At 40.9% G+C, this 117,075-nt stretch overlaps 1 protein-coding gene across 4 annotated transcripts; it reads left to right on the plus strand.

The window, feature by feature from the left end:
• The first annotated feature begins 11,263 nt into the window (after nucleotides 1-11,263).
• Nucleotides 11,264-116,691, plus strand: USP15 (ubiquitin specific peptidase 15). Of its 4 annotated transcripts, XM_014595902.2 has the most exons (23): nucleotides 11,347-11,427; nucleotides 13,826-13,946; nucleotides 40,216-40,343; nucleotides 42,633-42,763; nucleotides 47,294-47,420; nucleotides 56,607-56,752; nucleotides 58,604-58,665; nucleotides 76,317-76,400; nucleotides 85,001-85,145; nucleotides 97,076-97,249; nucleotides 98,742-98,900; nucleotides 99,648-99,872; nucleotides 100,295-100,378; nucleotides 100,472-100,566; nucleotides 100,758-100,949; nucleotides 101,825-101,940; nucleotides 102,877-103,152; nucleotides 103,537-103,607; nucleotides 103,992-104,107; nucleotides 108,036-108,185; nucleotides 108,820-108,923; nucleotides 109,841-109,929; nucleotides 114,799-116,691. In XM_014595902.2, exons 2-23 carry the CDS (start codon nucleotides 13,843-13,845, stop codon nucleotides 114,982-114,984), a joined length of 2,964 nt encoding a protein of 987 aa, XP_014451388.1. In that variant the 5' UTR covers nucleotides 11,347-11,427; nucleotides 13,826-13,842; the 3' UTR covers nucleotides 114,985-116,691. The 4 variants fall into 4 exon arrangements, with proteins under 4 accessions (XP_006260552.1, XP_006260553.1, XP_014451388.1 ...); XM_006260490.3 differs by lacking the exon at nucleotides 13,826-13,946 and having other exon boundaries at nucleotides 11,264-11,427; XM_014595903.2 differs by lacking the exon at nucleotides 76,317-76,400.
• Nucleotides 116,692-117,075: the final 384 nt, after the last annotated feature.

The raw sequence follows: 117,075 nt of genomic DNA on the forward strand, positions 1-117,075 counted from the left end.
TCCCTTCCGACCCTAACATCTATGAATCTATGAATCTATGAATCTCACCATACCAAGCCACTTGGGTGGTTTGTTGACAGGCAAAGTTCCTAGCACAATCGTTGAAGGTTAAACAGGCAACCAAAAGAGACAATCTGTTTATCCCAGCTTCTCGAGAACAACAGTGGATGGTGTCAGAGAGATTTTTCCCTTTTGAAGCACACTGTTTGCTGCTTTACAGCTTTCTTATACCCTTAGTTCAGCCTCTTCCAAGCTTTCTTTTAATTGTGTAAATCAAGAGGGTCCCAAGCCATAATTGACAGGAAAAATCCTGTTATATAAACAGTTTCAATTTAAATGAATGACCTTTTCAGGTCAGTATGACAGCGTTTGTAGTCAGGGCTCCAATGGGCTGGACGTTGTGATGAACCTTTAACCATTGTTCTGTAGCAAAAACCCTTTTTTCTTTTTGTTTCTTTTAAAATGCATTCCCTCCTCTTCCCCAACCATTTCTGACTTTTTCTTTCCCTCTCTATTCCCTATAGATAAGTATAAGTGAGCTAAGACATAGGATAAGCTTCAGCATTTTATTTTGGTAGCAGGTTGTATTTGTTTTAGGGTTTTTTTCCTTCTTTCTATTGTATAATATAGTATACCATCCGCCAAAAAGCTGGCAAGTCAGTCAGCAACACGGAAGTCCTTGACTTCAGGAAAGCCGACTTTGACAAGCTCAGGAGGCTTGTCAGTGAGGCCCTAAGGGACCATGACCACGGAGAAAGGGGAGTTCAAGAAGAGTGGTTGCTCCTCAAGGGAGCGATCCTCAATGCACAAACCAAGTCTATTCCATCTCGGAGGAAAGGCAGCAAGAGGGCACAGCAGCCCTCCTGGCTCTCCAGGGACCTAGCAGACCTCCTGAGGCTAAAAAGAAAGGCCTGCAAAGGATGGAGGATGGGAGTCACCTCCAAGGAGGATTATTCTGCACTGGTCCGGTCCTATAGGGAGCAGACCAGGAAAGCCAAGGCTGCAACTGAACTCCAACTAGCTTTGAGCATCAAGGACAATAAAAAGTCCTTTTTCAGATATGTGGGGAGCCGGAGGAAAAGCAGGGTCAACATTGGACCCCTGCTCAACCAGATGGGGCAACTGACAACTGACGCCCAGGAAAAAGCCAACCTATTAAATAGGTACTTTGCGTCGGTCTTTCATCAGTCCCATGGGGCGCCCATGCCCGCTATGGGACAGGGAAGTCCGGGTGAGGGTGATCCCCTGCCCTCCATTGATGCTGACTTCATGAAGAAACATCTTGAGAAGCTGGATACCTTCAAGTCAGCCGGCCCTGACAATCTTCACCCCAGGGTACTCAAGGAGCTGGCGAGCATCATAGCCCAGCCTCTAGCACGGATCTTTGAAAACTCTTGGCACTCTGGTGTAGTGCCCGAAGACTGGAAGAAGGCCAATGTGGTGCCTATCTTCAAGAAAGGGAGGAAAGTGGATCCGGCTAACTATAGGCCCATTAGCCTGACTTCTATCCCGGGGAAGATCTTAGAAAAGTTTATTAAAGAGGCCATCCTTAATGGACTGGCCGACGTCAACATCTTAAGGGATAGCCAGCACGGGTTTGTTGCGGGTAGGTCTTGCTTGACCAATCTCATTTCCTTCTACGACCAGGTGACCTATCACCTGGACAAGGGAGATAAGATTGATGTCATATATCTTGACTTCAAAAAAGCCTTTGACCTGGTTTCCCACGATCACCTCTTAGAGAAACTGGCCAATTGTCGCCTTGGGTCCTCCACGATCCACTGGCTGGAAAATTGGGTCTGGGGTCAGGCCCAGAGGGTAGTAATTGATGGAAGTTACTCATCGTGGTGTCCTGTGACCAGTGGGGTCCCCCAGGGCTCTGTCCTTGGACCCATACTGTTCAACATCTTCATTAATGATGTGGACACTGGAGTCAGAAGCGGACTGGCCAAGTTCGCCGATGACACCGAACTTTGGGGCAAAGCATCCACACCAGAAGACAGGCGGATGATCCAGGCTGACCTGGACAGGCTCAGCAGGTGGGCAGATGAGAATCTGATGGTGTTCAACGCCGATAAATGCAAGGTTCTCCACCTTGGGAAGAAAAACCTGCAGCATCCTTATAGGCTCGGCAGTGCTATGTTGGCTAGCACTATGGAAGAAAGAGACTTGGGGGTCATCATTGACCACAAGATGAACATGAGCCTGCAGTGCGATGCTGCGCCTAGTAAAGCGACCAAAACGCTGGCTTGCATCCATAGATGCTTCTCAAGCAAATCCCGGGACGTCATTCTCCCCTTGTACTCGGTCTTAGTGAGGCCGCAGCTGGAGTACTGCGTCCAGTTTTGGGCTCCACAATTCAAAAAGGATGTGGAGAAGCTTGAGAGAGTCCAGAGAAGAGCCACGCGCATGATCAGAGGTCAGGGAAGCAGACCCTACGATGACAGGCTGAGAGCCCTGGGGCTCTTTAGCCTGGAAAAGCGCAGGCTCAGGGGTGATCTGATGGCCACCTATAAATTTATCGGGGTGACCACCAGTATCTGGGGGAACATTTGTTCACCAGAGTGCCCCAAGGGATGACAACTAGGTCGAATGGTCATAAACTACTACAAGACCGTTTCAGGCTGGACATAAGGAAGAGTTTCTTTACTGTCCGAGCCCCCAAGGTCTGGAACAGCCTGCCACCGGTGGTGGTTCAAGCGCCTTCATTGAACACCTTCAAGAGCAAACTGGATGCTCATCTTGCTGAGATCCTATGAACCCAGCTGACTTCCTGCCCTTTGGGCAGGGGGCTGGACACGATGATCTTCCGAGGTCCCTTCCAGTCCTAATGTCTAATGTCTATGAAATCTATAATTATTATGTTTATATTGATTTTTACTGTTCTATATTACTGTTTTACTGGTACCTGGACTCCAGCCCTTCCACTGAGTCTCTTTCTCCTGCTGCCATTGTGAGAGTGTGTGTGTGTGTGTGTGTGTGTGTGTGTGTGTGTGTGTGAACCAATAACTTCATGGTGCTGTGTAGTGTGTTGTCTGTTTAATAAACCTGTTATTTGGACCCCTGAGTTGGGTTTTGCTTTACTATGGTTCAGCCCTGATCCCATCTCTGCTCCTCGCCCCTCTAACTTCTGTCTCATTTCTCCCTCTCCTGCTTCTGGCTCACTGCCACCTCCAACACCTGTCCTGAGCTCCTCTCTGCCTCCAAACCCACTGTTTCTTTGCCACTGTCTTATCCTCACTGTGTCTCTTCCCCTGAGCAACCAGGTTTCTGCCTCAGTTTCTTTCTTGGCTGTCTCCTCCTTGCCACCACTTATCTGCCCCCCCCCCCCCAATATCTCAGCTGTCTGCCTCAGTTTCCAGCCCCAAGCTCCCAGGTTTCTGTCTCTCTCTCTTTCCTGGCTGCCTCCTCCTTGACACCAGGCTTTTTTTTTTTCTCTCCTCCCATGCACCAGTGACCTCAAGTAACCCTGGGGCCACTTGATCTTAAGTAAACCCAAGACTCAGTTCCTCAGTCAGCTTCTCTCTAGTCCACTGGTTCTAATCCCAGTGCTGGCAACTTTCACTTCCTACACTTTAACACTCTCTCTCTCACCTTAACCTTCCCCCAGGTAGCCCAAGCACACACATACATACCGTACCATCCATGTTAGGAACTTACCTATGTGTAGGTGGGGTGTATGTGTGTGAACTGGTGAGTGTGTGTGTGTGCATATATATAATCATTGTGTGCATGATATACAAATTAGTGATCTGTATATGTGTACTGAGTGTGCGGGTATTGACAATTGATTTTTGTCTAATTTTTAGTGTGTATGTGCTTGAATTGGTGATAGGTATGCATGTGCCTAGGCTGGTTTGGATGTGTATGTGCCTGAGCTGGTAGTGTGTGTGTGTGTGTGTGTGTGTGTGTGTATGTGTGTGTATGCACCTAATTGATTTGTGTGTTTGTATATGTGCAATTGTGTTACACCCTCCTGTCTAACAGTGCAATATTGAGATCCTGAGAGTTGGCCTGACCCCACAGGGCAACAGTTCAAACATTGCCCATACCCCCTCTGACTCGGTCTCTTGTCTCAGCATTCCCTAACCCAGCAACCAAGTTTTAGTCAATCAAGTTTAAATAGGCCTCACATACTGGGACTGTGGAATGTACAGCCCAAGATGCCTATTAAACTTTTCTTCTGCTTAGTTCTGGTTAGATGAGGTCTGTGTGTGGGAGGGGGGGACTGACGACAGAAAAAGTCCTTTGTAAGTCCAGCAAGCTGGGTGCCAGGGCTCTCTCAGGAACAGAGATGACAGGTAAAATAGCAGGAAATTGGCCAGATAGATCATGCTCCCCTCAGCTGCTTGTTACAGAAAACAGAAGATGGATTTCAAGACTATGTATAACAATGGCCTGCCAAAGAGGGTGCTAAAGGTAGCAAAAAGCAGCTGTACCTGGGGTCAGTCTAGAAAGGTGCAGAAAAGACTCTCCTCCATCTCCTCCTTGCAGTATGGATAGACTGTTGGCACTACGGTCTAAGTGACAGACAAAGGTGCTCATGGCCAGGCATAGGCGATGTGTAGGGAGGGCCATGTGGGGTACACGCTCCCCTGAGATTGGCCCTCACCAGCTGGGAAGTGGGGTGTGATGGCCAATGCCCTCCCCCCCGAGAATGTGGGGGTGCCAGGAGAAGCGCTGGCAGCACTTCTGGGTTTGCCAGCAGGACTTCTGGTTTGCTGCTGGCATTTCTGCTGGCAGCGGTGATTGGCCACTGGGGGACTCCCGCAGAATCAGGAGGCACCAGTTGCCCACGTGACCAGGGTTCCATGCTACAGCTGCCACTGGAGGTCACCACTTCTCTTGGCTGTGGGCAGCTTATGCAGGGTGAGTCAAGCCAGGCAGGCTTGCTCTGGTGTTGCTGCCACTAGGCACCACTTCCAAGATGACTCAGGGTAGGTGGTGAGGACATGGGCATCATGCACTTTGACTTTCCATGTGAGCTGTACCTTCCCAAACAATATCTCAAAGCAGATTCCACCATTGTATTTGTGGGGCACACGGAAGGACAGCAGGGTACTGAACCCACCTTTCTCATCACTGTTCATAGCTGGAGAAATACCCAGCAATGAGAAGGGTCTGTCCAGAAAGCTGCCACTATGTGGGGTTCATCATGTGTGGAGGTAATCTTTCAGGACAGCAAGTGCATCCATAAGGACAGCTTTCACTTCAGCCGAGAGGTGCAAAGCAAAGTGGACAGAGTGCAAGCCCAACCAGTTGGCCAGGGCCTATAGCAAGAGCCAGGCAGACCAGGCTAAGTTGAAGAGGTGGATTAGCTTTACGGTGTGCAACTGGATCAAAGAAGCAAAGAGGATTCCAGAGGTGAGGCAAGGTAAGGCTGTGTTCCATGCTGCAAGGCCAGGTTATGAACCAGGGGCTCCTGCAGCAGCTCTGGAAACTTGCAGGTGCCTGCTTTGGGGTCTAAGTTAGAAAGAGGCCTGCCAGGCCTGGGTAAGGCTGCAGTAGAAGGGCTAGGGTGTCCCAGGTGAAACAATCTGGATCCAAAAGAAAAAAGTTCCCAATACAGGTTAAGACCGCCCCCTCCTCCCCTCCCCAATGCAGGAAAGCAAGGGCCAGCCATCACTAAGGGGAGGGGTTCACCAGCAAAGAGGAGCTTGAATACATTTCCCAGTCACGCTTATAGCTCTCTTCTCAAAATTCCTATCATAAGCTCGTCTGACTGAAATTCTTTAATGACTAATGTTTTGAAAAGAAAATAAATACTGAATTTTATAAAACAAGTAAATATAAAAATAAATATTTTTATATCCAACTAAAAGCTCTGGACAAGACTTGGTAAGCTACTAAGAGGCCCATATTACACATTTCTCTCCTAACATTCCCACCCACTCTATTTTCTTTAACTTGTTTGTGACCACTCCAGTATCAAAACAACTACCTGCTCTGAAATAGCTGCCTTCCTTCCAAGAAAACCCTAAACTGTGTTAATCGCAAGATATATCTATTACACAAGTTTGTCTTCATCCTGATTCTCCCCACTGCTGTGTTTAGCCCTTCCATTTCCTCTCTGCTATACTGATTTTTCTACCTCCCTCATCACCATCTGCGCACATTCTAAATGTGCTAAAGTACTAGGTTGGTAAATATGACTGACTGGTGTCTTCCGATTTCTTACACAATACGGCAAAAGTGAAGGAGGGGTTGTTCTGTAAGTAAAATGTGCATATGCTAACACTCACTGGTATGCTACAGGCAGGAAACCAAGGAGTAAGTAAATCTTGCCGCTGGAGGAGAAAATGATAAGACCACTTGTAATTGGAGTAAACTATGTGGTCTTAGGCCTGCCACCGAGAATCTGTCTCATGCACCCAGGGTGCATCTACATGTGCATAAATGTTCCGTTGTTACTGCACATTAATTTTAATACCTTTGGGGTACTAACTACATGCACAGTAACCAGTGCTGCTGCGCACAGTTTTTTCACTTAATGCTTAATGCACAGCAGACTAATTCTACTGTGCATTAACAGGGCTTTTGCCATGATGTGCTAATGTGCAGCAGAAGTAGTCTACTGCACTTTAAATGTCTTGTGTAGACACGCCTCCAGGTTACTAAACTAGTGCTCTTAAATAAATGTGTCTGAACAGCAAAATGAGGGCTCTGCTCAAGGCAGATCTTTAGGTGGCATGTTACAGTCAACAAACAAACTGCATCCACGTACTAAGTTTGAGCCCAGCACTTCGCAGACTTTTAATGACTATGGAAACATGGTGTTTAAATGCTGCAGGAGCTCATTTTGGAAGTTTTGCCATACACCTCTGATTTAACAGTAACATTTTAGAAAGCTCTAAAACTTATGTGCAGGCCTTGAGCTTACTTGGGAAAAAAATTATCATTAATTAAACAGAGGCAAAAAGTGAACTTATCTGGTAGGCAGTTAGGGTAAATGTAATTACAAATTATATTTATTGCCTGTTTCCTTTACAAAAAGAGTCACTGGGACATTTGTGCAAGGGGGCTCCTGAGCATCTTGTAATACTTTCAGATACCTGTATTGGTTTTGGTGAAACTGGTGAATACAGAGTTACAGTAGTAAGGGAGAGCCTCTTTGTTAACCATTAGCCCATGGGATATGCCCTCACACAACTACTGAGGGGCCAGGGACAAACTGGTAATGTATTCTAATGATCCTATATTTATAGGAACATAAACATAGTTGAATGAATAAACACGTGAGGAAGAACTGGGTTGTCAGTAAAGCAGGTTTTCCACAGCTCCACAAATAGCTCTGTGACAGGCTAGCTAGTAGTGATTTGGCCCAGGGGTTTGGAAAGGGTAAAAGATGATTGGAGGGCTTGGGATTCCCTTTCCTCACCAATCAGGCCCCAGAGACTCACCCTCCCTGTTCCCTGATTGGCCCCTTGGGTCACCTGGAGAGGGATAAAAGGGGTAGCGCAGCTGACTTAGGGGAGACCTGTGAGGGACAATGAGGAAGGCTGGCTGTATCCAGCAGGAGAGGTTCCTCGCCCGGCTCTACCAGAAAGCTGTGCAGTGACCCAAAAGGCTCCCAGCTCTGACTCCAGTTTCTGCAGCAAGAGGCAGGGCAGCTCAATGTGAGGCAGGGGCTTCAAGAAGGTCAAAAGCCCCAGCAACCTAGAATAGGCCCACCAGTGGTGGCTGTATGGTAGCGTTTTTGCCTACCATGTGGGAGACCTGAATTCAAGTTCTGGCTGGGTCAAGTAGGGGTGAATGAAGTGACAGGGGAGAAATTCTTGTTGGAGTGGAGGGGTCATTGTGTTTTTCCCCCTCCAGGTACCTACACCCTATATCTCTTGTTATTTGGTGTTTTGTATTTTGTGCATTTTATATTTTGTCAATCAGTATTGTTTATTGTGTTGTTTGCATTTTATATTTTGTTAAACCTGTCTTTTGTTAACTAGATGAATATGTCTACGAATGTGAATGCCTAACCTTTATTGAATCCCACCCCCTCGGGGTATTGTAGTGTCCCCTATACCCCCTGGTTTATATATGTTATGTTCCCACCATGGTTTCTCTTATTAAAAGGTGTATATTTAAGTCCCCATTGGTGATCTGGCTGTACTCAATAGAGAAGGAGGGTCCCTACACCTCCCACAGCACTCATGCACCTGCTCTGATCTCTTCAATTGGAGAGGGGGTACATCTTGAAGTACCACTTGGGTTACAGTTCTCAAAGCTCAATTGCTTTCTGTTTGAATGGCACAGAAGCCGGGCACATTCCCTCCTGTGACACACTTGGTAAGGAGGAAAGGGAAAATAGATGTCCTGTTCCTTGCTTACAATTTTCCTTGTCACTTCTTCACCAAGCTGAGAAGAGTTCTAATTCTCATCTCCTCTTCCCTGCTGGAGGAAATTAAGTCAGAATTCTTCTTCCTCACACTACCTCCACCAATGTTTCAATTTTTGCCTTGATACTTTGCTTCTGCCGTAAAAGTCAGAGCTGGGGGGATGACTTCAGCTCTGTTCACCCAACTCCCTGGCCTACCATTTCTGTCTTCTTCCCAAACATGCCCCACATGATACTTAAAAGTAGGATGGAAAACTCAGACAAGACATGCTCAGTGCTGGGCAATGTACAGAGGTGGTGCAATCACCTACCCTAGAAATCTTTAAGAGGAGACTGGATGGCCACCCTGCTGGGGTCACCTGACCCTAGTTGTCTTTGCCTAGTGCAGGGGGGCTGGATCCGATGATCTTACAAGGGCCCTTCCAGCCCCTATAATCTATGAATCAAGTTAAGTTTAATGCTAACTTGCATGAACAACACGTGCCTCCGGTGGCTATCCCACAGCAGCAGTGGGAACGTGACGGCGGGAAGTGGGAGCTCCCGCAGACACCGCCAGCGCTGTCAGGGGGGATAGTGAGTGCCAACCAGGGGTCAGCGACCCCCCGCAGACGCTGCCAGCAGTGACGGCAGCCAGCGGGGATTGCTGAAATCTTCAAGAGGAGACTGGATGGTCTGCGGGTGGCCGGCAGCGATCACTGACCACCCGCAGATGCCTCTGGGGGGGGAGGGAAAGGGGCATGGCAAGCAGTGACTGCCCGCAGGGGGTGCACCGCCACACTCAGGGTGTGTACGTGTACCCACGTGCACCTCCTATGTGTTGCTCCTGCTAAGTTGGGTGCTTCTAAAGATGAAGCTCCAGCACCACAGAACTCCTCCCAGGCTGAGAAACCTGCATGTATAGGGTAAAAATGTGGGTGGTCAGCCAAGGGTGTGCTTTCTGCTGCTGTAGTTACACTGTTAGCAGTAACCAAGCTAGCTCAGGTATGTTTATCTGAATTGCAAATCACAGAAGTAACTACAGTAGAGGTACAGCCTGAGAATGGACATATTCAGTACACAGCAGAGTGCACAGTACTGAGATACACTGGAAAATGAGAACAGACACATTTGGAGCATGCACAAAGCAAACACTGCTGCAAATAAGCATATCTGATAGATGATGTTGGCCCGAAAGCATTGAAACCTCGGCAGCAGAGATGGGAACAGCTACCAAAATGAACAGTTTATGTGTTTCTGAACCTCTCGTACCAAACTTCTGCTTAGTATTTCTCCCCCATTTATCAGTGCGCAACTTAATTAATGTTCTAACATGCCAACACCAAAAATGCTTTCATATGCTACAAATGATCAAAAAGCAGGTAGACACTATAAAACAAAGTCTCATTACTTAGGTAATAAACCCGTTCATATCAGACATAGTAAACAGGAAATAACAACATTCAAACACTGCAGCCACACCCCACTAATCACCTCAGACTTCATAAATGCTAATTCACCATCATCCAGAAGATTCACTATGAAATACTGCTTTTGCTTGTCCCTCACTAACCATGGAGCCCAATATTATGCCTGTCATTAGACTGCTGAGAATTTGCATGGCAAGAACACATTCTTCTGCACAACTACCGACACGACATACAGAATTCAACACTAAAATGGTTGAATTGATCCTTCACGGCAGCTGCTCCTATTTATCTTTCTGCCTTTCAGTATAGCTACACCTCACATACATCATAGAAAGGGACTGTATGTAGATAAATGCTGGAACGCAATTGAAGCCATGGCATATTCTTATCTCCTTATTATAGCTTTTAAGGCCAGAGGGGGCTGTTAGATGATCTGAACTCCTAGTAAAGCCACAAAATTTCATATTCATTCCTCTACTGAGTCTCATAATGTGTTTGACCAACACCACCTACAAATAAGTACTCAGTCTTGATTCAAAGACTGAGAGAATTCACTACATAGTCATTTGTCAACTGTCCCATTACCCAGCCATCCCCAACTGACGGATCTCAGGGTGCAGCACTAAGGTTGTGCTGCAGTCACTTGACTTCATGGCTCATCATTGTCCAATTCCTGCTAATGCCTCACATTCCCTGGGCCAGTGTTTCTCAGCCTGTGGGTCCTAACCCAAAAGTGGGTGGCCAGAATATATAAAGGGTTGTGAACAAGCTTTAAAAATGGATCCACCAACTTAAAAAAAATGAATTTTCCTTTAAAGGAGAAAACCGTGGCTTTGCCCTTGCAGAGCTCCAGGCTGCTTGGGGCCCCCCCTGCTCCACACCCTGGCGGGCAGGGGACAGCAGGTCGGGAGCGAGGGGCACTGGGTCCGTATGGCACAAATATTTACAAATGGGTCCGGTTCAAAAACGTTTGAGAACCGCGGCTCCAGGTGCTAAAGACCCTCTCTCCTTTTTAACGGACTTGACGTTGTGCTCTGCGAACTAGCCCTGGTGCTGCCTGGGAGCCAGGCCTGGGAGCATCCCCCTTCTCTTCCGCGGGCTGTTTAAAACCCCTGCACCCAGGTGTGGCCCCATTCATTCAGCCGCCCGCAGCCCAGGCCCGGGGGCACCGTGGAGAGAGTGAACGTGAAGGGGACGAACCGTGAAGTAGCCCGCCCCCGGGGCTGCCCGCACGCTCGGTCACGGGCTGCTTTTGCCGTGAGAGTTTGCGGGGCACAGCTGTTCGCTCACGTCACGGCGGGGGAGGAGCCGAATCCTCAACCCTCATCCTCACCCCCCCCCCCCCCCGCAAGGAGCCTTCTGGCACGCCGGGGGAGGGTTGCCGGCCCCGCGCATGCGCGCAGAGGCGGCCCTCCCGGCCGCCAGGGGGCGGCTGCGGCTCCGGCGCCGGCAGCCGCGCTGTCCCCGCCCCCTGGGTGTACGGGGGAGGGAGGGGAGCGAGGCGGGGAGGGCGTCTCCCCGGTCGGCGTCACTCCCAGCATGCAGCGCGGCCCGCTCCTGCCCCTGCCCCTGCCGCCGCCGCCGCTGCCGGGGGGAGAAGATGGCGGAGGGAGGCGCGGCGGATCTGGACACGCAGCGCGCGGACATCGCCGCGCTGCTCAAAACCGCCCTCCGCAAGGGCGACACCTGGTGAGGGCCGCGCGGGCGGGGCCGCGGGAGGCAGGGAGGCCCCATTCCTCCCCCGCTGGCTTCTGCCGGGATGCGGCGCCGCCCAGGCCCTGCCCCCGACCGCCGCCTTCCGGGGGCGCGGCGCTGCCTCTTAGGCCCCGCCGGGAGGGGAGGGCCGAGGCCGCGCTGCCCGGAGCGGCGCCTCCCGGGGGCCGCTGGAGCGGCGGGAGCCCGCGGGTGGCTGGGCCTGGGCCGGGCACGTGGGTGGGCGGGCGGGCAGGGGAGCTCCGTGCCATACGGACAGAAACGAGGAAATGGCCCCGGGTGGGGCGCGGCAGTGCTGCCCTCTGCCTGCTCCCGCATCCGTCTGCCTGTTGCACGGGGGCGCCTGTCCATGGCCTGACAGACAGTCACTCCCAACAGGTCCTACCACAGCCAGCCCACACCTGTCTTACCTTCTTGGCCTTCAGTTTCTGGCACTTCTAAGAGCCTGGGCTTCCTACGATGGTCCTCCTGTCCAGGCAGCCAAGGAAACTCTCTGAGGACTTGTTTAATGAAATGTTACTCCCTCCCCTCCCACTCCTGCAAACTGCCACCTGCCAGCCAAGTGCCTGCATTCGAGCTCACTGGAACTGAAGTTCCAGCGCTTGAACTTGTCCATCTCATCCTGACTCAGCCCTTGCTGTCGTTCTAGTTACATAAGCCACGGTGTTTAACAGTAGTGGGTGTCTGAGCTGAACGTGTATTTTGACGCAGTGTTCAAGTACCACTGAGCAAGATGTTCATTTTTTGGCGTAAGAGCAAGTTGCTTTGAAACTGCGAAAAGTAGAATCCCCTCGGAAAAGGGAAGATGGGTGCTCAATCGGTTTAAATACTAATGTTGAAAAGGCAGTTGCCTTTTTAAGAAAGCCCTTTCTGTTCGCGGAGGTTTTATCTTCTAGCGGGACTGCCGTTTCTGGATACAAGAAATTTCTGTGAAACTACTAGAATTAAGAATGAAAGAATGTGTGGGTGGATCAGGCATAGTAAGTTTAGCAAAGTTCATCTTCTGAACTTGCAGGGGAAAAGATGATTATCTTTTACATAAATATAACAGCAAGGTGATATAAACTGGGGGATAAAAGTGTTCGAAATTGAAAGTGACTATAAAACCAGTATGAGCCTCTTCCTATTATCACATCCCCAGATAATATTTTTTGGTTAGTTACCAAATGGAATTGGTAAAATGTTTATACTCATTTAAGAGAAATCTTTAAAACTTCCAAAACAGAAAGTTTTCATACAAATATTTTGTTTACTCTGAAAAAAGTGGAAAGTAGCTTCTTAAGAAATGTGTTTTGCAAATGAGAACACAGTCAAAGCCCTGTTGAGTTTCTGTATCATGATATAGGATTACCAGTGTTGTTGAGTCAGCATTAAGTGATTCTGAAAAGAAATGTGTGCTGGGTCATAGCATGTTCCATTTTAAGTTATTCTGTTTGGGCTTTAGAGCATTGTGCCATAAGCAGGATGATTAAAAACACCATGCTGATAGTGAATCTTTTTCTATGTACCCTTTCAAATCGGAGAGAGTCCCAAGAAGAGCAACAAAGATGTCAGTAGGTTTAGAGAAACCTTTAGGAAAGGGTGAAAAATTGAATTTGTTCTAGAACACGTGCTGTTCCAGGGGTTGGCCATAACTCTTTCCAGGAAGTAACTGGGATAGTGGTTAACTATTCTCCATCTTCACTGGAGGTAGGAGAAGAAAAATGAGCTTAATAAGCAGCAAGGCTGATTAAGGTTGGGTAGTAGGGGAAAACTTAATTATAAGGGTGGTAAAATACAGAAACAGGCTTCCTAGGGAGGTTGTGAAATCTCATTCATTGGAGGTTTAGAAAAACAGGATAGACAGCTGTCAAGGATCTTCTGTGTCTACTTATCCTGCTGTGCTGCTGGGAGATGGACTAAGGGGTGTCAGAGATATGGCTGGTAGAGCTGTGGAGACCTGGGGATGCCAGGGCAGGAGCCTTTACTGAAATCTGGGGTATGGAGATGTATTTTGGCAGGAGAGGGAGGTGACTAACAGCTTTGTTGCTCCCTTAGCCTATATAGCTCTGCTTGCTTTCCCCCCTCACCCCTCCTCTGCAGGTGAGTTTGGATCTGGCCCATGAGGAGCATTGTTGTCTGGATCCACCTCAGGGGCCTAGGAAGTTTGGTGCCTCTTAACTAGATAATGTTTTGATGATTTTTCTTATCCTAGGTTTCTGATTCCCATGTATATGTGTGGAAAAGCCTTTTTGGATTGTCAGTGATTTAAATATTGTTTCCAATTTTTGTTAGTTGGTATTGTTATTTTTGTCAATGTTATAAAATCATTTAGAAGTTCCCTAAAACTTAAATAAGGTGTACTCTTACCTCTGCTGTGATTTCCTTTTTACAGTGTCATCCAGAAGTGTCATGGGCCATTCAGGTTCTCATATTTCAAAGGAGCTACAGGGTTCCAGTTACATTACTGATATGACTAAAACCTTTTTGGAAGTGATGGAAAGAAATGCAACATGGTGATTTAAATATCTTGATTTTATGATCCCTTACTTTTTGACCAGTCAGTATTTGCAAATTTCACTAACTTTTTGATGAGTGAGGGAATTTTGTCAAATTGGGCATGATTTAAGCTTTCATTTAAAAGGGGGGGGAAAGTTTAAGGCATTGTGACTATAGACAGATGTGAACTGACTGTAAATTAAGGCAGAGCTGTCTTCCTGAATTTGCTCACAGAAAATTGAGTTCCTTTGCTGTTCATATGTTTTCTGATAATAATTTAGTGAGCTTGACAAGATTGGTCAGTTTTAATGTTGTCCTTCAGATATTTTGGGGCAATAATGAAACTGTCAGGAATCACATCTGTTTATTCTGCTGCTACTTAGGAAACCTCTGAGCAACTGCAGAAGCAGGCAGTGGAGTTAAGAGAGTGAGGATTAAAAAAGAAAAGGGTAGAGGATACAGAAGTGATAGGCTAGTAGAAGTAAGCCCCTTCTCATTTGAGTGAATTCTGTTTGACTGTTCAGTTTTGTAAGGTGCCTACTAGCTAGAGTCTGATGTGAAATAGGGAGTTCCCAAACTGGATAAAAGAATAGCAATAACATCCAAAATCCTAGCAATCTCCCTCTTTCTAGTTGGGTGTCACATGAAGCTAGGTTTCTCACCAGTCTTGCTGGTGGACCTCCCTGTTGTGTGTGACCCTGGTTCTTATGGGTTTTTTTGTATCTGTGTTTATGTACTTGGGTCTCCAATATGCTTTTTCCAGTCCTGTGTACAGTAGTAGAAAACTGAATCTCAGCTGTCTCACATTGCATAGTTCCTAGATGTAGTGATCTGAAATGTTGAAATGGAAACGTTGAAGTCATTGGACCAGTGCTGGTCTCCCTGACAACCACATCACCTTTCTTCCATTCTTTCCAACCCTAGCTGTAAAATTGATCCTCTTTCTTGCCTGTTACTGCGTTCTCGACCCCAAACCTTTGATTTCTTATTCGTTTTCTAGTGTATTAACTTTGTTTCTTGTCCTTGCCCTGCAGGTCCCTCACTGGTCTGTTTCTCCTTTCTTTTCCACTCTTGTTCTCTTGTTGCCTTCTTGTCAACCAGCAGTATAGCCTCAGGTATCTATAGGTCAACTTCTGCAAATGTCTTCATGTTCTCTTTTGTTATTTCTCATACTGGATGCCATTGATTAAAAGACCATAATTCTCACCTTACATCTCCTAGACCTGCTTAGGGCATGATACCTTCAAGAAACTGGTGCTAGTAATAGCTGCTAGTAATGGCTGGCTGTATATCAATTAGGTTCCTTGAGGTTTTCTCTTTTCCTTCAATGTTTTCCCAACAACACTGCTTTCAGATATTTATCATCTTAGACTGCGAGCTGTTGGGGGACATGGGTTGTATTTTGTATTTGGAAAATTAATTAGAAAGGGTTTGTGTGTGCAGTGAATTAAGTATGAACATCCACTTTTGGTCACTGAGCACATACAATCCTTGGCTGCATAAACAGGGGAGTATTGAATAGAAGTAGACATGTTGTATTTCACAACATTACTGAGATTTACTGCTGTCCAGTTTTGGTGACCACAATTTCTGAAGGGTATTGACCCTTCGAAAAGGGTTCAGAAAAGAACTGCAGGAACTTACTTGAGGTCTGCGCTACCTGCCTTTAAATTAAGAGACTAAAGAAGCTCAATCTATTTAACTGACTGAAGAATGTTAAGAGGATAGTCATTCGTGGTCTGTAAGTACTTAAATGGGAGGGCAATACCACTTACAGAGAGAGCACTTTTTAGACTATTAGATAAAAGCATAATAACCAGTGGCTGCAAACTGTGCACACCAAAGGAATGGTTTAAAAACATATAATCAGTAGTAGACTCTTGGTTCTTATGGAAACTCTTAAATAATCCTCATGCCCAAGCATGTGATATAAGCAGTTCAGGTGGTGCCTACTATCCATTTATGATGAGTTTGTAAAATGCTTTCTCTAACAGTTGGGACTTTTTTTTTTTAATTAGTATCTTACCAGTGTTACCCATGTTTGGTTGGGTCAGATCATGTGAATATAGTGGATCCAAGTCACCTAGATTAACGGAGAGACTCCATTCTACATGGTAGGAGTGGAGTCAGGGTTTGCCCTTGGATACCTTTCAGAGTAGTAGTATCTTTATCCATCTTGATTGCTTACTGTGTTTGAAAGTAAGGAGCACTGCACCAATGGGTACCAAGGATTACTCTGGCTTTTTTTGTTTAAATTAATGTTTTAAAGATTAAAAAAAAGGGTCTTCCGTCTCCATATCAGACTGATTCACTGCACATACAACACAGTAATTTGGATTACCTTACAGTGTTTTGCAAGACAACTCATTTGAGATTCTTATAGTAGAGTATTTCCTGTGGAAGTCCTTAACTCTGAAATTTGCTTCCATCTGTTCAAGAAGAGTCAGAATATGTTGAACTAAAAAGCATTGTGAAAGGCCCATCTGTTTTGCATTTTTTTCCTGGGGAAATATGAAAAATTAATTTAGAAGATGCATATCTTCTGTAACGCTGACTACCGTATTTTCTCACATACATCCCATCTTTCCCCCCCAGAATAACCTCCCCAAAATTGTGATAATGCTTTCAGTGGGGAAGCTATTTTCTTTTCTGAAAAGGAGCATTGCTGAAGACACTGGGCATGGCATGCATTGCCAAAATGACTGCTACAGGTGTGTTTGAAGCAGAATGTTATGTCAACCCTTTCATAGCTGTAGCTATTGGCTGAGCACTGTAGCTTGTGCCCAAAGCAGCAAGTGACCTGTTGGTAATATCTTGATGAGGTTTGTGATGTGGAAACCTTTACAGGAACTTAAATAAAGAACTGCTTAGAGCAGAGAAGTAACAGTCTTCCTATCGACTTTTGCAAATGGTTGGGGTCTAACCACGTGTGACAAACAGTAAGTAAGTCCTCTTGGAAACATAGTGTGTCCAGGAAGTGAGGCATTACAGGAAACAGTCTGTTGCACCAGGAAGTTCCTGACTCTACAGTTCCTGAACAGTCTGTTTCCAGGAGGACTTAATGTTGAGTCACACGGTAGACCTTAGGTCTGGGGGGAAAAAAATAAATTTCCCCCCCTTCTGAAAACAAGGTCCATGTTCTATTTGGAGATGTATCGTATGTGAGAAAATATAATGCTTCCTGTTGAATTGAAAGCATGTGTACAGAATCAAGTGTTGTACTTTGAAGCATGTTATATGTTTAAAATAAAAAACCACGCCAGGTCCTCTGTAGTGTGAAGAGACATTGTCATCCTTCAGTGGTATACTCAGAAGCTGTTTAGTAGTTCATCACACGCAATATAGGAACTAAAGAACGCCATAATAAGTAGAGACTGGTTTAGCAATTTAGATAGAATATAACTGAATGGTAATTTGTGTAGACCTTGAGATTTTTCAGTACAGGGTTTTTAAGGCTAAGTAGCTAAGAGCCCTGATGTGTTTTGTGAATCTGTTTGACCCATAACTTAATTTTCAATCACTCTTTCTTGTCATAGAATTTTGGTTTCAGATGTGTATGATACCATTAAATACCGATATGTTACTTTTGTCTCTCTTGTGTGTGCAACTCATTACTTCTGAAGAGTTTTATGAGAAAGCATACCATTTAAGAACTTGAAAACAAGTGGAGAGGTCAGTTAACCATAGATTCTCCTAGTTATACAGTAATTCTGTTTAATCTTAGTCCCAAATATATTGACACATAATTATAGGGTAAGTGTATGAACAAGGGTAAGCACGTTAATTCAGGGGTTGTCAACCATCCGGCTGCTGGGGGTTCACTTATTGAAAAAGGTTGAAAAGCCCTGCATTAATTCATTAGTAGAGAGAAGTAGTCAGCTATGTTACTGTGAAGTCAGGCAGAAGGTAGGGCATAGTAGCACCATGTTATTTCTTGCTAAGTAACACTGATATGAAACCTCACAAGAACAAAGATTGGAAGTCATCCTTAAGACAGGAGTCCCACTTCACTTTCTGTAGTTTAGTTGTGGCATTTTTGTCCTCATTTTCCAAATATTACTTTGTCTGTAGTCACACACAGTAAAAAGAATCCACTGTGTGGACAGTTTACATAGTGTTGTCTTTGAAAAGTGAAATAACTCGGGTTCACAAGATGCTGTATTTCAGTGGCTCATTTTAATAGAATCAGTGATTTTTGTATGAAGTACTTTTCTAGTTGGTATTCTATTTTGATTTTGTGGTACTATGAGCATTAATAATTTAAATTAGCAAATTAGTTTGCTATGTAGCCTTACTTCTAGCAGTGTATAGTCTAATAATTAACATTTTTAAAATATACAGCAGCACCAAGAAATGGTAAGGCACATGTCCGTATTAGTTAAATATCTTGGTATCAACTGTGTATTAAAACAAAGGAAATGCAATTAAGACCATTTCTTGGTTCAGTAACAATAATTATCCAAAAAGTTTGTCTGATTCACAATGTATAGTTTTATAACGTATATATTTTTATCGTCTGAAACAGCTGCCAGACCATTCTAGAATTTAGAAAAAGGAGGGTACATAGAATCATGTTTCTGGAGCTCTGTTCTCTTATTTTGTTCATTTGGTAACACTCTGTATGGGTGCATATTTATAAAATAGTTATGTATTAAAGGTTATATAAATATATTTTACTTGATGAATTTTAAATTGTCTAAGAAATGGAACATACTTAAAGTTTTAACAAACTCATTCTCTTAATCATTCAAATTAGAGGTATACCGGTAAGAATTCAAATTTTGCTATTCCTAGTTGGTCATAGTTTTTGTTATCTTGTGCTATTATGCTTGAATATTTTTATACAAGACAGTTATTAGCGATTGGACTCATATTCACACATTTCATCGATATCCTTTCATTTGGTTTTATTCCTAATTGAGAAACAATTTGACACTCGTTTAATATACATACGTATGAAGAAATACTTCTTGTGCTTTTAATATCTACGTAGATTAGGATAGAGAGGCTTGAAATCGAGTAACTGTTAAGAGAAAAGGACACCAGCAAACAGACTGCCTACATGTTTATAAAGGTCTTATTCAGCAATAGACTTGGAGTATGAGTATAAGTTGTTATATCATGTGCTTTTTACTTTAGGTTGAGTTACAGTATTTGGTAATGAATATTGATTATTTTGAGGGAGGGTGGTAAAATGTTGGTTCAAATACAACTTTGCAGAAAAAACTATTCTGCGAAGCAAATAATTTACATGTAAATTCTTCCACTACAAAGAATATGCAGAGTAAATCTCGCTATCTTTAAGTATAATTTGAAAAACTGAGCATATTGAATAATAGTCAAAGCGACAGAGTTTAAAGAAACGGTTTCTTCAAAGAATCCCTTTGCTTTACATGTTACGATCATATTGTAATAGTGACTTTCCTATGGGAGGTCCTAGACATCCAAGCCTCCATTGCTTTTGAATAAAATAGTATTAACATGTATGCACACTTCAAAGAAAAATGCTTACATATATTATTTGAATAACAAAACTCCAGTTTGTCCAAAGTCAGTAGGGAAGGTGAGGATGAGGATGACAGGTGTCATCAGTAGAATTCCAGGGGCACTGTGGCAAAGCCTCTCACTCCTTGTCTTCAGTTGCTGAGCAAGATTTGTTGCTTGGCTTTACAGCATTTTTTTTTTGCCCTAGAATAAGATTCATACCTTTTTGTTTTTGAAAGGTAGAATGAAGAAAACATATTGTAGTAAGTAACTTAAGTAGCAGCAGCAGTTAGGGAGCTGATCATGTGCTGATTTTCTACTGGCTTACTTGGCAAAGGCAAAAGTAAACCACTCTTAACTGCATCTCTCTCATAATTTTTGGTAGCCATTTTTTCCTTTTCTTTTTATTTATTTATTTTTTTTTGGAAAAAGGTGTGCTGTAAGATACAGTATGTTTAACTTCTTGGGGACTTCCATCTGTTATTGTAGCCTCTAGAATCGTGTTAATGATTTTCTTGGCTCATGAACAACAGCAGACACATTAGTACTATTCATAGCCTCAGGAAACCATGTTTGATTTGTATTCCATCCTAATTTACAAGGTTATAATCATAGCCATCTGACCTGAAAAATTAATGTTTTGATAAAATCTGAAAGTCAGTAGAAACTGGTAGTTTAGGCTACATAAAGTCATCTAGGGAAAGTTTCACAGTTGCAGGTTGTACTAGTTTTTTTTTTTTTCATGCCTTTTATTAAAAGCATAATAATTACAATATTAATTGAAATCTGTTCGGGAGGAAGTCTGTAGAACAGTGAAACATGCCTGCCAAAATTGGCCTGTGTCATGAATGACCTGATGTTTTCAGTTAAATGATAACCAGTTCATATATTATTTGCATGGATTTACCTGCTTTCTGTATACTCTTAGCTCAACGTTGTGATAAGAAAACTGTAGATCCATGAGTATTTTCAAGAAAGAGGTAACATGTAAAACTTACTTCTCTGACTTCTTAAGATGTTTTTGTGCTCGTAAAAGATATCAGACAATGCCAGAGGTTGAGTTGCTTTACTTATAGGTAGAGATGCACCGATATATCGGTTGCCTCTTGGATTGGCCAATAAAAGAGAAATGACCCTATCTTCTTTTTTTGTCCATTGTAGATGATAATGTTTGTTGATAATGATGCCTTCTGGCTGAGGCCCTGGATATCTGGGTTTCCTCTCATGAGCTGGGGTGACCCTGAATGTGGAGGGCCGGATCTGAATACAGGGGTCTGAGCCATTTTCCATCCCCACCCTTGTCCCCTCACTGCCGGGCTGGGCTAGGCTGGAGCAGTGGGTGCAGTGTCCCAGGTGCTGGCGCTGACTGTGGGCTGGGGCCAGGGCGGGTGCTGTAAAAGGCTGTGAGTGCTACAAAACCGTGACTGGGGAGGGGTGGGTGGAGCTGCCCGGCTCGGTGTACCTTAGCCTTCAGTGCCCGCAGCTTCACACCCAAGGGGCCAGGGGCAGAGCCTGGCAGAAACCAAGACAGCTGCTCCCCTGCACTGTGTGAATTAGTCCTCCCTCGACCCCTCAGCCCAGGTGGGTTCTGCTCTTCTTGGGGCTGGGTTCATTCAGAACTCCTCCATAGGGCACGAGAGCTTTCCCTGCCCCTGGCAGTGGCAGCACTAGGAGGGGAAGGGGCCCTTCTTCTCCCCTTCCCACCCCCCCCCCGGCTGAAACCTGGGGCTCAGCTGCGGTGGAGGAGTGGCCTAGTTTCTCCAGGCCATGGCTCTACCCTGGGCAGAAGAAGGAGAGCAGGGAGCTTGGCCCAGAGACCACTCAGTCCTGGGCAGCTGGGAAGGCTCACAGCTTCCCCTCAGCTCTGCTGGACTGGCTTAGGCAGCTGCTTCCTGGCCTGAGATTCAAGGGCATCATACAGAAGAACAGGGGCTGAAGGGCTCTGCTGCAACTGTCATGGGCACTTGTACATGTGCTCTGGGGGTGGGAGGGGCGGCACTTCAATTAGTGGCTCTGGAAGTCGCTCTAATTAAAGTGTCACAGCGTCTTATGTATCAGTTTCCCTATGTTTAAAAATGTGGGTGGGGGTATTTGAACTACATCTTGTTCAACGAGCTTTAGTTTAGGTGCCCTTGCCGCCACTTTGAAGTGTGGGGATGCTAGTACACAAGACTTAGGGTACTGGAGCATGCCAAAAATTAAAAAAAAAAAAAAAGGTTTATTTATGTCAGTAGTTTAAAATGCCTTGCATTATTACTAAATGTTGGTTGTCAGATTGGCATTGACCAATTATGGTTGGTTAATAATCAGCTGTCGGTATCAGTGAAGAAAATCTTTATCAGTGCACCCCTACTTATACAGCTTGCATAATGTGTACAAACTTCTCCTTGTTACCTGGAAGTGGGGGTACTTTATGATCATAAAGGTTTTGGCCTCTCCAGTGAAATTTTCAAGTGTGAATTATTGCTTGTTAGTATTGTACACCTGAGCATTGTTTACATGGAGCATTGACCCTGTACTATGCATTTTATTTACCCAAATCTAAGGCAACCTTCAATTTAAGATGACCCCCTAATAATAAGATTATATGGGAAATTTATACATCTGTTACAATTTTCCAAGTATAGAATCTAATTATCAGAGGGTTGTCTTAGATTCGTCCCCTCCACACTGCTATGGGCCGGGGGTAGCAACCCTCTTGCATGCTGCCTGCACTGCCACTTCCCCCTGCAGCCTTCCTGCCCCCACCCTCCAGCCACAGCTGCCCAAAGTCTCTGTCTCTTTCTCTTACCCACTCCCCACATTCTCTGCTTCTTCTACCCACCTCCTTTACTGTCAGATGCTGCTTGGGCTCTACTCCCAGGTCATGGAGCACAGCACGTGGAAGTCCAGCCCTTCCAGGCCACACAGCAGGATTGGTGCTGCTGATTGGCTGGGCAGAGTTACCAGGTGCTCTGTTGGGGAGAGGGGGCAGAAGCTGCAGAGGTGAGGTCAAGCAGAGAAGACTTGGGGGAGGGCTGCTGTGAGGACTGGCTTTGGCTTTGAGCTTGACCCTGGCTAAGGAGCAGAATCAGAGCTGCAGCAGCCACCTCCTTCCCCACTTCTCGCCCTATGCTTTGTATGTGAATTAAAATGAGGGGCTTCCCCCCCCCCCCCCCCCCGCCCTTGCAGATTGTGGAAAAGCAGTTGTCATACAGTTGAGTAAATGTGGTAGTAAGAGTAAAGGGGGGTACATAGCTGTGTTGGTCTAAGGACATAGGCAGACAAGGTTCTTTGGGTAAATCTGATATCTTTTATTAGACCAAATCAAATAGTTGGAAATATTCTTCTTCGCAAACTTTTGGGTATAAAAACCCTTTGTCAGGGTGAGGAAGCATCTGCAGTTGGTGTGTGCTCTTTCTGGATGGAATGAATAGTCATAGTAGTAAGAGTAAGACTTTTGGTTGCTACTCAAGTAGGGCAGCTTTGAAATGTTATCTCTGAGGTGAATGCTCTTTTAAACTCATAAAATCTGCTTCAGCAAGAGCTATTTTCTCTTTTTTAATTTATACAATGTCGTTAAAAGGACTTAAGTAAACATGTACACATTGAGCAGTTCTGTAAAAAATGTTAAAGGAAGTCTACATGGTTTTGTTTTAAAATGTAAAAGTTGTTAATTTTCAAATAATCCTAGTTATAAATTTTTCATATGATTAATTCAGTTCAGTTTCATTTTTAATTGTACTCTTCTCTGCAAATTAATGTCTTTGAGAAATAGTTCATCTGAATTTATTCCAGCTCATAAATCACTCTTAAAGCTGTTGTTTCTGAGTTAGAGTATTTATTTGATTCTTTTTTTTTATCAATAAAGTGTCTGTGCTTGTTAGTTTTACCTTCAAAAATATCTTCTGAAATTTTAGAGGCTTCCACTGTCCCTCAGCACCAATCTCTCTACATGCATTTCAAAAACAGTAAACTAACTTGCCAGGTTAGCAACTTGTCATATTTTTCAAGGGTCCGTGTCTGTTCCCTGATGGAGCCAGAGTTTCACTCAGTTAGCTATAGAAACTGAGTCATGGTTGACAACAGCTGTCAGCAACTAGGCAGTCCTGAACTAATGTTTAAAAGAATTTAACTACTTGTGTAGACAGCACAAAACCAGTTTCAGTGCCATTCAGTTATGTTTCCTGTTATGGTGCTAATGGATTTGCTGGTCAGATGTACCCATTGTACCCAAACAGCTGTTTTCTACTGAGAATCAATATCTTGAGTAGACAGCTACTAAATCAGTGGTTCTTGACCTTTTTAGACTCAGTGCCACCCCTCGGAAAATGCCAGCTCTTAACTTTTTTTTACTACAGAAAAATACTAGAGCAATTCTTGCGGTTCGAGTTCTATGCAACACAGTCAGAATGTTTTTAACATTCTGAGTTCCTATTTGAAATATCTGGGTTCATCTTACAAATCATGTTTGCCCACCTAAAAATGTTAACTTTGTACAACACCCTGCAACATCCTTGCAAGGATTTTCAGGCCAGAGTACCAGGGTACCCTGGTAGAGAAACATTGTATTAAATCATACTTTGCCATTTGGAAACAGATTTTGTGGTAGTTCTGTGTTTTTCCCAGCTTCTGTCATCAACCTTTAGGATCAGGTTTCTGTAGAGATTTGTGTTATAGTGGGAAACTTTATTTCATAAATATTTTATGATATTTGTGTTGGTAAATGTTTTGCTAAATGTTTCAATGAGTAAACTAGAATTTCAGTTGCAAGCAAATTTAGAAGGCTTCCAGAAAGTCAACCCATACTTCAATGTTCTTGTTATGATCTTAGGCAAGCAGCTTCATATCTGTGCATCCCTTTCCTCTCCCATGCTTTGCCTTGCTTATGTGAAAGTTCTGTGTGATTGTCTTATACTTCATGTTTATGAAGTATAATGGTATAGCATAGCATAATGATACCTGAATCTCAGCTGGGACTTATAGGAGGTACTAATGTGCTACAGAAAGAGTTGGCCACTTACAGCCTTTGAGCTGAATATGATTTAGTCTCTTTTTATGACCAGGTTACGAAACGCCTGGACACAGGAGGAGGGGTGGATGTCGTATACTTAGACTTCAGGAAGGCCTTCGATACGGTATCCCACCCCATACTGGTGAACAAGTTAAGAGGCTGTGACTTGGATGACTACACAGTCTGGATGCGACCTTCCAGCCAATTCTCCACCCACCGGAGAGTCGTGGTGGATGGGTCGGCTTTGACCTGGAAGGGTGTGGGCAGTGGGGTCCCGCAGGGCTCGGTCCTTGGACCGATACTCTTTAATGTCTTCATCAGCGACTTGGATGAGGCAGTGAAATGTACTCTGTCCAAGTTTGCAGATGACACAAAGCTATGGGGAGAGGTGGACACACCGGAGGGCAGGGAACAGCTGCAAGGAGACCTGGACAGGTTAGACAAGTGGGCAGAAAATAACAGAATGCAGTTCAACAAGGAGAAATGCAAAGTGCTGCACCTAGGGAGGAAAAATGTCCAGCACACCTACAGCCTAGGGAATGACCTGCTGGGTGGCACGGAAGTGGAAAAGGATCTTGGAGTCCTAGTGGACTCCAAGTTGAACATGAGTCGGCAGTGTGATGAAGCCATCAGAAAAGCCAATGGCACTTTATCACGCATCAGCAGATGCATGATGAATATGTCCAAGGAGGTGATACTTCCCCTCTATCGGGCGCTGGTCAGACCGCAGTTGAAGTACTGCGTGCAATTTTGGGCGCCGCAATTCAAGAGGGATGTGGATAACCTGGAGAGGGTCCAGAGAAGGGCCACTCGTATGGTTAAGGGCCTGCAGACCAAGCCGTATGAGGAGAGACTAGAGAAACTGGACCTCTTCAGCCTCCGCAAGAGAAGGTTGAGAGGCGACCTTGTGGCTGCCTATAAGTTTGTCACGGGGGCACAGAAGGGAATTGGTGAGTATTTATTCACCCAGGCGCCCCCGGGGGTTACAAGAAACAATGGCCACAAGCTAGCAGAGAGCAGATTTAGATTGGACATTAGGAAGAACTTCTTCACAATTCGAGTGGCCAGGATCTGGAACGGGCTCCCAAGGGAGGTGGTGCTCTCCCCTACCCTGCGGGTCTTCAAGAGGAGGTTAGATAAGCATCTAGCTGGGGTCATCTAGACCCAGCACTCTTTCCTGCCTATGCAGGGGGTCGGACTCGGTGATCTATTGAGGTCCCTTCCGACCCTAACATCTATGAATCTATGACCCATGGAACCATTTGATCCAGTTTTTGGATGTGGGGCTTTGGTGATGAGGACCAGCCTTTCCCCTTGCTGCTTGGAGAACAAGTACCAGCGGTGGCTGTGTCCTAGTGTCTGCCCACCCCCCTATGGGGTGGGGTCACTGTAGCCCACAGCCCGAAAAGGTTGTCTACCCCTAGATTCATAGATGCTAGGGTTGGAAGGGACCTCAATAGATCATCGAGTCCGACCCCCTGCATAGGCAGGAATGAGTGCTGGGTTTAGATGACCCCAGCTAGATGCTTATCTAACCTCCTCTTGAAGACCTGCAGGGTAGGGGAGAGCACCACCTCCCTTGGGAGCCCATTTCAGACCTTGGCTACTCGAACTGTGAAGAATTTCTTCCTAATGTCCAGTCTAAATCTGCTCTCTGCTAGCTTGTGGCCATTATTTCATGTAACTGCCGGGGGCGCCTTGGTGAATAAAACCTCACCAATTCCCTTCTGTGCCCCCGTGACGAACTTATAGGCAGCCACAAGGTTGCCTCTCAACCTTCTCTTGCGGAGGCTGAAGAGGTCCAGGTGCCCCAGTCTCTCCTCATAGGACTTGGCCTGTAAGCCCTTAACCCATACGAGTGGCCCTTCTCTGGACCCTCTCCAGGTTATCCACATCCCTCTTGAAGTGTGGCGCCTAAAACTGCACGCAGTATTCCAACTGCGGTCTGACCAGCACCCGATAGAGGGGAAGTATAACCTCCTTGGATCTGTCTGTCATGCATCTGCTGATGCACAATAAAGTGCCATTAGCTTTTCTGATGGCTTCGTCACACTGCCGACTCATGTTCATCTTGGAGTCCACTAGGACTCCAAGATCCCTTTCCACTTCCGTGCCACCCAGCAGGTCATTCCCTAGGCTGTAGGTGTGCTGGACATTTTTCCTCCCTAGGTGCAACACTTTGCATTTCTCCTTGTTGAATTTCATTCTGTTGTTTTCTGCCCATATGTCCAACCTGTCCAGGTCTGCTTGTAGATGTTCCCTGCCTTCCGGCGTGTCCACTTCTCCCCACAGTTTTGTGTCATCTGCAGACTTGGACAGAGTACACTTCACTCCCTCGTCCAAGTTGCTGATGAAGATTTGAAGAGTATCGGTCCAAGGACCGAGCCCTGCGGGACCCCACTGCCCACACCCTTCCAGGTCAATACTGACCCATCCACTACGACTCTCTGGGTGCAACCCTCTAGCCAATTCTCCACCCACCCGACTGTGTAGTCATCCAAGTTACAACCTCTTAACTTGTTCGCCAGTATGGGGTGAGATACCGTATCGAAGGCCTTCCTGAAGTCTAAGTATATGACATCAACCCCTACTCCTGCGTCCAGGCGTTTTGTAACCTGGTCATAAAAAGAGACTAGATTAGTCAGGCATGATCTACCTTCTATGAACCCGTGCTGGTTTCCCCTCAGCATAATTTGTCCTGCCAGGCTCTCGCAAATGTGAGCCTTGATAATTTTGTCGAAGACTTTGCCTAGGATGAAGATGAGACTGACTGGCCTATAGTTGCCTGGGTCCTTCTTCCTCCCCTTCTTGAAAATGGGGACCACACTGGCCCTTTTCCAGTCCTCCGGGACCTGGCCCGTGTGCCGCGAGTGTTCAAATATTACCGCCAGTGGCCTTGCAGTGACGTTAGCCAGTGCCTTCAATACCCTCAGATGGAGCTCATCCGGGCCTGCCAACTTAAAGGCATCCGGTTCCTCCAAATGACTCTGCATCATCTCAGGGTCTATGTATGGAAGTCTGGTGCCTTGCTGCTGCCTCTCTACAACCCCAGTGAGAGCCTTGTCCTACCTCTCACTTAGGAACACTGAGGCAAAGAACTCATTGAGGAGTTCAGCCTTGTCCCCCCTGTTCGTCACCAATTGCTTCTGCCCATTTAGTAGGGGTCCTAGTCCACCCTGGGCCTTCCTTTTACTCCCTATATATCTAAAAAACAATTTTTTGTTATCCTTTACTTGGGATGCCATCCTCAGCTCCATGGTAGCTTTGGCCCATCTAACTGCCTCCCTACAAGTGCGAGCAGAGGAAGTATACTCCTCTTTGGTAATCTCTCCTCGTTTCCACTTTTTACGTGCTCCCCTTTTAGTCCGCAGGCTGCCCTGGATTTCTCTGGTCAGCCAAGGAAGCCTTCTGACCCCTTTCCCTCTTTTTCCTCGCATCGGGATCGTCTCCCTCTGTGCCCGAAGGATCATTTGCTTAAGGCACAGCCATCCTTCCTGGGCTCCCATCTCTTCAAAACTCCTACTCTGCAGTGCGTCCTTGACTAATCGCCTGAATTCATTGAAATCGGCTTTCCTAAAGTCTAGCACGTTCACCCTACTAGTTGCCTTACCCACTCAACGTCTTATGATGAATTCTGTTATTTGGTGATCACTGTCCCCCAGGTGACTACCAATCTGTAGGTCCCCTACCATATCATCCCCTGTTGCCAATACCAGGTCCAGTAAGGCATTCCCCCTAGTGGGACCGTATACCTCCTGCATCAGGTGGAGGTCCTGTATGCAGGATAGGAACCTGTGTGAACGGTAGGACTTTGCTGTCTGTGTCTCCCAGCAGATGTCTGGGTAGTTTAGGTCCCCCATGACTACCGCCTCCTTAGCTTTTATGGTCTCTGAGAGCTGCCTCAGGAGCCCCGAGTTTAGTTCTTCCCCTTGGTGTGGGGGTCTGTAGCAGACACCTACCACCAAATCCCTTTCTCCTTTCCCCCCATGTAACTTAACCCACAATCCTTCTACTTTCTCCTCCTTTGATTCTGTCTTGATGAGGGTCGAAGTATATTGCTCATTGACATAGAGCGCAACCCCTCCCCCTTTCTTCCCCACCCTGTCCTTTCTGTACAGCCTATAATCCTCAATATGTACCGCCCAGTCGTGGGAAGAATCCCACCAGGTTTCAGATAGCCCTACTAAGTCGTAGGTGTTTTCTGCAAGCAGGAGTGCTAGTTCATCCTTCTTGTTCCCCATGCTCCTAGCATTAGTATTTAGGGTCTGTACTACAGTGTATTAATAAATGCCACTCATCTCTTCTAACACTCAATGAAGTACTTCATCCTGTCTTTAGCACCAGACACCATATTTAAACCTTATGAGAAATAAATTTAATCCTCTCTCGTCTCAAAAAGCAAATGGCAATTTCAGCTTCTAGTTTTTTGAAAAAGGCATGCAGCGAATTTTCTTGTGCCCGTCAACTTTATTGAACGGTGTTGCTATTGTTTGGTTGACTAAAAATTTACCAGATACATGGCAGTGAAATTGGAGAAGTGTTTTATGACAGGCATGGCTGAAAACCATAACATGTACCATAAGATGGAAGTTTTCCAGACTTTTAATTGAAGAACAGAAGGTTTCAAAGAATTAGTAATTTAAACATTAATAATGTCTCCATCTACTCCATTGAGTAGTTTTCACTTTCACCATTGTCAGACTTTTGAAATGATATACCATAATGAACACTTGACAGCATTGTATCATGCTTAACTTAAATTATGTCTTTATATGCCACGTGAAACCAATCTATTGCGTCAGTATATGCTAAGTAGGAACCCTCCCCTCGCCCCGCAAAAAGGTCCTCTTAAAATAGTTAACTGAAACTTTTTCTGGCATTTTAGTTCTTCAGTCTTTTCCAGTGAGAATCAGTTGTGGATCAGTATTACTAAGTTCTATATTGCAGTCTGAAACTATTACAATGTATCAGCTGTTTTTTATTAGAACCTAATGAAAATGCATTAGGAGATGGATATTTGTAAATTTTTCTGTGGGACTTTGAGTCAGTTTTTTGAATTGGTTCCAAAGTTCAGATATGCTGAACATTACTGCCAACTTTTTAGAGAGAGTGCAGGAGAGCTTTCTGAAATAGGAGTGATTAAGTATTGTAGAAAGTTTGTTAATAAGAAAAATTAATGCCTATTAACCACCCCCATGAAATGCAATATTTAGGTACCTAAGGCACATTATAGTTAATGAAAAACATTTTGTATTGGGTGTTAATCTGCAACTTTCTGATGTAGGTTTCTTTCCAAGCATCATGCAAGATTTAATTACTTATTTAAGAATTGAGCAAACATTTTCAGCTTAATTTTCTTTCATCTTCCAATTGTAGACTTAACCTTAACAGATCCTAATGACCATATATTTTAAGCTTAGTTGGTATCTTACCACTTCATTATGCCTTTGCATGAATGACATAGCATCGTTCTTACAAATGAAGATTTGAGTGTTTCACAGAGTTTGCATGCTTAATTTCTGGTTTATGAGTATTTCTGTTGAATTTAGTGAAGCCTGTCAGGTGTTTGTTTACAGAAGTAGGACAAAGGAAGTTTTTAGAAACCTGATTGGACTTTCTTGCTTTCTCAAAGAAGTCTAGTTCCCTGTGTACTTTACGTGCCTATGCAGTTTCATTTGGTAAGTACTGAAGGTTATATTGGGAAGAAATGTAATTCTGTTTTATTCTAGTATATCCTTCTTGAGTAGAGATGGCATATGTTAAGGCATTTGAACATGCTTTCCATTTTTCTTAATCTTACTGAAGAAGTAGCATTTCATTTTTCATTCCAGAAGTATGTATGTCGGGGAAGGACCCTGCCACAGCATTATGTTACAGAACAAATTGAATGAAGGTATTCAAACATTTATTGAGATGACTTAAGTAGTCTCCTTACAAACTATAGGAGCTGAAATAAATGTATGTTGAATTACTAGCCTTCTAATGAACCTACATTAGAAATGCAAAACTGTATGGCTACAGTGGGAGCAATTCGTTTTGTGTGGTTAGCATTGTTAAGATCAAAATTTGTTTTTCTTGAGTGCATAAATTGCTCATACTTTACTAATCACAGCACATATGTCTATTTCAGAGTGGTGATTAAACAGTTGTCTCGGTTATCTTGGTTTTACTGAACTGAATTAAAATTTACTGAATTGAAAGGGTAACTATATGAAAACAAGGTCTTGTTATATTGGGATTTTGGAGTTTTGGCAAAAAAGCTTTAAGTTTCAGCATGAAGGCAGATATGACAGGATCTGAAGACCAGGGAAAAGGAGTATTGACGTCAAATTGTGGTTTAGAGATGGCTTTCCGCATGCGGGGGGAAACTGAGTGGGTGCCAAGAAGCCAGTGCAGAGTTTACATTAATTAAGACAGAAGGTGACCTGCTTTCTGTGAGTGAACTAAGCAAAAGTGTGGGATTTTAAAAAAATGCATGGAAAAGCATTGCAGGAATTGGATGCCACCTAATTGTGAACGCAATGGAAAGAATTGAAGATTGGTAGCAGGAATGGTGGGTCAGTGATGATAGACTAAAGGAAAACAGAGTTTACTATCTCTGCTAGTGTAAAATAATAAGCAATTTACTGCTAGCATTCTTCGTGTTTTGTTCAAATAATTATCTGTTCCCTTTAAATGATGATCCTTATAAGGATGTTAGAATTGGTGAGAGCTAACTCAGGGTCCATTTATAGATAGGGATCTACTTAAAGTGTGGTGTGACTAAACAGTTTTCACAGGTTGGTCGTGGCACAAAGAGCAGATTTTACCAGTATTTCCCAGATGTTCTCTGCCAGCCTCGTCCCTCAGTGCTGGTTAGATGAGGGTGTGGCCTCTGTCTTGTTTGCTGGCTGCCCTTTGTGTGGCCCTGCCCCTTGGTGCTGACTGGCAGAGGCCCAGGGAGGGGGAGGATGTCTGCTGCTCTTTGTGTGGTCCTGTGAACTGGTGCCTTCATTTCCTCACTCTCTCCCCCCCCCAGTGGCCTGTGAGGCTGGACCATGGCAGCTAGGACTGCTGGCTGTCACTGGGGAGTCAGCATTTTATTTTTATTCCGTTTTTAAGTTGATTGTGGACAGTCCCGTGTGTCTCAGAAATTACAAATTAAGTTAGACCCCTTTTTATGGATGATAGAATTAGAGAGAGCTAACTCAGGCCAAATAGGATAGATAACCCCCCACCACTATTTTAGTGGTCATGTTGAGTGTGGGGCACCATGGATGCAGACTTTGCTAGGGAACCAGGGAGAAAGAAACTTGTGTCTCAGACTTCTTGTGTCTGTTACTAAGCTCTAATCTCTCAAATGCCCATATTTATCTTGCCTGCAGCATGCCCTGGAATAAGATACGCACCTTGTTTTTGAAGGGCAGAATGAAGGAAAAAAGATCTTTCTTTGTAAAAAGTAATTGAGTAGCAACACCTGGGGATCTGAGCCTGCTCATGGTTCTGGTCCCTGTGGGTAAGGAGCAATGTAGACTTTCGCCCAGCCAAAATTTAAGCTACAGAAACTGCTGTTACCATATTTATGTATTCCAATTTCCTTCAGCTGTTTTTTGGGAAAAAAGAATGAGTTGTATGTGAGAAATGATGCTCTAGATGACTGACCTAGTCTGTACAAAGCCTCTTGATTACTTGCTATAGGAAAATTAAGAGGCCCTTGACACGAACACTCCTACAGAATTTAAGCATTAATTACTTTATCAGCTTTAACTTCTGTATTCATTGTTTTAATTGTGTTGCTTTATTTATATATAAACTTTAAGTGTAATAAAGATGTTATTGAAGGCTTTTAGTAGCAAAACTGTTATGCAACTGGTGCAGATTTTATTTGTGTTGGGCACACACAACTCCTGTAGTCACACTTGTTTAATTTGTTCAAGATGCACATTGCATAATGGCAGATATTTAACTAAGATTTAAAATAGGGGTGCACTGATAGAGATTTTTGGGGCCAATACCGATAGCCGATATTTAAGGAGGCATATCGGCCAATACTGATCCGATTTCTGATACAGCTGCCTCCAGCTGGTAAGTCTGGTGTGGTGGAAGGGAGGGCAGATAAATGCCAACGGGGGTGGGGGTAGGGGCAGGTGCTACCGGGGAGGGGGGTTGGAGCCATGGCTCCTGGAGGGTGGAAGCAGCTCCTTCTGATGCTTTCACCTTGGGAGGGCACGGGACGGAGGGGTGTTTGCAAGATCTGCCCAGGGTGGGGTGGGCTGCAGCCGGGGCTGTGCAGGGCTTTTCTCGGTGGGAGCTTGGCTCGGAGCAGGCGCCAGCAGCGCCCAAATTTTGCTGCTGCTCCAGTCCCAGTGCCACTACCGCCAGCTGCCTGGTGCAGCTCCAGCTCTTCCCGGTGCATGGGTGGAGGTGGGTATTGAGTTGGGGCTGCAGCAGGTAGCTGGCGGCAGTGGTGGCATTGGAAGTGGAGCGGCAGCAAAATTTGGGGTGGATGCAGCATCTACCCAGCGCCACTGGCACCCACTCTGAGCCCAGCCCCAGCCAAAAAGAGCCCTGTGCAGCCCTGGCTGCAGCCTGCCCTACCCCGCACAGATCTGGGGAGCATACCCCTCTCCCCTTCATGCCCTCCTGGGGTGCAAGCAGCAGCAGGAGCTGCCTCCTCCTGCAAGCCGTGGCTCTGCCCTGCTGCCCTCTCCTCCCTTTCCACCACACTGGTGATGACTCCCAAGATTTGGCACCTGGAGGCAGCTTTCCACACTGCTGGCTCTGCTCCTCACTGCCTGAGTGCTGCGCTGTGGCTGCGCACCCACACGCACAGGCATTTATCAGGCAAATTATCGGCTCCATTGGGCCAATATGTAGTTTTAAAGGTAATCTGGTATCTTAGTCCTTGCATCAGTTTTTCAGAGCACGGTGTCATGTTTTATTTTTGCCATTAGATGTACCTTTTTTTCCTTTTAAAGACATGAATCTTCATAAAGATAAAGCAGAAAGTTGCGATGCAACTGTGTAAAAAATTTACCAGCTTGTGTATGGTGGGAGCTTCTGGTTAAGAATTTTATGAGTTTTAACTCTTGAAACTTTGTTGCGTTAGTCATAATATGAAAACATAAGAAACAATCTTTATAACTGATAACTGCATAAATAAGCCTGAAAAGATCTGTTCACTAAATGAAAAAGCCACAGCATAGGGAATCACGTTAATTTGTTTCGCAACTAACCTGGGAGAATTTTTCTCAGGACAAAAGACTTAGATGCTTTTAAAAAAAGGAAAAATCGTTTCTGCTATTTGGTAATAATTAGAACTTGGTTTTGAAAAATACAGAAAGCATACACTTTGAATTAAAACTGTGCCGTGTCTGAAAACAGCGTGTTCTAGTAGTTGAATACGCATTATTTTTCTTCCCCCCCCCCCCCCCCCCAAGTTTAGGTATATATGCATGGTTCAAAATGGAAAAGTATTTTCCAGTTATGAAACATTGCTCTCGTTGTTTCCTTTTGTACTAAATATTTTTCTTGTTGACAGAGTTGAAAATACCATGTATATTTTAAAATTAGTGTTGAAAATTTCCCATTTAAAAAAAAAAAAATCAGTCCTGAAATAGGCTATATTTTGGAATGAGGTAGCTGTGGTGTATGGTTTTCTGCGTTAGTGTTCCTTCTCAATGGTCATTTATCTTTCAACATTGGTACTATAATCAACCTTAGGAATTACCTTAAACAAGAAAAAATCCGATCTGATGCTTGTAACATTACCATATATTTGCAGATGTTTGAAACCTTCCATCTTTGCAGAGCAATTGCAGTAAAGGGATGATCAGTCTTCTTATTGAAGTCAACAGGAATTTGGCCTTTTATTCAGGAGGAAAATAAGACCTTCATGAATGCAAATGGTTCACTTTTTGCTAATAAGTACACCTATACGTAAAACATTGCTTCATGCAAATCAGACTGTTTAAAAAGTTCTTCAGAGCAGTTCTGAGATCTGTTCTTGGGCCCGTAATCTCTCTGGAATTATCTTCTAGGAAAGCAGAGAGAGATTTCACATGGCTATTAATTTTAGAAGTAAGAAAACCCTTCTTTCTACTGCTATGCTTTTTGAGTGTAATTTATTGGACTCGTTTCCACATTATGTTGAAAATAGTATCTGTTTGCGTTTAAGATTGGCTCTAATCTTTTTCTGCTAGCTGTAAAGACAGTTACAATGCCTATATTGCTTCTTGGTACAGTATATTTCTGATGGTCATGATACAAAGGGATTAAAAAATCAATAGTTTATGAACTCTCCTCACATGTTCAGGATTTTAAAAGTAAGTATCTCTTTGTTTGGTATCTTAGACTGGGTCTATGTTAGAAACTTTTTCTGACCTAGTAGTGTTGCTTAGAGGTCTGACAAGATTTTTGGCAAAGTCTTTATATTGGCAAAAGCCCTAATGTAGGGGCAGTTATGCCAACATTAAAAGTGCTTTTGCTGGTGTAATTTATTTTGCTTGCTAAACATTTATTTGCCATAATAGCTATACCAGCAAACTTTCAGCATAGGATTGGCTTTAGACACTTTTATCTGAGTTCTTGGATTTACTGCTGAAACATTCTTTCTTTGATAAGGGACTCTATGTAATAAAGTAAATGAGGGGTTTTTTTTCTATTTATGTGGAAGAAAATGCTGAGATGGTGCTGACCCATTAATTTTAAAAACTTAACCTGAATTTTTGATGATGTAAAACAGAAATATGTTGAAGATCAATGGGGAATTTTGTTCTGAAGTTTTAAGAACACTTGTAGATATTTTAAAAACAGGGAAATGGTTGCTCTTATGACAGGCTAGTTTGCACTAGAATAGTGGCACTGGTCTGCCCTAGAATCAGGGTGGATAAAAATTGATGATTTTTTAAAAATTAAAAAGATTTGTTTTGATTTGGTTTGCCCCAAAAACCTCTATCGTTGCACCCCTAAATCATATGCTACAGGTCAGTTGCATCATACGCGCATTTAACTTGCGCAAATTCAACTATACACGGGGTGGGAGGGGGGGCGGGGCTTGAGTTTGCACATGGTGCTGTCGCTTACCTGAAGGCCCATTATGGCGGTGACGGCCACTGCTTCCAAAACATCCCGCTGTTGCCATGGAGCTGTGCCCGGAGCTGTGTGGCCGGCCGCCAAGCAGCAGCGGCAGCGTGATGGTGGCCAGGCGGCACGCAGCCATCCCCACCACCACACCACGCTACGTTGCTGGCGCCGGCCACACAGCTCTAAGCATGGCGCCGCGTGCACACTTAAGCCCCGCCCCCTCCCACCTCACATATAGTCACCAGTTTTCGCCTTACGTGCTGACTTCAGCACCTTAGCCCTTAGTAAGATGCAGCTGACCTGTATTTGGGGCCCAATCTTATGGGGTTCCCAGAGGCTCCTCTATAGAATAGTAAAGATTAAAGAAAACCACACTACCCAATGGGACTCCATGCTCAGTCTAGAAGATCCCATTAAGCATCTCTGTGCTGCTTAGTCTCAGTTCTCAAACTGTGGATTTGTGTCTCCAGAGATCATCGGCAGGCAAGGTTCTTTGGCTAGACGTGATATCTTTTATTAGACTAACTAAACAGTTGGAAAAACTGTTCTTTGCAAGCTCACACAAACACCCTTCTTCAGGCAAAGGGAGAGTTTGTTGTTTCCAGAGATAACATCCTTGTTAACAGCAGTATATAGAGGTGAGAGATAACAGACCTGATTACCTACCCATCAGTCTTCATGTCTCTGCAAGTTTGTGTACGCACAGTCAAGCCCTTATTTTTCTCTAAAAGTGCAAAATTTAAAGAAGTTAAATGAATAAAGGATATCAAACAACAAGAATGCACTTTTTGAAGAAAACAATGGCAATCAAGACTTCCTGACTAGTGGTTTAAATCAAATTGATTTAAATCAAATCCACTCTGTCTAGAATTGGTCTTCCCAATGAATTTCTTTAAAGAAATGTTACTTGAAGCCTGAAATCTATAGACTTAAAAGTGAACACATATTGTATGTTGGCTTAGGAGTGTCTGCTTTTACAAAGCACGTATCCTGCATGAGCGTTCTTCCCGCCGTTTGCTGTCCATCCAGCCAGGCTGCGGACTGAGTTGGCCTCTCACTTGCATTATCTCTACTATAGCTTAGTTAACATAACTTTGTGTGGGTTGGTTTTATTTCATAGAATTATTTGGTCCCCTCTAATTGCGTTAAGGGAATCCTGTTACAATTCTGAAAATATCAATATTGTAGAAGACTTCTTTTAAAGCCATGGTAACATAATTTAGTTTCCCCTACAGAGTATAAGCACGATCATGTTATGTACGTTCCAGAATTTTAGACTAGGGCATTAATTATGCTGTCTCACCCTTATATAAGATCTCATTTGATTTGGATCTGTTGTGCCCCAAGTGTAAAAATTAGTTGGTTATTGCAGCAACATCCTTTTTTACATTTATTAAGGTTTTAAAAAGAGCTGATTTGTTTTCCCTTAAACATCCTCTTTCTCCCTTTTAATTTAAAAAAATCTTGATACTTTACACAGTTTTTTAGCCCAAAAAGAACAGTTGAGGAAAGTTATGGTTAGTTAAAAATACTTTATTTCAGTGGTGTTTTCCTCTTAATAATTTGCAGAATTTAATATAATCAATGAGGAGTTGCTGAGGGAAAGAAATTTGGAGTTTAATAAGCATTTGAGGAGAAGATTCATGTAGATGTAAGTGATGAAGCAGTAACTGGAGTGAAGACTTCCGCAGTAATAGTGGCATGACTGTTTAAAGCAAGGGTCGACAGCCCCTGGCATGCATGCCACAGCATGGCACATGAGGCCATTTTTCTTGGAACACCAGAGCTGGCCTGGGCAGCTGTCACTAGCCACAGAGCCCGGGCTGCTTGCAGCAGGAGGCCAGGAGGCCTTGCTTCAGGCAGCCAGGGCTCCATGGCAGGAAGCAGCTGGCTTTGGCAGGCACCCAGGAGTCTGCAAACAGTTGCACCAGTGTCCAGAGCCCCAGTATAACCCTTGCCCCTCCCCTGCCATCAGCCCAAGGCGCATACAGCTGCCACTACCATGGAGCCGGTGCTGGGGCACGGGACCCCTGCTGTAGCTGCCCAGAGCTCAGGTCAGTTGTGACCGACAGCCAGGGGGCTGCAAACAGCTGCACCAGGCTTCGGAGTCCCAGCCTGCACACACACCTCTGGGCAGACAGTGGGGGAGGGGCTGGGGATGGTCAATTTTGGTCCCTTTATTGTAGAATATGGTAACAGGAGAAAAAAAACAATTAAAATAATTTGAGGTACTGGCTAGACTTATGACTAGACTGAAAGGCTACATTTTAGCCTGAAAGTAGGACTGTGAGGCTTCAAGACTTGTCTTGTCACCTGTATCTCTTTCATGTGAGCTTTTATTATGCAGTAAATGTCAGTTAATTCACCTATGGGATAATTTGTCGCCATGGTTTTAGTTTGATAGATTCCCCCTCAGGGACTGCCTGCCTGCTCTTTCCTTTCCTGCTCTTAACTCTTCACATTTGATCACTGATGGATAATTGACTATTATTTGCATTCCCTTGGAGTGGCGAATTAACCAGTGTTTATTGTATTTGTGTACAGTTAGATTAATTGTACAGTGTATGGCATCAGAGTTGAACTGTAGTGTCAGAACTGATTATTATATTTCATCCTCTAAGCCAGAATCGGTGGTATTCTTGCTTTTTTTAGTGCCTGGAGGGTTAAGGTTTTGGATAAGTGCTAGATCAGACATGCTCAATCTCCAGCCCACAGGCCAGATGCAGCCTGCAGAGCCTTATCCAGCCTGCAGAGCTTCCCAGGTCAAATCAGCCCTGAGGCCACTGTGACTGTTGGAGCCCTTTAGATGCTATAACAACCCTCGTAGGTTCACTGAGTTGCTTTACATCATTGGTGATACTTTGGGCAGGCAGAGTGACGTGGCAGCACCCATCTCCTCTCCAGGTATGGATGGGCACTGGCTTGCAGCAAACTCATCCGCCCTTTGACAGGTCTTGTTTTGTCCCGCTGGGTGTCCATACACCCTCCTCACCCAAGCTAACCCAACTGGGAATGTTGGTTTAGTTGTTTAAAGCCTGCCATGGAATAGGCTGTGCTGGTTTACATGGTACCAGATAGCAGACCAAGAGGGGCCTAACTGGGCAAAGACAGGGCTCTCCATATCTGAACATTTGTCAGTGGGGGAACAGTGGTGGTATTAATTGCTGCTGCTCAGTTGAATTTTTGGATCCAAGGGGAGCCCTGTAGGCCCAGCATGGCCTTGCATGCTAGACCTGGTGCATGGGAGGCTGCAAGTTTAAAATGTGCTGTAATTTTAATTGTAGAACAACAAAATTATTTTTTTATCACAAATTGAGATGATTAGCAATTTACCTTTTCAAAAACAGATCATTTGATGGAAAAAAAGCCTGGCTGTCCCTTCTGTCCAAAGAAAACTGATCACTCAACTAGTGACTTGAGAGAGCAAAGTGAAAGTTGTTTATGGCTTGGGATGAATAAAGAAATGCAACTTTTTTTAACTTCTCTAATGCTATATTGGCAGCCTTGCAAAATTCTGTGCGCTGTGTATAAATAATGCAAACAGTTTTAAAAAAGTAAAATTCTTGATTGTAAGAATGGCAAATCACATTTATGAGCTCAGGTACAGAAGTATCTATTTCACAAGGCTACTTTGTTGCAACTCGTTACAAAAGTCTTTTGCAGTTACAATGAAGAGACACTTTCAACTTCCAAATGACATTTGCATCTGAAGATTTTACTTGGAATGTATAGTACAGGCAACCATGGTTTCCTTATAGTGCTCATTTAAAATACCTACCTAGTTTTACTCAGTGCTGAGCACATTTGTTATAATGCTCAGCGCGGGCAGGGGAGGAAGTGGTGGCAGTGGTGAAGGAAGCGCTAAGTGACAGCCGGTGAGAGCCCAGGGAGGGGTGGTAGGAGCCTGGGGTCCGCTCTGGCACATGGTGCTGGAGCGGGAGTGGAGGAGTAGCAGCAAGAAGGGGAGGATGGGGGGTTGGGCAGTGTGGGCTTGGAGCCCAGGCCGGCGGGGCCCAGGAGTGCGGGGTCTGCTCCAGCATGTGGTGCTGGGGCAGCCAGCAGGTGGGGAGGCGTGGTGGCAGCAGCAAGAAGAGGCAGGTGGGGAGCATGAGTGGAGGGCCTGGGTCAGCAGGAGCACGGGGCTCAAGGCCAGGGCCGGCAGGAGTGCAGGGCCTGAGCTAGTGCAAGCCAAGCCCACAGAGCTCCCCCGTCCCTGGGCTATAGCCTGTGCCCTGTTCCGCTCCAGTCATACATTCACACATGGGGTGTGTACCTCATCCCAGTGCCGGGTGCCCTGGAGGGAGCCCCCACTAGGCTAAGCGGGGCGTGGGCAGGTGTGTGGTCCCACTGCTTACCCCATGCCAGAGCCCCGGCTCAGGCCCCATGGGTGGGCGGCTGGGGCCGTGCACAGGTACACTGGTGGCCACTGGGTGTGGGCTGGCAGGGGCCAATGCAGTTGGGGAACAGTGAGCCTGAGAGGAGCTGATGCCTTCCCTGGCAGAGCTTCTTCTGCCTGTATGACTAGAATTGAGAGAGATTAGAGGATTTGACACCTTGTTTGCAAGGAAATTTGAGGTACCTGATGTACTTTAAAAAAATTGTAAATGTCAGGTTACCTAGGACTCTTAAATCAGAGTATTTTACCATACAAAACCATCTTACCTTGACTACAGTAACAAATACTGGAACTTTTACTTCTTATTTTGCTGCTAATTTAATAATTTTTTTTCTGCTTCTTTTCTAAGGTATCTAGTGGATAGTCGTTGGTTCAAACAGTGGAAAAAATATGTTGGGTTTGACAGCTGGGATAAATACCAGATGGGAGATCAGAATGTGTACCCTGGCCCTATTGATAATTCTGGACTCCTCAAAGGTAATTTAGGGATAGCAGACTTATAGTTTTAATATGAATTTCTTATTGATAAAATTTTAATCTGTTAAATATTTTATCCCCCTTTTAAAGATTTTTGCATAAATGTTTTGAGAAAGATTGTCCTCCCTCCTCCCCCTCTGCTAATCTTTATTGGCATTTTGTTAAAGTAAGCCTTTTCTGCTTTCAGACTGAGGTAAGGGAGCCCTATGGTGTAAATAATGAATGGTTGCAGTTTATATTTTATTTGTAGGGGCACTTTTTTATGTTAATACAATTATGTTATATACAAAATTTTTATTTTCTTTCTGACTAACTTAATGATAACTTTGAGTCAGGTTGGTGAGCACCATGAAATCTGATGAAGAGTGTGAATGTTCACAAACAACTAGTCATGTGTACATACAAGTTGTACTGTTTTAACTTAATCAACTTAAACTGAAATGGTAATGGATAAAATTTCTACTGTAGGATATAAGTAGAGTTTATTTAAGGGCTTCTGATTTTAAAATGTCAATTTAACTCAGTATTTTAATATAAAATTTGCTGTTGGATACATCAGTATCTTTTACAAAAGTCACTGTCATTTAGTTAGTATAATTATAGAAGTATAAGAAAAATAAAAGATAAAGAGAATTTAAAAGGTCTTAATATTTATAGTATGTGTTTAGTCTCTTTTTGTCTTTGTGGGGAGAACTAGGCCTTATTCTTCATACGGAAACAAAAACTTATTTAAAAGCAGCTCCGAAGGGAGGAACACAAGAGGGAAATTAATCAAATTTGAGTTGGTTGTAGTTTTTGCAACTCACAATCATACAATGAAGGTAGGTTGTACACTGAAAATAGATATCTAGGGGGTCAAAAAAAATCTGCAGGAAAAAAAAGCAGAGCAGCGCATCTGGGGGCAGTAATCACTGCTAAAAATCGGAGCTGTGCTGGCTGGAGCCATGCTCTGGCTGCTGGCCAGGCTCCATGCAGCAGGATTGCTACTGTTGCAGCTCTGGAAGGCCCCTAGGATCCCAGGTAAGGCTCATGGGGCCAGCATGCTCGGTCCAACTTGCTGCGAGTCAGAGCGCCTATGGCATGGGTGTTCCATGGGGACAACTAGCAGTAGCACACAGTGCGCCACCACTAGTTGTCCCCAGGGTACCAAACAGCCATGTTCACACACACACACGGACAATGTTGCCAGAACTGAAAGCATGAATCTCTACAATTTAACTATGGTCTTCTGTGATCTGATCCAGAGGAGTTATGTGCTGTCCAGTGGTTAACATAATTCCTGTAGAAGAAGTTTGTCTTATACGTATGAGACCCACCTCAGTTCAAATCTTGCAGGGGTCCAACAGTTGCATGACATCAGCATCTTGTTGATGTATAAAGGATTAAACCAGGCAGTGGGAAAATTGAACATAAGTTATGCTGAGAGAACAAGACAGGTATTCAGTGCAGATTGTTATGCATCTAAACACACAGTGGATCAGACTCAGGACACAGAAAACACTGACTAGCACTACCATGTTATGCTGAGTATTATCTGTGATATTTTAGGAAAGTTTGCATTAAAAATTCAAAAAATAAATGAAAGCACATTATTTTTTCATAAATGAAAAAATAAATATAATTGGTTCAGGGGTATAGGTTGTAGCAGTGTTGGTCTAAGGACATAGACAGACAAGGTTCTTTGGGTAAATCCGATATTTTATTAGACCAACTAAATAGTTGGAAAAATTCTTCTTTGTAAACTTTCAGGTACAAATACCCTTCGTCTGGCTGAGGGGAGTGTCTGCAGTTGGTCAGACCAAGTGCAGACACTTCCTCAGCCGGACGGACGAAGGGATATTATTGGGATCATTTTGTCATGCATGCTGCTTTTTTCTGAATATTCCATCATGTATTGTGGTCCAATGAGAGAGATTTTTACAGCAGAAACATTAGACTTCTTCTATTGTAGTGCTATATAGCATGGATACCACTTTGATCACTGTGGACTACATGCCCAGGAAGCCTAGGCGGTTTAATTAAATTCAATTTTTGCTTGAATGGATAGAAGAAATTAACTATAGTAATCCAGTCACACTTGTATTGGATAATTCATTGCTAAAGTAGTTTTTAAATATTTAAATTAGTCATAACGTTTGGCTATTGAATTTTCAAGCAATAATAATGTGTTTGTCTTAGCAGCAGTAAATGACTACATGTTTAGTATTTTCAGCATTATTAAAATATTTTTGATTAATAGTTATGATTATGGTCACCACAATTTTTCACAAAATGAAATTTTTTTCACAGATGGTGACTCTCAGTCTCTTAAGGAGCATCTCATTGATGAGCTGGACTACATCCTTTTGCCAACTGAAGGCTGGAATAAACTAGTTAGCTGGTACACATTGATGGAAGGTCAGGAGCCAATAGCACGCAAGGTATGGTAAGCAAGTTAACTGCTAAAACTAGGATATTTCTAAATTTAGGACTACAAATGATGCATAGTATATACAGCAGTTGTGTTGAAGTCAATTAGAGTACTGCTGATTAGGATCTCATTGTGTGTGGCTCAGGATGAATGCATCAATTTTTTTTTTTAGTTAATATAATTATTTGGGGGGCATACTTATTCTTATTTTAGGGATTCTGTTCAATCCCTAATAGTTGTATTTATTTTATCAAAGGAAAGTTTCTTTTGCTCTAATGAAGTTGGCACCAATTTAACACTTAGTTGTTTCTCATATGTTTAACAGACAAACTCTTCTGTAAATAAATTGTTATGATGGTGTGTCAATCTTCTGGCAGATAAGTAGCATGCTAACGCTAATAATGGAGCCTTCCATCCAACAAAAGGCTTAGATGCATGGGTCAGTAGCTGCACATATCCTGTGAGATTATAACGGACTTGAGGACTACTTAGAGCTCATGTCTTAAGCACAGGCTGCCTTGGGTATACTCACTTTTACAACTCCTTGAGTAGTGATGTTCTACTGGATTTTAATGCCATGTGGAAGGCAAAGGTTTTCTCTAGTAGGGAGTGTGAAAGACAAGTCTCTTTCTGGGATGATATGGCCCTTCCCCTTTTTATAGAAAAGTGTTCCTTTTAAATCTGGAGATGTCACTTGTATTTTCAGGACAGCAATTTCAACACATCCTCATCCAGACTAGTTAGAGATGATATAACAGTTTTGTTACGTTAGCTGTTTCTAAATTGATTGAAAAATAGTTTTTAGGCCACTGTGCTGTCATTCCAGTTCTGTTTCTGAGAATCTGGTGATGAAATCTGCAGCAGGAAGAGCTTAGATCTGGTAAAATTGTTAGTACAGCACCAATGACTGACTCTGACACAGAGTTTACCAGTCTTTAACTGCCTCTTATTTTGGTAATCATCTGTCTTTCATGAGCAGATGCCAGAGAAGTTGCAGAAGTTGGCAGACTCTTTGAAAATTCACTTTTGCCAGGAGCCAGAGTTAAGAAAATGAAAATAATGCTTAATTGAAGCAGTTCCTTATTGCTACATGCTACCTTTTATGGTGTCACTTTCCTTTTTAAATAAGCACCCCAGGAATTTTTTAGTTTCTAAAAGTAGGAGTCCCAACAAAACTTTATTTTTTCTTAAAGAAAAACATATTTGTCTTAAGTGGTGTTTGCTGTAGCCATACATTTTAGCATTTAAATGGTTACTTTCCTTCCTGTCCACTAAATAAAGCTGCCGTTAACATTTCATCTTTGTTTACTAGTTGTTATGGTGGAATTTTTGGTGAAAAAATGGTGGAAGGACTTCACCAGTTAAATATTAACAATAGTAGGCATCTAAGTATATACCCTTTAGACTCCATTAGCTAAGAATTGCTTAAAGGGAATTTTTGCCAGATTCTCTCAGGTACATCTATCTGTTGGTATTCATCTTTTGAGACCTATCTTTGGATTACAGTTGCTGAAGATAAATATTTTTTCCTCTTGCTTATTTCTTTCCTTTTTCTTCCTCATTGTTCATTGATTATTCTCATATATCGTTAGTCTTTGTCAGGGTAGTGGATAGATGCTCATCTTTAGCCCTGTCAGATTAGAGTAATACCCCTTTCCACTGTGTACTTTTCCTTTATCCCTTCTCCATAATAGCATTCTTTGCTGTTGTCATATTTGGAAATGTAGGCACAAATTTACATTGACCCAGCATGGGTGAAGTTCTTAATTCTGGGGTGCTTTATAGATATTAATATGTAGTCAGAGCACTGATGTGTTGTCACGTGTCCTTTGCTTAATACTGCCTTCACCTGAAAATAAATTGCACTACATTACACTACACCAAAACGATTAGAAATAAAAATTGGAATTTACTGGGTCAGACCATCATGCCTAGTGTCCTGTCTCACAGTGGCAGAGAATGGATGCTCGGGTGGGGGAGGGGGGGGGAGATGAGCAGTGATATCCAGACTCTTTCACTCCCTGTTGTTCTCCCATTGCAGCTTCCAGTTTTCAGAGGTATAAGAAGTTGTGATTTTTCAGAGGCTGCACCCCTCTCTACCATATTCAATACATACTGATGGAGCTTTCCTCCAAGAACTGGTCCAGTCCAGAACTGGGTTAAGCTACCAGCCTCTACAACTTCTTGTGGCAGTGAGTTCCTTGAGTTAATTACTCACTGTATGAAAAATAACTTCTTTCTGTTAGTTTTAACCTACTACCAAATAGTTTCATGTTATATCCCCCTAGTTCTAGTATTGAGACAGCAAATAATAAATCCCTTTTTACTTTCTCTGTATCATCTAATATTTTGTAAACTTCTCATGACCCCCCTCAAGTGTCTGTCTTCTAAGGTGAAAAGTACTAGCTTATTTAGTCTCTTCTCATATGAAAGCCGATCCATGCCCTTAATCATCCGTGTTGCCCTTTGCATCTTTTCTAGCTCTGTAACCTTGAGTTCTGGGGACCAAGGTGTAGGGCAGGTGTAGGCACACAATATTCAAGGTATAGATGCACAATAGACTTATAGGGGAGGAGAGTGATATTTTCGGGGAGGGGGTTATATAATTTCATTCTTGATCATTCCTAACATTTTAGGGCATTTATACACTTAACTTTTTGTCCCATAACACGCTGGAGGTCTGGCAGGTCAGAGCAGACTAGATTAATCAAGTCTGCTCCATACACAAGCTGACACCTGCTGCATTGCTTTGTGTGCAGTTGTATAAGTGGTGAAATGTGTGTCAGTGTGCAGAAAATGGTGTTGGTGCACTTTCAAACTAAAACACATTTAGTGTGTTAGTTCAGAAGAGCATTGCTACCAGTTTCTCAGCACTGACACTCATTTCTCTATTTATGTGCCATGTGCCACAGGTCAGGCACTTTTAAAAGCACCTGGCACTGCAGCACAAGCATGTATACAAGTACCCTTATTTGCTGCTTTCCCTGCTGCTTAACACTGAGCGGATGTTTTAGAGAACTGTGCTCAGTGTCTTCAAGATCTTTCCTGCGTGGTAGCAGTTAATGTAGTACCCATCATTCTGTATGTATATTTTGAGTTATCCTATCTGCATCACTTGGCAAATTAAATTCAGTATCAATAAGTGCAGTTTTGCCCATTTGCTCAGTTTTGTGCAAGGTCCTGAAGTTCTTCACAGTCTTTACTACTTTGAATAATTTTGCATCTTCTCCAAGCTACCTCATTGTTGACTCTCCTCCCGTGCTGCGCCCCCCCGCCCCCGGTCACCCAATCATCTATCTTTCCAGGTCATGTTGAATATATTAAACAGCAAAGATCCCCAGGCAACTCCACTACTTACGTTTTACCATTCTGAAAACTGACCATTTATACCCACATATTGTTTTCTATCCTTAAGCCAATTTCAAATCTGCAAATGGACCTTTCCTCTAATCCTGTGACACCCTTATCATCCAGTGACCCAAGTGATTCTGTAGCAGGCTTTCTGCTTTTTTTTTTTTTCTTTTCAAAAATGCGGTAAATCAGTGTAAGATCTGGACTAGTATAGTGTTGTCAGTAAACTGTTAAACTTAAGATGCCTTTTAGTTAAATGTCACACTAGTTGATAGTCATTACAACACAAAGCAAGCAATTAAGCATTGACAGAATACTTCATTAATGAGTATTTTTTGCTGTACTGAATGTTTTTAAGCTATCTTGGTATAGTAGTTATCTCGTGCCGCTTATTTGGTGCCTCCTTTTTACCATACTTGTCTGGTGTATCACATATCAGGCTATTTTCAGAACAGTCTACATGACTAAGTATTGCAATTACACTTTGGAGGATCCAAGGAAAATAGATTTAAGAGGTGACCCTGAATATTTTTTCTGGATTTTTCTTTCATTTACGTGCACTTTTTCCTCACTGTTTTACTGTTTGGTAGAAGATGTTGCGAAGCAAATCTGTTAGGAACAGTATTCTTTTAAAGACTTGGGCATGGATAAAGCTGATAATGAATATATCCAGAGCATAAATGCAAAGGTTTGGTTGGTAGTTCTTGTTTAATAACAGTTTAAAAGTCTGTTGCATGCTATTGAGGCTTGTTAATATAGTGCTGTGGTGGTAGTTCAAAGTTTATTGGTAGTGCAAAACAAGATTGTTAACTGTTGTGTCATAGTCATAATATGCAAAACTAGAAAATTGATCCTTAAAGGTTTTAAAACTGTAATTTCTAGATTAATGTGCCTATTGTTAAAATATGTATGCCCTTGTAATGCATGTGATATTAATGTTAATTGAATCATAACTATATAGTATTGGCATCAGTATTCAAATAACATCCGTAACAGCAAACAAAGAGATATATAACTGTCATTTTAAAATTCAATTACTAAAAATTATTTATGTTAGGAATCTTTTCTGGCTTGGCATTTATTTTTATGTATTTTGTTGACTCTTTTTGAGGTCTCTGAAGCTTAAACAGTTGTGTACTAATATATATTTAGATTCATAAGTAACACTGATCTGTTTCTTTTTTCCCAGGTGGTTGAACAGGGCATGTTTGTAAAGCACTGCAAAGTAGAAGTATATCTCACGGAATTAAAACTTTGTGAAAATGGAAATATGAACAATGTTGTAACACGAAGATTTAGTAAAGCTGATACAATAGGTATGCACAATTATTTTAAATTTAGAACTGTAAATTTCTGCATGTAATGGTACTTAATAATTTAGCTTAACTTCTGAAAGATACTTCCCCAGGGATGAAGCAACAGACTGTAAATATATAATTTCACTTTTTGCAAAATTTAAAAACTTTTAGTCTTCTTTGAGTCTAAAGTAGAACATAATCACTTTTCAAATGCTGATTATTACTGTTGCCCAAAAAGCTTCTCAATTTCATTTTCCTTATTTACAGCAGTCACTTTTTAAGTCTTATTTAATTATTAGTATTTTGACTTTGCAAAGCTACTAAAACCTTTAATTGTATTTCTGTTTTCACTTGCACTTTAAAATGATGCATGGCTCTTTGTGTTGTTGTCAGCATGGATTTTTTTTTGGTTGTGCCTTTATCTTGTTCTCTTCCTCTCACCCCTTCTGAAAGCTGAAAGGCAGAGTACCCAAAGGCATTTTTGTCCTTCTTTCCTGCCCACAACGGTATGACCTCTGAAGCGTTCTGCTCCTTTCTATACTGAATTAGTGTAGTCTAACTATTTGGTTGTTTAGGTCTTTGCCTCTTGGATACAGGGACTGCTACATAAGATCTAACTGAGGGAAAAGTGTGTGGGCATATTCATATATTTATTTATTTATTTATTTTTCCCTTAGTTAAATTTGACTCTATAGATATATGCACACACCCACCCCTGTAAGCGAGCTTTAGCAGAAGTTAATAACTGGCATTTCTGGTGCCTCTTCTACTTAGGAGAAGTGCACATCCAGGATCAGTGCACCATATGTTTTTCTTTTTGAGTCCTTGATCCAAGCTTCCCCTGAAAGGGGAGGAGAGTAAGAACTGTTGTCTAGAGTCAGTCTTTCCTGGGTGTCTGAATGACATTAGAATTCTACTCTGATATCCTGGCCTGCACTGATTAAGAAGCCGAGTCATCTGCAGCTCTTCTGTCTGACAAACGCTGACAAGGACAGAAAGAAATATTACTCTGGAGATTAGCTAGGAAGCAGGTCAGTTGTCTCAACCTTACGAAGGTCAAAAACCTGAAAAGAGCCCTTTGGTTGTCCATGTAGTAAATAATAAAAGAGCCTCAGCATTCCCTGCTAAACATGGGGATTTTATTTCACTCTACTTATTCTTTGGCACTTACTTTGGGTTGTGAAGCTCTAGATACCACTGTTCCTCTCTCACCTTGGCACACTTTTAGTGCTTGGTACCTAGTTGATTTTTTCTGCCCAGAATACTAACACCCTGCTTTTGATTCCTGCTTTACAGTGCAGCAGAAGTTGTATTATTATTCAGGCAGGTAAAGGAGTCTTAATGGCTCATTGCTCTTTACTCCTTGGGTTTTAACAGAAGTCTTTCCTTTTTATTGATCTTGATATTCCGCTAATCAAGCTAACCTTTCTTAGAGCAGTTTTCCTCCCTGCTAGCTGCTTCTGGTCTCTCTCCCTGTATCACAGCCTTGGAGATTCTTTAGCTGTTTCCAAAATCATAAATTCATCACGGAGACCAGTCTTCAGCGGTAGGTTGGGTTTCTTCTTTTCATTAAGTAGGAAAGGGAAGGTGAGTCAGCTGAAGATTAGGTTCTTTCCCTTCTCTATGCAGCCATCACTGTAGAAAAAAAATCTTTTTTCTTTACGCCGTCTTCCCAAAATCAAGATGCGTGTCTTAGTTGGAGTTGTGTTGTGTGCAAAAAAAAATAGCATTCCTCCTAGTACCTCTTCATGTATCCCCTTGCTAGACACACTGAAGCTGTAGTCTCAAAAGTTTGCATCACTTGTCCTTTCAGAATTAAATCTTCCTCTCTGGAGAGGTAAATTGGACTATTCCAGCTAAACCAAATAGTATAGCCTCATATTCTAAAAAGACCAGGAAGAGGAAGGAGGGAGAACATATAATCACTTCTGATTCTCCCTTGATGAGTCACTAATCTTTTCTCTACATAGCTATGTGGATGATCTTAAGATACTTCTGGACCTCATTAAATGTATGGAAATTTTAAGATGTCCCTAGAGGTGGTAAGAAACTTCATATCTTGCCCCTTTGCCTTTCATGCCAATAAAATGAAGGACAGTTAGAACATCCAAAAGACTTCTGGTACACACCAGTCAGACAGGTGGATGGAAGGTGCCAGAACCCCTTTAGGAATATGTATTTTATTTCTCTCCTTCACCGGTATTGTTTATAATAGCAATTTAGGAGAGATCAAAAGAGGGACTTCCAAATTCACAGCCGTGGGGCAGGGCCTGAAGAAATTCAGTATCTTTGAGAGTAAGATATTGTAATCGGATAGCTTCCAAATGTTTGTGGTAATTTTCATTTCTTATCTAACTTTTACACTGGGACAAACAGTCTGTGGACAAGCCCCCACAGGAAACTGTCATGACTGAAGGACAGCTCATAGTCTGTACTTAGCTGCAGGAAGCATAGCATGCATTTAACAGTAATGCATATGACTTACAGCGCTGGCAATACGATGAGCTTCCTTGCTTCACTCCCACTGTACAAGCGAGCACTTTTAACTCTACAACTGATTAACCCTCTTTTCTTATATGGGCTGGGGTGACTTGGGCAGGGGTTGGGAGGGAGCGGAGAGGTTGTTCCAGAACCCAGAAAGAAGCAAGTAAAGGCAACAAAACTTATTCAGCAGTGTTTTTGCCTAATATTATTACCATCCCTGGAGGACATCAAAGCTGCTAATGAAGTAAGTAGTAAGATTTCTACCAGCAATCGTTATCATTTTTTGGCTTATTTTTCTTATGTTGCCAAGTTCTATGGCTTCAGCCAGAAAGCATATTAGGAGGACCTACCAAGGATTTCTTCCTCCTGCTTTTGTCTTCTTTGGGAACCACCTTTCATTTTTGGGAAGTGTAGACTTGGATTACCTTAGATCTGGGAATGATTAAGCAATCCTGAAAATTGTAAGCAAGGGGTTACCTAATTCCAGTCACTTTTGAGGAACTCTTATTTTCAGATAGAAGTAGACTAATTTCTTTAACTTGGAGCATGTTATTGGAACAGTGGATGAATTACCTTTTAGATTTCAAGTACTGGGTTTTTTATTCCAATTATTTTCTTCTCTCAAAGAAAGTAGAATTTGAAATTTCAGTTCAAACTTTTAGAATCTTAAATGTTTTGCTTTCAAGTCAGGATGGACTCTGGCCTCTATGATTCTTCTGTCATATTCTTAGGTCTGGTTTACTGGTTTTAACCTGTGGGATTACTGTTTTCTCATGTCTGTGTGTCTGGCCTGCAGGAAATACATCAGATTCTCATAAGAACATCTTACTGTCAGCACAGAGTCTTGGTCTTTGGTCTTTCTATAGCACTGATAGTATTTTATCAAGTGCATGGCAGATGTGGCAGCTTATTTAAGACCAGGGCTCCATATCTATCCATACTTTGACAACTGGTTGACTGACAAACTGGTGACCAACTAATTTCAGATATCCTTAAATCCTCTGTTGATCTGGCTCTCAAAATCATACAAGGAAATCCTGCATTTATTAAACTCCAAACCGAATTTATAAGAACCTAAATTCCAGCTCAGTGAAAACTTACTGTCGTTTGGAAACTTTCTTGCAGGCAGTAGTCACTCCTTAACAAACCTCAGGCTCATTCATTAACATAATCAGGACTCTCACTCATGGGATGCACAGCTTCAAGAATCTGCATGGTTCTGTTGTCAGATTTAATTTATGCTCCGAATCTCGATTTCAGCTATTCTTATAGCTATCCAACAGACGCTGTATAGATATGATAGACATAGTCTCAGAAAAAGTTCCCTCTTATTAAGGTAATGTTAAAAAGGGGGTTTTCCCTTTTCCTTCTTACCTTAAAACAAAACTTAGGTGTGGGGAGCTTATATGGATAATCCTCAAACTTGTCATCCCTTCAGGAAACTCAGATGCACACAAGTATGCTAAAATTTAGATCCATTGCTTGGTAGGTAGTACACTTACGCTTTTGCTCCAAAAATCTACGCTCCATGAACTGATAGATAACCACAAAACCATTCATTACATCAGGTAGAATCCAGGTCATCTCCACTGTTCCAGGAAGCTACCTGATTTTAAGTTGTTTTGTATCATGTTGCTTGTGTGGTAGCTAATGAGCAATTGAAAATGTTTTTGGATAATCACAAGTGGTTGATCAAGATCCAGTATTAGTCTTTTACATCCAAGTTGCCAAGCCAGGAAATGCCAAGTGTTCTGTTCTATAAGAGTCTACACTACAGATCTACTATGCAATATCTTTTATCCTAAAGGATAAATAAAGGGTTGATGCATGCTTTCCCCCCCAAATTCCAATGGTACTGAGGGTCCTAAAGAAATTAAGACGAAGCTGTATCAGTGATCCAACAAGGTCTTGGCAAGGTCAGGAAGTTGTGATACTAGCATCTGCTGAGCTTCTCAACACAGGCCCATATCACCATACCCAACTTGCTACATATAGTCTTGAAAACAAAAGCTGTATCTTATGACCAAACTCTCAATCTTACAGTGTGGATGTTGGCTAACCAGTTCTTTTCAACCCCCACCCCCCCCCAAAAAAAAAAGTCCTTGAAATTAAGTAGAAGCACCATATTTGTACCAATATAAGGTGAGGTTTCCCCCCTCTCCCTGCCCCCAATCATCATGGAGGGGAAAGAGGTTCCTAGTCTTACAATTGCATACATAGAAAACCACATTAAATTCACTATCTATCATTAAACTGCTGCCAAAAGCAGCATGCGCTCAGTAATAGAAACCAACTACGAAGTTGATTAAATGCAGCCAGCACTGCACATGGTCCACAATGGGCAAACATACTGATGGGAATCTACCATAAGGCTAGGTTAGTACAGCCCGTCTGAATATGGTAGTGACCGTTGTGCTGAGTTTTGCTCAGAGCCAGCTCTTTTTCAAGTCATAGTAAGTCACTACACTGAATACGTTTCGACTTGCTCTTCACTCCCACAGCTGAGCTCTGCCTTTTATTTCCCATTTCCAATTATTCCTGTTTCTTCACCAGCCTTAAATGTCTGGCAAACATCACCAAATGGATCCCAAGCAGTTCACCCACAATTCCTCTGTCATCTCTTTCTTAGCTTGTTGTATATGATTAGTGTGGTCCCACTCTCCATGAGGTAGAACTGGACTAGATTGCCCTGAACCTCATCTGCATATCAATTTTTGGAGGATCCCAGGGCTATGGACACCTGGTTCCAGTCATGAGTGGGGCGGGTAATTAGGGCTGTGCAAAATTTCACCGGCTGTTTCAGCTCGACACCATTTCAACTCATTTCGAGCTCAAAACAGCGAAATTGAATCGAAACAAAGGGCTTTGAAACAGCCTCGAAACAAAACAAGGCTAGTCAAAATGTTTCAAAAGTGTCAGTGTTTTGAGTTTCAAAGCCAGCAGCGAGGTGTTGGGAGATGGGGGAGAACCAGGGCTGCGTTCCCAGCAGCAGCCAAGAGCACAGCCCTGGCTCTCCCCATCTCCTGCCACTGGGGTGTGGGAAGCCAATCGCAGCACAGGGGAAGGGAACTGAGCCTGGGCTCAGTTTCCCCCCCCCCCCAGCACTGCAATGGGGCTGGGGAAAGGAACTGAGCCCAATGGCTCAGTTCCCCTCCCCAGACCTACAATTGGACTGGTGTTGGGAAGTCAGCTCAGCTGGGCTGAGTTTCCCAGCCCCACAATCTGGGCTGACCTGACCATTGCACTGGGGAAAGGAACTCAGCCCAGCTGGGCTGATTTCATTTCCCCATTGCGATGGTTGGGCTGGGGTTGGGAACTCAGCCCAGCTGAGCTGACTTCCTAGCCTGATCTAGCATGGGGGGATGGGAACTCAGGCCAGCTGGGCTGACTTCAGTTGGGCTCAGTTTCCTTCCCCAGTCCCAGGTGGCAGCACTGGCTTCCCTCCCTCATCTGGCAGGCAGATCAGGGGTCTACAGCTCCAATCTGCCTGCCAGATAAGAGAAGCTGTTTCAAGCTTCCCCATTATAGCTAATGGGCCAAACGTCGAAACAGCCTCACTGTTTCGACAAAGCAAAACAGAACAGCTGTTTCGAATTGAAATGAAATTCGAAACAAAACACTGTTCCATGGAACCCTCGAAACTCAAGTCAAAATGGAATGGTGCCATTTCGCACAGCACTGGTAATTAGCACATTAATCCTTTGCGGGAGGATATCTGAAGTCTACACACACATACTGAGCAGTGCTGAGTTTATGCTGTTGACTCTCCTGGGGCCCAACCCAGTGAACTATATGGTAAATCATGAGCCTTTTGGCTTTAGATTAATATCAAGCTTAGTTTGTACTCTATATAAGAAGATACAGAAGTGCTACTTAAAAGTATGTTTATGGAGTACCAGTGCTAAAACTAATAAAAGTTTTTAAAAAGGAGATAAAATGCATCAATTCTTCTGTCCGTGTTTTCAAATTTGCCCCTTACTTCCATGTGTTTAGGGAAAGCAGGGTCTGACAGTAGAGTGGAGGGGAAGGGGCTGCTGGGGGAAGAAGTTGAGGGGCAGAGGACACGGGGACTAAATAACCCTCCTCCTCAATTTTTTTTTTTCCTGCTGTAGCAGTGGGAGAGGGACAAAATCAAGGCAAACCTCCAATAATTAGGTTTTATACCTAGAAAATTATAACAAAACTAAAAATTTCCATACGTAGGATCTAATTATTGGGGGGTTGTCTTGTAATCAGGATCATTTTATATTTGAGTAAATACAGTAGTTTTCTTTTGGGGTGTCTTGGCACCAACTCTTATCCTTATCAGCATCCATTTGGACAGTACTTGACTGTATAGTAGTTAGAAAAATAGTCTAGATTTTATACCCACTCTTTAAACCTATATCTACTGTATCTCTCTAATGTCCAGTACTGCACTGTTTTTAATTACCTAACATACCTAGATTCCTTAAAGACCTTGTGTATGTCTATCCCCTAAGGTTGGGAGCCTCTTCGTCTTTTGAACGTTGTTTTGCTCTTAGCGAGCGAAGGATTTCACTTTTGGTGAAATTACTTTATCATTTTATGAAGGACAGTTATAACTTCCAAAATATCTCTAGTATACATCAGAAACAGGGAAGTGGATGGAAGATACCACGTCTACTTCAGGAGATGTGTTTGGGAACTCCCTTCATTTTTTTTGAACCTTGTAGTATTGTCAGCAAGCATTAGTGCGGTAATGCTCGTCATGCCAGCCATTGCACTGAGTTCATTAATTACTGAAAATGCTTTTGGTGAAATTGTCTATCAACTTTGTTTTCTGGATGTTTACCCTCTCACTTTGCACCCATAATTGCAAAGAATTAAGACTTAAGAACTCTGCTCTTAAAATAAATTAACATACTGTGGATCCATTTAATTATAAAATTACTTTAAAAACAAATCAGCCTGAATTTAGGACTCGATTTAATTTAAATTTTTTTAAACATGTCATTGCTATTTTTTATAAACTTTCCTATTCAAAGACTAACCATTCAGTGTATGGAGTAATTAATGAAGCAGATTTACTGTATTTTCTCACATAACACAAATAGGCCACACAGTGTGATAATAGGATGCTTAGTGAGAATAATCAGTGTTTATAAATATAAACAATGAATAGTTGGTATAGTTAGGCCATCCATACCGTAGATATATAATCTAACTTGGATGTCACTTTCACAGTAAAAACATAAGTTACAAAAATGTACAACGTAAGGGTGGTTTCAATGAAATGTTTGAACAGCTGAGTATTGAAATGTAAGCTAGGTGTACTGAAACAGGAAATTAAGAGCATAATACATTAAAGAGAAACTTTTCTCTTTACTCTATCGTCTAAAGGTGATTATCAAATATTGTCAATCTACAATTGACATTTCTAAGCCTACCATTTCTTATACACATTTTATTCAGTTTTGACTTTTATAGTTTTTTTCTTTATATTAAACTATGTATAAGATGATTTGTAAATGTTTAATAATTTACAACTTAGCATTAACTATATTTGAAATATTTATATTTAAGTACAATATGGGCAGTTAATATATTGGTTGGTTGTTTGGACTGTATGTTTTACAGGCTACATGACTTTATAAATATCCAATTAGCCATCATCTTTTACTTTTTCCTACCTTCTGATTTAGTGTTATTGAAAGAAGGAACAATGAGCTAGGGAAAGACGTACATACAAAGAACTAAACAAGAGGAAAAGTTTTTAAAATGTATTTTAAATGTATATTGCAGAGATGAAGCAAACAGGAACAATATCTGAGGCAAATTATTTTTTGTTACAGTACTTCCTGTGATGGTTAAACTTATATTTTCTGCGCCCTGATCTTTTAATCTAATCTTCCTTTGTTCTAATGATAAGCTCTTAGCAGTTAGTACTATTGGGAATCCTTATAAACATGTCACTTAGGCACACACATCCATATAAATTTAACTGGTGTTCCTAACTTCATTTTAGAGGGGGAAAAACAGTCAACAAAAGGTTCAGAAATAATGATTGTATTTAAAAGTATGTATAGCAGTTTATATTTATATTTATAATTTATATTTTTTTAACCTCAGAAATGTCACTATTTCAGGTAGCAGAATGAATATTGGATTAATAAGTGATTATTTAATAAAACTGTATTAAGCGTAGGTATATTATTGGATCACACTTGTATGTATATTTTGTGGGGAAAGGGGTGTATGATAGGACAATATAGCAAATTTACTAAAATGTATTGGCCACTAGAATTTAAAAGGATTGATTTGATTCAGGTTGAGGTGAATAACTCAGTCTTCCCTGCCTCTGACCTTGCAGCCATTCTTCTTGTTGTCTTTCTAGGCTGACTGCACTGTCTTCTGGGGAAGATATGCTTAAATGTGCAGAGTAGATTGTGTGGCTGCCACTGTCTCCGTTGTTTTTAGCTCACTTCAGGTTCTTCCCTGGTACTGTACTAAAAGTCTGGGAAGGCTGTAGTGGCTCCATTTGGCAGGATCCTGGGATGGAACAGATTGGGCATGGTAAAAGCATTGGAAGGCAGTAGGCTTAATTTATGGCACACCTGCCAAAAAGGTTGGCCCAAACTGACACAATCTATGCAGCTATTATCACTGTATCACTAGTATTTTGAGAATGCTTTAAATGGTATTGATGTGGGACTTTTGTCATGGAATATTTAATTTTTATGCTTTCTTCTTTCAATCCAGATACAATTGAAAAAGAAATAAGAAAAATCTTCAATATTCCAAGTGAAAAAGAGACCAGATTGTGGAACAAATACATGAGTAATACATTTGAACCATTGAATAAACCAGATAGTACCATACAGGATGCTGGTTTATACCAGGGCCAGGTATTATGCAATATATTTTTGTTTACTTAAAATTAGTCTTTAAAACTAATAACTTGAATTGCTTACATTTTCCTATACCTAGTAGATCCTTTTCTATTTAAATGTAGTTTACTTTGTCTTTCCCTTTCTTCAAGTTAAGTCTAGACTTGGGCTATCCTGGAAGTCAGTGAAGGAGTTTACAGTATCAGTGTGGGAACTAGCAGTGTAGACAGCCTAAGAGACTCAGAATATATACAGACATTACATTTAGATCATTCTAACTAGGGTTAGACTTAAGTGCTGAACAAGTTTGGGAGGCTAGGGCAAAAAATGGCCACCAGATGTAATGTAATTCACTCGCATATGGATCTTAAACTTAGATTGATCTAACTAGGCTGAACAGTACAGCCCACTATAGATGCTTGGGCAGGTTAAATTGAGCAAAAAGTGGCTAGCACCATCTACCTCTAGTTCACCTAGGACACCTTCCCCCTTCCCTATACCTTCCAGACCCACTAACCCCCTCTACTCACCCCAACTTCCTTAGATCAAGATCCCAGCCCTACTTCCAGCACTGGTGAATATATGTACACAGAGGACCATTCAGCTTAAAGTAATCCATGTGATTACAGACTGAGTCTCATGAATATGTGCACACATTCTCAGCACAGCCCTGAAGCTGGGAAAGCCAAACTGCTCACCTGAGCCCTCGGGCGGTGCTTTTCCTTCTGCCTTGCCAATGCTACCTTTAGCCCTTCAAGCCCTTTATTCCCTGACAGACACCTCCCCCTTCCTACCTGATCTCACCAGCCTTCCCCCACCCCCTGCACACCTGCTAACCCGCTCCCATCTTGCCAAACTCCCCTGAACCTCACTAACCCCTGTGGACCTGTTAGCTCCTGATTGACCCCACCAACCCCTGCAGAACCCACTATCCTCCCCAACCTCATCTGCCCTACCCCACCTTACTTAGGTCAGGCTCCTGGCACCAGTGAATGTCTGTACAGCTGGCATTCGATGTACAATCATGCAGCTTAAGCCTCATGATGGTAGACAGCATCTTGGGAATGTCTGTACATAGCCTTAATCAGTGTCAAACAAACATATCAGAAGAAACCAGTCCTGAAATTCTTGAGTCCCAGAATGCCGTCCTAACCTAATTCATAATAGTAGAATGTAATTTTTTGTCTTTTTACTTGTATTTACTTGATTCTAAGACACGTTTTTTTTTTTCCTAGTTTAATATGGGGTGGGGGACTCCATCTTAAAATCGCTGGTGGGGAGGAGTGCGGGACAGGTGGCTGCTGCAGCTCAGGCTCCAGCTCCTACCCAGAGTCGGGGCCATAGCCACAGCAGAAGGGAGAAGCAGAGGCTGCGGGGCAGGGGCAGGAGGAGGAGGAAGCAGAGGCTGGGTGAATGGGCCTGAGTTTGCAAGGTGGAGAGCAGACGTGGCAGGAGGTAGGCACAAGCAGGGGGCAAGTTGCTTGACTTCCCCATGCTATCTGTTTGCCCCTCTGTAGCATTGGGGAGGAGGGGAGGGTGTGAATTCAAAGCAGCCCTACAATAATTAGATAATTGGATTTTATACATGGAAAATTGTAACAAATTCTTAAATTTTCCTTGTATAGGATCTAATTATTAGGGGGTGGGGGGTTCTTATTCAGGGTCATCTTAAATTTGAGTAAGTACTTCAAATTTCTGCTAGGAGCTGTTTGGATAGAGTGGGATATCTGAAAACCTAAAATAACCTTACTTCTCTGCCCCTGTAAGTCACCTGTCCACAAGCCCATTAAAAGGGGTTTCTGTTGAGTCAACTGAGCAAGTGGCATTCTGCTGATGTGTTTTGTTACAGTATTTTTTTCTTTTCAATAGATACTGGTGATAGAACAAAAAAATGAAGATGGAACATGGCCAAGAGGTCCTTCTACTCCTAAGTAAGTAATCAAAATTAAATAATCCTTGTTTAATACTGTACTTTAACCCAAGATTATTTTATGAAATCTCCTGATTTAAAATAAGAGTTTTGAAAGTAGTAAATGGATTTTTAAAAATCCATTTCCTGTTATGTTAAATCTATTAATATAATGAATATATGGTTGTGCACACTTACTGTGTTCTACATCTTGTATATTCTTGTATATCTTGATATTCTTGTACAGGCAACCCCCACTTAATGCTGTTTCACTTACCGCTATTTCACTATAATGCTTATTTTACATTGATACCCAATTCCACTTAGCGCTCAGCGAGTTTCGTTATAACGCTCACAGACAGGTGCTAAGAGTGATTTTGGTGGCTTTAAAAAATGATCAAGTGAAAGTTGGTTTTGCTTAACACTCAGTTTGGCTTAACGCTCTGTTTTTCGGGAACCAATTAAGAGTGCTAAGTGGGGGGTGCCTATACATCTTATCTACTGCACTTCTTTATTTGCTTTAGACTATTCATTTTTAATTGAGAATTTTTTTAGAGAAATGCTATAAAACTTGGATTATTTTAATATGCGTTCAAGTTTTAAAACATGGTATCATTCTAATTTAAAGAATTCTACAAGGAGAATCCTATAAAAATACAGGTTTATCATTTTCTTTCTTTAATTTTTAATTGATAGAAATGCTCTTACTTCTTCACAAAACACTTGACAGTGTGGAGGAAAAAATATATTAAAATACTTGTACTAGCTGGATATTGCACAGGAGAGTATACAGTCATTGGTTTGATAGGATTTGGGGTTTTTTTAATTGCCATCGTTTTATAAATGATGCGTTAGATATTGACTGGGAAATTATAACATACATTTTGCAGGGTAGACACAGAACAGTATAATTAATTTACAACTGTTGGAAACTTGATTTTTAGTGTTATTTGTGTATGCCAGTTGTTTTGAGTCATACTGGCTTAATAATTATATTGTTTCTAATATTTGGACTTTAAGAATATTGATATTCTCAACTGAGGTTTAAAGATGTGTATTGCTACACAAGTTCCAATCCATGATAAGATACTACAGTATTGGAACTGGTTTCATTTTGCATTTTAAATTCATTTACCTGAAATAAAGTCTTAGTAATTTATATTGACCATGCATGAAAAAAAAAACCATGTTTTTTTTAATTATGTAGAGGTGTTTCTATTAAACATTTATTAACATAAATACATTATAGTGGTTAAAGTTCTGGTGTGGAATAGGTTTGTTTTGTTTTTAACCAAAAATGCATATTCATCAGAATTTAAATATTGCAAGAATACATTGGTTTTACTGAAGGTTCTTCTATAAAATAATTTAAGTATTTTTTCTGACAAGGAAAAGGACTGTTTCATCTATCATACTTTATGTAATAGAACTTGAACGTAGTTCCTTTACCGTTAAAATGGAAATCCACAACAATTTTCAGTGGAACAATATCTTGAGTTTCCAGTAGATTCTATTTATACAATACCTCCCCTGCAATTGTTTGGACAGCTTCTGTCCTTTTTGTCCAGTACATCACCACAGTTTAAAACCATTTTATTAATTTAAAAAGAAAAGTAACCTGAAGGGTCTGTGTGCATTTTCAGGTCTATCTACCCTTTTTTGATGGGGGGCTCCTGTTCAATCTTTTGCCTTTTCCTCTGGTGTGCAAGTGTTTTGGGTTAGAATTAGTAACACCATTTCCTTGTATTTCTTTGCAAATAGGGAATCTTTTTTTTAACATTTCTGAAGCGTCTTTCAGGAAAGATGCTCATTTGAGTTCCTTTGTTCACTTAGTCTTAATTCACATATATAACCTCCTATCGGTCTTACACACAGCATTTCTTATAAGTGCTTTTTTTTTAGTAATATCACTAATTTATCTTTTTTTTTTTTTAATTTGGAGACAGATTCTTCCCAGTTTTGGCCTCTTGTTCAGCCATACTGTTCCAGAAGCAACTAATCTCTTGTTAAGATGCCTCAATTAAGTCTGCCTTGCTAAATTTAACAACTGTATATCAGCAGTTCTTTGAAAATGAAGTTACTTTTTAATGGTAGACAGAGCTAACCATTTGTACCATGATAATGAACATAAGATAAAGGCTTAGATTCTTTCTCTAGCAAGTATGTGGAAGGGAAGCTACAGAGTGAAATTAAGACATTTTCATTGGTTTAGTTCCACATCGCTTCTTTAAACAGTAAAATTTGGATTGAAGTTCATAAACTTTCCCACTGAAGAGCAGCTCTAAAGTTCTAATACAGGGAAGACGTGAGCAGTTTTAATTTTTGTTACCCACAGTATTCCAAGTGTGAAGGTCTGTTGTCCTCCAGTGGTAGCTGGGCTGCATACAGATGTTGAGCCTGCTACTCCCTTGATTATACCTCTCAGAAGGGAGCTGGAAAAGGATGACCAATTGCTACAACCTTGTAGCCTTTTGTTGGAGAGATGGTAGAAGAATCTGTCCCCCCCACTGTGGACCTCTCTAGTAGTGGCCAAGTTGCCATCTCATAATAGTCAGGAAGCAATGGAAAAAATATTTTAAAATTAAGAATGAGGCTGACAAACATAGTCATAGAGTCAATGGACTGGAAGGGACCTGTAGGATCAAGTCCAGTCCCCTGCCATAGGCAGGAGGTTAATGAGCTCAAACTAGCTCAATGAGGTGCTTATCCAGCTTCCTCTTGAACACCTCCAAGGATGGTGACTACACCACCTTTGCTGGAAGTGTGTTCCGGGTTCTAATTACCCTTGCAGAGAAGAAGTTCTTCCTTATGCCCAGCCTAAATCTTCCCTCTATTAGTTTGTGACCATTGTGCCTTCCTGAAGAATTGCTCCCCCAGATCTTGGTGTCGCCCCCCCCCCCCCCCCCGACATACTTGTAGGCAGCTATCAAGTCACCTCATAGCCTCCTCTTACCCAGACTGGAACAAGTCTAGTTCCTGGAGTCTCTCCTCGTGGGGCCTATCCTCCAGGCCTGTAATCATGCGGGTGGCCTTTCTCTGCATCCTCTCGGGTTGATCCGCATCCTTCTTGAAGTACGGAGCCCAAAATTGGGCACAGTACTCCAGTTGTGGCCACTCTAACTCTGAGTAGAGAGGTAGAAGCACCTCCCTGGATCTGTTGGCAACACATCGGCTGATACATGCCATAGTTCTGTTTGCCTTGCTGGCAGTTTCCTCGCACTGTTGGCTCATTCTTCTTCTGGTTGATTGTGACCCCGAGGTCCTGCTCAGATGCTGTGCTAGCCAGTGGACTACCACCTATCCTACAGTTGTGGTGAAGATTTTCCCTGTTGAACCTCATCTGATTCTGTTCAGCCCTTAGAACCAGTCTGACAAGGTCATCCTGGATCTTTACCCTATCCTCTGGTTTGCCTGCATTTCCCCACAACTAGGTATCGTCTGCAGACTTAATCATAGAGCATTCCACCCCCTCATCCAAATCATTAATAAATACGTTAAAAAGCACGGGTCCAAGCAGCAATCCCTGTGGGACACCAGTGGAGACGGCCCTCTGGGATGAGGAGGACTGTCCCATCAGTTGCAACACTCTAGGATCAGCCTCTAAGCCGGTTAACTTCACTGTAGGCTGGTCCAGGCCAGTACTCTCCGGCTTAACTGAAAGAATTCCATGGGAGACAGAATCAAAGACCTTACTGATATCTAAGTAAAACATGAAAGAGGGAGATCCTGAATAGGCTCCAGAGGCATCAGCCTTGTGCAAATCACATCAAGAAGGGTTGTGGATGAATAAATGCATTGTCTAGGTGTTTCCCCTGCGCCATATTAGAGGAGACTGATGGTCATGTCTCTTTATTGACTCTTGCTAGTAGGTGCATGGTGATTAAATTTAGGTCAAGCTCTGTGTACCATATGTGGCTTTGGTAAAACCAATTTGTACTGGGTAAACCTATAGAAGCAAGAAACTGGTGAACAAGTGTAAAACATTTTTTCTCCCATTTCCTTTGTTGCTGTGTTATTTATACAGAAACCAGATTCAAAATTGAATAATATATGCTTAAAGAGGTTCTTGGCCATGGCATGGAGGCTTTAGTTGTTTTTCATGCAATTCAGTGGAAGGCATTTAGAAGCAGTCATGAGAGCTACAGTGTGTCTTGTTCGTGATCAAACATTTTTTTGATAACTAAATGTTTAACATAGAATTATATGATCAACAGTAGTCTGCTGGGAATCCAGTAAAAAGGGTAAACTTCTATGCTCCTACTCAAGTTGACATTTTTCTTGTCTATTTGATAGCTCTCAAAAGCCGTTAAGTAATAGAAACATTGTAGGAAGAGGAAATGGAGCACTGAAAGTGGCAAGAATAAAATGAGAGAAATTAAAAATCGCAACAATAAAAAAATAGGCAAAATCACTAGCAACAGGTCCTGTATTTCATGTCTGTGTTTAAATATAAAAATTTAAAGTGACACAGTAAAGAAGATTTACGAGGGAAAAAAATCTAATCTCTATAAAAATAACTTTAATCTGGGGTTAGTAGCTTTATGCATTTGAGCACCTTGGTCGTGTTTCCTTAATTTGCTGTTTGGATTTATTTTATATTTAACTTCTATAGATTTTCCAGATTTATACTCTTGGTTTTGAGGTAATTTTATTTATTTATTTATTTATTTATTAGATTTATATGCCACCCTTCCCAAGAAGGCTCAGGGCAGCTTACAATGAAAGACTAAACAACCCACAAGAAACAACAACAGGCTCCCCAAACAAGACCCTAATGGAATACTTTCCCTTAAGTGGATAAATGGTGGTTCCAACATGAAGAAGTTTTGCCAACTTTTAATATAGAAATTAAATGCTATTGGATGTAGGTGTCTTTCAAAATACATGATTCATGAGAGAGGTTCTGATGCATTAAAATGTATTCAATATACAATATGCAGCATACTAAATGCATGCAAAACAAAATGTATAGCACTACTCAGCAGATGTGATAATTTTTCAAATGAAAAATGATAACCATTGTGTCATCAAGCTTTCATTTATGCATTAATTTATCAGTACCTTAGTTAACTGTCCTATAGCTCTCCCCCATTTCTTTTTCTGTCATATTTGCAGTTTAGCAAAATACTTGCATGCAAATTCAGATGGTGAAACCATAACTTCTGACTCTGCCTCAGGTTAGCTCAATATTTTTTTTTCTCTGTTCTATATGAACTTGTTATTCTCATACTTTTTCTCCTGTAAATAAATTGCATAAACACACATCATGAGGTGGGTTGCAGAAATTTAAGTTTTCTTGAATTTCTCCAGTTTTCCTGGAATTCTTTGACTTCAAGAGGCATTTATTCCACTTTTTTAACCTTTCTGTACTGCAGCTTTTGTTAAGGTTTTGAACTTAAGAATCTTTGTCAACTTTTGTCTCCTGTCTGGTTCATACAGTTGCTCACTATAGAGTGGCCTACTTCCTTTCTTTTTTTATGTCCTTGTGATAAGGCATTTAGCAGAATTTACAGATGCTTTTAAATCTGATGGCACTGCCATAAGTGCTTCTGCTGTGGTCTTGGCTGAGCTGTTAACTGTGTGCCTTAGTGCTTGCACCACCCCAGCCCTCAGCGGCCTACTTTGTCATTCCAAAGTGATCTACTAAGTCAAAAGCACTAAACTGTGACATCACCAAATATGTTGTAATTAACAAAAATTGAAAAACATAAAATATGTAATGTTTTAATGAGGTTTTGCCAAGTACCTTTTAAAATTCAGTGTGGGAATAACTATTTAAAACAACTTCTAATATAGTTTCAGTAATGGAACATTTCTTGCTTTTTGTCTTCAGTTTAAAGGAAACTCAAAAAAAACAAGTGGGAGGGAGGCAATAAAGAATTTGACTCAAAGTTACAGACCTTTTAAAAACGAGCAACAAGTCATCTGTCCATGTATCAGTGCCAGAAAATTAAAGCAATTGTACAGTGCATTTTGGTAATTTCAGTTAGAAAAAGGATTAATTGCATTAAGGATTTATAAGAGTTGCAGCTATTAGAAATAGTAGTTGAAATATGAATACCCATATCCATTATTGCTGTTGGTATTTATACCAGGGGTTGTCAACCGAGGCTCTGTGTCCGGTTGCTGGGGGTACACTGATCCAGAAAAGTTGGAAACCCCTGATTTATAGAGTTTCTTTCTTTGCAGAAGGGTGCTATGATTTCTTTCCCTGAATTTCTTATGCATACTTATACATATTTACCTGAACATAAGCAAAAATCAGCTTTATGGCCTTCATATCTTGGGACCAATTTGGATGCCCGGGACACTTGAAACGTAGCTGATACAGGTGCATAGATCGAAGGAACATCATTCTATGAAAGTTTGATTTCAGTGGAGCTCTGATGCTAGGAACTCCTGTCAGTTATTCCCCTAAAAGTCTCTCATATCTGTTTGTAGAAGAGTCTCCCATTGCATTAACTCTCCTTGTGACTTACCACCTGGCAAAATGGACAAAATAATGGCTATAGTAGCCTAATCCTAGGATAGATATTCAGTCGCTAACCTCAGCTATTGCTGATTTCCTTTCTTCCATGAAGAACAGCTCTGGATCAAATCTGAATCTGTCAGTCAGCTTGTCTGTCAAAAGTATCAGTCATTTGTGTCCCCTAAGGAAGTGGAATTAAACAGAAGGATGTTCATTACGTGTGTGTGTGTGTGTGTGTGTGTGTGTGTGTGTGTGTGTGTGTTAAAAAGGACGTTAATTATGAATATGTGCGTGTATGTGTATATAAACACAATCATAAATATAACGCAGGTTTGCACAGTAAAAACAGAAAAGTATGTATTACAGAACACAAGTTAAAACTATATATCTGTACTATAAAAACTTGAGAAAATAGTAGGGGATAAAATGTATAAAAAAGATCACAGAACAAGGAGTCTGTCACCTTTGATGTCTCCTCTTTGACAAAACCTGTTCTTTAACGAATACTTCTGTAAAGGATTACTGACCTTTTCATATCAATTCAAAGATGTTACTTTTGAAAGCATGTTTATGCTCTTGCAATAGGAATCTGCTAAACATTTAATGTGCTGAAATTTATTCTTGGAAAATATATTACTAGAAAAATGGAGTACAATCAAATTGGTCAGTTAGTCAAATAACTCTTAATTTTGCCTAAGATGCTGAGCAAATCCCTCGTGTCTCCATTACAGGAATGTGTAAGAATATCCAGAAGACTAAAGTTTTATTTCTACCAGGAAAAAGACTGGTATTTTGAATGTTAGCTTGTGTTGACTGGTGTGTCAATAAAACAGTTGCTTATGGCTTTGTAGCTAGCTACATCTCAAAGCACATGTAAACACTAATTTGGTAAACTTTACAGTTTAAGTTTAAACTGGAAACATTTGTAGTCTGAAACCAAGATGTCCACACTGCCTTTTGCAAACAAGCTAACTGGCAACCAGCCTACTGAAGATATAAAAGAAACTTTAGCAAAAACATGTACAGAATGTGGAAGGCACTTTAGATGTAGGATCTCGATATGTTAAAATGGATGTCTGTTGAAAGGATCATCCCACTAATGCCATCTTAAAGTAAGACTTCCTGAATCTGCCATTTCTTTGTGTTGTCTTCACAACAGAACATTTGCTTTTTTAGCCGGAGTATTAATAGTGTGAGACCAGCAATAATACAAACATTTTTAAAGTGCGACTGTGAGAGCTGGACTATATTTGCAAGTATATTTATTATATCATATGTATATGTGGCAGGTTGGGGTTGAGAAATGAGACAGTGGATGGAATTATTTCTTTTCTTTTCAAGCAATGGCAAAGGGCAAGCACCCTGCCACAGGGTACATTTGTACCTCAGTCATTGTAGCATAGGTATATCTGAGCTAGTTTCAAATTGCGTAGCTCAGATACTGGTGGCAGTCTAACATGGTAGCAAAGAACTATAGAATATATATTCTATATATTGTACTATGTTGGGTTTGGATAGAAGAAGCTCATTCTGAAGGATAAATGGGTGGGGGGGAATGTAGGGTAAAACCAAAATAGAGGAATAAAACCAGAATTTACCCAGAACTCGGTAACAGATTCTAACAGAAATTGAGGTAGGCTTCAGTTCAGTCAAGTTCCTGATTCACCACAGTAGATATCTGCCAACGATGATATGCAAAAAATGAGTCTTCACCTGGTTTGAGAACTTAGACAAACGTTAGAAACCCCCCTGCATCCTTGTTACACTGTTCTTGCAGTTTTGCTGTTTATACCTATCACAAGTGTTTTCCCCCAAAATGTACAGGAAGTCACTAAACATGGATGTTCCCTATTCTTTTATTACTGGCTTGCTAGGGTACCTTTTGTAGGACACCTCGAGTACCTGAGATGGTAGAAAATTCTGTGGGTTGTCAGTTCCAATAAGAAGAAAATTAGGTTGGCTATGCCTTTCTTGGTCCTGTATTCTGCAGTTGCTTTTTGACCTGTGCTGGTTTGAATTAGTCACAATCCATGCCTTTTCATGTTCACATTGAGACCCCCAATTCTTGAAATCTTATCCAACTGCACTGCAAATAGAATTAAAACTTTTGTCTTACTTAATCAAATGAGTTACTAGTGAGAGGTATTCATGCTTACTTATTAACCTTTTCTGATTGCTAAATATTGTAGGTAAAAAGATGCCAAACCTTTGTACTGCTTAGTAGGGGGGGATGCTGCATATCAAACCAGCTATATCTTCTTGGTTGTTTCTGTAGTCAGCCCCAAAGGAAAAGTGTTCAAGTCTTGTCTGAAGGTGATGTGGACAGTGTAGCTCTTTACGTGACGAGAAATGACACGGTTTCTCACAGAGTATTTTAAAAAATAGGCCATAGCAGTTGATTTGTGAATTAGGATTAGACCATCAGTAATGAAGTGGTTCATTGCATTAACAAGAGGCACCTACCTACTATTTCTGGTATTCGTTAGAAAGACTGTTTTTTTCCTTTAAGCATTATTCCTGTTCTTCCTGATTTGAGCCTGAGCCAAGAACTTATCTTCAGTGTCCTGAAGTGCCCCATACAGTGGCCCTTCTAGGTACCTTGTTGAGCTTAGTTGATGAGAAATTAATATGTATGGTATGCGTTATCTTAGTCTCTTATCTCCAGTTGCAGTTTTTAATAAAACTTTGATCTTGTCTCAGGCAAGAGGTTTGGATTAGATCAGTGGTTCTCAACCTTTTTCCTACAGGGACCCATTTGCAAAGATCCATAGCCTATCCCAACCCACACACCCCTGGCCCTGCTGCTGTCTAGTCCCCTGTCCCCTGGGCCATGCTGGTGTCCCTCGATCCTCACCTGCTGCCCCCATCCCGCTTGGGTTTGAGCCTGGTGGCTGCAGTGTCTTCAGCTCATGCAGGTGGCAGCAGAGTGAGTCCGGCACCAGCACAGACTGCAGGGAGGAGGAGGAGAGACCTGTGGCACCCTGCCGTCCTGGACTGGGGCTGCTGCGCCCCACCAGGTAGCCTGGTTATGGACCCTTCCACCTCCTGGACAGCATCTCCCAGCTGTGCCACGCCCATGAGAATGAGCACTGGCCCCAGTGTTGTCAGCCCAGCTATGCAGCTCTCCCCCACCCCCTTACCCTGCTGGAACAGGCAGGTGCCTTTCTGCTGCCCCTCTGTCCTGCTGCAGCTCATGACCCTTTGAAATATTCTTGCGACTCATGAGTTGAGAAAAATGCTGGACTCGATGACTTTGGGAGGTTGCTTCCAGCCCTACTTCTCCATGATTCTATTAATCTAGGATTTGAATGAAAGCAGTGGCAAAATGTACATCACCCCAATGGTTGAGATTAGCCCAGAGTCACGTTCTTGGAGACCAGGGCTAGAACTAGGACTAAATTTGTGTGTTCTTAAATTCTGTCAGCAGGCTTTGCCAGTTAAATTGCTGTCCTTTTTTTTTTTTTTTTTGACTGCTCCCTCCCCCCCCCCCCCCCCCCCCCCAAAAAAAAAGAAAAGGTCTGAGAGGCTGTTACAGTTCACTGTTTCAGGGATGAACTGAATACTGCCACTCCTGTATGCAATCTGAGACCCTGTGTAGGTTTGGGTAGGAACCATGAGGATGGAGGAGGTTCCTGGGGACCTAGTGTGGGGTCCAGAGCCCTGGGAAGGGGGCTGAGTGCCTGGACCTGTTGAGAGGCCAGATGAGGCTGGAGAGAGTGGCTGTGTGCGTAGGGGCCTAGGGAGAGGCCCAGAGAGTGAGGGGCTGCATGCATGTGGACCTAGGGAGTCTAAGCCAGCCCAGAGGAGGGGCTGCGTGAACAAAGGCCTAGCCCTAGGGAGGAGTCTGGCCAGCCCAGAGGAAGAGCAGCTACGCATACAAGGGCTCATTGAGACGCTAGGCCAGCCCAAAGGAGGAGGAGCCATGTGTATAGGACCTAGTGAGGGGCCAGGACAGTCCTGGGAGAGGGGCTGAGAGGAGCACCAAGCCAGCCCAGAGGAGGGGCTGCATGTACAAAGGCCTAGCCCTAGGGAGGAGTCTGGCCAGCCCAGAGGAAGAGCAGCTACACATACAAGGGCTCATTGAGACACTAGGCCAGCCCAAAGGAGGAGGAGCCGTGTGTATAGGACCTAGTGAGGGGCCAGGACAGTCCTGGGAGAGGGGCTGAGAGGAGCAGGCTTATTGAGTGGCCAGGTGAGCCCTGAATAAGGGCCTGAGCAGCAGAGAGACCTGGTAGAGAGGCCTGGGTGTGTCCTGTGAGTGGAGCGGACCCATTGAGAGGTCAAGGGGGCCTAGAGAAGAAAGGGGTTGCGTAGCACGATCGAGGTGGGGCTTCGAGCACACAGAGAAAGAGAGAGATTCATGGTGGTGTCCAGGAGGGCAGACCCATAAAGATGTGAGGGTCTGATAGCTGGCAGACTGACCCTTGACTGGCCTGTGCTGGGCCTGGGAGGGGTTGAAGGGAGAGGTGGCCATAGCTGCAGACAGCCTGGGGTCTTGACTGGTCTGGTGGCAGAGCCAGAGCATCATAGAGGCACAAAGGTCCATGAGGGGCCACAGCTGAGAGGGAGGGGTCCAGGAGCATCCAGCTTGGATGACGATGGCTGGTGCCAAGCTATCTGAAAAGGAGGGATCTAGGGCTAGGGGTCTGAGTGTGAGCTAGGGGCCAGAGAGAGAGAGAGAAAGAGAGAGCAAGAGTAGAGAGGGAGTCTGGGCCAGAGGGCCTGGTTAGTAGCAGCTTTGGGGAGGTGCAGGACATCAAGGGGTAACTCAGAGAGATTAATGGAAGATCAGGTAGGCCTGAAGATCAGTCCTGGGTAAAACCTAAAACCACACACTACTGGAGGTGGCTGGTGTGGTGGGGCTACCGGTGCTTGGGCAGTGTCTGTGAAATGACATACCTGTGCCACTCCACAGAAAGGTGATGATGGGGCACCAAGAAGCCTCGGCCCACATTGCCTTATGGGTGGCTCTCTGGAGGGGGAAGTCTAGGGGAGCATACCCTGATAAAAAAGCAGTGGGCAAGGAAGACCGTGTGGACCACCAGGGGTCCAGAGGCTGGAGTAGAGGGCGAGGCCCAGCAAGGGGCCAGGGTTAAGGAAGGGTTCTGAGCTAGAGGGCAGCCCAGGGAGAGGCCAGAGAGCAAAGTGTGGCCCAGTGCAGGGGCCTCAGCTAGACATGAAGACTAGGATGCCATTTGTGAGGCATGGTGTAGGGGAGGTATGGAGCTGTGTGATTGGCCCATAAAGCCACTATCATAAAGTGGGTGGTTGGTACAGTAAGATCAGGGCAGCCTCCTGCAGTCTACGTATTTCTATTAACGACAGGGCATGGTGGGTGAGTGCAGGGCAGACTGCCGCTAAGACTGGGTATCCAGTTATGCATGTAAGAGCAGTCTTACTTTTTGCTTGGTTCCTGACATAGTTTCATAGTTGGTAGGGTCGGAAGGGACCGGAGCAGGTCATCAAGTTCGACCCCCTGCCACGGGCAGGAAAGAATGCTGGTGTCAAACAACCCTGGCTAGGTGATTATCTAGCCTCCTTTTGAAGGCCCCCAGGGTAGGAGCAAGCACCACTTCCCTTGGAAGTTGGTTCCAGATCCTAGCCACCCTGACTGTGAAGTAGTGCTTCCTGGTGTCTATCCTGAACCTACTCTTAGTCAACTTATGGCTGTTATTTGTAGTTACTCCTGGTAGTGCTTTGGGGAACAGGGTCTCTCCCATTCCCTGCTGGCCCTCCTTGGTAAGTTTATAGACGGCCACTAGATCCCTCCTCAGCCTTCTTTTGTGGAGTCTGAACAGGTTCAGGTCCCATAGCCTTTCCTCGTAGGGCCTGCCCTGCTGTCCCCTTATCATACGAGTGGCCCTCCTTTGGACCCTGTCAGTGCTGTCCACATCCCTCCTGAAGTGCGGTGCCCAGAACTGGACACAGTACTCCAACTGTGACCTGACTAATGTGGCATAGAGGGGGAGGATCACCTCCTTGGACCTGCTCATGATGCATCTGTGGATGCATGACAAGGTGTGGTTAGCCTTCCTGACTTCGTCTTCACATTGGCAGCCCATGTTCATCTTGGAATCAGCAGTGACTGCAAGATCCTTTTATGCCTCCGTGCTGACGAGAAGGGAGTTCTCCAGCCTGTAGGTATGCTGCTGGTTCTTCCTCCTGAGGTGCAAAGTTGCACTTGTCAGTATTGAAACCCATCCTATTCTCATCCGCCCACCTGTGTAACCTGTCCAGATCTACTTGTAGCCTGTCCGTCCCTCCCTCCTAGCATGCCCACTTCTCCCCACATCTTAGTGTCGTCTGCGAATTTGAACACGGTGCTTTTCACCCCCCTCGTCCAAGTCGCTGATGAAGATGTTGAACAGTGTAGGCCCGAGGACTGAGCCCCAGGGAACCCCACTGCCCACATCTCTCTAGGTCGAAAATGACCTGTCCACCACCACTCTCTGGGTGCGGCCCTCCAGCCAATTTGTGACCCATCTGACTGTGTTCGCATCGATGCCACAGTTGCCTAATTTTTTAATCAGAATGGAGTGAGAGACAGTGTCGAAGGCCTTCCTAAAGTCCAGAAAGACTACGTCCACCACAACACCTGCGTCCAAGGATTTTGTGACCTGGTCATAGAAGGCAACCAGGTTGGTCTGACGGGACCTTCCTCTAATGAACCCACGTTGGTTGCCCCTAAGCATAATCTCCCCTGCTGGTCCCTCGCAGATGTGTTCCTGGATAATTTTCTCAAAGAGCTTTCCCAGGGCTGAGGTAAGACTAACGGGCCTATAGTTTCCTGGGTCCTCCTTCCTCCCTTTTTTGAAAACAGGGGCCACTTTGGCCCTTTTCCAGTCCTCTGGCACCTCGGCAGAGTACCACAAGTGCTCTGCCAAGCACTTGTAAAGCTTTGCCAGGGGTCCCGCAATGACCTCTACCAATTCCCTCATCAGCTAGGAGTGGAGATCATCTGGACCTGCTGAGTTGAACACACCAAGTCCCACCAGAAGTTCCCTGACTAGGTCCTTACAGACCCTGGGCCTGGCTGTGCCTCTCTTGGATCCGTCCGGAATCCCGATGGGGGGGGATGTCCTGGTCCCCGCTCAGAAAAATGTAGAGGCAAAGAATTTGTTAAAGAGGTCAGCTTTATCGTCTGGTGAGACCACCAGATCTCCAAGTGTGTCCTGCAGGGGATCCATGTTACCGGGTGCCTTCCCTATATATTTAAAAAAGGACTTCTTGTTATCTTTGATCCAGGTCACTAGTCCCAGTTCTGTACCCACCTTAGCCTTCCTATCAGTCCCCCACAATCTCTAGCAATGGAGGTATAATCCTCCTTGGTGATGGCCCCTCCCTTCCATTGGGTGTATGCCTCCTTTCTAGCTTTCACATGTTCCTGAATGCCTTTGGTGAGCCATGGGGGCTTTTGAGCACTCTTGCCCCCTTTGATTCGCATTGGGACTGTCACCCTTTGGGCTTGGAGGATCGTCTCCTTAAGGAACAACCACTCATCTTCTTGGACTCCCAACTCCCCTCCCCCCTAGGACCTCAGTGCCTTGCCGACTAATCTCCTTAACTCATTGAAATCCGCCCTCCTGAAGTCCAGGGCTACTGCCGTGCTGCAGGCCTTTGACACCTTGCGCTGGATAGTGAATTCTAGTAAGTGATCACTATCGCTTAGGTGGTTGAGAACCCGCAGTCCCTTCACCAGGTCGTTGCCTGTGGCCAGGACCAGGTCCAGCAAGGCATTTCCTCTGGTGGGACTGTGCACCTCCTGGGTTAGATGGAGGTCCTGTATCTTGGCTAGGAACCTACGTGAATGGCTAGACCTGGCTGACTGCTCCTCCCAGCAGATGTCCAGGTAGTTTAGGTCACCCATGATGACCACATCCCTTGATTTAACTGCCTCGGTGAGCTCACCTGAGAATTCATGATCCAGCTCTTCCCCTTGGTTGGGTGGTGTGTAGTAGACACCCACCGTTAAGTACCTTTCCTCCCAACCCCCTTGTATTCTAACTGAGAGCATTTCACTCTGCCACTCCTCAGACCCAGTGCTGTTTGTTGAGGACATGTATTGCTCTTTGACATAGAGCGCCACACCCCCGCCTTTCCTCCCCGTTCTACCCTGCCTGAACAGTCTGTAGCCCTTGACGTTTACCGCCCAATCATGCACTGAATCCTACCAAGTTTCAGTGAGCCCTGTGACGGGGTCTGGGTTTGTGTTAGCTTGCAGGAGGGCAAGTTCCTCTTGTTTGTTCCCCATACTACAACATCTGTTAAGGTTGGTGAGTCCTGCTCCTTGCTGTATTTTTGACAGCCTTTTTTTACTTGAAGGAAGGTGGGACTCGAGCACTGTGAAATAGGAATTCACTTAGATGGCCAAATATCTCAGGAAGCTATAAATTGATACTTGGATCATCTTTTTAAATGATATCTAACATAGGAATTGTAGGTTTCAGAAAAATTCCTTGAATAATATTAAATTCATTTCTTTTAAGGGAGAGTCAAATCACTTGTGACAAATTTAGTGAAGTGGAAAACTTGAGAATTTAAGGATGCCCGTTAACAGCGTGAATAGTCATATGACACTGAGTATTATTTGGTCAGTTAAAGGCTCAGTAATGTATTGAACATAATTTTGATTAAGCAGTAAAATCCTGTAGATTATTCTTTGCAATTGGCATCAAAAGGCCCTGGCAGATGTTACGTTTATCCCACTAAGTTAGCCATGTGGCATGTTACAATCAATTTATCTCATCATAAAATGGCAAACAAGGCACAAAGATGTTACACATTAAATGTGGAATGATGAAAACAAGGCTTCCTTTTATTATAGAAAATAATACCATTTATTTTCTGGAGTGTAAAATAAATCCTTTAGGATTTATGTCTATCTACTGTTGATAGCTGTAGAGGGATTTGCCACCCATTTTATATTTGTGTACATCATCTTAATATATTTTGCAAATATTTCGTAGTATAATAGGCGTAACATTTCAATATTGAGTAAAGAATAAAGTGTTCATCCCTTGTGTTTAAAGAAAAGATTTATTTTTTTTAACGATAAACTTATTTAACTAGTTTTCATTTCCCTTCAGGGAAATGGTATGTAGTTCATAGGAAAAATGGGTGTTACTGTAGTAAGTTAAGGATATCCTGCTTTAAAACAAAAACTTGTCTTGTCCTCTTCCTAATTTTTATCTGTCAGTGTTTGGCTGATTGGTATATTCTTTGGTCACAACTTTTCAATTAAATATTTTTAAAATACCACCAGTAACAGTAAAACTGTTATTTCCTATTGCATGCATTCATATTACATTGCAGGAAGATGCATTCATGTATTTGAACCTATTTGTGCTTAAGACAGAGGATTGAAATTGTCATTTATATTTTGACAGAAAATAGTTGACATTTTCTCTGTATCTTGCTTAGTTAGCCATTGCTAGAGTACTACCATTTAAAAGGAAAAAGGAAGGCAAAAATTAAAAATAAGAACCAACCTTTGAATCTTATCAGCTTGTGTTTTGAAACTTTTTTTTATTGTCCGTTGTTTGGATGTCTTAAAAATATTTTTGGAAGCTTAAAAAAACTTTTCATAAGTGATTTTACCACGTGTGAGAAAGTAGTTGCGTTTGACACACAGCATTGACTGGCTTTTTCTTGATACCCAGTGTTATCGGTGTCAGTACTTGCAAACAGTTCTAAAAATATTTTGGCAGGGGTGACTTGTAACATCTTAGTAAGCTGTTTATATTTCTTTAAGAAATGCTGTGTTTTTACTTAAAGATTTTAGAAAATAGCTCTTTCACCAGCTGAGGGTTTTAACTTTGTCGAATCAAAATTAACTGGTGCTTTTATTTTTTCACTGGGGAAAAAACCTAAATAAATCTGACTTTGAAATTTTTATGGTATTTGGTAGACTACCTTACTACTTTTATTCATAACGAAATATTTGAATTTGGTCATAATATTATTATCAATTATAATATATTCAGCTTGCTTTGTGTTTTAATTTAAAGACTCCATGGTCTTTAATTTCAGTTTCAGTTTAACTCAAGTTTAAATTGTCAATGAGAAAATTATTTCATAATACTTCATAACTTTCCTGTGCTGGAATATGTTTATGTTCCTGTTTTTGTTGACAGTATTGCCCATGGAGGCGACGGCTATTAGATTATAATATGGAAAAGTGGCATAATTATAGTAGACCAAAATTATTTTCATAATTGAGCATTTTCCTAGTGGCAGTGTTTTATGCAAGTAGTGTACAAATCTGACTTTGAAAATTCTTCAAACAGGATGCATGTCTCACCTTATTTTTTTTTTATTTTTTTTATTTTTTTGGAAAACGTAAAATCATATGTAATAATGCTTACTGCCTGACTTGCACGCTGTATTTTTTTAATGATCTGAATGAGCCTAATTCCAAAAGTCCATTTAAGTCTTCCAATGTTTTTTCCATGGATTTGTGTGGGTTTGGGTGAGGCCCATGTGTTCAGTCAATTGCAAGTAAAGGAAAACAGCAAACTGCAAGATCATACTGTATTTCATTCAGTCATTACAATTCAAAGAATTATCAGTGTTGAAAATGATAAACATATCCAACTTTTTAGAATTAAGTAACTGGATATAGTAATAGACTTACACCTGGCTAAATGCATATTAAAGATAACCTTTGTATCTCCAGAAATTTTTGGTGCATTATGTTAATGTTCATTAGCTTTTTAAAACAGCCAGTTTGTTAAAACAGTTAGTTTTAAATACTGCTTTTAAATGACTGAATGTACACTCACCTTGGAATATTATACTTTAGTCACAGCTGACACTTTCATATCTCATTTCGAAAGTTACATAAGATTTAATTAAAAATTAGGAAAGCCTCTAGGCTTTTTTGTAACTTTGAGATGCGAAATGCATCCATGCTGTCAGTGCAGACAAAATAAATATTTTGACTTTTCTTTTTGTCAGCTTTTTAGCTGATTTAAGTGATAACTGATATCCAGTGTGATATGAAAGTTTGAATTATGAAATCCATTTTAATTTTTAAAAGATGCATTTTGAGGCTAGAAAGCTTTTTCATGGACTTCTGGTGCTCTGCTCATAAGAACTTTTTCATGCTTATTTACATGCATTGTTCATCTGTTAGCCTTTTCTTTTTCATGATTAATTTTAATCTCAACATTTTTATCTAATTTAACATTTTCATATTTTTAAAGGTCCCCAGGTGCATCCAATTTTTCAACTTTACCAAAGATCTCTCCATCTCTATCAAATAATTATAACAACATCAACAACAGAAAGTAAGCAATGTATCTTAAGAACTCTTTATTTGACTCGCCCAACTATGAAAAATGACCTTGTTTTATAGTTTTTAGGTTGCTTTAGATTTGTTTTGGTACTTGGATTGCAGTTCTTTTTAAGGTTTGGTATTTCATAGTGCAGTACCCTGTTGTGTTCGAGTAAGACAAAATTCAGAAGTGAAAGCTGGTTAAAGGTGTTTGACTGTATGTGCTACTCGATTTATTAGAGACTAGAACACTTTCTTACAGTGTTCAGTGTTCTTTAAAGACCTTGCTTAAAGTTTATCATGTTAAATATATAAAAATGCTGTAAACAATATTATATACTGTCCCACTTTACTGAATTTTCTCTGTAAGTACTTCCAGATTAAGATGATTGATCCTGTTCTAGTCCCCCAGTATTTTAAGGCAGGGATTGTCAACCGGAGGTACATGGACCAGTCCTAGGGAGTATGTGTGAGCGGGCAGGGACAGAGCACTGCCACCTCCCAGGAGTAGGGCTGGGGTGGGTGGGAGGGCAGTGGCGCCTCCTGCAGGGCGGGGAAGCTCACACATGGTGGCCGCCATCACCACATGCCAGCCCAATGAACTTCCCCGCCCCACACAGGGGTGCCTCTGCTTCACCACATCCTGGTGAGCTGACCTGTCCTGCTCCTGGGGAGGCAACACCACTCTATCCCCGCCCGCTCATGCGCCGTCCCTGCGTCCCTGCTCTGTGTCCAGCCGCATGCTACCCCCCCCCCCACCCCCAGCATTTGACCATGCGCTACCTTTTCCCTTCTTTCCCTTCCCCGCCCCCCTCCCCCCCCAACTCGGCATCCAGCTGACAGGGGTACTTAGACTAAAAAAGATCAAAAACCCCTGCTTTAAGGTATCACAACTGTATACAATACCATACATTTAAATATGAGGCTGTAATCTCCAGATGAGACTAAATTAATTGTCTAGTGCATCTGTCATAGTCTCTGAAATGTGAGCTCAGTTTGACATGGAGTATTGTGTTTTGGTATTGCAGCAAGTAGAGGGTTCAGTGAAAGACAAACCTTTAAGGAAGTAAAAACTTGTTTCCTTTCTTTTACTTTGAATATTTGAACTTGGACAAATTATTTGATAACTGGTATATTTAATATGATAAGACTCTAAAAGAAGAACTTTACCTGTCAAGTGGCCACCTTAGTCTCTGATCACTTCACTTCATATTATGTACAGATAATATAAAAAACTAACAGTAAGTGCTGAAATAGTTTGTTTTTCTGCAACCTAACCTGTGGTGAACCAGCTTTCAGATGCCTGTAGTCAGACGCCAGTGTTCAAGGCAAGCTGGGGGAATGAAGAGACTTTTAAACTTTCCATCCATACTTCATTTAAAATACTATTCCTAACTTGTGTGCTATGACTCAAAGATGTTAACTTTAACTACTTAAAAAGGAAATATAAATATTAAATATTTTATAAATATCTTCCAATTAAATACTGCATTTAACAGAAGTGATTTTTCGTAAGGGATGAAGTGTCACTGGTGGTTCTACCAATTGTGAGTAGCCCCAACTCTCACCGTTAAACAGCTCAAATCCATGTATTTAACTGCAGTCTACTGTACTGTGAATGTGTAATAGTTACAAAAAAATATATTGTATTTTATGGGTATCTGTTGACCACATAACTGGAACTAAGCCTCTAATAGTAGAAAGCTAATAATCCCTTTCCTGTTGTTTAAAGCAATTTGTAATATCTAAAGCCACACAGGCAGTCATTGTTTCTTATAAAAATACTTTTGTAAAACAGACACTGAAAATATGGTGTGTAACTTCACCATGGAGACGCTGTAGTAGTATTTTAGAAAGTATTTACAGAGCCAATTTGCAGTGTTTACAGCTTTCTAAAAATAGATTTTCAGATGGATATTTTTAAAATTTTTGTGAAGCCAAACATTAGAATTTTGGAAGTTGAGGTAAAATTCTATCAGCTACATGAGTTTTTGAGGTTGAGGACTTTCACACAGAAAACAGAAGTTTTAAGCAACTCAATAATGCTTTAGCTTAAGATTTTAGACATGCTGGAAATTTAGTAGTCATGAAGAGTATCCTAGATTTATTTTTAAAATTGGACTTGGAGATTCAAGAGCTTAAACATTTGAAAAATACATTTGGGTAATCTATTCTGGTAGTACTGTCGACTGAAATAAAAGCTGCTGCTTAAACTTTAAAACTTTACTATAACCACATATTTATTTACTAAGCAATAAAAGTACATTTATGACACACTATATAGTGTAGGTACATACAGATATTTATGTGCAATTCACTGGTTTTCTTTAAAATCAAGCAATAAGTAGCTTAATTCAGTGTTTAAATTTTTAATTTATGTTTTATTTTTGCAAAAATTAAACATTTGCCACAATATAGATTATAAAGGATTGTATTTAACAGTACCCAGTTAAATATAAAATATATGTTTAAGAAGCATTAATTACAGGGAGAAACTATATCTGTTACTATCTTGATATTTATAACGAATATTCAGTTATAACAGTACATTGAGAATTCTTAGCTTCAAGTGCAAATCCTAGCATTTATCTGTATTGTTTAAAATTTTATCATTGAGATTAAATCAGTTCCCTCCCATTTTCTTCCCCTCTCCCTGCCCTGCATCATTCTGTCTGAAGAAACTTTCCCTCTTTATATTCTTATACTAATAGTGCCTTCTGTACTTTACTCAGTTATGTGTTCAGTGTCAGTTCTGTCTCCACTAGTGCCATCTAGTGCATTTTAATTTTTCTGCCTATGTTTGTAGCAGCTGCCTTCTCAGTTGAAGCAAATGGTCTTTCTGGTCTCATGTACTGAAGTCAGAGCCTTTGGAATACTGTCAGAATTGTATACTTAAGAATTATGGGGTTCCTTTGCACTTGTGAGGATATCTTTTGTTTTGAAGATGGTGGTAATGGCAGCAGTGGGTGATTAATAACAAAGTGATCATAAAGTAAAAAAAAAAAAAAAAAAAAAAGACAAGACTCCATTTGTATAGACTAAAAGGGCCTTCATTGTGGATTCATTGTGTACAAACACAAAGGCACTCAAAGGCATGTAATGAGCCTCTTTGTCCACCGGATAGCGCTGTGACCTTTTTTGTAGTTCACTCCTTTGAATTGCTTCCACTTTCAAATTGTTCCTGCTTTGTGTTTTTTCTTGTGGCATGTGCTAGCTCTGTACTCCCACAGCTGTGTGGCAGAGCATGGATTGGGGGGCCCCAGGCTATGGGGGAGAGGGAGGCAGCACTGGACCATCTTGCTTTCCTTTGGCTCTGGCCAGGGGCCAGGCTTAATTATTTTGAAAACAAAGTGCATGCAAACACTGGTGCAACACTCCAAAATAAACAAGTTTTAAATTTGATAAACCTATTTAATTTAATGAGGATAAATCCCATGGTCTATACAGGCACCCAAGCACAATCATGTTATGACCTTTTCACTCCATTTCTAGTAGAACTGTATCTTTTAACCCCAAAATCTGGATCAGATGAGATGGGTAGTAACGATTAAATATTTTTCCTTGTATGAGAATATAACATAAGGTTTGTTCTGAAAAAGATTAAAAATAGAAGGCCAAAACTACAAAATATTTTATAGTTCTTTGTTTTGACACACATCTCTAGAAGATTTGGCTAGCCTGATAAATGTTTTGAGAGATGCTTGGACTAAGGTTCAAGTCTTGCAAAAATTTAAACACGTTTTTATATGTTAGTAGTTAGTAAGTATTTAATAAGGGTTTGAAGGACCAGAGTCTTTGTTTGCAAATTAGTGTATTTAATAATTAATTTAGTTAGTCATGCATGCACTAGAATATTATATTAAGGATCTCAAGAAGGTAATCTTAAATGTACTCTCTGGTTAACAGATAAATGTTGAAAGGGTAACATTAGTAGGGTAGTAGTATATTTTACTCTAGTGGTAATTGCAGAAAAGAAGAAAGGTTTAGGTTGTATTTTCTTTATCATTTCTATTAAATTGTAATATCAAATAGTGAATATGTGCTATACATTTATTGGCAGAAGGTGCTTTTGAAACTTTACAGGAGTAAAACCAGAATTTATACCATAGAGGATCAGTGATTGCAATTAAAAGATTGCATATAGTTTTTCAGGTCCAAACTGAAAAGTCTTCTCCATTTGACAACAGTCAGTCCTGTATCACTTTCTGTTGGTCAGATCTTTGCAGAAGACTGGTAGCAGAGCTTCAGTAGAAACACCAAGGACAGAGATATAAAAATTATCTTTTCACCTGTAGAAATGGTTCTTCCAGATTAGATTGGATGCACATAGACAGTGCTTATAGTGAAGAGAAAATAACTTTTGTGAAGCTATATGGACATTTTCAATTTCTCTTGCTGTCAACCAAGCTCTAGATTTCTTTTCTGGTCTCTTACAATCTAGGTGCTAAAACATGAGTAAGGAGAGATCTTCTTATGTGAACTTTGCTGAGTTCCCCCTTTTGGTCTTGCATCTTCCCAGGATGTGGTAATAGCCTAAGGTCTCTCATGTTCCTAGGTTGGTTAGGTCTGAATGCAATCCAGTCTGTCTCAAAATTTGGGCTTCTGAACATGTTCTTGGTATACAGAACACTTAGTTAGCATCATTTATTAAAATACCAGACTCTTTGCTCTAAAGGTTGAGGTCCCATAACTTAGTACTGGCCCTTTCAAGCCGCATCAGTAGGAACTGCACACTCCACAAGAGTTCCAACAAAGCTGTGAACATTTAGATTACTGTTTTATCCTTCAAATTAAACCAGCTAAAGCAAGGATCATAGACTTAAGCAGAATGGTTGGTTTAAAAATGCGGAGTTCAAGAGGTGTATAGATGTAAAAACTCACAAGATTGTGTGCTAATTTCTCTCTTGGTTGTCATCCAGTGTTCCAAAAGCTCCTTTTGGGTTTTGGTCTGTACTTTCAGGGACTCAGTACACTTATTCTGTTATAACAATCCTGCCTTTTTGTTCCGATTGGTAAGACAGCCATTGTTAAGGCAGACCTTGTCTATTATTAAGAGTTCTAGCGCCTTCTCTCAAGGGATGTTCCAGCAGCAGCTTCTAGTTCTTTTGTAGGGTGATTTAATTGCTTGGTTATGGAGCATTTGAAGTCCAGACTAGAATAACTAGTTTTCCGAGGCTCCAGGTGTCTCATTGTTTTCACCTATTTTTATTTGCAGCCAGGGTGCATCGAGATCCTTCTTAGTGTTCCGTGTAATATTAGGAATATTAGTATGTAAACACCTACAAGCAATTCACAAGATAAACCCAAAGGCCACATCCAAATGAGTGCAGTCATGTGGTATGTAGCACCACAGACTCATCTGTGGCACCACACACAGATGTTTCCCGTGCTGCTAAGAAGCACAGGGTGGGGGAGCGGGGTTGACCCCTAGAGGGGGTAAAAAAAAAAAAAAAAAAACACTCAGAAAAAAAACGGCAGTGCATGTGCAGGCAGTGCGTGCTGCCCAAAATCAGAGCGTGGCCAGTCAGAGCCACACTCTAGCTGCAGGCCAGGCTCCCAAGACCCCAGATAAGGCTACTGGGGCCAGCAGAGTTGCTGGCCCAGCCTCCTCTACCCCACCTGAGGTAACCTGCCTCACACCAGAGGATTCATGGCATGGGGGTTCCCTGGAGACGATTAGCAGTGGCACAAAATGTCCCATTGCTAGTTGTCCCCAGGGAACCAAACTTCTGCACTCATCTAGATGCGGCCAGAGATTTCAAATAAGAATCTACAATGTTAAAAATATTCTGATCTGTTATAGTCTTTCTGAGTCTACATCAGAAAAATTGCTTATTATTTTTGTAGTCTAAAAACAAGTGTTAATCTAAACACTGGCATTTTCCAAGGTGTGTGTTGAAAACAATTGGATTAACTAAATGAGAAATGCATATGCTTTTGTAAGCAGCAGTTTACTTCATCAGATTCCTGTAGTTGCCCTTCTGTTAGTGGGCAGGGACTGTAGCACATAGTAAAACCCAGTAAAGATACTGTGTGAAAGGAAAGAGTGAAAAGACAAATGGCACTCTCCAGATAACCTGGAATTTGTAAATTGGGGAGTGGGCAGCACTTGCACATACTTTTCACAGATATTTTGCCCTTAATGGCAGGCTGACTGCTGAACTGGGCTTATTCTCTTCTTTTTGCATACTGGATTATGCTGTCCTGGCAGTAAATCTTTATACGTACACGTATAGACCCTACATCAGCCCAGTAGACCCCTGTAAATATGCTGTATATTGTACTCTGTTGAAATTTCATGTGGCAAAGCAGATATCATAAAAAAAAAAAACTTTATGGTTCCCACGTGCACAGGGCATTCAGCTCAAGTAATGAAAGGATTCACTGTTGTGCGATTCTGCAGGGTGTCTGCTGCAGCTCCTTAGTGACAATAATGCTTGTAATACTTCCTCACGCCTGTTACGAGAGAAGTGGTTCTCAACCCTTTTAGACTCAAGGCATCTCTCTGTAAATTTTGTGAATTGAGTAGCAGCCAAATTAAAAAACTAATTTTATATATTACAGTGCTTACAGGGGCTGGGCAGTAGGGGTCAGGGATCATTTAAGCAAGGACAAGCCTGAGCCTGGCTTACCTGCTTAGTATATCTGTGCATCTCCTCACACCTAGCAGCATCCTCCAAAGTATCTGACAGCACTTCAGTGTGCCTGGGCATCCTGGTTGAGAATCCTGTACTAGTCAGCACAAGCATTGCACCAGTTGCATGAATGTTTGTGGACATGTGTGTTTCTTTCCTTTTATTTTCCACTGCTGTAGGAATATTATATTTACTACACAACTTCAGTAGGAGGCATTATAGAACATTAATGGCTACGATTGTTGCCTCAAACTGATTTTAATGCGTCAGATACAGCATGATCTTAATCTGATGACAATTACTTGATTTATTTAAAAACAAAAAAAAAAGTATAGAATATCATGATAATCCTTTGAAAATCATTTGTATGTTTAGTCTGTGCAAATACTTGCCTAAATTCTTCTGGACCCAGTAATCAGGACTTGCAGTAGAGATGATACCTTTTATCAGACCAACAAGATTTTTGCAAAAAAAATTCTTTAATTGCAAGTTTTCAAGCACAGACGCACTTCGTAGTATGAATTTTAGAGCAAGCCAGACTTAATGCATGTTTAGTTTGCATGTGCTGCGTCTCAGGTGCAAGGTGCCTTCCCTGGCTTGTAGTGTCCCTCTCAAAGGGACTGAGAGCACTTTTCCAGAATTATGCAGTATGCTAGATTCTTGAATGTGTTTGTCATTGGGAAAGAAGAAAAATGGGGGTTTTGTTTTGTCATATTCAAAAAAGCAGGCTGTTTTTAAAAGATAATTCTTTAGATTAACCCAGCAGAACAGTTGTTAATATATTAAAATAGATAATACTTGAAAGGAATTGAAGTGGAAACTCCCTGTTATTTCAATTGACTATATTGAGTATAAGATGAACAGTGTGATCAGGGTACCCCATAAGCCACTCTCCCATCCACTTGTATTTTTAAGATTATAGGGCCCAGGTGTGTGTGTTATTTTTTTGTTTATCCAGATAAATTCATTTGCACCGTTTATTCTTTCCTTGTAAGACTTAACTCTGAGCAAGTGACCTTCAAAATCGTTTTCAGGTTTATTCTAAAGTGAAATGATGTTTAAAGATTGCAGGAACGCTCTTGAATCTTATCCAGAGCTGCTATCATGCATATTTCATATAATTGGTAACTGGAACAATTTGAGAGAGAATTTAACCTTTTTTTATACTGTATGTAAGATGATAAAGCGTTCTGTCTTACTGGATCCTTTTGCCCTCCTAGTCCTTTCAAAAGTGCTTATTTTACTATTTTCCATGTTTAGTATTTGTGTTTTATCAGAAAAATAAATTACCTTGCATTTAGCCAGTATCACCTATTACAGTTTGTTTTTTCTTCAGTCTCACCAAATAGGTACATAATAGAGCTTTATAAAGAAGTAGCTAGGAGGCATTTTGTGCATTCCTTTATCACTCCAGGCTTTTTCCCTGCATTTGCATGCCGGATTATGCTGCCTTAGCAGTGAAGCTATAAATAGAACCTCCAATGCACCAGGGCAGTGATGTCACTGTGGCCTTGGAAATCTCAGATCTCACCTGTAACTGAAGCACAACTCTTCATTCCCATTTCTACTGTCCTCACTCTTACAGTAGCAGGATGCAGAAGGGACATAAATGAAATGATCTATTGCTGCTGGTGGTGTCTAAAGTCTGAGTGTGTTAAATTTGATGGAGCAATGAAGAATGGAGTGAGCTGTGAAGCTGCTCCTATTGAACAAGGGTAGAAAGATACAGTAGTAGTCTGTTTTTGCTTATTGCGGTATACTAAAGTGTTGAGTTTGCAGGGTGAAGAGTGATTTGGGTTTGGGGGGGTGGGTTTGCTGAGAAGCTGAATTGCTATAGCTACATACTTCTAAGAATATACCTAGTCAGTAGTAGTAATTTCTAACTTTTAAATCACTTCATAATTTGTATACAGTACTACATAATTTGTATACAGATTGTGTGACTACATTGTGAAAAATATTTGTTTTTTTCTTCTAGTGTGAAAAATTCCAATTATTGCCTCCCATCATACACTGCTTATAAGAACTATGATTACTCAGAGCCAGGAAGACACAATGAGCAACCTGGGCTTTGTGGCCTAAGTAACTTGGGAAATACATGTTTCATGAACTCTGCAATACAGGTAGGTGTTTCAGAGTAAAGTCAGCTTGGCTTGTTACGTAAATATAAGTAATGGGGGGGTTGATTTGCATTGTGACACGTTTACAGAAGGACACTATGGAAACTTGGAAAATAACAGGTCTGCTTGTGGATATTAGGAAAAGTTGACTTCTTCATATCTGCTTTCACTCTTTCCATAAAATTACACTCCATACATGGAGCCACTTGCAAAAGAAATGTTTGCCTAGGAACCTAAGTGATCCTTTGAACAAGGTTCTGATCTTTTCTCTGTTTCTCACTTTATGAAAAGTGTTCGACATGAAAGAAAACAACTAATTCTAATTTGAGAAAATTATTCCTTTATCAAACACATATGCATGTTTGTACTCTTGTACTTCATCAACCATAGCATGACTTCATAAGGATTTTTGCACATAAGAGCAGGAAAAGAACAAAAAATGTAGAGATGCTGCAAGAAATATAAACTGAAAGGGAAGGAAAAAGATGTGAACCACATCATTTCTCCTTTTTCTACACTCCCCACTAACAGCTATGAAAGTCAGAAGTTTTTATATCAATATAACCATGCTGTATATTGTAGGTCCACTGACTAGATAATAGTAATGACATTTATAACAAAACACATGACTCTTGGAGCACATCTTTAGTTTCTGAGGTGTGCAGTGCACAGTCCTTAACATGCTTCTGAGTTAGGCAGGCATTGTATTACCTGACTTTTTTCAGTGGAAGAAACTGAGGCATAGATTAAATTATTTGTCCAAAGATGTCATCAGTATGTTTGTGATTTGACTGCCAGTTTTCTGCTGAGAATCTGTTCTGCTATTCTTCTCATAAACATAATGAATGTGTTTGTTCATTCTGATAACCATTATACATTTTTTATTGAATAAACAGCTGGGAAGAGCTGGTCTGCGTGCTTTCTTTTCCTTTAAAAATTTAAAAATGCCCAGACCAAATTAATCACTTTTCCCTACTTCTACATAAAGCAGAACTATCTAGATACTTCAGGGTACATTTTTGCAGTCCACTTGCCACTGAACTCCTGGATGGGAAGGAAGTGCCCTGACTTAATCTTCAAATTAAGTAGACCAGAAGTAATTAAAATGTTGACATAAATACCAAAGATAAGATCTTATTACTGAAAAACGCCTTGCACTTAACAGCCATTTTCTGAATTTTTTACCCTTTTTATAGAAGACTAGAAAGTGGAATTAGAGTAGCCTTCCTTATAAGCTGTATTTCAAGAACGATATAAAATGTGAGCATCTGGAGTGGCTTTTTTGTTCCAAAATTCATTTGTGTGTTTCAGGTGACTGGTATGAATTAATTTGTAAATCAAAGTTTATAATATCCATTTCCATTTATTGTAAGATAATACTTGATATCAGAGGTTCCCAAAGTGCAGTCTCTGAACAAAGTCTTATGGCCTAGAAAGGGACCCTTTTTAAAGGTGGCCAACAGTGCTGCACCCTATTGGACATGAAGGTATTTTATTACAGGTTAATTATGTGTTATGGCCCCTATCACAATGTCCCACTCAAATGGCTCTCCATAAACAAAACTTTGGGAACCTCTGTTTTATATGTTAGAGAAAAATACATCTATCTTCTAATTTTTATAGTGTACTTGTTTCATTTTATTTCTTTTCTTGGGGGATGGGTGGAGGACACCTTTGTTCCTGTACAAGAACCCAAAGGATTTTCCCTCAGTCCTACTTCTTAGTCGTCCTTCCTGAAGAGAACTAGATGGAACTCTGCATAGCCTGTCAGTGCTTCATTATAATCAGATGTGAAAAGTGATTAAGCAATGTCAGCCACAGCCCTCCACTCCCAGGAGGTGAGCATGTTGCTTTCATGATGAATACGCCTTCTGATGGGCCAGAGATCAGTTTACTGGAAATATAACCCAGATATCCTTTCTAGCAATACAGTGCATTCTATCCCTTGGGGACCCTTTAACAACAATATTTTTATGTTGCCTCACAAAAGCATTTATTTTTGGCCTGTTAAAGTTGTGACACGAGTTGAACAGTTTCACTATAAAAGGTAATTTAGAGTCAGTATATACATACAGTGTGAAATACCTGGTGAATTTCTCCTAATAGTATAACACTTGAATTTTTTATTTATTTATTTTTTTTTTGTTCTTTCGAACAAGACTGAACACATCTTTAGGTGCCAAAAATGAAGTGGTAGTCAGTGGATTTTTTTTGCCTTTTCTTCCTTTTTAATTGGCTATCCTATACCATGCAAGTAGATAGAATTTGTCAGGAACCCTTGAAGATATTCACCTTGGGCAGCAGTTACTACATTATGAAAAGTAATTACAAATTTAGTTAGCCATTGATTGTGGTAAAAATAAACCTAAATATTACTATATCTGTAAACCTATGAAGATATTTTCTCACACCTGTTACTTTTTTCACTAGGGAATTGTTGCTATTAGTTGCTGTCAATGAAATTATTCCAGAGTACTCTGTGTGAATATTGTTCTTCTGACCACTTCAAAGCAGTATTGGACAGAAGAAGTTCGTTCTCAGACAACTGGTGAAATTTATGGAGTCCTGACTTTTTTTTTTTAATGAAAATACAGAATTTTCTCTTACTTTTTGTTTTTTTCCTAATATCTTTTTAGACACAATTCTGTCCTCACACACTAAAATAATATTTTAAAAGAGAAGATATCATCTGGTATAGTCAGAGATTAATGGGGCAAATTTTACCAGGTTTAGTTTTTCTTGATGGGTTAGGGTGAAGTATGCTGATTGTGGGGGATAAATAGGTTTGGTTTGTCTTTTTTTGGGTCAGTTTTCATTAACACATTTATGTAAGCGTGTGTATCTAAAGCTATTAGATAAGAAGCAGAGGCATAGCAGTACAGTTCTTTCCTAGGGAATCCAGGGTCACAGCAGCTGTTGCCATGCCAGGCATTGCAGTGGCTATTTTTTTGCCTGCCCTCACGAAGGTGGTGACTAGGGCTGCTGCCCTGGTTGCCCCCAGCCCCCCTCTGCACCCCCCTTCTCCCCAACACTACTGATAGGAACACTATTTTAAATTTGGGAGTTGAAGCTAAAAGGTAGCTGGAATAGTGTAACTTTAAACTTTTTGCTTTTTTAATTAGCAGTACATACATAACATTACACCACCTTTTTGTAGCTGCAGTCTCAAAACAGTTTATAAAAGTGAGTAAGCATTGCTTTCATTTCTTAGATTAATAGGCAAGAGAACTGTTAAAAATAGCATCCTAATTCCAATAGGAAAAGCACATTTTTTATACTGAATTAAAAAATAAAAATTAACAGTAAAAGTGAGATGAATAGAACATTTCTGGAAAGGAATTCTTTCCAAATTGGACAAAAATTGTATTAAGTCATTTATTTTTCATTGGATCTTACATCCTGCTTCATAGTGAAATAAAAATAAATGGATTCTGAAAGCTTTCCTTTCTGACTTGTTTAATAGAGGTTTTGCCTGGATAACTACTCTTGTAGTTTGTTCAGACTCGCAGCATTATTTACTGATTTCAAAACACACCTTCCCTTTGTTTGCTGTCTGTCTACATCAGTAAACTGTTGACTTACTGGATTGGTGGGGGTTTTTTTCTCTATTCAAATTGTAATCTTGAAGCTTTGTGCCATATTTGGTTTTCATCATGGTGAAATACCATGGTGATTTTCTTGAGCTTCAGTGTAGTATGCCATTTAGCTCATTACATCACACTACCTGAAATTTTTCCTTTATAAGTTTTTAAATCAGAGAAGAAAAATGGCCCAGTGGCTACAATAAACGCCCATACTAGTGGACCTATTCTATAAGTGATATTGAACAGTGATCCTGATTTACTCTGCTTAATGTGAAGCAACCCCAGAATACCTTGAAACAAGGACCAGCATTAAGCTCACTTGGGGGCAAACTTGGGATTTAATGTTATTTCTGTATCTATAGAGGATTCTGCATGGTCTTGCGAAGTTGGTGTTGTTGAGGTCTCAACACAGTTCCATGTGTTTGTGCTTTCCTCATCCAGTATTTGCTGAAGCTCTTCATGCCCAGGACCCAAGGAGGCTAAGCTTTATGGAAGCTGATTGACAAATGCTGCCTGCAATCAAAGTCCTATGTATTCTGCAGAATATGTCCAGGACTTAAGTTCTGTCAAAGATATAATAACACAGGCCTTTTGTTACTGGTTGTGTTAGCCAAGTATAGACATTCATTTTCTCCTGGGAGAGTTGCTGCTCTCCCAGGAGAAGCCATTAGTTTATGGATGTTCAGGATTTTTTTTCCAGAACAAAAATGGCTTTTCCAAGAGAAAAATAACATTGAAACAGCCAGGGTTAGATCAGTGTTGGGAGAGTTTCCCGTAGAAGAGCAAATGCCAGTACAACTTACTCTTTTGAGAGAAGTCAGAGCACAATCCACCAGCATCCCAGGGTGTGCTAGACAGCCCTTCCTTCCCCTCCCCCCAAGACGGTGTGTCACAAGAGCCAGATTCTACTGCCCGAGCTGAACAGGGAAAAGAACACGTCCGCTTCGCAATGCCAAATTATGCTGCTGGGTGACACAGGCTGATTGAGCTGTTTGTCAGCCAGTCAGGGCTGTGGACACACCAGTGCATCTTACTTCCATGCAGACTTGAGGGAGCCTGCAGAACATGCTAAGAAGTGTGCACAGGGCCTCCCTGGCTGTATAGCATCAGTACTGCAAGCTCTCTTTTCTTCAAGGGTTCATCATTCAAGGGCACATCAGACCTCTGTTTAGGTATCTTCTGCTAAGGCTCTCTACCAGGAGAACAAACCCCAGATAATTCTCCCAGGTCCTTTGAATATGTAATAAGACAAGCTATGAAAGCATTTGGAGGAGAAACTTGCTAGAGACACAGAAGATGATAATTTTTTTTTAAGTACAGTAGAAGCCAAAGACCTGCCAGGGGAGTCAGTCAGGCCTTCAAATGATCAGAATGTAAAAGGGGTGCTAAAAGATGAGTGGCCCATTGCTAAGAAACTAAATGCATTCTTTGCATCTGTCTTCCCCATGAAAGATGTTAGGAAGGTTCCGTCACCAGATTCACTCTTCTCTAGGGACAAGTCAGTGGAGTTGACCTAATTTGAGGTTTCAAAAGATGAGTTCATAGAGGAAATTGATAAATTAAGCTGTAGCAAATCACCAGGATTTGAGAGCATTCAACCTAGGGTCCTAAAGGAGTTCAAATAAAAAATTGCAAGACTCCTAACTATAGTATGCAATCTATCAGTAAAAACAGCCTTGGTAGTAGAGAACTTGAGGCTTGCCAGTGTGACTCATATTTTAAAAAATGCTCTAGAGGGAACACACAGCTACAGGCCAGTGAATCTAACTTTTATTCCTGGAAAACTGATAGACGCAATAATAATAAAAAAAGAATTATTCGGCACATAGACATGCATGACTTGCTGGGGAGGAATCAACATGGTTTTGTTAAAGGAAAATCATGCCTTGCCAACCTATTATAGTTCTTTGAAGGTGTCATTAAGCAGGTGGATCAGGATGATCCAGTTGACCTAGTGTTTCTGGACTTCCAGAAAACTTCTGACAAGGTTCCCCATCAGAGGGTCTTAAGAAAGGACTACAAGGAAGGTCCACTCATAGATTTGTTTTCTATGTTTACACCTATTTCTAATGGTGAGTATAAATGATCAGCTTTCAGGATGGAAATAAGTAAACAGCAGGTTCTCCCAGGGATCTGTGTTGAGACTAGTGCTGTTTAACATATTCGTACAAGATCTGGAAAAGCAGGTGAGTAGTGAGGTGGCCAAATTTGCAAATGACAAAATTATTCAAAGTGGTAAAGACCAAGGCAGACTGTGAGGAACTATAGAAAGATCTGGCATACTGAATACTGTGCCCAGTTCCAGTCCCCACTCAAAAAGGATATAAAAGAACTAAAGAAAATACTGAGAAGAGTAACAAGGATGATTAGTGGTGTGAAGGGGCTTCTTTGTGAGGAGAGACTAAAAAGGCTAGGCCTATTCAGTTTGGAAAAAAGATGCTTGAGGTGGGATACGATAAAGGTTTACAAACACTAAATGGTGAAGAGAAAGTCAGTCGGGATTTATTATTTACTCTCTCTTTACAGTACATGAACTAGGGGTCATAAATAAAACAAGTAGGTAGCAAGTTTAAAACTAAAAAAAGGACTTTTTTTTACACAGCATGTAAGTAAAGTGTGGAACTCGTTGCCACCAGATAGATGTGGAAGCTAACAGTTTAACTAGATTCCTAAAAGGGATTTGGACAGATTCTTGGAGGAAAGGGGCATCAGTGACTATTAAACATGGGAGTTTGGGATATAGCCTTTGAATTGGAACTTCCTAGACTTCTAAATGCTGGAGGCTGCAAGTTAGAGAGGAACAGTGGAAAAACCCGCTGGTCACATCCAGTTTTTCAGCCTGCCTTTCCACATCTGCTCTCTACCATTTTGTGACTTGATAATATTAGGCAAGATGCACCTATGGTTTGACCCAGTAAATGGTAGGTTTTTTTATCTGTGGCAACTGTGAAAGCAATCTTGTTTTTCCTTTCCAACATGCCAAAAGCATGGGTCTTTACCTCCCCACAGCCACCCCAAGTCAGGCAAGTGTACTGCCAACATTTGTCAGTTGCAGTTTAATAAAATTTATTAAACTCATGTTTAGGAGAGAAGGGCAAATAGATGCTGTAGAGCTGGGTCAAAGTAATGCACTGCTTCTTCTGGTAAAGCACAGGGTTTTTTAATGTCTGATTGCAGCCAGCACTAGATGCTTAAGGGACTATAGTAGGCAAATGCAGAGAAATTTAGGCCTCTTTTTGATCTGTAATAAATTAAGATTTCCTTTAACCCTGAACCATGAAATTGAGCATCCCTTCAGAATGACGGCTCTGGATATTCTTTATTAATATACTAGCCAATTGCCCATCAAGAAGAACTGCCCCCTGCTTCTCATCCGGCCCCATTCCCCTCCTCTTCATCCTACTCTGTGCCCAAGGAGCAGGGCCCAGAAGGGGGGCGAGGCCAGTGCTACTGCCCTCACCTACCTGCTCTGGTCCTGCTGGGGGATGGTGGGGAGAGCGCTGCCATGACAGCAGGGACTGAGCGGCTGGAACAGGGATAGTGAGGCCAGTGGTGCTGGACTTGCCCCCCCACTGCGACCCTGGTCCTTGGAGGCAGAGGGGGACAGCAGGGACTATGGGAGGGGGTCAAGGCCAGTACGGCTGTTTTGCCCCCCCCCCACCCTCCCTGCCCCACCCTGCTGGGGGACAGCACTGCCATGACAGCGGGGACGGGGGGGGGCACAGCATCACCCCCCTGCTCCAGCCTCTCAGTCCCCACTGTCATGGCGGTGCGTCTGTCAGTGAAGAGCGCTCTAATTGGTTGTTTCAGTAAGCATTGTGATTGGCTGCTGAGACAACCAGAGTTGGAATAAAGAGTTACAGACTAAGGCTTTTATACTATTAGAATTATTCATCCCCTTTTTCAGTCTCAACTTCTTGGTCCCGTTCATTATGACATGGAATAAAGTCAGGTGTTAGTACCACACAGCCTATGAAACCTTTGGATCTGGCCCACAGAGCTTCCAGCGCAGCTGCTTCCTGCCACTGCTTCCTTTTGCTGCCCAGCCGTGTGACACAGATGAAGCCTCCCTGCAGCCTCCTGCACCATGCAGCTGCAGGAGAAGCAGGCTTTGCAAAACGGTGTCAGGGGGAAGTAGCAGCAGGATCAAAGGTCATGTCAGAAACACTTGCCTGCCTCAGACAGAACCAAGCCAAGTTGATCTGGCATGCCACTGTAAAACCTTGATTTCCAAGTTATGTGGATCAGTTGCATACAGAAAATTACAAAAGCATATTTCTTCTTTTTTTGCTTGTTATCACTGGAAAATCTCTAATCTCTATCTTCTCCATTCTTATGAATGTCTTGTATTTGAAAGGTTGTCTAACTTTATGCCAACTATAGAGTTGGTGCAATAAAAGATATCACCCTAAGAAATCCTTAACTATCACATAAGTTCTGGAGTAGCATGACTACAACATCACTAGTGCTTGTACTACCTTCTCCATTCATTTGATCATATTTCCCCCTTTTCATGTTCAGAATGCTATGATGGTACTCAACAAATTATTCCAGATAAGGGTGCAGCATTGATTTTTATAGGAAGATATTATAACTATCTGTATTCAGCATTCAGTCCCTTGTGCAGCTAAATGTCTTGCCTACTTCCTTGACTGCAGTTGCATATTGAATAGAGATCTGCATTGAGCTGCCTGTGGTAATGCCCAGGTCACTTTCTTGAGTTGTTACCCTTAACTTGGAATCATTTAAGGTGTCTGATTAGTTTAAACATGTATATGTTTAACAAGTATACATTAGTATAATGATACAGCAATACTATTGGCCAACATGTTGCCCGTTCACCTTTCGTGTCATTTTTTCAGAAGGTCTTCATGATTTTTGGTCCCGATTAACCTAAATAAATAATGATCGTATGCAGACTTTGCTACCTCAGTACTTGTCCCTTTTCTAAGTAATACATTGAAACACATGGAATCTAATCCCAAACCTTGAATCACCCCATGGGTAACATTTTGCTTGAGAATTGACCAGATAATCCAGTTTCCTTGCTTTCTCTGTAGCCAGTATTTGATTCATTATACTATTTAGCCTCTTCTTCCCTAACTACTTAGTGTCTGTACAAGAATTTTTTCAGGGACCTCTTGGAATTCTAAATTACATTATAGCTCACAGTTATCATCATCTGGCTGTTCTGCTCTGTTGTTAGCAAATTTTGAAGGATTTCTGTATGGCTTGAATAGCGTTGTAAGTTCTGCCTTTTAACCATTTTGGTTTTATATTTGCCTTTCTATTTTTTTTCTTGTTTGGTCATATGCATATTCTTTAAATTTAATCTGTTTTGTCTAAGGTTTCTGTTTCCTTTTGAACTTGTAGGTTCTTTTTAATTAACTTTTTATCCTGAAATACCTTTTTCTAAAGCTTAGTATCACTAATTGATACTTGATCCTTTATTTTAGGCCTCTGGCAGACATTACACTTAAAACATGATTAACCATTTAATCATGTTTTTAGTAATAACCTAGCAATGCAATTAATGGTGTGATAAAATAGGGAAAAGCCACAAAGTTATAACTTAAAATATTGTAATAAATTTGTGGCTGGTTCCTACCGCACCTTAAATTGAATGTGTGGCCAGGCCAGGTGCTGACTGGCGCTCCAAGCTGGGCCACCTAACTTGCTCCCTGCTGGGCTCCTATACTGGCAATGAGGCACAATTTGCATCTGATCCCCAATCCCACAGTCATACCTCTTGCCATGCACCTGTAGCATGGCAGGAAGTGTGATTGTTGGGGTCCCAGATCAGATCCCGTCATACCTTCAATGGAAGGCGCTATTCACTTCCCAAATTAGCTTCTGTGGTAAATTAAGACTAAATTAAGCTTTTTTCCCCCCATGTAATCTATAACTAACTCTTCTAAGAAACATTCTCTTTAATGTCAAAAAAAATTTCAGTACACATTGTGCCTTTGTCATTTAATCAGTTTATATGTGGGTAGGTAGGTAGTCCCTTATCATTTTTAGACTCTGCTCTCTAAGTATTGTATACATGGTTTCTTTTCCTTGGTCTGGGGAGACTAGTTGTTATAACCCTACATGGAAGTGGGTAGAAATGGGGAAATGCTTGTTTTCTTTTATGGAGGTATTGAACATGGTTTGAGAAGTGAGTCTGAGTTCAGTAGAGTGGATATGGTCTCTTTGATCAGAGGCAGAAGTTGGATGGGGGCTGGATTTCTTTACGTTGTTTTTGGTTTGTTGGTTGATTTTTATTTATATATGTACTTTTCCTTCCCTCTCCTTCCCCCAGGGTAGGAGGGAAAAGTTTTTTGTTTTCATTTTAATATTTTATTCTGTTCCTACAATTGTTTTTCTTTCTTAGTGTAAGTTGCCCTGAGCTTTTTTTTGGAGGGGGTGGGAGGAGGAGGGAGGAATGGGAGTATCTGTAAGTCTAATGAATATATTTTCTTAGCTTTTATTTGGAACTAGGTGCCTATTTTTATTTAGCTACTTCATCTAACATCAGCTGCTTTTATAGAATTTACCTCTTTTCTTATTTTGCCCTAATTATAATTACAATATGCATTCTAGCTTTTATTGGAGACTCAGGTACTGCTCTGTTGTTGACATACTAATAAGGGAGCAAATGCAAAATATAGACTTCCTTCTCAATTGGCTGCAGTATGCAACCATCTTTTTTCTCATGGTAATATTAAGTTTAGGTAGACTTCAGTTTCTAATCACTTTAAGAAGCATATGTTTATCAAATCCTATTGTGAAATTGTAATTACTTAAGGACCAAGCTAAATAGGAAACTTTGGGGTAGTTAAATTGAATAATTTAAATATATATATTTTTCATAATACTTTTAATAGGAACTCTTTTTGCTAATTCAAAACTTGTAGCTACAAAATTAAGTGGGGAAGAGAAAAACATGGCATGCTTTGTTAATCTAAGATTGCACATAGGAAACTTCCAACAATTTTCTGGTATGTCTCAAATAGAATAAGCATGAAAGGAGAGAGAACAGTTGTTGGACTGGATTTTTTTTCTCCACCTTTCCTTTTTAGTGTTCTTCTGTAATAATGTAATAGTGTACTTCTCCCCTTCTGCCCTTCCCATCATGCTTTATTCTTTATGGCACCCTTTCCTGCTTCTTATAAGGGGAATACAGAAAATCTGTTACAGTATAAAGGAGATAATATTACTCCTTTTCTTTTGGTCTGGGAAGTGGAATCGTATGACGTGGGTTATCTTTGAGCTGACAAGACATAAGTCTTAGAAAGTGGTATGGGGATTAAATGTATGAAAACAGAGTGTGAAGATGGTACTGAGCCAGTTGAAGGAAAAAAACAATGCTAAGGAGTTTATAAATGGTGTTTCAGCAGTTATGTTCTGATATCTCTATAATTGGTGGTAGAGGAATTAATTCATGCTTGCTCACTGGACATGTGACATCATATAAAGTCTTTGAGTATTTTGTGAGCTGTTTATGTAATCTACAGGGGATTCTAGGTTAGAATTAAAATCTGATACAAATCCCATTGAGAGAAACTGGGTTTTGTAAAGCACCAGAAATGTTTACATTTGATGACCAGGGCTTAAATGGCACAGTGGATATAAATCAAAGGCTAGCATTTTGAAGCAAACCGATTGAAGGACAATAAACATCCAATGAGAAGTACAGTGGGAAGCCATGTCTCTGTTTTTTTTCAGTGGATATTTCAGCAGATTTTCTTTTAATTTTGAATAAAACCATTGGCCATAATATTGGGCCCCTGGAGCCAAATGATACTCAAGTCTAAATATAATTTGCCTAAATACCCATCTAAAACCTAGAGAAGTAATGACAAAATACTTATCTGTATTAATGGGTATGTCAAAATAGCCTTAATTCTTTGGTATAAATAAGCTAGTTAGTATTGGCCTTTTCATTTTTTTTATATGAGCTTATAGCTAAACATTTTGCAATGTGTTTTTCTGGGGTTGGTTGACAGCAATATTTAAGCTTTAGTTAGGCTTGTTCTTGGAACATACAGCTTGTTTCCTATATTCTAAATGTGAAACTTTTCAAAGCCCATTCTTAGTATTTGTGATGACAACTGCCACCAGAGCAACTGGTATTGATTTTAAACTATTATTTGTCTGTGTAGGAAATGTAGTTACCTTAACAGTTATCTTAACAGTATGCTGTACTATTTCCTGCAGACATTACAGTTCAGTCAAATTCAACAATAAAATATTTGTATTTAACTTTCAGAAAAATGGTTGCTTTAAAGATTGAGCATTTTTACATAGCTTGTTAAAATAACTCTTTGGTTGTATCTTTAAGTAATATAACGTTTCCATTCACAGTGTCTGAGCAACACCCCTCCACTTACAGAATACTTCCTCAATGATAAGTATCAGGAAGAACTGAATTTTGACAATCCTTTAGGAATGAGAGGTGAAATTGCAAAATCTTATGCAGAGCTCATCAAGCAAATGTGGTCAGGAAAATACAGCTATGTCACACCAAGGGCGTTTAAGGTCAGTATTTAAGTATAATCTGAACACCAGTCAGTTTTCACAGCTTAAGTGTAGGAAATATGCAACAATTTAGTATAATAGGAATTTGAAATTTAGGCAGTCCACTCCTCTAACATATTTGCTGCTTGCCATTGTAAAAGACAAGATGCTGGGCTAGATGGCATCTTAGTCTGACCCAGTATGGCTGTTCTCATGTCCTTAATTTGATCATCTAATTTTTTTTTCTTTCCCCCAAATGTTCAGCTGCCTAATTTCTTACAAATACAAAATCTGTCCTTTCATATTGGGACATTGTGATGTTTTGTTTGACTTACTCTAAACAAATGTTATCAAATCAGAATTTTATGTTCTGTCCTGTCATAATTAAACATTTTTCTTAAATTGCTCAAACAAATTAATGTTATTTGGGCTTAATGATCTATTTTCTGTGTGTGTAGTTCTCTTTAAAATAATCTAAACTCTGCATAGTACTTGAAATAAGGAACTACTCCATTCAAAGGAGTCATTTTATAAGTTTTTTTCTTTCTTTAAAATTAGTGCTGTATTGTTTTATTTTTTGGTTACTGTTAGTAAATATACTGTTTTATTTTTTTTTTAATTCCCACTTCCTTTTGGTTAGTTCTTTTGTACTTTATATTCCCTTTTACGTTTTTAATCAGGTGTTGGGGGGGGTTTTGGGGTTTTTTTTGCAACTCCTTCTAAAAACATTTTCTTCCTTGCATTTGTCTCATTTATAGTCCATTTATGTTTCAGATTATTAGGTATGAGGATTGTTTTTTTTACTTTTATTGGACTTGCTTGATTCTGATACTGACACCATCAGTCTGAGCATCAGTAGGGCACTTCTGTCCTGAAGTGAACGAGTCCCACAATTAACAAATGTTTTTACAGATTAAGGAAACTTTTAATTGTTGCCAGAGCTCCATCATTGTCCTTTCTGATGGGGGAAGCAGGTGGGGGGTAGGATGTGTTTTATGCCATCTCTACCTTCCCATCCCTAGCCAGCGCCTCTGTTTCTTCCTACTCTTGGGTGGAATTGCAGACCCGAGCAAGAGTATGGAGGTCTGATTGCCAGCCTCAGAACAACACTTCGGAAATACAATATCTATAGAGACCTTGCACTTTTATTACTTTCTCATTCTTCATCTGGTTTAATGATCTTTAAGTCTGTTTCTGAGAAACCAGAGAGAGGTGTGAGAAGTTAGGTGAGTAGCCCAAAATCTTACAGGAGATCTGTGGAAGAACTGAGAATAGAACCAGATGCTCAGGTTAACTACAAAGATACCCTCTGCAGAAGTTTCTCTCTGTCTGTTTTCACCTTTGTAACATTTCTGCCGCAGCATCCAAGTAGTAGCTATAAAATAAAACATACAAATTTAGAGTATTAATTTCTAACTATTGCACAAAGTTAATGGCTCTATGCTATATGTTAGTTTACTTGAAATCAAATGTGTTAAATTTCCAAAACAGAATTATTATTTGTTCTTTCTAGACACAAGTAGGACGATTTGCACCTCAGTTTTCTGGATATCAACAACAGGATTGTCAAGAACTCTTAGCTTTTCTCTTAGATGGTTTACATGAGGATTTGAATCGGATTAGGAAAAAGCCTTATATTCAATTAAAGGATGCAGATGGGAGGCCAGACAAGGTAAGATACTTGGTGTTTGGGAGGTTTTTTAGTTTTAGTTTATTATTTAGTGTTACGGTAAGTTGTAAGACACTAAGGCATTCATCCTTTTAGTGCTGCTTAGGGGATTACTTCTTCTGGAAGAGAATTTAGGGATATGGAAATTCAGGATATTTTCTAGTCTGTCTTTAACTTGCACAATTTCTATTTACTGTGAAAAGAGATAACATGTCCAGGGCTGCATGAGGACTATTTGCAAGTAATACTACTTTCATTATACCTGCTCGAGATATCTTTGGTTGATCAGCTGGGGAAGCAACTCTTCCTGACCCACTTGATCTTTTACTTTGTGTGGTTTTTTTTTTTTGTTTGTTTGGGGGTTTTTTTGTTTTTACTATACTTGTCCAGCTTCTCCCAGTATACTTAGGACTGAAGAATTTCCCCAGATAAGTTACATGCATGTAGATTGTAGTTCTCTATACAATTTCCACTGTGGTTTGAGATATTATACCTCCTTTTATCCATTTACTCAGCCATATGAAGCATCTTGGACAAGTTAAATTATAAGTTACATATACAGGAACTGGATTCTCAGTTTGTGTTTTTAGTGTTTATGTTTTGGTGTTTTTAGTGTTTAACATTCAGGTGTGTCCAAGTGTGTAGTTGCTGCTATCAGTTGTTTTGATTTTTTTTTTTTTTTTTCTGATTCAGCTCTTGTAATATGTTTTTTGTAATGCAACTATAACCTAGGTTTTGCTTCACTTTTAGGTGGTTGCTGAAGAAGCCTGGGAAAACCATCTAAAAAGAAATGATTCCATCATTGTAGATATATTTCATGGCCTTTTTAAATCCACTCTAGTTTGTCCTGAATGTGCTAAGATTTCAGTAACCTTTGATCCCTTTTGTTACCTGACACTTCCATTACCCATGAAAAAAGAGCGCACTTTGGAAGTTTATTTAGTTAGAATGGATCCACTTGCTAAACCTATGCAGGTACATGATTTATTTTTCTCTGTTTATATTGTTGATTTCTGTGATGTTAACAGAACTGCTTGTATTCCTTTATCTGTTCTTTCCAATACTAAAACAAACTTGGCAAATTTAATTGTTTGAATTATATAGCTTTTAGCACTCAACTATAGTTACCTGATTAATGAAGGAATTTTGTTTAAAAAAAATTCTACTTTAAAACATTCTACATTTAAAGCTAGTCAGTTTCAAAGATATTGGGTTTTTTTGTGATTAAGTTTTCAGTCATTTTTAATGTTAAGTCTCATTGTAAATACTGCAGACAGTGAGAATCTAAGGGGCTGAAGAAGTGTGTTAAATCTATGTAGAAGCTGAACATCTGACAAGTCATTTCATTCATACATCTCCAATACTTTAAGGATGATAAGTTGTTATTTTATTTTTAGTACAAAGTAGTTGTTCCAAAAATTGGAAATATAACGGACCTTTGCACAGCCCTGTCAGCTTTGTCTGGTGTTGCTGCAGATAAGGTAAGACATTGGAGTTCCTTGCTTAATATTGGGCTGTGTATAAGTACTTTCAGTGTTAAATTTAATAGTAATTTAAATTTCATTTTCTTGTAGATGATAGTTACTGATATATACAATCATAGGTTTCACCGAATATTTGCCATGGATGAAAATCTGAGTAGTATTATGGAACGCGATGACATCTATGTGTAAGTACAAGTAATATACTTTTGTGGTGACTAGTCAAGAAAATACCTTTCTATTAACTATATAGTTGTGTGCTGTTGGCATTAGTTTCAGCTAAGCCACTTCCTGCCACAGCAGGAACATGTAATAGAGAGATCTTGGTTTTGTCTTGATTTTCTAAATGACCTTTCTTTCTGCTTTTCTACTATTTTAGGTTTGAAATTGCCATCAACAGAACAGAGGATACTGAGCAAGTAATAATTCCAGTTTGTTTAAGGGAAAAGTACAGACACACTGGTTACAGCCACCATAGTGGTTCTTCACTGTTTGGTCAACCTTTTCTTATAGCAGTGCCTAGAAACAATACTGAAGATAAACTGTACAACCTTCTGCTGTTAAGAATGTGGTAAGAATATTGCTTAAAGAAAAAGTTGAATGTCATCAGTATGAACAACCAGATTCTGTGTATGGCTGTTATTAATATGCTTTGCCAATGAGCTGATTAGACTTTCAACAATTATTTTACAGAAAGTAAGCATAGTTATTTTACTTCTCATGTTTTAACCTCTTAGTCTAAACTAGTTTGTGATTCAATTAGATTTTGTTGACATAACCTTATCAAAAAAGTGCCCCAGGTTGGGCATGTGGTGGGCAGGAAGGTTGACATTTTGATTAAAATAATGGTATATTATGGTATAGCCACATAGGAGTTTCACCAGTTATACCAGTATGGTTAAACACTGTACTTATACCAGTGGATATTGTTATTCTAGAATAAAAGTAAGAGCACTTTTGGGTATTGTTTAATTCATTTCTTCTGAACAGCATAACTTGACTAGAAAAAGTGCCCACACTGATAATTATGCTGTTATAACCGTAAGTTTAAATTCACACAATACCCTTATATTAGTATAACTTTTCTGTCTAGACTAGCTTAGAAAAACAGGTCAGTTTCATGTATATGTTTATGGGCTATATAATAAAAATGTGATTGCTATCTCATTAAACATAAACCAGTATAGAGCAAAAGAAGCTAGACATAATCAAATGATTTTGCCAGAAAAGAGCAAAAGAAATGAGTTGAAGAATCTCTCTAAATCTTTCAGCAGTAAATTCTAAAGTCAATGTACTTTAGAATAGTTAGTGAAGTGCTATCAGAGTATGGTATGTAGTAAGAATATTTCTAGTGCCTGCTGTTTTTCACTGTTCATAATTAAACTATCCAGATATTAATCAAAAACCTCATTGATAAAAGCACTTATTTTTGTTTTGTTTTTTTAGCCGATATGTAAAAACAGGTACTGAAAGTGAAGACACTGACGGATCCCTACATTGCTGTAAAGACCATGGTATCAATGGTAATGGCCCAAATGGGATACATGAAGAAGGATCCCCAAGTAAGGCACATGTGTCTGTGTCCCTGGTTTAATATTTTGCATTTCGTTTGAAACATTCACAATTTAAAAAGCAACTTACTTTGACAGCCTTCTTTGTAGCCCAGACTGGCTTGACATATCCCGCCCCCTCCAGGGTCTGACCACATCACTGCCGGCTAGTGTACAAGCTACAAACTGATGAGGGTCACTCATTGAAGTACTTCTAGTTCTTACTGGCTAAATTTGTCTCACCAAGTGGCAGTAAAATGTCATGCTACTTAACTGACCCCAAATTTAAGTATTAAGGTGGATTTTTTTGTTTTATTTTTTAAAAGCCTTGACATTTGAACTTTATTTTCAATGGGGTAAGAGCTTCAGGCATATAATTATACTAATCTCAACAGGAGTGGGTTTTTTTTCCTTTTAACTCTGACAGTAAAATAGTTTGTCAATTGACAGTTGTTACAAGAGACTTACTAGAAGTAGAACAGGAGTTTGACCTGTTTGCTAGGAATTAAACTTATCTTAGCATTGGATTCCCTTTTACCAGTTGGACGTCTAGTTGGTTTTTGGAAGCCTAGTTTCGAAAGACAAAAATACTACTTTTGTCTTGATTTTCTTTAAAAGTTCAAGTCTTCAAATAGTTTGGGGAGCTGAGAGAATATTGCTTGAACAGGGAAATGAAAGTTAAAAATATGGATGGAGAGAGGGAAAAGGGATGCAGTCCTCTCCAGTCTGTGAGTAATTGTATACAACTGTATAACCAATGATTGTATGAAGAACTTAACAGGAAGCTGAAATGCCATGAAAGTACTGTTGAGGCAAACAAGTACATTACTTTCAGATTAAGTCTTGCTTGTGACCATTAAAATTCATGTAAATAAATAAGGCATTTTAAATGGTATGGAAATGGGTGAGTTGTCAAGTTTTTTCATGACAGCTGTATTTTTTTCTCAGGTGAAATGGAGACAGATGAACAAGATGATGAATCCAGCCAGGATCAGGAACTTCCTTCAGAGAATGAAAACAGCCAGTCAGAAGACTCAGTTGGAGGCGACAATGATTCTGAAAATGGATTATGTACTGAGGACACTTGCAAAGGACAACCACTCACGGGGCACAAAAAAAGATTGTTTACATTCCAGTTCAATAATTTAGGCAATACTGACATCAATTATATTAAAGATGATACCAGGCACATTAGATTTGAGGATAGGCAATCTAGGCTTGATGGTAAGTGGGGAGTGCACTAGATAAATTTGATTGTTTTGTCTTTTTTTCTGATGCCACTTGCTGTAAGCAACTTAGTTCTTTTCATCTGGTAAAAGTGTTCCCCTCTCAGTGCAGATATATGCACCAATGTGTGCTTGGATATTTTCTTGAAGACGGCATAAATCATGTCTAATTACTGCCAAAGAATATCTTGACGGTTGAAAGCTGTTAATCTCAGACACAAAACTTCCAAGTATTTAAATTAAAGCTGTTTTTTGTCTCTCTTTTAAAATTTTGCTAATAGTTACTTCAACTCATTTTGATTAATATTTCATCTAAATTAAACATATTCTGATGAAGAAATAATTTGTAGTTTTAAGCAGGAAATATGTTTTTTCATCTTAGAAAGATCTTTCCTTGCTTTGGATTGGGATCCTGAATTGAAAAAAAGATACTTCGATGATAATGCAGCTGAGGTAAGCCATTTATATTCCTCAGCCTTTTCACCATTACCAAACTTTTAGCAATGCAGGCATATTTGGGTTTAATGAATTACTGTATGAAGTGTACTTCTGTAGAAACATTTAAAGAAAGCATTAAGATACAGCATGGTTTTTATTAAATCATATGTTCAGACTAAATATGTCTCCACGTGAGAAACTTTCTGCATGTAGCAAGGAGACTTAAGGCTCCCTAATTCGGTAAAATAAGTCTGGAAGTTCTAAAATTAATTTTCACTTCAACATGTTTGCGAACTTTCCATATTTAGGAGCTTGTAGTTACTGTTCATAGTAAGACGATATCACTAAAATGAGTTTTGTTTCATTTGTTCTCTTAACTCAAGAAATACTTCTCTTTAGGACTTTGAAAAACATGAAAGTGTGGAATATAAACCTCCGAAAAAACCCTATGTGAAATTAAAAGATTGCATTGAACTGTTCACAACAAAGGAAAAACTAGGTGCTGAAGATCCATGGTAAGGGCAAAAATGAAAATTGATATGATGAATTAGCTTTGTGTTCAGTGTCTTTAAAATTAATCTCTGGAGCGCTTCAGACAGCCAATTGGTCACTTACTGTTTTCTCACCTACTACATTGCATGTTTGTATTCATGCTTATACATTCCTATATGAAAAGTAGGTGCACTTAAGAAGCTGCACCACTTGTCTCCAGAATGGGTAGAATCTTTTAAATCTGTGCAGCTCTTAAATGTTCTGGCTGTATAGGCTGTGTGTATTTCAACCCCAGTTCTGCTACAAGATAACATCTGAATATTGTCACCTGTGTGGTGTTTTGGTGTTCAGATAGTTCAAACCATACAATGTAGAAACCCCAAGCAATCTGTTTCAGGGTGTCCTGTCCAAATAAAGCAGACTAGTGCAAAAGCCTATTTTTAAACCATGTATTTCACACCCAACAACCCCCCCCAGACTAATAGTATGCATATATTCCTTACATGAAAAACATGCCTACAGCTAGTTTGTTGCTTCACGTGCCAGGATTTTTTCAACTCTAACCCAGGACAGGCATTCATCACTTTCTCATAATTTAGGCCATACAAGTTAACCTTTTTACTCAGCTGTCATGGCCCTTTGTGAAGACATGAACAAGTCTTTATCTAGTTTAAGTTTCGAGTTGTAAGGACACTAGATTCCATTCCAGAATTCCTGCAGCAATTAGAAGTCGGGCTCCATGCATCTAAGTGAGTGCTGGGATAGCTTTAATTTGATCATCTAGCATTTTTTTTTTTTTTTTGTTCCTCCTGGAAAACAGACTGGCCAGTGCTGCCCCTACAGGTCTAGGTCAGTACTGTTCATGGATCTCTTGGACATGAACTGAGATAAACTAGAATGGAGACCAAACTAGCTAAATCTCTTAACTTTCTATTTAGCTCAGGGGCTGGTAATCTACAGCTCATGAGCCAGATCCAGCCCAGAGTCAGAGGACTTCACTAGCATTCAGCAGTGGGCAGCTTTGCCCACACTGCAACTGCAACCAAGTAACCAGGAGCTTTCTGCTGTACCTCAGCGAGGTAGCAAGAAGAAGTTACAGTGGCATCCAGGTCCTAGAACTGGCCCACCTAAGACCCAAGTTAGGTCATTCTTACCCACTGCTGGGAAAACCTTGCAGACTGCTGGTTTAGATCATGGGATATTTGACCAGAGTGTAGAGTACCTTGCTGCACTCCAGCAAAATGTTCATAATGAAATGTTATACCTAAAAACAGAGAGAGTTTTCTCTTTAGTAGCAGATAACAGCGTATCTCCATACTATGTCTGTATTTAATCTATAAAAAGAACCCAATTTAGTATATCTAAAATATCTTATCTTCATGCATCTGAAGTTACCTATCTGCAATCTTTGGATGGATCTGCCCATCTATTATCCACTGAGACTCTGCACCCATTTAACTGGTTAAAGACAATATCCTTAATCAAAATTACAGCTTCAAGTAGGGTGAGTGAATTGTGATTGTTTAAATTATTTGTAAGCAAAATTCACAATCTCTATCTAAACCAGACCATTTCATATACCGCTTTTTTATAAATCATTTTCACTTCAGTAGTGAGCCCTAGCTGTTGAGAAGGCTTTCTGATTGGATAGATGAGCCCCCAAAAATGTCAATACTTTTGGAAGTCAGTGAAAGGCTGAGCAACATTACTTGAATGACCCATGTGTTGTAGCTATGTAGTTTTCCTCTTGTCCCTTTTTGGCGAGCAAGTTGTGCTTGGGGTTTTTTGTTAGATGTAAATCAAAGGCACTTGGCACCAAATCCAGATCATTTTTTCGTAGTGGCTTAAAGAAGACTTTGATTGGTTCTAGCCACTTAAGTCACTTGAAACTGGTCCAGATCAGCCACTTAGGCTATGTTGTGATTTAGGTCAGTGCCAGGAGGTACTTGAAGCTCGTCTTAAAACCAGAAATCCCATGTGGCCACTGAATACATTGTGATATGCCACCAGAGTACATGCCACCAGAGTACACTACAAACCTGTAAGGAGTGATGGTTGTGGTGTCCACTTTGTTCTAATAGGCTAGTGGCTAGAACCCCTGCCTAGAAAGTGGAGAACTTTAAGTTATAATTTCTTGTCATCTTGAGAAGATTAGAACCTGTATCTGACTCTACTCCTGTGATGAGGACACTTCATAGATTTCATAGATTTCATAGACATTAGGGCTGGAAGGGACCTCGGAAGATCGAGTCCAGCCCCCCGCCCAAAGGGCAGGACGTCAGCTGGGGTCATAGGATCCCAGCAAGATAAGCATCCAGTTTCATCTTGAAGGTGTTCAATGAAGGCGCTTGAACAACCTCCGGCAGCAGGCTGTTCCAGACCTTGGGGGCTCGGACAGTAAAGAAATTCTTCCTTATGTCCAGCCTGAAACGATCTTGTAGTAGTTTGTGACCATTCGTCCTCGTCATCCCTTGGGGCGCTCTGGTGAACAAATGTTCCCCCAGATACTGGTGATCACCCCTGATAAACTTGTAGGTGGCCATCAGATCACCCCTGAGCCTGCGCTTTTCCAGGCTAAAGAGCCCCAGGGCTCTCAGCCTGTCATCGTAGGGTCTGCTTCCCTGACCCCTGATCATGCGCGTGGCTCTTCTCTGGAAGGAAGAGGAAGGAGGAAAATCTGGGTTATAGTTACTGTTCCCATAGTTATTTTACTTTTTTCGTGGGGTTTTCCAGCCAATAACTGTCTAATGCAAAATAGATAGACAGTCCCAGAGCCCAGGTTACCTTATTCCCTAGGCAGTACTACCACTGCTGGGCTACTGAGTCAGGATTCCTTTTGCATCTTTTTCTGGCCCCATGATTCTTGTACTCTTGGCTGCTAGTGGTGCAGCTAAGCAGGAGGAGTGGAAGGCGCTCCTATCTATGCTAACCTATAGTCCAACAGCTAGGGTACAAGAGTTTCAGTCTCTTCAAGCTTAGGAAGGCCTAAAACCCAGGTTTCCCACTTCTGGACTTGTGATCTTAACTGTATATTAACTGAGAGATGAGCATTGTCACCAACTCGCTCTTGAAAATATGGGGTGTAGTGCTCTATACTAAACTCAGTTTTGTTGTCACTGTATGTATCTGCATCTGAAAACCTTTGAACTGATTGAAAGAATTAAAGAAAGATCAATGACCTGGTGCAGTAATGTTACTAAATAACACTTTTGTGGTGGAATAGTCTTTAAGTGGGACCATTCATCTTGTCTGGTACTTTCTTGGGAACAGGAGTTCAGCAGTACTTTTTAAATTGGTATTAGGCCTTCTTGCCAAGACTTTGTATTCCTGGTTTCACATGAGGAATATCCAGAGGCCATGTGTAGCTGAAGAAGAATTTATTTTGCACTTCATCTGCCTCCCTTGTCTTCCTTGTAACTGTGTTGTCTAAAACATGGGTGTCAACCCTAACCCTCTTCTTCCCCACCCAAACAAGAACCAGATGCCATACCTGCAGTGGCCATGAGGATTAACATGGCTGTTGCTTCCCCACCCCGCTGTTGACACACACTGCCAACAGGGATCTGTGCCCCATATTTCAGTGGTAAGCTCTGGCCTCTTGACAAGCCCCAAGTATCTTCTCTTTCAGTTAATGTAATTTACTGAAATGTTCCATATCCCTTTAACTTCTCTTGAATTAAAAGTTAAGAGTAGCACAGAAATTAAATACAGTTTTTACAATTTGACTCATTTTCTTCCTTCAAAATATTTTAAATGCAGCCCTCTCTTTTTGACCTGGGGCAGGATCAGTCAGGGTAAAATTAAATTTTAAGGCACCGTGGGTATATAATTAAAGAGCAATGTTTGGTTTTATATGGGTAAACCTTTACATATCCACTTCTAAACTGGAGTGTCTGTACACATTAGTATACATAAAGAGTGCAGGTGTTAAAGCGAATATCTGTCTTTTAGGTATTGTCCAAATTGTAAAGAACATCAACAAGCAACCAAAAAGTTAGATTTGTGGTCGTTGCCTCCAGTTCTGGTAGTGCATCTAAAGCGCTTTTCTTACAGCAGATACATGAGGGACAAGTTGGATACGTTGGTTGATTTTCCAATAAAGTAAGAAAAAAATGTAATTATTTAACTTCTGGCTTTTGCTTTCCTAACATGTCTAAAATATGCATTTAAACTCATAGTTATATAATAAGTTTCTGCTTCATTTGTAAGTATGTTGGTTCCATTTATAGATCCAGGAAACAGCTCAGTGCAGACTGTGGGTGGGAGACCAAGTAGCGTGTAACAAGTGAGATGCTGATACGTACTCTGTTTCACAGGTGCAAAGTTACTGTAATTGTTCAAATTATTTGTATACAAAAATGACAGGCAAGATGCTGACATGTAGATATGAAAAGTAAATTCCCTAAATGGCATTAGCAAGGGGTTTTGCAAAGAAGTGAGAGACTTCTGTAGCTATCCAATTCAGGTGGATATTTTATATTATTCTTTCTATATAAATGTGAAGAGAAAGGGTTGTATATGTGCACATGTTCAGAGTATTCCCATATCGGCTCTTACTATGAGGAAATGCATAGCAAAATTGTATCAAATTGTGAGAGTGCAGTTGTTGCCCCATATGAATTTTTGTACCACTGGCTCCGATATAAATCCAAGAGCCCAAAGGAACAAAAATGTTAAGCAACTGCTAAGGAAAAACATTATAATGCTGATTTTTTTTTTCTTTATTTTTAAACAGTGACTTGGATATGTCAGAATTCCTTATTAATCCAAATGCAGGGCCTTGCCGCTATAATTTGATTGCTGTGTCCAACCACTATGGAGGAATGGGAGGAGGGCATTGTAAGTTAATTTTGACTACCATCATGTTATTCTATGGATGCATTTACACATTCATTAAATGTGCTGTAATTACAGCGCATTAGGCTTATTACTGGTAATGACAGGCACTAACTTAATGCACTGTAATCAGAGCTACTGTGCATTAGCTCAGGCGGTTTTTGTGTGATGCCATTGCAAAGTAGTTTAATTCTACTGCACATTAGCACTCTTTTTGTCAGCCACTCTAATGCACAGTAGAATTGGAGTACTGCAACATTAGCGTCTCGTGTAGACACATCCTCTGTGTGTGCGTGTGTGCACATGCGCACACTGATATGAGCTCTTCATCAACTTCAGGGTTTTTTTTAATGGCTGAGGAGGAATAATGTAATTAATTTATTTGTAATGTGTAGAAGAGGCCTGTTCTCATCCCCTTAGCAACAGTACTAATTTAAAATGGGATTTCAAGAAAAATTTTACATACTCTTGCACATAACTTTTTCTAGGATACAGATTCAGACAAAAAGTGTGTTGTCCACTCAGGGCTATAAGCAACTTGCCTTGCCTTCCTAATCTTCATATTTATACACTTATATATCTCATGTCTCATAAGAGACAGGAGAAAAAGATGTGAATTAAAGCCCCTTTGGACCTTTATTTTGACCTATAGGTCTTTTCTTGATTTCACACTCTTGAGAAGGAGGAAGTTTAATTTGGCAGGTGTTCCCTTGAAGTTAATATGATAAAAACCTAAATCTGGAATATTTTGTTCCCCGAGCTACAAAAAAAAGACTGGTTGGAAGGATGGATCTTAGAACTATGATCCAACAATAATATTCAAAAAATCAAATGTTTGCCTGAGACCAGCTTTGATGCCTTCTTTAGTGATTGTGTTCTGACCCCAAAACTAAAGACTTGGGTGACTTGCTTTATCGTAGATACTGCTTTTGCAAAAAATAAGGATGATGGAAAATGGTACTACTTCGATGATAGTAGTGTGTCAACTGCATCTGAGGACCAAATAGTGGCAAGTATTTTTTTTTTTCCTAATAAGAAATATTAAGGTAACTTTTAGGTTTTCCTGATGTGTGATTAATTTGTAATTAATGGTTTAAGTTTTTAGTAATCTGCCATGTTTTAAGGAATATTATGGATGCAAAACAGTCAGGAAGAATGTTTTGCATTCGAAAACTTGTGTAACTTTATCTCAACTACATAGTTAGTCCAATAAAAAAATATCACCCTTAGAAAGCTTTGCATTGCAAAAAGAAAATTCAACAAACTGTAGGTGTATTATTTTTGATACCATATTTACTCAAATATAAGATGACCCTGAATATGAGAACCCCCAATAATTAGTTTCTAAATTTATTATAATTTTCCTGGTGTAAAATCTAATTATTTCAGGTTTGCCTTGAATTTCTCCCCCTCTCATTGATACAGCAAGAGAAATAAATCTGTGGGGGGTCAGGTAGCCACCTTGCCGCCCCCCCCCCCCCCCCCCCCGCGCTCCCTTCTTGCTGTCAGACCCTACTCTCCCTGAGCACATGGAAGTGAGGGGCAAATCTGAAAACACTGACCCTGAAATAAACATTTCTGTAGTAATTTGCATATAGGTAAACTATTAGAGCAGTGGGCAATTATTTGGGCCCATAAGCCACATAGGGAAGTTTGCTGAGCTGTGATGACAGCATGGGGTTGGGGCCCAAGGGGCATGATCTGCTGCCCACACACTCCCGCAGTGGGTGCAGATTCCACAGTCAGGAGCCTCATGGTGTCACCACCCCAAGATCCCAGACCTGGCCCTGGACACAGCTTCCTGCCTGCCAGCAGCTCCAGCTTGTCTGCACTGCCATGCCCCCTGCCCACATGGCTCCTGGCCAATCTTCATAGAGACCCTGGGATCATGGGGTGGTGACAGCACAGGGCCAAGGCAGAACTATGGTTTGCTGCCTATGCACCCTGTCCCTGTGCTGTCACTGCTTTGCGATCCTGGAGTCTCCATGGAGAATGGCCAAGAACTGCACAAATAGGGTGCTCATCAGGGCAGGCAGGGAGCTGCAGCCAGGACTAGGGCCAAGTTCTTGGGGCAGTGACAGCCCAGGACTGGGGCCAGGGCAGAGCTGTGATCCACTCCCCCCACGTACCTGCCCATGGAACCAATAATGCCTTTCACAGGGGTATGCAGGCAGCCGAGCATGGCTTTGCCCTGGGCCCCTGCCCTGCATTGTCACTGCCCTGAGATCCCAGGGTCTCCTTGGCCTCACCTGCCTGTCTCACCCTTGGATATCACTCCCCACTGGCCTGCAGGCCCATCCCAGTTTCCAGGCCTGGTGCCCTGCCTGCGTGGGTCTCACCCCCAGTGGTGGGTGCAACTCATATGGGTCAGGGTGCCTAGCCAGTGAGGTTGGATCCAGTGGCTGCAGTAACCGATGGACCTGGGGCTTCTGGAAAATGGAGTTCAGCCACCATGCCACCCCAGCACCCCATGCCACCCCAGGAACAGTGGCACCGGCCCACGCTGCCCTGTGGACTGGGTGGAGCCCAGGGACCTGCCATGAGCTGAACAGAATCCTTCAGTGGGCCGGATTCAGCCCATGAGCTGTATTTTTCACACCTTTATATTAGAGGTACCCATGGATTTGGCTTATCCAGAATTGATGCAGTTTACCTTTTCTGAAATGGCTTCAGGTTTTAGCACAGGTACTCCATAAACACTTTTAAGTAGCACTTTGACACCTACTTGTATATAGTACAAATTGTGCATGATATTAGTCCCAAACCAAAAGGGTGTGATTTACCATATAGTTCACTGGGCTAGGCCCCAGCTGAGTCAACAGCATTTCGAGCCATGGTGACCCCACAGCTCAGCACTGCTCAGTGTGTGTGTGTGTGTGTGTGTGTGTGTATGTACTCCAGATACCCCCACAAAGGATTTAAGTGGTCATTAGTTCCCCACTCATGACTGACAAAAACACCCAGTGGTTCCATGAGTCTTGAGGTTGTCCAGAAATGTATATTCATAGAGTTTACTTAGAGTGCATTGAACATAATATTCTTTCCCCAAAAGCAGCAAGTTGTTTATATGCTACAAGAGGATCTAGTTAATAAGATGGTAAATCTTGAACTCTGATTTTGAACTTTGATATGGCCAATGATTAAAAGGCCCCCCCTCTAGTTATTAAAACATATCCTTTACTGGATGATTTGTTACACTGCTAGTTTTTTCTCAACTATGTCGGCCTCTACCTCATAGAGTGTAGGGCCACACTAATCGTATGCAATAGACTCAGAGAGGGGGTGACCAAGAGATTCAGGTGAACTCATTTGATGATGTTTGCCAGAAATTTTTAAGACTGGTGAATAAATAGGAATAATTGAAAATGGGAAAGAAAGGCATAGCTCAACTGTGGTAGTGAAGAGGAAGTCAAAATGTATTCAGTGTAGTGGCTCACCATAACCTGAAAGAGTCAGCACTGCGGGGGGACTGTGTACAATGGGTACTACCATATATCATATTCATATGGTCTGTGCTAACCTAGCCTGGTGGCAGGTTCCCATCAGCATATCAAATGTAGCATTTTTGTCACCAAGGAAAAGGTATTGGGGCTCGTTCTGGCCGTCCCAGGGCTGACCGAGTATTGCAGTGCTTCCAGGCCCCAGTGCCTGTTCCCTGCAGAGGGAACACCCACCTTTTTGGCCCTTTAAAAAAAAAAGGGGGGGGGGGTTCCCATCAGTATTTTTGCCCAAGATGGGCCATGTGTTTTTATAGTTATGCTCAGTGTTGGCTGCATTTAATCATATTTATAGTTGCTTTCCATTACTGAGCAAATGCTGCTTTTGGCAACAGTTTAGACACTGTATTTAATGAGATTTCCTTGTATGTGAATATAAGACAAGTGGCTTTTTCCCCCCATTCTGATGGTGAAGTTTGTCTTGTATTTGAGTAAATATAGTATATTTTAAGCATAAAAGCAGTAATTTGCATGTCATAAAATGTCAGGAAATGTTTTCCTGTAACCCTGGATCACCACATTTTGACTTGCTGTATTTTTTTAAATTGTTTAATCAATAAATCCTAGGCAGATTCTTAGCTTTTGTTGGCAAACAGCTGAGAAAACGATTAAAGAAAAAACAGAGACCTTGAAAAAAAATTAATATTATATTTTATTTAAATATACAGTATAGTCATTAACTTTACCTTAAACATATTTGAACAAGCAGCGTTATGTTACTATGTTGATTTAAGATTCTTCCATGCATACCACATCCTCATGCAGTTTAGGCCTATAAATGTGAATATAAGGGTTGAATTTGTGAGACCATTCATTTTTTGATCAGTAGACTTTTATGGCAGATGCTTTATTATTCTCTTTGGGACCCAAGTGAGAAGATAAATTTGCCTGCAAGAAATAAATCACATACTGAAATATGCAAATATTAATTAATAGGGAATACATTTACAAATACAATTATGCAAGCACATTTGTTTATATGGCTTCTCAAGTTTTTGTCAATGTAAACCAGTGAGTGCTGACTTTAAAGTACCAGGAATTAAATCTGAGTTGGAGATTATTTTCCCCAGTGTTTTTTTCTAAAGTTGAATGTCTCTCGATAATTTGTGTCCTTGTTTGAGCCACAATAATTAAGAATTGCTTGTGGAAATACCAAGCTCATTGCAAGTTGTAAAGACACTGAAGAATGGGAGAGAATCTATGCTGTGCATGCTGAGGGGGGATAGTTTAATGAACTCAATGCATGTTGTTCCTTTCTGCCTAGCCTGGTAATTCTTCATTTGTCATATTAGATTTAATCTTGCAGAGATGCTTTGTTTGCTACTGCCCACCTAGAGAGAATACAGCCTGTAATTAGCAAACAGAAGTGAATCATGACCAACTGCAGTAGTACAGAGCATTTGATGATATGGACAAAAATCAGTTCTTTATGGTGAGGTGGTGTATATATTAACTCTGAACTCCAGATTTCCTGGGGTATGAGTGCATATTATTCCTAAAACATCAACACTTAAATAATAACCAAGGAAAAGTTTATACAAGCTAACATTATTGTTCAATTGTGCCTGATGCTTACTGGGCCCCTAAATCATACCTGCAGAGGCTGATAAAAGCAGTAGTTTTGGAGTATTTACTCTATCTTTAAGACTTGTTATTTTTAATATGCTAGGGATGGATCAGGGCAGTGGGCAACTTCTACTTTAGGATAATGGCTCACCCAGGGAGCTTGAGTCCAGTGGGTGAGAATACAGGAACATCTTTTCCTAGGCAAACAGCAGCAAGAATGAGAACTGTGACTGATGCTTGGAAGTGCTACAGTACTGTGAAGTGCCAGAATTTAGTGCAAGGCTTCTGTTTAGTATTTACTGTAAGGCTTTTATTGTGATATTATAAGAATCCAACAAGCCATCCCTGAAATAATACTTCTTCTTGGTGTATGTTTTGTAACTTTTTCCTATTGCTATAGATATTAACTGCACAGTGAGAGTGCCTTGTTTCATTTCACTTTTGTATTTAAACAGCTTCTTGTACTATGGGTCGAATCATATTGCTTAACATAAGAACTCTTTGTTCAGGTGTTTTTGTTTTACTTTCCTTACCAGCATTGAGCTCTTGATTTATAATCCTTTGGTACACATGATTTTGACCATTTTTCCCGCAAACTGAATCTTGCCCCTTGCTTCATGTAAGAAGAAGAAATCTAAGCTCAAACATGACACCAGCATGTCATGAGGAAGAGCTATTGAAAGGCTGTGTGCTGTGCATTTCTGTGGAATATATTAGGAAGGAGAAAAATGGATAAATCACATGGTGATAGCTTTCAGTTTGGATGATCATAACATATTAAGTTTGCTTTTTTGTTTTGTTTGCTTGTTTGACAGTCCAAAGCAGCATATGTGCTCTTCTACCAGAGACAGGACACTATCAGTGGAACTGGCTTTTTCCCTCTTGACCGGGAAACTAAACAAGGTGCTTCAGCTGCCACAGGCATCCCATTAGAGAGTGATGAAGACAGCAATGAAAATGACAATGATATAGAAAATGAAAACTGTATGCATACTAACTAATGGAAGATCTAGAAGCCATAAAAGAGACTTTCTTATTGGAGATACCTATTGAAAAAGTGAAATTGCCCACCAAATTAAAAATTAAATCTGAGATGGGGAGTTTCAGATAACAGAATGTAAATCATTTATTACATTTTAACATGTGAAGTACTTGAAGTGAAACACAATAAAACTTTAACAGAAATTGTCTCTAATACATTTAGTCTTGTATTCACAAGCTATATATAGGAAAACACAAATAAACCCCTTTTAAGTTTTCTGCTGCTGTTCTGATGAATTATGTTTTCTTTTGGTTTTTTGGATGTGAGTTAATAACTAAAATGTTAAATTTGTGGATTTTGGTCATTTATTTTCTTAGCATTACAAGAATGCTACTGCAGAGTCTAGTTTCTTGGATAGTTTCCTATTCATGTATATTAGACTCACACATACTATGTGGCAAAAATAGGAGCAGTAGTTTTCTTGGAATATCAAATTTTAAGTTTATCCCTGGAAATTAACATTGAATTTAAGGGAAATAATAATAATTAAAAAAAAGTTCAATCATGATAAAAGAAAATAGCTTGGAAAGGTGTTTTAACCTTTTGTGGTATAGTTACACATCCAGAATATTATGTTCATCTTACTGCTGCTGTGGAACAGGTTCTGGATTTCATGCTGCATTAACAAAAGTTTCTCAATTAAATGTAAGTATCCCTTGTTGCTTGTTGGATCTACTCTGTAGACATTATAAGTCCTGTTACCTTGCTTCTAAGATGTGCATAACTTTAATCTGGTGTCAGTCCAAAATTTAAAATTGTGCTGTAAGTTTCCCCCATTTTTGGTAGTTTGGCAGCTTTCAAACTACTTTGTAATAGGGTCAGATTTAATAGTATTCTGTATCCATAGTAATGACTGTGCATCAGGCTTAAATGAAAGAGGTTTTTCCCATATAACTTGCCTTTAAATTGTTAATGAACAATTGATTTTAAAGGTAGGTCTGTTAATTTTCTTTGTGTGTTCCTGATGGAATTCACCATAGCCTTACAGCTTATCTCAAAAGGTAACGTTATAGGAAAATTGGCATTTGCATGTTCAAGTCAGAACCTGTACAGTATATAAAGCATACAAACCTTGAATTGGATTTTAGTTAACCATGTTCAAGGGTCCAGGATGCCAAAAATAAGTGACAGTTTGAAACATTTTTAATTTGCTGCTTTCCCTTTGATCTAGTTGGAAGAATGTATTGTTGATTTGTATACAATACTGCCTTTGATAGGAGCATTTAAGTGCAGGGGCACACTTCACATATCTACTACCTGAAGAATTACTTTGTGTCCCACTGTTATAAAAGCAAAAAGTATGATGTTCTTCACTTGAACTAATCAAATACAATAGGTTATAAATTGTGTATTGTAAATAAAAGTTCACTCTGTGAGTGCACATTTTGGTAAATTATTTATTTATGTTAGCATTAAAAAGTTTAAAAAAATTGCATTGACCAGGATATAAATGAGGTATGTTGGACATGGCTTTGCTTTATACCTTGATATTAAAGCTGGTGTTTCATCCTGGTATTTTAAAGCTGCTTTGAGTTTTTTTTAAATGTAAACTAACCTCCTGCATGACAGAGGTTAAAATTTTGTCTGCACTTGAGTTCACTTGGGTTTACATTTGAAATGCGCATGTTTATTTATACAGATTTCAATAAAGCTATTCAAGGCCTTATTTAGTCTTTCAGTTTCTTACAAAAATATTTTCCCAAAAGCCTTTATTTAATTAGTAGATCATCAAACTTATATTATCACTGGTTACAAATGGTAATGTAATGACTAAACACAAAAGGTGTATGTTGTTTCAAGAAGATGGGTAGAACTTATGATGGTAGTCTTACTTATGGTAGAACATATGTGAATCATATGACTTTTTTTTTTAGTAGTTTGGATCAAAGGCATTGAAAAGGCAGCAGTAAGATAAATATCAAGTTAATGTCTTAGAACATAAAAGACGAGATTGAATTATCTAACTGTAAAGATTATCCTTACAGATGTAACTATGAATATTAAGTACAGAAAAATGAGATGTATTAAGATTTACATCTGCTTGAGAGCT

The sequence above is a fragment of the Alligator mississippiensis genome, chromosome 4, assembly GCF_030867095.1.
Source record: "Alligator mississippiensis isolate rAllMis1 chromosome 4, rAllMis1, whole genome shotgun sequence".
NCBI classification, from domain to species: domain Eukaryota; kingdom Metazoa; phylum Chordata; order Crocodylia; family Alligatoridae; genus Alligator; species Alligator mississippiensis.

Excerpts from the sequence above, each read along its gene's own strand:
- USP15 (XM_014595902.2), top strand. The coding sequence starts at position 13,843 with ATGGGCCATTCAGGTTCTCATATTTCAAAGGAGCTACAGGGTTCCAGT. Across the intron at positions 58,666-76,316 it reads AGAGGTCCTTCTACTCCTAA|GTCCCCAGGTGCATCCAATT; the intron begins GTAAGTAATCAA and ends ATATTTTTAAAG. Across the intron at positions 85,146-97,075 it reads TCATGAACTCTGCAATACAG|TGTCTGAGCAACACCCCTCC; the intron begins GTAGGTGTTTCA and ends TTCCATTCACAG.